Genomic DNA, 143,720 nt, shown 5'->3' with positions numbered 1-143,720 from the left:
TTAAATATCAAATTCGCTTTTCAGTGTCAGAAACTACTTTTTCCTCTATTTTCACAGGTATTCGCATATTTCAGCCATCAGTCACTTTCTGAAACCTAATAAAACTTTATTAATCTGTCGTCTCAGATAACGTTACCTTAACACGATTATGCGAGTCGCGTAAGGTAGGTTGGCCGTTTGAGGTAAACTGTTCATCATTTAACGTAAATAATGTTGGCCTGTAGACGTTTAACAGTATTGTTGCTGCAAAAAAAAGTTATAATTCTGCCAATTTAAAATAATTATTATTGAAAACATTAAATAAACTTACCTTAAAACAGTTGAAAGCCGTGGCTTTGCCCCGTTGTTCTTCCAAAGTGACAGTTGGGGAGCGATTTAAACATCTTCAAGGCGCGTTAAATAACCCAGCGCTGGCCTGAAACAACCCAGCGACGCAACCCAGCAGGTTTAACCCAACACCTGGTAAATTTAAACTACCCAAAAGTGTTTAAAAAGAAATTAAATAACCCAACAAAATGACCCAACAGACTCAACCCAGCATTTTGGGTTAAAAAATAACCCAGCCGTTTTTAGAGTGTGAAGAGTAATCCGGCAGAGTTTTATACTGAAACTTTCCGTCTAAAAGTCCTTCCTTGGTCTTATCCATATTTCTTTGCACGTTGAACACACATAGGCCACAACTGGAAAAAAAAAAAAAAAAACTGCAACCGCGTTAATTGCGTTATTTTTTTTAACGCGTTAAGGGGGTCGCACACCGGACGAGAAGCGCAGCGCCGCGTCGCGTCGCGCCACGTCTTTAAAATTCGAACACATTATTCTCTATGGGTGTACACACACCGGCGGCGCCATTCGGCGTCTGTCCGCGGCGCCCAGCTACGACTCAGAACGCTGTTCAAATTTCTGCCGCGCCACAGAGCGCCATCCGCATAGTTTTATATTAAAAAACCCAGATGTTATAAACTGAAACTGAAATTAAAGTACAGCACACTTGTTTCATTTAAATAAAACATTACAAAGTGTCTGGTTACGTTTTCAGCAGCACAGTTGCCTAGACAACAGATGCAACAAAACAATAAAAGACTTATTATAACAACACAGATTCTTTTCATTAATTAACGTTAAAAACTCAGCTTTTATCAATTAGAATCATATATTTAAAATTAAAATAATAGATGAAGTTAAAACTCTCCCATCTTGCTGCGAAATTGAGCTCACGCATATAGAATGTGCGCGTCCAGTGTGCGATACCTCGAGTTGTCCTACATGTGGCGCGACGCGACGCGGCGCGTCTCGTCCGGTGTGCGACCGCCTTTAAATATTTCAAATTAATCGAATGCGTTAACACGCTAATTTTGACAGCACTAATATATATATATATATATATATATATATATATATATATATATATATATATATTCAACTTATTATTGCTACAGAAAAAAAAAACTCAACATTAAAGCTAATTTTGCTTATGTGTTTGCTTATCATGTAAACTGTCACAAATTGTAATACAGTTGGGACTTTAGATTTTTTTTTTTATTTTCAGTAGGTCCTACTACTAGCTAGCAACAGTCGAAGAAGCTAAGTGGAATTTAATTAATGGAATTGGAATTTTATAGTTAATGCCATTATTTATTACCATTACCGTGTACAAATGTACAGTTTTGATGTGTAAACTATTCTTCAAAAAATTAAATATTAATATTACAAAATATAAATACTATACATCCTTAATACATAAATTTGACATTTTCATCATCATAGTGTTATTTTCATCTCATGAGTCGCACATTAATGCACACTGTCCAAAATAGACTCACAACAGACCGACCTTTCAAAAAATGAATCTTACTTGGACAAGACCACACAAATACTCTCAAACACCAAATCCATCTATAAGCATCATTTGTGGCCCCAGGTCTTTTCCTCTTGTGGGTGCTCCTATCATTCCTATCTCCCTAACAGATGTACTGATTCATGACAGCACCAGAAGTACCCCCACCTCTCCTCCATCTTTCCCTCCTCACAGAAGGGCTACAGCTACCCATCACCAATTAATCTCCACAGAGGACATGTCCAAGACCAGATGGTCCTGTCTTTGCCTGTGTGCGGGTGTACATGTACATGTTTTATTGCATTATTAACAGCTTTCCTATGACCTTGCTGCACTTTGCTATTTTTTCCCCCTCCCCATCTTTTCGATCTGATAGAGATCCGTGTATGTCTGTAAATCCTCTTGTGGGTGAGCTGCGTGTTCGCTTCTCGCTGCCTATGTTGAGTGACCTAAAATCACCAGGGTCAAAAAGCATCCTCCTTTGTTTTCTCTGTCTCTCTTGCCCTTTCTCATTCGCTCTGTTGCTTTATAAACCACGCAATGTTTAGAACAGAATAATATACAGATAATGTTTCAAAAGTAAGAGGATGTAAAGCATTCTGATTTGGGCATTGCTACAGCAATTATAAAAGAATATATCAGTTCCATGGAAGTCTTGCTAAAGGGATCGTTAACACAAAAATAAATCGATTCAATTCAAGTTTATTTGTATAGCGCTTTTTACAATACAAATCGTTACAAAGCAACTTTACAGAAAATTACGTTTCTACAATATTTAGTAGTAGCTTATAGTGGTGACTGTCAGTTTGTGCACGTTTGACAGGATTTTTAGAAAAATTAATACAGCGTCATCTCTTCTCGGGGGTTCTGGATCCAGACTGGAGCTTGTGTAAATGTGCAAAACATAGAAAAAAATAGAGACATCATTAGCATAGCTGCTGATCCAACAAAGTAAAATTAGTTTAACCCAAGCTAATAAATAAGAATGCACATTTGATCAGATGCAAGGAGCTAAACCATTTAGGGCCTTATAGGCAAGTAATGATAATTTGTAACTGATACGGAACTTAATAGGTAGCCAGTGCAGAGACTGTAAAATTGGGGTAATATGATCATATTTTCTTGACCTCGTAAGGACTCTAGCTGCTGCATTTTGGACTACCTGTAGCTTGTTTATTGACGAAGCAGGACAACCACCTAGAAGTGCATTACAATAGTCCAGTCTAGAGGTCATGAATGCATGAACTAGCTTTTCTGCATCAGAAACTGATAACATGTTTCGTAGCTTGCCAATGTTTCTAAGATGAAAGAATGCAGTTTTTGTAACATGGGAAATATGATTTTCAAAAGACAAATTGCTGTCTAATATAACACCCAGATTTCTGACTGTAGAGGAAGTAACAGTATATCCGTCTAGTTGCAAATTTTAATCTACAAGATTCTGTGTAGTGTTTTTTGGTCCAATAATTAATATCTCTGTCTTATCCAAATTTAATTGGAGAAAATTATTTGTCACCCAATCTTTTACATTTTTAACACAGTCTGTTAGCTTCGATAATTGGGAAGTTTCATCTGGTCTCATTGAGATATATAGCTGAGTATCATGAGCATAACAGTGGAAGCTAATTCCATATGTTCTAATAATATTACCAAGGGGCAACATGTATATTGAAAATAGAAGGGGACATAGGACGGATCCTTGTGGCACTCCATATTTTACTGATGATAAATGAGATGACCCCCCCCTTTAAGTAAACAAAATGGTAGCAATCGGATAGGTATGATCTAAACCATCTTAGAGCCTGAATACCTGTATAGTTTTGTAATCTATCTATGAATATGTCATGATCTATTGTGTCGAAATTCTTCATACAGATCATTTTTGTGCAGGAAGGAGTTCAATTGAACAGACACAACTTATTCAGAAATTTTAGACATAAATGGAAGGTTTGAAATAGGCCTATAATTTGCCAGTACACTAGGACTAAGTTTCTTAATTAGAGGCTTGATAACCGTCAGCTTGAATGGTTTTGGGACGTGACCTAAAGATAACGACGAGTTAATGATTTGAGAAGCGGTTCTTCGGCTACAGGTAACAACTCTTTCAGTAATTTAGTGGGTACAGGATCTAATAAACATGTTGTTGGTTTAGATACAGTGATAAGTTTATTTAGTTCTTCCTGGCCTATGGTTGTAAAAAACTGCAGTTTATTTTGGATGTGATGGATGAAACTGAAGTGTTAGACGCTTTAGAATCTACATTCGCTATTGTTTTTCTAATGTTATCTATTTTATCAGTGAAGAAATTCATAAAGTCATTACTATTTAACGTTGGTAGAATATTTGAATCAGGTGGTGTCTGTTAATTTGTTAATTTAGCCACTGTGCTAAATAAAAACCTTGGATTGTTTTGGTTATTTTCAATGAGTTTGTGTATATGCTCTGCCCTCACAATTTTTAGAGCCTGTCCTTTACTCACCTTCAAGTTGTTCCAAATGACTTTTAATTATGGTTATTCACATGACACTAATTCAATTAGCATTTAACAACATGAGATATACCATAAACCGTATGTATATAACCAATTATATATATATAAGAAGAAACTCAATATTATTATTTTTCTTTTCTGACACATGGCATGGGGGTCGTCAATTCCTAAAATCAATGACCCAATATGTTTAGGCACAGAAAACAGATGATCAGAAGATAGACATAGCTAATGGTCCCCACGCAATTGGTGAATGTCCATCACCCAGCGTGAATATTAGATGTGAATCAGATGGGGAAGTGAGCAGGCGGAGAAGGAATCCCATGGGAATGTCAATTGCCGTTAAAGTAATGGCAATGTGGAAGACAAATGAAGGCAATATCTGGAAATGGAATTAAACTTGTATAAAACCTGGATATGGGAGAATTTGAACATTTGTCAAGACTATTGCACCAGATGCGCCAAGTTCCTATTGGGGAACGTGAGGATAAAACCCTAGATTAATTTTAGGGATGACTTCCTGACAGGAGGGGAACCACTTATTTCCCCCTTGCTTTTTTACTAAACCAACTAGACAAGCAAGATAAAGCCCTTTGTTTAAGGCAGAGGTTCCCAATCCTGGTCCTGGAGGCACTCCAACACTGCAGAAGATGCATGTCTCCTTTCTCTGACACAGCCTTTTCAGGTCTTGGAGTCTCTAATAATGAGCTTATGACCTGGATAAGGTGCGTTTGACTAAGGAGATATGCAATGTATGTACAATATTCCTTAAAATCTACAAAAGACTTGACATTAAATAAATACACCATACAAGATAGAAAAGAAAAGAAATACAAATAAAATTGAATTAAAATATATGAACTTAAACAGCTTTAAGTATAAATATATGTTAATTATTATGTAATATTCATACAAAATAAATTACATAGAATATAAAAATGCATTTTATATAATAATCTGTAATTATGATTATTATTTATTTATTTTTTTTGCATTTTACCTGTAACAACTCATCAGACAGGGAATCCATTTAGCAGGCTTTATTGAAAGACTCGAGGTCGTACAGGCGGGGATCAGGACCAGCAAACACAACAGTAGAGATAACCAGAATCGTCGTCAAACACAAGCAGAAGTTCAGGGGAAACAGGCAAGATTCAGAGTCCAATAATCAATCCAAGGTCAAGAGGCAGGCAGCAAAAGTTCAAGAGACGGTAAACAAAACAGTACTGGTAACAGGAAATCAAACACGGGAAATAACGCTTGGAAATGTTAGCCGGAGCAAGACAAGACTTCGCGTTTGGTTGATGGAGTTGTGCAGCTTAAGTACCCGTGCCAATGAGCTCCACCTGTGTGATGATCAGAGTGAGATGTGCGGGGATGATGGGTAGTGTAGTGCGAATCAGTATAGGTGAGTGTGAGAGTCAGTATTCCGGGGATGGGACCCTCTGCTGGCCAGTAGAGGGAATCACGGGGTTCGTCTCCGTGACATTACCTTCGCTCTTATACATTAAACCTGGCTGTTTACTGTGAATATTGTTGACTCATATGAGACAAATTGCTTGTGATGTAGTCACTTTGGATAAAAGTGTGTGAAAAATGAATAACTGTAAATGGTAAAGCAACATTGGTGAACCTCATGCAAACCAACACTAACCATCATTAAAAAACTGGAAATTCACACTGGACCGAGCTGGTCTTTTTCGTCATTGTATTCATCAAAGAGCTCAGGGAACTTTATGATTTTAAAATAAGATCCTAAATCTTGTTTTCCCCCAATGTTAAAAGGGAATCTTGCCTCGTTCGACCCTGTGCTTGAGATGAATGATGTGGGATTCCTGCTAGCCACTAAGCTTGTAATAGCATGGAAAGGCTATTGATATTCATACCACATAGTTTCACTACAAACCCTGAGTGGAAATCCGGAGGGTCCATGGTAATCGCCTCGGTTAGTGGGCCAGGGCCATTTCCAGGCTCTGATTGTGAGTTTAGTGCCTGTTCTTACAGGTTTCTCCCATACCGTTACAAGTTGTCAATGTGGAAAATGAAAAATTTTCCCCCAACAATATTTTTTTTCCAAATACAACACTTTCTTCACCTATCTGCTAGCATAAAAAGGCTTTATCTCAAATAATACAACAGCCTAAAACATTTTTGTATTCATTCCATTTTTGTGCTTTACACACTTGGGAAGAAACCCATCTACCTGACCATATTTCCAAATGTCGCAAAACATGACTGGCACCATTAAATAGCATGGAAAGTGTAATGTTCACTTCTATTGAAAGTTTCGGGGATTTGTGTGTATTCTGAGCTGTCACCATCTTTATAAGTGATGGGATCTCTCATACATCCATCATTAACACTATTTTATCACTTTACCCAAGGAACACATGATATTTTGCATAGCCAAGGAAGAGAAAGACATGTAAAGGCAAACACTCAAACCCTGCATTCGCCTGGCGCCTACCCAGCGTGCACCTGGACTCAGATGTCTTGGTAAATTTTATGTATAAACACAGTGATGCCTGTTATTCCACTACAAACGTGTGGATATTTTCCAAGACTATCTAATATTTATCTTAACACATATCTTCACCCTGGTGACAGAAAAATAAGAAAGAGAGAACAGAATTACAATGTATTTATGTGACATGATCTGGGGAGCTTTTAAAAGGCTTGTTATTACTGCCTCAAAACTCGGGCCTAATGACTTGCCTGCTTCAAATACTAAGGTTTCACGGAATTGTCTCTTAAACACAAATATGAACAGTGACATCTCATTATATCCGGCTGGAGTTCTTAAGTTTCAGGCCTGAATGAATTATTTCTCGCATCTCACCATGACTATCTTTCTGCACACCAATGATAAGAAATAAAAGTACAAGTACATAGAGGCAATTTTTTGACTTGTTTTTTTAAGAGAAATAAGTTTTATTTGTTAAATGCATTGAAAATCAGATCAAGTAAATGTAATTTTTAAATACAAACATTTTTATAATAACAGCTTATTATACATACAGAATATTACTCTCTTAAATTTGTTCTGTCATGACAACCCTCTTGAGTGTATTAGCATGGTAATATAAATGACAATGTTAATGTTTGGTCTTTGTAGAATAGATCTGCTATGCTGATGCTGTGGCAGAGCAAGTACCAAGACTTTATACTGCCAATACATCCACAGACACACTGCTGTGAGCATGAAGGAAATACTGCTGCTGCATATATAACATGAAATAACCCCGATTCATAGCATACATTACATAATCCCATAGCAGATCTATACAGGTGGAGCTGGGGAAGGTGGGGGGTTTCTGAAGCATGCTGCAACTGCTACAACAAGCTCTAGCCAAGTATTTGAATGTTGAGCATGAAGCTCATTAGCTGTTAATGTCAGTTCACGAGTCTGCTCCAGAGGCCACTCCAGTCCATGAGGCTGCTCCAGTCTATGAGTCCGCTCCAGAGCTTGCTCCAGTCCACAAGTCCATTCCAGAGGCCACTCTAGACCATGAACCCACTCCAGAGCCTGCTTCAGTTCTTGAGTCCACTCCAGAGCATGCTCCAGTCCACTAGTCCACTCTAGAGGCCACTCCAGTTCTTGAATCTGCTCCAGAGCCTGCTTCAGTCCATGAGTCCACTCCAAAGTTCATTCCAGTCCATGAGCCTGCCCCAGTCTATGAGTCTGCTCCAGAGCTTGCTCCAGTCCATGGGTCTCCTCCAGAGGCCACTTCAGTCTATGAGCCCATTCCAGTCCGTGATTCCACTTTAGAGATTGCTCCAGTCCATAAGTCTGCTTCAGAGGTCACTCCAGTCCATAAGTCTGCTTCAGAGGTCACTCCAGTCCATGAGTCTGCTCCAGTCCATGACTCCGCTCCAGAGCTTTCTCCAGTCCATGGGTCCACTCCATAGATCACTCCAGTCCATTGGCCTGCTTCAGTCCATGAGTCCACTCCAGAGCTTGCTCAAGTCCATGAGTCTGCTCCAGTCCACGAGTCCACTCCAGAATTCATTCCAGTCCATGAGCCTGCCCCAGTCCATGAGTCTGCTCCGGAGCTTGCTCCAGTCCATGAGTCTCCTCCAGAGGCCACTTCAGTCTATGAGCCAGTTCCAGTCCATGATTCCACTTTAGAGATTGCTACAGTCCATAAGTCTGCTTCAGAGGTCAGTCCAGTCCATGAGTCTGCTCCAGTCTATGAGTCCGCTCCAGAGCTTGCTCCAGTCCACAAGTCCATTCCAGAGGCCACTCTAGACCATGAACCCACTCCAGAGCCTGCTTCAGTTCTTGAGTCCACTCCAGAGCATGCTCCAGTCCACTAGTCTCCTCCAGAGGCCACTTCAGTCTATGAGCCAGTTCCAGTCCATGATTCCACTTTAGAGATTGCTACAGTCCATAAGTCTGCTTCAGAGGTCAATCCAGTCCATGAGTCTGCTCCAGTCCATGAGTCCGCTCTAGAGCTTGCTCCAGTCCATGGGTCCACTCCAGAGATCACTCCAGTCCATGATTCTGCTCCAGAGCTTGAGCTTCAGTCCATGAGCCCACTCCAGAAGCCACTCCAGTTCATGGGTCCGCTCCACAGGCCACTCTAGTCCATGAGCCTGCTCCAATTCATGAGTCTGCTCCAGAGCCCGCTCCAGTCCATGAATCCAGTCCAGAGCACACATGAGCCTATTATGGCCACAGAGGCTGTTGTTAACCTCTCTGTGCTTTCTATTCCAGTCCTGACTGATCCGCTCCAATATGGTGGATGTTTGCACAGCCTTAGCTAGCTAAGTGGTCCTCAGCTCCATCAACTCCACACTGGTGGTCTTCTGCTCAACCGTGGGGATCTTCGGTCCTATCTGCTCTGCTGTGGTGGTCTTCAGCTCCACCTGCTCTACCCTGGTGGTCTTTTGCTCTGCCCTGGTTGTCTTCTGCTCCACCATGGATTCCTGTTCTGTCTGTTCTGATTTATGTGATGAGCCATGTTTTCCAATGGAGAATATAGGACTCTCTCTCTCTTTCTTTGGCTTGCTCCCTTTTATCAGAGTAAATTATAAATAGAGGACTAATGTTGTTAAAACATCAAACAAAGGATTTGTTCATTACAGACATGCAGCTTTTCACTTATTGATGGACTGAAGATGTGTGTATCCTTTGGTGAGCAAGTGATGCAATGCTAAACTTCTCCAAATCTGTTCCAATCAAGAAACAAACTCATCTACATTTTGGATGGCCTGAGGATGAGTTAATGTTTAGCAAAGTTACATTTTTGGGTGAACTATTCCTTTAACCTGTGCAAATAACATGAAAAATAATTCAACATGACCTGAGAATCTTTAGGACTTTCTTAATATTCTCAGGAACTAATTAGGAGCTAATGAGAATGAACAAATTAATAAATGTGAAAATTGCACAGCGTGATGCCAAGAAGTGCCAATAATTAGACTTATTATCTCTAATACTCTCATCCAAAAACACAGTTGAGTCACAATACAGACCATATATCTACAAGAAAATGAAGCAGTCAAGCCGATGATGACTGTTTGCAACACAGAAACAAGATTGTAATGGATAATTGGCAACACAAAGACTAATCAGGCACGGGTGATTGCCTGTTTTTTTTTTTCTCTCTCTCTCTCTTCCAGTCCTTGTATCAATTTGCAACTAAATGGAAAAGGCCTGTGCACTGGAATCAGTAATGTGGGCTTTCTCTCCATCTGCCTCTCTCTATCCCTCTCTTTTTCTGTCTTAGCGGCAATCGCGAGTCCAGGACTGGTTCTAGCAAGGGGACTGATGGGGTGGTAGTGTATAAAAATATAAAAGGCCTTGTGCATTGATTCCTATGAGGACAAGTCAAGAATAATAATGCATTACACCCTACAAACTTGCAAGATGCTGGAAGTAGCCACACGTCTCACTGTCCCACTGGAGGCTTTAAAGACTCCCCACTCAGTGTAATAGCGCCCTCTATGGATGTTATTATTAAATGTAATCAAATGGGGAAAAAAACAATCCTGTGTGTGTGTGGGGGGGGGCATGTTTTTGTGACATATCATAACACAACTTCGTATAATGACATGGGTATGACACAGGTATTACAAGGACAGGGTGACTTATGAGGACATAACAAAATGCTTATAAATTATAAATTATAAATGCTTATAAATCATGCAAAATTAGTTTTTTTTTTTGTGAGAAAGTAAAAATGCACAAAGTTTCCTGTGAGGGTTAGGGTTAGGTTTAGGGTTGGTGTAGGGCTATAGAATATACAGTTTGTACAGTATAAAAACCATTACGCCTATGGGGTGTCCCCACTTTTCACAAAAACAAAGTGTGTGTGTGTGAGAGAGAGAGAGAGAGAGAGAGTGAGTGTGATCAGAAACTAATTAAGCACAAACACTACAGACATGAAGGACTGATGAAGCTTCAGAAAGAGAAGAAGAAAGTTTGTCCACAGCTTCAGCACAGGTGTTTGATGTCAAGGCAGCTGGTGGGGTGGGTTCACCTGTCTTCTACATGTCCTGCAACTAACACCCTCCCTCTCTGCTGTCTCCATGGTGACAGATGGAGTCCAGAGCTTCTGATGTATTCTCACCACTCCTCCCTGTGGTCTGTCCCTTTGGTCCATTCTGGCCTGCTCATCTGGACTATTCACAGTAGCAAAGGTTAACTGTTTACAGAGAGGGTCAAAACCAAATGAATGACAACAGAGATCCTCACACGACCAATTAAGAAACATTAAATTGATTTGTAGTCACAAATAGCATAAGGAAGTGAAATCTTTTAAATTAAACAGTCTTTAAATGGAAACGATAAAACCCCATAGTCAATAGAAATCATGGATAAAGGATTACTATCACACATGCCGTACTCTCAATATCTTGGAATGTGAAACATCTGAGACAGTGTTGATACCTAAATAGATACTCCAAAAACCTTTAATAAGCTATAAATGTCAACCTATGAGCAAAATTCCAATGGAACTATAAAGAAAACCTTAAATTTAAGAATGTGTTTTTGCTTTTTTCTTGTGTTTTAGTATATAAAATTGTATTGCTCATCCTGTGGGTGACTGGTCACAGTTCCAGTGACTGACTCTGATCCATGAGAATAGATCTGTCCTAGAGGACCTAATGGTAATTTGTTGAACTTACTGCAAACAGTACAGTATGTTAATTTTAAACCGATCACATTCATGTCGACTAATACCAGGTGTGAGGGAGTGCGTTCAACAGCTGCCAAATGAACATCAATTACTGCTGCCTCTGTGGGGAGAAAACTAGCGCCGACACAGGAGGCAATATAAAGCCCTTAATAAACACGAAAATAAATAAATAAATAACTAGACAACTCTAAAGGGTCCATGAGACCTACATCTGTCTCACTTCCTGTCAGGAAGTATCTCAGTCCAATTCCAGTTTTATTTTTTTATTTTTTTGCACACGTTACCAATAAGTTACGACTAAGGAGCGATCTTCTGCAACAGCTACAAAACTGCATCGTTTCGCCTTGTGTCCGTCAACATGGCTCCCGCCGGATCCACAATGGTGCATTAAGCAATCCTCACCCATCCCATAAAATAGACATACTGCAGCCCTGGCTGCAACAGAAGACACTTTCTTTATAAGCTCTCTGGGTTTGCAGCCAAAAGCAGAATACCCTCATCCCCTTTATTATAAAACCAGATAGTCAGCCATTTTGCATAAAATGGACTCACAATTCATGAGCATGAACTGATTTAGCTAGTTTGACGTCTCCCACAGAGCAAAATGACAGCCTGCGAGACTCAGAATGACCACTGGCCCCGGCAGTAGGGCCATATCACCATGACAACATTCAGAGACATTGCAAGGCATGATGGGAGGTCAGCCCCAGACTTCTTCCCAGGGGTCCAGAGAAACAGTTGGAGACCAGGCTTTCACGTACCACACGGCAAAATGTATCCTCTAAAATCTAGACTGATGAAATGAATTTTCAGATTTTCTTTGTTTTCAACTAAGTACTGATTTATTTTATTATAGTTTTTTCATTAAACATATTTCTTTTCATAAGATAGGTGTGATATTTGACGTGTTTGAATGGTGTGTCAATAGAATGACTGAACTGTTGATATTTAAAAGCAAAGGTTGATGAGGAAAACTCAATTTTGATAGTTTATATATATATATATATATATAAACTATCAAAATTGAGTTTTCCTCATCAACCTTTGCTTTTAAATATCAACAGTTCAGTCATTCTATTGACACACCATTCAAACACGTCAAATATCACACCTATCTTATTTTGAAAAAGCATATTATGCCATAATAACAAAGCCTGCAAAGACATGTTATCAAGACGGTCATCTCTTTTTCCTTCTTTCCTCTCTGTGGAATGAGTCAGGGGACTCTCCATCATCAGTGAGTGTGTAATGAATCCATAGAGACACGTTTGGGCAAATAATTGAACCGTTATCATTCACGACTTAATTACATGCTCAGGGAATAACTATGAAGTCAACGTGCCAGCCAGCATACAGAGAGTACAGGGATGTGGAAAAGCACAAAGGTCAATCAAGGAAAGATAAATTCAACCAAAAACGTATAATTCAGTCATCATGTACTCACCCTCACGTCGTTCCACACTTGTATGACTTTATTTCGTCTGTGGAACATAAAATGTGCATTTTTGGAGAATACACTGGTCGCTGTATGATGAATGTGACAAAATAAAAAACCTTATGAAGCCATTCGCACAGAATGTGTTTTTGCATTTAAAAATGCAAGAAGCAGAGTAGTTTACTGAAAAAGTAAGGTCTTTCAAAAGCAGAACATCTTTCAACACGTCCGTCTACCGCATGTATCCATAGAAAACAATGGTAATGCAGCGCAGTAAATACAAAATCGTGTACTATTTGAACTCTTAAAAGTATCATAAAATGTCTTATATGTTACATTACAAGATGTCGTTGGATAGGACTACAAAACATCTTGGTATCCATGAGTGGAAAAATATCTATTTCCAATTATTGAACAGAACTTTTTGAGTCTAATCTTTTCACAGAATTGGCGAATCCAGTTTATAAAACTGGTCTGAATTTAGGTTCTTGTGTTAAAGGGATAGTTCACCCAAAAATCAAAATGATGTCATTAATGACTCACCCTCATGTCGTTCCAAACCCGTGAGACCTCCATTTATCTTCAGAACACAGTTTAAGATATTTTAGATTCAGTCCCTCCATTGAAGCTGTGTGTACGGTCTACTGTCCATGTCCAGAAAGGTAAGAAAAACATCATAAAAGTAGTCCATTTGGCATCAGAGGGTCAGTTAAAATATTTTGAAGCATCGAAAATACATTTTGGTCCAAAAATAGCAAAAACTAAGACTTTATTCATCATTGTCTTCCTTTCCTTATCTGTTGTGAGAGAGAGTTCAAAACAAAGCAGTTTGTCATATTCGGTTCGCGAACGAATCATTCGATGTAAACGGATCTTTTTGAACCAGTTCACAAAATCGAACTGAATCATTTGAAACGGTTCGCGTCTCAAATACGCATTAATCCACAAATGCCTTAAACTGTTAACTTTTTTAATGTGGTTGACACTTCCTCTGAGTTTAAACTAACCTAATCCCGGAGTAATTCATGTACTCAAACAGTACACTGACTGAACTGCTGTGAAGAGAGAACTGATGATGAACACCGAACTAGATAATGAACGAAAGATTGACTTGATCACGAGTCAAGAACCGGTTGCATCGGTTTTCATATCACCAGTAGTTCTTCCGGACAGTTCGATTCAATAAACCGGTTGAAGAAAACGGTTCACCGGTTCTTTTGCGCTCGACGTAATGACGTCACTGGTGATGATTGCCCTTGATTCAAGTCTTCGGTTTACCCACGCCCATAACACTAGCACAGAATCAGTTAAGAATCAATCACCAGAAGAATCAGTTTGGTTCAGACGATCTGTGTGTCATTCTGCTTCACACTGAATCACACATGCGCAGTTATTATCAGCTCCTCGGTTCTCGAATTGGACGCGTCTGACAGAAACGGTTCTTGACTCAAGAACAAGTCAGTCTTTTGTTCGTTAAGTCACTGATTTGATCCATTTATAATGGATAACACCTTTAGGGAATATTATCAATATTGTATCAGAAGACTTGAAATGTAGTGCACAAGTTGTATAAACGTTTTTTTTTTTCTCTACATGATTCAAAATTTCTCCACAGAAGTCACACATTTGGAATCAAAGGTAAAAAAATAAATACAAATAAAACAAAACGTTAATTTTGGGGTGAATTATTATTTTAAAGGGATGATTAACTCAAAAATGAAAATTCTGTTAACAACAACTACTAAACCTCATGTCTTTCCACACCTGTATGACTTCTTCTGCAGGACGCAAAATAAGATATTTTGAAGAATGTTGGTAACCAAATAGTTTTGTCGATCATTGGTTTTCACTGTATTGACAAAGAACACCGAGAAATTTTTCTAAATATCTTCTTATATTTCCCAAGTAATTGATGACAGAGATTAAACTTTTGGGTTGAACTATCCCTCTAATACTGAACAGTGAGTGAGTAAAACAGTAACTATCATGGTCACTAAATATATGAAACACGATCAGGGCATCTGATGGTCACAAATACACTTCCATATCAATATCAGCTGAGCTGTGTGAGTTTGTTTCAGGTGAATGCTGGTGGGATGGGACTGCTATAGCATGACGCTAATCAGTGGCTGGCAGCACTTGCCGAACGGGTGGTCCGGGTCTGGCACGGCGGTTCCCCAGAACTGTGGCGCTGGGTTTGAAGTTTAATGATGCCAGCTGCCGGCTCTGCCAGCCTGGAGACACTAACGATCTAGCGGTGCCAGCACAGAGGCACCTGGACGCTCGGCACGCCGCAGCACGGACAGGGAGGTGGGGCTGCCACGAGCCCATGACGGGGCTGTGTGCCGCGGATGGGCTCGAGCGCTCTTTGAAGAGTACCCCCCACCCCCCATTTCCATATTTCATTACACACAGCTGAGCGACAGAGCCCCAGCCAGATGTTCTATTTTGAGCTATTTAAATTTTGACCTGCTTTTTCCTGCTTCTGTTTCTGAAGAAGAAGAAGAAAAAGATGGAGGGGTTTCAATCAACAACAACAGCACAGATGCCAAGTTAGTTGGAAAGATGATGGTGTGGATTATTACACCTTTTTTAACCACACAATGAGTTCAATTTTAATCTGGGAGCAGATTTACGAAGCACAGAGAAATGTAACCCTGTTTAACTTGTCAGTCTGTCCGGACATCTGCAGGGAAGTGTTTTCAAGTGTCTCACTCACACATGCATCTTACTGCACAGGGCTATTCACCCAAATTGCTTAATAAATTTGTTTGTGCATTCATGCCCTAATATTTTAATAAGTTTATTACGTTTTTTTTAATTCAAGTTCAATTTTAAACTGAATTAGTTTGTTGCTCGCCTGCGCCTTCATGAATCATTGAACAGCATATTTTATCAGTAATCAACGTTATTAGCCCAGAGTAGATTTTTATTGCTCAGAGTTTGCTCTTTCATAGCTCCAGAGACTTACTGGGGCTATAAAATAAGCATCAATTGTGTCCCAGACATTACTACTAAAATCCCTTAGGAGAAATAAAAAGAGACAAAAGGAAAGAGAATTGAGCAGTAAAATGAATGCAGATACGGTAGCTCGGATCATTTGGAGAGGTTAATTAGAAATGTTTGAGTTAATGTTGAAATCTTACCTGCAGATGTTGAATTTTTGCCCAATCTTGGGCGAAGTTTGAGGCATATCTTCTGAACCTGATGACAAGCCACGTGTGAGCTCACTGGGGTCTGTCTGATGGTGAAAGCTATCAGGGAAAATTGAGACGAATGAGAAATTAGAGAGTTCTGCTTTGTGATGTTTTCTATCCTGTAGTAGTAAAATTTGGTGGGATACAGGGAGCACCACCTTTCTTAAAAGCTAATTAACAGAAATACCAGGTTAATATCATTAAGCGACCCTCCAGAAGTTATTGATTCTTAAATATTAGCTCCAATAAACTTCTGGTGGGTCTTTAAATTATATTATCCCTGTACGTTTCTAAAGAATAACACACCACCATTAACATTAAAACACTGCGTTCAAAAGGAAACAGCAGTCCTGACTGATCAATTAAATATGTTGTTTCCCTACATTTTGGGGATTTTTATTTTATAACATTAACGCTTACACAAGACTGCATTCAGAAATATGCAGCATCATATAAACAATAATGGTTATTAATAAAATATTCAAAATGCTTTTCATCACAGTTTAATCATTATTTAGTTATCAATGAGTCAAACAAAAACAGTAAAATAAAAAACGGTCCTGCATATCAGTGATCCGACACTTAAAAACATGAATAACTCTGTTTAAACAAAAACAACACTGTTCGATCTCTAGGAAAACTCAGACTGCCTTCACACACACACACACACACTGAACTCTGATATCTTTCTCAGGCTAATGTCTGCAGGCTAATGTACTGCACCACCTCACAGCTATTAATATGGATTTGATCCTGAGATCACGCAGCACCCAATACTGCTCTCAACTGCAGCGACACGGCTGACCTTTGTAGGAGTGTGTGGAAGAAATGCAGGGAGGGGGACAAAGAGGATCTCATTTCCATGAAATACTGTTGCCTACGTCCAACTAGAAAGTAGTGTCCCTCAAAATATCACATCACACCATTTTCTAAGATATCTGAATTATAATATATATATATATATACTTTTTTTTTTTTTTTTAAACATGATCTAGACATCCACAGGCAGAATACTGTGTGTCTGAAGCAGAGATAGGTGCTGTCAACATTCGAGGCCATCCATCACTGTAACCCAATCAACTTTAAGTGCTCACTTTAATCCAATCAGTCACAAGCACACTCAGCTCATAATCCAATCAAAACAGAGCCATTCCCAGACGACAATCTACTCCACCTGTCAGCACGACTGAGCATGTGTCAGACAGGGGACATGATCGGCCTTAGCAATCAAAAGATACTGGACAGCAGGTTAGGTCAAGAGAGGTCATGTCAAAAAAATTACATTCAGTGACTCCCAGTGACCTAAACCACAATAGGGGGAAAATACACATCTTCTAACCAGCATGTGGCTGATTTTCTAATTGTTAAAAACTGATATTGTTTTTAGTGTATGACGTACATATACACCTGTATATAAAATGTACTTCTGAAAGTCCTAAAATGACGCTGATTAATTTCCATCAAGGTCCTGAAATCACAATTTTTAAATTCCCTGATATTTCATGCAGTCGTTTTCTACTAAAGCCCTGATTTGGTGACTATACAAATACATCTGTTTGGTTCTTGTTAGTTATAAATGTAGTGCCAATCATCGGAACATTTTGTAGAGGAACTCGCCCCAAGACGCTCTTGTGTTAAAATGACAAAACCCAATTAAATGTCTCTTTAAGGAACAGCTGTTTTAAAATCCCTTACCTAAAAATAAATTTGTGTGAATTAAATTACTTTTTTAATCATTCGGGTTTGTTATTGTTCACATAAACAATTTATATTTATCTAAACCTAAATGTTTTCCAGTGCTGTGAGGAATAAATATAGCTGAACACTGTACCCATCCAGCACGAGTAGGCCTTAATTAAATGCACATCTATGAGACTATAGGATGGATAAGAGATAATAACATTGTTTCACAACTAATTATGGGTAGTAAACATAGTTGATGTCGATGTTTGCTTAATGAACTGCGCCTCGCAAGCTCGAGAGCATTTGGTGGATACAAAGACTATTAAGCCTTGTAATGTGATCTACCAGATTTTTTTAAATAACTGTAGGCTTCTTCTGAAAACACAATTTGAAAGTATTGAATATAAATACATTAATTTGTTAAATGAATGCTAATGCTGACATTTCTAGTTTATAAAAATAGGATTTAAGGTATGAGGTAAAGCCTTCGTTTTTCACTTAGGTCCTCTAAATATGTTTGCCAGTATCTGTGGGTAAATTGTGTCCATTTTCTTCAAAACATTTAATGATATTACTGTCTGAGCAGTAAAAAATGATTTGTTTTTTATACCCTCTGACGAAAATGTGAAGGATGCTTACCTGTGCGATATTGTTTTGGGTGATTGTGAAGGTATTCTGGATGGTTTCTTGGTGGGTGCTTACTGGTCCAAGTCAAAAGTGTTTATGTCCAAATTTCTGGGATATTCTGTTCTATGGCTCCTTCTTCAGAGCAAGATTAGACTAAGATATTTTTTCACCTGATTCTTTACCATCTGCAAGGCAAAATTGACTTGCTTAAAAAGTATCAGCACTCGTCTTTCCAACAATCCTCCATGAACAAATACACAACTAATCACATCAGACTTCATAAAAGTACTTCTACAAAAAAAAAAATTACTTTTCCTGATTAAAAAAGAAATCATCTGCACAAACGGGGATCACAAACCCTTCTATTTGCGAACTGAATGACTTATTTCCCATTTAATTAACAGTAAGGGAGCACTTGTACTGTACACACCTGCTAGTTTGGTTCCTCTAAATGTCATCTATTTCCAGATTTCGAGAACTGCAGACAACACTTGTGATGAGTTCAGTGTGTGGCACCATGAAAAAACATTTAAGAGAAGTTTTGGCAGAGAGCTAATAATTCTCTCTCAGTGTGTGAGACGGTTTCTGTTTCCGACTACGCTGATCCCTCGTCTGACCTGCAGTAGATCTTCTTCAGCACACCGACACTTTCTCCCCACACACACTCATTATATTCTACCTGCAGTTCAATCTGACACAAAGGCCCACGTCCACGGGAAGGTCAGAGATCAGGATGACTGATTTGTGAGACTGACCCCTGGGGCGACGGACAGCCTGATCCACCAAACGTAAGTCTGTTTTAAAGTCATCGCTACTGAATACAGCACTGCTGTCACTCAACTTTAACCAATCAGGTCTCTGCAGGAAACAGATACAGGAATAGCATGGAACTAGGCTTCAGTGATTTACAGTATATACCTTTGCAGAATTCCTTCATTGGTTTTTCTCTCACACATACAAAAATACAGTTGAAATCATTGTTTATTCTGATTTTGGGATGCAAGTATAATTAAACCCTTTACTTGACAAAGATCCTCCTAATGAGCACCTGACCAGTTTCTCCAAGTTTGTCAAAACTTCTAACATAATCTCGCTCTGCGCCTGTCAAACTTTTTGCATGATTGGGTCCGGCAGGGGTTGATCTGGATGATGGATATCTCAAGCGTCATCTGATTTGCATAACACCTGATGGGGCATCTGTGATGACCGGAAGAGAGTTTGGTCTTATCACAAGGCTGAAAAAAGACTATACTTTACTGGAGAGTAATCCACTGCCTTGCACACAGGCTTGAGTTGTCAGTAAACGATGTGCTAAAGTCAGTCACAGGTTGCAATGACTTTTGAGATATTTATTTCAAACCTGTACACACTGTACCGTCAGTCCCCAAAGAATCCAGGACGGATTGCAGAGGCAGCCTCTCAAGTCAATGTCAGCCTGCTGAAGATTGGCCAAATCTTTTACCATCCAAAGCAGCGGAAGATGGATCACGCTCTGATGGAGAAAGAAAAGAAATCAATGGCCTATTGAATCACCTCTCTTGCACTGGCTTAGTTAAAGACCTGGCAACTATAAAAGATGTGTTCTCCTCCGTGAACTTAAGAGTTTAGTCCCTAAAACTTCAGGTACTGATTTTCTTCAACTTTTGTCTGAAAAAGAAAATTACTCTGAGAAAGAATTTGCGAAAGTGGTGCTCAGTACATGATTATATTTTAGACTTATGGATGCCACATGGAGAAAAAAAAAAAAGAAGACAATCGAGGTGTTGAAGTCTTCGAAGAGCACCCCAAGGAAGACGATGGACAAAGCAGAGGAAAGTCATAATGCAGCAGAATTCAAAGGACTGCCATTGCATTTCAGCAAAGATACAGGTGCATCTCAATAGATTAAAGAAGTTTATTTATTTCAGTAATTCAACTCAAATTGTGAAACTCGTGTATAGAATAAATTCAATGCGCACAGACTGAAGCAGTTTAAGTCTTTGGTTCTTTTAATTGTGATGATTTTGGCTCACAACACTTTTGTGATTTTCAGCTCATCTTTGGAATCACTAGGTGAGAACCATGTCCCATCTCAACAGCCATCGGAACAATTCTTTCATTATCAGCGAAAGTGTGAAATAACCTTTGCGAAGGCGGGTGAAGTTTTCAAGCTGCTGGCACACCAAGGTCTCCTTGACATTTTTCCGCTCATCTTTTTTCTCGAACGCTTTCTCCTGTCTGTGCGCAACCCAATGACATTTACCAAAATCATCAAGAACAGGGGGGAAAATGGTATTACTGAAGAAGAAATAGCTAAAAACAGCTTGTTCCATTCCGGGGACTGGAGTTATAAGAACAAACTGTATAAGCAAGTCAGATGTAAGGCTTCAACTAAATTACAATATTTCAGAACAGGCTGGTGTGGGCCTATAAGGCTTATATATATATATATATATATATATATATATATATATATATATATATACTCCTCCAACACCTCACTGTATAATGCCATTGATCCTGGACAATAACAAAATAACACAACTAGGTTTCTTATGAAACTAAATACTTTTAGTTTGATAGGTTTTAAATGTATACACCGTTTACATTTTCCCCAAATAGTACTATAACACACTTTCCTGAATTAAAAAATTAGAAACAACATTTATGGACAGTAAACCTTGAACCACTAAACCTTCAAAATCTTATTATTGTTAAAAATATTTCCCAAATTTTCGGTAAGACACTATGAACATAATGTCATAATTTTTCTATATGAGCATTTCTATAGCTTTCTGGATCAGTCCATATCCGTCCGTCATGTCAGATATAAATTGAAGCTCTGGCAAGTCATAGCTTAGCCTATATGCCTCATGCACTTTACAACAGGCTACCAACCGAAGGAAACATCCTCACAAGTATAGGCCATTGCCTAGAGGTTTTCCCCTTCACACAGAGGAAAAACATGGATAACACTGCACAGACCTCATCAGAGACTTCCTCTTACATGCACTCTTCTTCTTGAACATTTTCCGTTTCGATCCTAAGCTAATAAACACATGTAACCCTTTTTATTCATTCTGACTGGTGTGTTGAGATTCAGTTACCAGTTGTCCGCTTCTTCCGTCCGCTAGAGGGCTCTGTGCCGCGCAGCCGCAGGGTTTCCAGTTTCGACATCAGTAAGAAAAACGTTTTACTGTCTATGGTGTTAATCTTATACGTACAGTCTATGGTGTTAACGCTTTACTGTCTATGTGTTAACAGTTGCCAATTTAGCAATTTTGTTGCTAGATTTAGCAACTTTTTTTTTTCTTCCAAAAAGCACAGCAACAAATTTAGATTTTTTTAAAGGCAACTTTTAGTCACTTGATTCAAATAAAGGCACATATTTTCATCTAAATTACACACAATGAGGAAGCAGCACATCAGCCTGGAGAAAGACGCCTAGTACAAACATCAAACGTGCATTACGTTGCTAGAAAGAAAAGCTGTTCAGAATGTGCAGTTTTACTAGTTATTAAGAAAATGTGCAACTGTTCAATAATTCAATGTTGAAAAAAAATCCTTACTTTTAAAGTTACTTTTACAAATAAAATATTAAAATATTTTGTTTATAACAAATAACATTAAAACATTTATGTTACATATAACATTTAAATATATATATATATATATATATATATATATATATATATATATATATATATATATATATATATATATTCCGCTGCGTTTTCAATAATCTTGTTTTGTATTCTACGCAAAAACGCTGTTTTGTCATGGTTATGCAATGACGTCATCACACAATGACATCAATGTCATTTTTAGCAACTTTTAGCGATAAATCGATCTGCCTTTAGCAACTTACCCTGAAAATTGGTTGACAATACGACTATCATTCAAGTCCAGAAGCGTAGTGAGCAGAGGGATTTTTCTGCAGCATCACTCGAGGCTTTCCTTGTTTCATTCCTGGGGTGTTTTATGGAAGACTTTGACTATATATCATACTCTTGTCTATTTGTGGAAAGCAGCTACCAAGTTTTTAATGCAGGGAAGCAGCATCGAGACTATTTATTTTAAAGGACGTCTTATGCTTTCAGGGAGTTTGAACAACGGTCTCCAATATTTACTTAAGAATATAACTGAAATTATTCTGTGAAACACAATGTCATGAAGCTTACTTTGTCCAGGAAGGCAGCAGTCTGAAATCTGACCCAAATCGGTTTCATCATCATACAACTGATGCATGTGCCTCATGAGTTTAGTAACATGCCTAGATGTTATGATAGAAATGCGCAGAGGAAACTTCCTCCACAACACCTCACTACTCCCGGGAATAGAAAGAAAGACAGGTTTCTTTACACTGACATCACTCCAAGAGTAACCATACAGAGCAGTGCTTCCCCAACAGGTAAAACAACCTTCAAACGAAGCCACTGGATGATTGTGTGCATGAATATTAACAGTAAAATATTCATATTTTTAATATAACACCAATTAAAATGCTTAAACCACACAATCAAGATTTCTCTTATGCTGATAAAAGATCAGATTTGAAAACTAAATCAGATTTGTGTGCAGTGTGAACAAAGACTTAGTCTCAGAAGCATTCACATAAACACCAAAATAATCATGAGACATGAACTGGTTATTCATTGTATGTGGGAGAAAACCCTTTACTAATCATTTTTGACCCTTGAGAGAAAATACAAGAGACATCAATAATGTTAAAAAGGTTTCCAGGAAAACAAAAACAAGTGCAATTTAGTCTCTTTGCATAAATTAGGAACAAGGGCTGTTGAGGAGAAGTGTGCGGACGTCTTCTTGTTCTTTAGTTCATCTTTAAACCTTTGGTCCGCCTGGATTTGTTTAGAAGTCAGGACGGTCCTTCTTCAGCTTGCTGTAGTCCATGTTCACTGCATAGAACTTGAAAAAGAAGAACAGAAAACTGAGAATACAAAATAAGCAGTTTAACAACATGCACTCAGCAAAATCCATTAACTCCACTGCCTGTTTAAGTATTGAACTTGAACTCGACTCCACATCAAGACACGAGCACGACTGAATTTGTACCAACTAACAGAACACATAAAATAAGCTTATGGAGCGCTTAATGAATTAAACTCATTAGGATCCGAGATTAGGTTCTGATACGGTCCTTCAGTCACATCTTTTAATAGGATTCTCCCTCAGGCGCTCCGGCAACAATAACGGGTTTAAGTGCTAGACTAACACCACACACACTGGTCAGTTAGCTAGGAAACTCACATTTGCTGTTGCATGCTGGATGCTAAACATTATGAAGAGTCCTTTATCATTACATTAACAATGTTCTGAATCAAAGGTTTTATCAGTCACCACAGACCATATTTTTTATTACATAAAATATTGTAAATATGAATAATAATATTAGTAATTATTATTGCATAGTTTAAAAAATAAAAATGTTCCTGAATTCTGTAATTATTGAAAAGCTCAGTTTTTTTCATGCCTACTTATGAATGTTATTATTGTGGCACATTAATGTTCTGGTGCTTTAAAATGTGTAAACACAAAGCCCTTCAGTGACTTGTTCACTACGCTTCCATTAAAAGTACTTTTACTGTAAATGCAATTGTTTCAAACTCAAGGATAAGTCAGATCCAAATGCTGTTGACAGAATTTGGATGGAACCCAAAAACATTCCTTCAAATAAATGGAACAAATAAATAACTTAGAAGCAAGATACATCCAGGACGCAGGGTTTAAATGATCATGCACATGGATCATACCTTGTACTGATCATTGGGCCCCAGTTTATTCCAGGGCTCTGGGTTGTTCTTTTTGTCCCAGCTGTGGATGAAGTGCAGAAATGAATGAGGGATGCATGATAAAAAAAAAATTTAATGCAACGATGGCATGAAGATCTGAGCCACACTGTTGTTCTCTCCCAATACTTTGGGTAAAGATATGAAGAATCATAAATCATATTCATGAATCACAATTACAATCGTTCCTCGATTAAAAAAGGCTGTTTTATCTATTGTAAGACAGATGATTAATGCATTTGAATCTTCTATAGAACAGGTGCTTACCAAACATCTGGGTTACGCAAGGCCAGCCGACCCAGATATGTCATGGACATGGTGCATCCCCCGCCAATGAAAATAAACAGTGGGATCAACTATGATGAGAGGTGAACAAAATAAGTAAAAAATTAAATAAACTATAAAGCAAGTCAAATGTAGAAGGTGATGTAATAAACCATCAAGTATGGTGGTTCACGGCTGGTTTGGTTTTATAAAATAAATTTTATTGCATTCCAAGTGGCAACCGAAAACATTATTTATTGTACATCAGCGAATAAAATGTCCAAAACCATAATAAAGACCTCCAGCTGAGAACCACAATTCTAGATTACACAGTAATGAATGACATTAATGTTGTATATAATGTTCACAAATGTTACTTAAACACAAAAGCCTTAAATATCTTAAATATAATAAATTAGAGTTCTTCCTAAAACTTCCCACACCTTCAAAACTTCACCTGCAAATATCTTCAGGACACAGTCTTCACATGTTCAGAAGATGTGGACCGCGAAATTAAAATATGGGGCTAACTGACAAAGAAATATTAATAATGCGATTATTACAGCTGTTTGAAAGAAAAAATGTATTTGTCCTCGGTGTAACCCGCTCGTCCTTGAGCTGCAGACAGACATGTGACACGAGGTCTCCTTATGGCAAGTGCGCACATGAAATTAAACTCGGTTTAATGTCACCTAATTTAAATTATATTTAAAATTCACCTATTTTTGTGGTTAGCGCAATACATGGGGAAAGTGTGTCGTTTACGTTACTTTGTGTTGTGACCGTTTCGACACAGAGACATGTTAGTTTAGTGGCAACTCGATATGAACATTTTGTTCGCTTCTCAAAGCATTTTATTTGTTACTTATTCTGGATTCTTTATTCTTTCTAAATAAGTTTGAGATGCCATTAAAACGAGCAATTTTTGCCGATGAAATAACTCAAGGCAGATCATTTCATAAACCACTATAAACCATTCCACTATTTTAATAACTTCCATTAATTTTCCAGACATGGGAATCACCGTGTTTAACATTTCGTGTAATTTAATCGATACGTATTTTGAGATGGAATATGACGTTTATTCAGCGGAAGAACAGACTAGCGGAAGTGTTTCTACAACGCCTTCTTGACTTTCACGGGATATAAATCGCCCCGAGATCATCGTTAACTTACGGCAGGGTGGCTTCTGAGTTGCCGACTGACTGTGCTCAGCATTGTGATTGATGAGATGAATTAAACTCTCCCAAAATGTACAGAAGAAAGAAAAAGAACTCTAGCAGGTCTGTTCCAACCGTCGACGGTTCCAGCACTGAGGAGAGGACACAGTCCGCGGGGGGCTTATAGAGTTTGCCTGCTTCCTTATTTTATTCTTCGACATACTTTGTTCTCTCATTTCAGTTTATAAATACTCATTTATAGTGTAATAATTTAAATGTTAATAAACTGCTAATAAAAGGGATGAATTAATGATAATTTAATTATACACGGAGGTATTTTGTAAAGGCGGCGCTGTGGATACCCCTTCGAAGGCGCTTTGCTTGTTCTATTTGATCGCTGAACTGATCTAAGGTCAGTTTGTGAGTCGGCACGCGCTACAATGTTATCTGGAGTGATTTCAGATATCTGATCCCAGACGAGAAAGATCTTTGGACTTTGCTGGATCTTTAAGTGACCGAGAAACAAGGTCGCTCTAGGTCGAAACGCTGTTTTCTGTCAATATATTAATAATATAACATTAATTTGAAAATGTGCACGGACACGTTTGACTCACGCGCACATTCTAAAGGGTTTTTCATTTCCAAGTGTAGTTAGAAACCAAGTGTAGTTAGTAACCAATTAGTAACCATTACATTACACATTTCAGGCGATATAATCAGACTACCTTTAGATTACTTTTGAGCTAATATGTTTATCACATTGATTTAAATAGGATAATCTCGTACCATATTGATATACAAATGCAAAGAAAATGGAAATATATTACATTTCTTGTTATTAATATAATGAAGTACACTAAACATTACATTATGTCAAGGTTTCTCAAACTGGAATTCGTGAAATAACTGCAGGGGGTTCACGAGTTTCATGAAAGGCTAACAATCATAAAAATGTAAAATGAAAACAAATAATATTAAAATAGCAAAAATCTAAATTAAACTCTTACTATAATGTCATGTGACTATTAAGCAGTGTTAACCAGAACATGTAAACGATGAAAAAGAGGATTGATTAATCATTTATTTCTATTGTATGAATAATATGTAATAAATAGAAAAAGTAATTGTAGTCTGATTCCAAGGATAGATAGATAGATAGATAGATAGATAGATAGATAGATAGATAGATAGATAGATAGATAGATAGATGTAGTCTACGTAACATTGTTTTGGGTCACAGATTTCTGAACCTTACTCTACCTTACCACTATCATCCTGCATTTGCTTATTTATAGTCATTCCATGTGTTAACAAAACCACCTTAAAATTCCGCTTACATATCTTAAAAGTGCTCATTTTAAAAATGAGCATAAGATTAAAGGAGAGGTAGAGAGAAGGGAAAAAGCTCTTCATCATCGTGTTAGCCAGGACAGCCTCAGGGCTGAGTTTTGCCGCGCTGCAGTTCTCCACTGCTGGATGCCTCTCTTAATCAGATTGCCTTCCTGACATCCGTCCTTGTTTGTTTCCCTCCAATTTCATTTTCTGCTTTGAATTGCACATTAACCTTTCCTCAGAGTTCCTGTTGAGCAAACGGCTCCTGTTCTCTATTGCGATCACGATTATGAGAAGCTGGAGAGCCGATTCTCGTCAAGTAGCCTACATTTCATCTTAATTCAGCGGCATCTTCTGCTTCATCCATTCAAGTCATTGCATGACAGTGCCAGGCCAATACATTATCTTCTACTGCACTGATGTTAAAAAAAATGTGCTCCTTTCCCTCGTTTAAGTTATTTCGTGGTCACGTATAACGTTACTACTAATACCTTCATTCGTTTGCTTATGTCTAAAGCAGGGCCGTGCAGAGACCTTTGGAGGGGCAGGTGCTCAAAGTATAAAAGGGGCACATGGAACAAGGCTTTAAAAAGCGCGGTTCAAAATATCAATACAGCAATATATTGTGATGCATTCCTTGCCAATTTGCGTATTGATATGGATGATTATGTATTGATACGGCAGCCAATGCTGTGATGCAGTTTTGAAAAAGAAAAAGATTAGAAGAGACAATTTTAAGTTTAAAAGTAAAAAAGTCTACATTTGCCTCTTTTTCTTCCTCTATCTCCATCTCCTCATCAGACCTATTACTATCCAGTCTCTGTCCATCTAGGAACAAGGCACAATCTACTATTTCATTATCAATCTATTATTTTAACCATCACTACTACTCTTGCACCTAATCAATAAGTCCACCTTAAATATTGATACAAAACAATAAACAACTGAGTCATGCTATGAAAGCACTGTATAACTTATATAGGCTTATGTTTTATTTATTTTTCCTTTTTATTCAAAACAATTCCAAACATGCTTAATATATCAGGAAATATCTCGATTCTCAAACGTGTAAGTAAACGCGTTTTGCACCTTTATAGATTGTTATTTGATCAATAAATGGAAAGGTAGTGTAATCTATTAACTACACATAAAACCCCGACTTTTTACTTAAGTGCCATATCATGCCATAAAATATTTTTAATACGACTGAATTTGCTTTAATGTATATTTTAATAACAATATTGTAAGTTACTCATTTTAACTCTTTCATTTTGCAGAGAGTAAATAACATTTTCATTCAGTCTAGCCAGAGTTCAGGCACTCTCAAAAACTCCCATTACAATCACTGAAGCACTTTATATTACATTATGCACATCAGGATTGTTTTTAGTTTTTACTCTCTCTCTCTCTCTGAAGAAAGAATTCGCTAAATAATTTAGTCAGCAAGCAAGTGAACAAAAACACCGCGTTTCATGATGACTCTTCTGCACGTATCCGATTGGCCATTGCATTCGCGCAACAGAACCCTTGATTGGTTATCATCATGAAGCGTTGTACGAACGTCTCTGGCTCTGGCTTTTTTTTTTTGTCGTTTGGAAGTTGCATTTAAAATCAGCTTGGCTCAGAAATCTTTGAATGGGCATGACGCCTCTGCCCTCGATGCCTGTGAAACGTTTCTCCCTCAAACAGCACGCTAACGTTACTCTACATTACAGGCTACACACCGCAATATAAACAACATATCTGCATGTTCTCACATCACGTCGTTCTTGTAAAATAATAATAAGTAAATAAATATCAAAATCACTTCGCTGAGTATGAAACACCATTTACCAGCTTCCGCGGTGTTGAAAATATCCTCTGACAATTAAAAAATGCGCTGCAGCGTGACGAATCATCCCAGTCGGATGAGGAGGTCGTCTTCGTCAGGTCAAAGGTCATCACGTTGGTCAGCTTATTGACGGCTAAATTATTATTCAAAATTTTACTAATATTTAGATTGGGCATGAGCAGGCATTCACAAAAGGAAACGTTATAACAAAAAAAAAAAAAAAAATTAGAGGAAATTTTGCTTTGACAAAAGGGCACTTTGGGCACCAAAGGGGCAGGTGCTCAGGCACCCAACGCCCCCCCTCCCTCTGCACGTGCCTGGTCTAAAGATGTGGAGAATTCTTAGTTCATGGTCAAGATATTTTTGTCCGCATTTAATTTGCGGGGCTCTGTAGTTAAGTACTACCACTGCAACAAGCCTTCAAATGTAGGGCTGGGAGTCGATTCCAAAAATAACCGATTCCTCGATTTCGCCAATTTTGAGCGCAGAACGGCAGAATGGATCATGACGTCATCGAGTGTCTTGTGAACTTGATCTTATTACAATGTGAACTTGCATGTCTTGTTTAATTCAAGCGATAAACGCATGTACCTGCTGAGCTGTGGGCTATGACTAATTTCACGGGCAGAGCAGACAAAATTACAATTTACGTAGCCTATCTTTTTTTTTTTTTACAAATAAAGCTTCATATTATGAGAAGGATACATTCTACGACCTTTCCTGCAGTCATCAATGTGAGATTAGATTCCTTCAATCTAAAAAAAGAAAGAATCTAAAGAGAGTCGAAAACAACAGTGAGGAATCGATTCCAGAACCAAGAATCAGAAGCAGACTCGCAGAAATGCAACAAAAAACTGCTCAAATGTCTATAAAAACACCAATTACAAAAAAACAATAGCAAATATTTAATTGGAAGTTGAACCTATTAAATACAATTACCAAATCATCTAATACCATGAATATTAAATATGAAGTGTCTTTATATGTGTGTTATTTATTTTATACATTTTTAGGACTTGTGTTTGTTTCATAGAGAGCTTGACTAATTAAGATAAGGTACTGAGAGCTACAACTCATCCTTTTTATAATACAAAAACGTGTCATTAAAATGAATTAGTGAAACTGTTCAGAAATAATTAAAACCACTGGCTCAAGGATTCATAGAATGTAAAATGATTCGCAAAGGTGGCGAAGCTTCAGGAAGCAGTGTTTGCAAGGCACCTAAACGGACACCCCACAAACACATTCATGCCCAGGCTGTGTGTTTAATGTCATGTGGTTGTTTTTCTCTCCCCAAACGGAGAGAGAAGATGATTCTGGCAGACAGTTCCCCGATGACAACAGGTCAACGGAATCTTCTAGGAACATGATTGAGTTTAAACACGTGTTATGATTCCAAACAGATCGTTCCATTAAGATGCAGAGTAGAATTAATCTACAAAACTCCAATTTTATTCTGGAATAAAGATAGTAATTATAATGCAGATATATATATATATAGTCAGAAAGAAGTAAACATTCTAAACATTGGTTTTGCTGACTTCAAACAACACACGAAACATGAATATAAATATGACATCTGGTATGAAAAAGCCATATTTTGACAAATATTTCATCTATACAGATGTTTGTGCATTACATACACACACACTTCCTGGGGAATGCAATGACGATGAGACATTTAACAATTTACAGCCTAAATTAAGACTACAATTAAGTCAGACCACATGTGTGAACTCCCTTTACTTCTCATATGTCTAGGAGGTATTTATAGAAATGTGTCAAAAGTATGAATTGGGGTAGTTACAAAATTCAGTCGTTGCCTCGCTGGAGGGAGTCTTTCAAGGAAGTACAATCAACTGTGGTGTGTCTACATTTTATAGACTACAGTCTTAAATTGGATCTTTATCCAACCTTTATATTTTCGATTTTGTCATATGAGCATGACAGATTACGATTAGGCACAGACACACATTAGCACTGTTCCTCTGTTTCCAAGGATACCATTTTGCAAAATGATGGGGAAATATATCCCATAATTAAATGTTCCAAACATCAGCATAACAATATTTTGAGTGCTAAAACGTCATCTCTTAAGTACACCAATGATGAAGTTAGTGTGGTAAAGGTTTTAGAGTAAATGTCTATGTTTGTTTCAGGGGTTCAAACGCAGGCGCACACAGGGTTCCAGTCTTCAGTATGTCGTCTTCTTAGGAGACTTTCCAAATTTGGCATCCAGTCCAAGGCCTGAAAGACAGAGCACAGTAATGGTGGAGCTTATTATACAGCTGTTCACCATTTCACAATCTTACTGTATTTTAGATGCAGACTTGGTGAGCTTAAGAGAGTGCTTTTTGAATCCTAGTGTTTGTGTGCGTGTGTATTACAATATCACTCACCGAGGAAGACGAGGATGGTACCAAACCACTGCATAGGGTTGATGATGTTCCCAAACAGCAGCACAGACCCCAGGATGGTGAAGAACTTCCGTGTGGTTGTGATGATGGAACAGGTGAGCGGCCCAAAATACACCACAGTCATGAAGATGAAAGTCTAAGAGAAGAAGGATGAGGAAAATAAAACCCTGCATTATCACCTCATTCTCATGAATAATTATTATTATTCAAACAACAAACCTACCTGTCCAAGAGCGCTAGTGATACCAAACAGGAGGATATTATAGATGATGCCAGGATAGCGGTCAGCAAATGACAAAAACTCCCACACCTCCCCTGTCCAAAGCACAGCTATGCAGAAATACACAGCGAGACAGAACTTCATTTTGGACTCTTTTATAGTTAAAAGAGAAACTTTACAAAAACTTGTCATTATTTCTGATAACTTAAGAGAGCACCACAGGACGGCTCTGGTTTCATAATGAGAGATTTGGGAGGAAGGAAGTTTGCTGCATGTGTGATGAGATTAAAGATTAAAAGTGAGGAACAGATGCCTTTCAGAGCGGAGGAAGACAGACTGAACAGCTGCTGGAGATCAGAAGGGTTGCTTCTGTCAGGTCTGAAATAATAACATCAGCAGCAACACTAACCATAGAACCAGAGCTCCCCCTGCTGGAGGAAAATACACTGACCATGATGAAACTAAACACGAACACAAGCACTTGATACAAAAACTAGGAGGAACTATAAATGATATCTAAATATGTATACATTTGCTCTGAAATGGGTTAAAAGACAGAGGCAACAATTTCAACCAAACAGTCATTTTTGCTTAGTAGATTATAAATGTTTAAGGGAATGCGTAAAATAGAGAAAAGGAAATCTGATTAAAAAAAATAATCATGGCATGTTTTCAACACTGATTTTCACTACACGAATACCAAAATGAAATTCAATTCATTTTACGCACCAACATGGCAAAATTGTTCAAAATTCTGGAGTTGGTAAGGTTTTTGAAACAAGTCTTATGGTCACCCAGGCTGATAGTATTTAAAATAGCTGACAAAGCTGGATTTTCAGCATCTTTACTCGAATCTTCAGTGTCACATGATCCTTCAGAAATCATTCTGATACAATGATTTTGTGCGCAACAAACATTTTTTATAATTATTAATAAGGTAAATAATGAAAACAGTCGTGCTGCTTAATATTTTTATGGAAACGGATACTTTTAGGGTTTATAGCTTTTTAAATTTTTTTTATTAAAGGTTAATTGAAAGTTCAAGAGAACAGCATTTATTTTAAATGTATCAATATTTCGCACCATAATAAATATCTTCACTGTCACTTTACTGTATCAATGCTAAATAAAACTATTCATTTTTTCATCTTACTGACCCAAAACGTTTAAACTGTACTGTATTTATAGCTAAAACACTTTAATAACGGCCACACAGTGACTTCCAGGAACACTTTTGAGTGATGATATGAATGAACTTTTTAAATGATTCACTGAAGTGCATTATTAGAAATGATTCACAGAAATAAATTCAACTTTATTTTTTCTTAATCTCATATGCAGAAGTCATTAAAAAAATATATATTTATTGACTTTTCTACTATATCACTCAGATCAAAGGGTCAGTAAAGCCAGTATATGTCCTCTGTTCTTACATTCAAGTGATAAACGTATTCTTTTATCTTTAATAACCAGTATTTTGACTAATGAAGTGCGAGTGTTCCTATAATTTAATAGGCCTCTCTTTTTGAACTCACTTATTCCGAGGACCAGAGTGGACCACATGTTGATGTTCAGCATCATGTGATTGGCTCCTGTCTGGTACCGTGCCTTCATGTGGTCCTGAGCTACACCGGTCAGCCCATCCAGAGTCAGAGACAGCAGCTACAGTCACACACACACACACACACACACATCAGATCTGCCTTAACAAGACAACAGGAAATGGTATACAAGTTAGAGAACCAAATACTTTAACCTTTTAACTGTCACCCCCATTTTTTAACATACACGTGAAAGTACACTATTCACACTTAAATTGTTATAATTCATAAACGCTTTTGAATACAGACCAAAGGTTGGTCTCTTTTTAAAGAAGACAATCTGCAGATTATTGCAGAAGTGAAATCATTTAAAAAAAATGAAAGCATAAAAAAGTTATAGAAGTTTAAATTTACTGTAAATACATTTATTATTTTATTTTTATTATATTTTATATAAAATAAATATTTTATAAAATATGTTTTAATCCAAAATTGCTATAAAATGTCTAAATAAGTTGTGTTCCAAATTTGAAGTTGATATAAAAAAAATGTAGGTTCATATGCAATTTTGTTTAGGTGTTATACCACAAAAAGCCACCGGGGGCCATTGAAACTCCATTGAATTTTTTGGATGCATTTGTTTGTCACAAATGTATCAATTTCTCTCTCAATATTATGTCTATGACAAAATAACCACCAAATATGGAATCTTGAGACTCAGACCTTTCCAACGATATGTATTTTGTCAAGATTATGAAAAGTTTTGATTCTAAAAGACCGTAATATATTTGGAATATGACCCCTCCCACTAAGGGGGAGGACCACGCTAAAAGATTTTAAAGTATGATTTCCATGGTAACGCAGTGTCCGATTTCAAAATGGTTTTCATAAGATGAATTTGGAGTATATAAGCTTTCAAATGATATATAATTTATGATGATTACTAAAACATGTGATAGGGAAAAAGGAAGCGGAGTAGATTTTTTGTGACAAAGGTCAGAACTCCTGTTATGATGTATATGTTTTGAGGTGCACTCTTTTTATAAATTAATCTTTTACTGTTCCTTCATAATTTTTAACAACAAAACATGGTCAAATATCTATTTAGGAGTCTTAGACCTTTCCAACGATATATAGTTTGTCATGATTAGATTAGGATATAATTGTAATATATTGAAGTAAATTTAGGCGTCCCGTATACGGGACGGTGACATTTAACAGGTTAAAAGAGAGACCTACCAGTAGCATCTCTCCAAAACCAGACATGTGTTCATCTGATGTGCTGGAGCCTTTGTTGGGTTTGTAGAGGAAGAGAGCGACCCCGGTGACAATTAGAAACACACAGAGATACTTCGCCATGGGATATTTCTTCCTTAGGATTGTGACACCCAAAATCATCACTGTGGAGCCAAGGGGAGAAAAGCACAGTGAGAAGACATGACCAACACCATCAATCTGCAGACGTTTCTGTTGGGTGGTTGAAAGGAATATGCAAGGACAAAGAGAAGAGTCTGCCATATGGCCAACAAACATAAGCCAAAAAATATAGCCATATGGGAACATGCCGATAGAAGAGCGTACGCTGTCTGCGTTCAGCTTATAATCTCAAAAATGGCGCTACGGTGAAGAGGAGAGAAACAGAGGAGATGAATTGTTGAATAAAGTCATTATTTTTGTTTTCTTCGTGTACAAAAAGTATTCTCATCACTTCATAACGTTACGGTGGAATCACTGATGGGAGATGGACTATTCTGATATACTTTCCCGGACCTTGACACGGTTATTTACTTGGCATCTATGGGACAGTCACAAGCCTCATCCAAAATATCTTCAATAGTGTTCCTGAAGACGAACAAAGCTTTTATGGGTTTGGAACGACATGGAGGTAAAGTGATTAAATGACTACATTTTCATTCTGGGGTGGAGTAACCCTTTAAACTTTTATGAAGTGTATGAACAAATTAAACTGAATAATATCCCTAAAGCCTGTGTGTGTGTGTGTGTGTGTGTGTGTGTGTGTTCTGAATGTGAACTACAGTAAAACAAGCCCAGCATGTTCCACATTGTTTCCTGAAACACGAGAGCGGTGTCTGTGGGACTAAAACAGATAAAGATGCTCACCTGGAATCGGTTTACAAGATTTCCCCAACACCTAGAAAGAACAAAGACTCATGAGCGTGATGTTGTGGAGAGCAGAAACAGGGACACGTGAGTAGAGAGCTGTGCAGACCTGTGTGGGGTAGTTGACATACTGCAGGGCCGAGTTACTGGACACCATGGCACCCAGGTAAGACAGAGAGCACATGCCATACAGCCAGCTTCTCGTGTGGTCCTGCTTTGAGCTCTCAAAAACCTGAATCACTACAAACACAAAATAGAGAGCAGGACATTAGGACTATAAACACCTGCAGCAGCATTTATATGAAAAAAAGAGGAGCCATAACATGATGCCACACAGTCACTACGACACACACATGATCTCCACACATGGAATCAGAACATATGCAGGTTTGACTCACAGAGTCTGGCGAAAGCGGAGTTGATGATACACTGGATGAAGACTAGTGTGATGGCGTAACGAAACTGCTCCTTCTTCCCCGCGTGGCTGTAGTCTCCTCGCGTGCTGGATTAAACAGAATACAGAGGCACTGAATTATGGGACTGAAGGAAACAGCTGTGTGGAGGTTAAAATAACCAACAGAGGCTGGGGAAGAAATTGTTTGTTTACAGCAGCGACTAATTTAAGCGCTTGATTGATTAAAACTATTTGGTGCTGACAGGTCGACTCATCTATGGAGGTTCGAAACAGTGCGCCTGGAGGTTAAAAATCTAAAAAAAAAAAAATTAAAAACAATAATAATACACTGCTTGTTCATGTGAGAAACTATGCCCAGATTTCAAAAGGACAAAGACATTGTGCTTGGGTTTGTGTTACTTAAAGACACATAAAAGAAAAAACTGAAACTTGTTTGCTGACATGGTCTTGGCTATGACCGCTGTGGTTCAGATTCATCTATTCACTTCTAATCAATATACATTCCAGTCTGGTTGCTGGTTCACATTTTGGTTTTAAAACTCATCACTTACTACTTATTCTGTGGTTTCCTCCTAGTCCTTTTAAATATAACAAATAGACTTTAATCCAGTTGGTCTAGTTCTAACTGAATAGACACCGGTTGCGTATTTATTACACACTACGGTCTCATTCTAGATCCCTGTAGTAAAATTTTAATTAATCTTACTATTAAGATTTTCAATTGAACTCTAAAACTGTCATTCTCACACAATTTAAAAAAAAAAAGCTTGTAACGACGAGTAAGATAATAAATGTTACAAGCACCTAACAACTGGGATTGATAGGACAGTGTAAATACTCATACAAGCACAAGTGACAAGTGAATAATCAATCACTAGGAAAATCTGTAAAGGTTCCAGAATCAGCTGGAGAACATGCGAAATTAATGCATTGTGGAACTTCTGACTAGTATCTAATGAAGAGTTACTAACAAAACTGCAATTGAGATTCTTTGAGAACTTATTAGTAATTACACTAATACTATATCACATTATATCATGCTAGCAGATACTAGCTAGTTTACAGCAGTGTTTTTTTTGTTGTTTTTTTACCGGGGGCCGAATATGTCTTGACTTTTTTTTTTTTTTTTTGTTATTTATATTAATATAATCATAAAAAACACTAATATGTGAAGGCAGAAGGCACTTACTATGCAAATATATTTCTGGACAAAGAGGGGCCTTGAAGTCAAAAAGGCTGAGAACCACTGGTTTCAATGAATATACGCTAAAGCAGCTGGCCATTTATAGAGAACAATAAAACAACAGCGTGTGATAAAACATTGCTCTATCTCTGAAAGAGACTGACATGTGAGCTGTAAGACTACACATCTTTACCATAATATACTTAATTTCCTGGACAGAATGCAGAAAGTGTCAACTAGCAAGGTGAAATAGCGAAGAAAAATTTCCTCTTTAACTTAATTTACTGTAGCTAACACACGGGCAGAGATTAATCTAGTGCATTAATAACTTCAATGAATGGAAGAAGAAATGCAGATATTTAATATCTGGTTAAATCAATCTGTGTCTACGCAGTGCTGTGTTGAACTCACATCGTCTCCTGCAGTATCCCGTAGTAGAAATAACAGACGAACACCCCGCAGAAGCACACGATGAACCGGAGCCGCTCGTTCTGCCAGAGAGACGGTGTGCTCGCTGCCTTCCCGGCGGCCATGCTGTCGTCCCGCAGTCTCGGTATGGACACGGACACCGCTCCGCTCCCTGTCCCCCGCGCTCCTGCGTCCCGATCCACTCTACCGGCGATGACCGGGAGCCCGGAAATGATGACGCGACTCTAGATTTTCTGCTCTGACGATGAGGCTCTTCTTCCTCCGATGTCACATCTATAGTGTTAAACCCACTTCGTTTAACACTTAACTCCCGCTCTTGCTATCCTACGTTTATTTGTGTTTTATTTTATTTACAGTTTAGTCATGTAAATGCACCGCGCGCTAGCTGTGTACAGATAACGTTATCCGCATCCTGATAACGAGGTGTAAGTTAAGTGAATGCAGGTAAAACTGCGTACCTATGTTTCCGGGTATTGCGAGGAAGCCTCAAAAGTAATTCTGTACTCGAGATGCTGAGTTAACGGTATGTTTTTGACATTTAATAACAGCAGATGATAACTACTGCTGGGGCATCCTCTAATAAATGTTTTGGTTTGAAGCGTCAAATGACACTTGAGGAGAAGGACCCGAGGAACTCCAAGTACTCTGCTGATATGCCTGTAACTTTATCAGGATCGAAGACGGATTTAAAATTCAGTATTACGCCACGAACATGTCTTTATTTGTTAAATCGCGTTGACTTCCCTCACAGCTCAGGTTTTCTGCTCAATCTATGTTTTTGTCTACCACTAACAGCACGCGGCTTGAACTTTATTTGGGCATTAGATACAAGTCCCCGTCAACAAACCTCTGGGACCTTTCTTGAAAATAAGCAGCTATGATTTTTACGTAGCGGTATGTGTATTAGCTGGATTGGTCCAAATAAGCAAAAGCTGACGACATGCAGCGAATCACAGGGATGGAATCTTTAAGAGGGCGGGGCATATAGTTCCTCATTCATGCAAATATTAAACGGGCACACATGAATGTATATTAGATAGATAGATAGATAGATAGATAGATAGATAGATAGATAGATAGATAGATAGATAGATAGATAGATAGATAGATAGATAGATAAAACTTGTGCTCAAGAATGCGTAATTATGAAGCTGATATACAGAACAGAAACCACACTCTTAATTCTCAGCGCTTTTCATTTATGGCAGCCAAAACTGAGTAACATAAATGTACAATATATAGAACAAAACAAGTTTGGTGTACTATAATTGTACTCAAGACAAAATATCTGAGAACAATGTCAATGAAACAGCACCCTTACACAACAAGGTAACAAGTGAGAACTTAAACAAAAAAACTGAATGGATGATGCCAAGACTGAGACAATCCATGCAAGCATATAGGATAATAACAGTGCTTTAGATGTCAGCAAACAATAATTTGCTGGAAGTCTCGTTCTGTATGATTTGCACATATTGTACCTGAATGCAGCAAACGTGCTTGTGTCTTATGTAGAGTGTTTGTGGAACAGCTTGATGCTCAAATGAACTGAACAATATGACCACTGTGGGTTAAATTAGTAGTCAAGTCTGAAGTGAAACTCAGAAAAACATACAGCACACTTATCAAGTGCGTAGCGAAATAAACCCTTAATGGGGTCCCGTCGGTATTCTTGTCTTATACCAAATTTAACACGCAGTACATGAAGACCTCAGAATAAACAAGCAATAATGGCATCTGCTTTTCTCTTATTAAATTACAACTGTAAACTGTTTCTCTGGACCGGTGAATCTCACATAACATCTTTTAAGAAAATATCCCCATCATATTTCAATCCAAACTCAAAAGATAAAGTTGAAAAATAATCTTCGTACCCATTTTATTCGTACATATACAAATATTTATTTACTTTTTAACTTTAATACAGTAACATGTGCTTACTTGACCTACAATTATGACACAATGAAAATCCTAATACAAATGTATTCTTTATTTAATTTTATTAGTGGTGAAATATGATCGGGACATTTTTTGACAAGCTCTGTAACATTACTTTATGAATAATAGCTTTTCACTGAACATTTGGTGAGATTCATTAAAACACCTAGTGCTTAATGATGTCTAAATGTATATTTTGTGAACTACCAAAAAAACCCAGCCTTTAAAACCCTCCTTGGTCAGCCGTTAAAAAGAAATGCCACTGTAATGAACAGCTTATGAGAGACACTCTGGTCTATTACTGGCTCTTTTGTGCTGGTAAAAAGTCCAGCATGCCGTAAAGACCGGTGTCTGTAAATACTGAATAAAGAAACAAGTTCTGTAAAACCATCATGCAGTGGGTCAGGCTTATAGCATATATGTTTTATAATCCGTCTGATAGACAAAATATGATAGCGAATGCTCCGAATAACTCTTCTGACAAAGCTATAAATATTTTCTTGCACAGATGAAGAATAGTCATCGGTATTGTTTTATAGAAATGTGAAAAAATATAGCAATAGTTAAATGCTATAACGTGAAAAGAAATGATCACAAGTGCCAAGTGGAGTGTCCTGAGGTCAAAAGGTCGCAGACAAATCACATTGGAGAGAGTCCACCATAGTTTTAGATGAAAAAAAGTTTCCCCTCATGATGTTTTTCCGTCTCTGTGCCGATCAAAACCAATCAGATACCGCGTGGATGGCATTTCTTCTTTTGGAGAAGCTTTAATGCCAAAGTCGCCGATGAGATGGGACTAAGGTATAACAATCTTTCGTTTTCTTTCCTCATCAAGAATGTCCTCATTTCACAGAGAGGTGGTGGTAGGGTCCGGAAGGGTGCCGCTCAAATAGCCACCCACAGCGTGTCCCGGAGTCTGACAGGGGGCAGCACTTAGAGCCGAACAGCCAGTGACGGGTGAAACAGACAGGCCACGAAATAACAGGTCCATTGAGGGGAGGAGGGGCTTCAGGAGACTGACAGGACAGAAGGCGGAGCCACCGTGAGGTGTGAAATTCACCTTGTTAGGATCAGGACAGGACGGCTGAAAAGGAGCATTTCCATCACACAGAAGGCTGAAGAAGAGATTGACTGATTAATTAATGAAATTAACTGCACATGTATAAGCATATGTTAGTATTCAAGTCATAATAGTATATCGTTATAATAGTATATACTTTTTTATATTTATGTGCTGACATCCCTATTCAATATGTTTTATAGGTCACACTTTTGGAGACCAGGTCTCACTAATAACTACGACTTTTGCCTCAAATAAACTCTTAAGTTGCTGCCTATTAATAGTTAGTAAGTTAATTAGTTAAGTTTAGGTATGGAATGGATTAAGCGATCTAAAATATGGTCATGCAGAATAAAGCATTGATGTGTGCTAGTAACATGCATGCTAATAAGCAACTAGTGAGAATTGGTCCCTGAAGTGTTAGTTTTATGTCTATTTCCTAACACATACAACAGTTTGTGTTTGTGCTAAACTTACATGGCTTCTTCAGACACACGTACTCTCTCGCAGCCCTCTGGAGGTTCTCTCTGAAAGACGTACGTCTTGTTGGGACGAGGAGAAGATGATGATGGCTCAGAAATACATAGAGGAGGGGAGGAAGACGAACAGAGCGGTCCGCACAGAACCGTATCTAAACACAACACACGCAGACAGATAAACACAGTTGTTAGCCAAAAGCATATTATACAATTAACAGTTTCACACAGACCTTCCTCTCACGTGTTGATAAAATATGAATGATGTACCTAAGAGCAAGTTTGGTATGTGCTATTTTTTTAACCGTTAGACATCCATCTATGGCTTTCTTGTCTCAATTAGACATGGAACATGAAATACAGACTTTATAAAGTCTGTTTCTGTGTTTATACATATACTGACCAGTGTCTGTGATGGGGCAGGGAGAGTGTGAAGGGGACAGCTGGGCAGGAGAAGGGTCGCTCTGTGAAGCGCTGCTGTACCTTTGAGCTGGGACGGGGGCTCTGTGGCCATCAGGTACATCCAGAATCTAAGCACACACAAAATCAGACGGGTTTCAGAGGATTGTGATTCTGAAAGTGTACATCAGAAACACGCATGCAAAACAAATACACACTGACTTTGTGCTGTTCCTTTGCCGTTTCAGACACAAAGACTCCCTCCAGCTCCAGGTTCAGTCCTTCAACACTGCGTCTCAGTCGGGGGGCCAATCGGCTCAGTGGAATCAGAGGCATCGTCTGCACACACACACGACTATCAGATATACATTTATGTGTGTGTGGTTGTTTTTTTTCTTCTAGCTTAAACTTGTACACTAACTGGTTTATAGGTCTCTCTGTGTGCATCTATAGGTGTGTGTGTGTGTGTGTGTTTTGCAGTTAAACGTAACCTGAACACATGACCTGTATGTTTACACATTTATGTAATATAATAAACATGCATAGCATTCAGTGCCGGTAGATTTATGCATATTGTCACCTCTAAATATACTACTGTACAAAGAGAGCCACTGGCACATAACCAGCTGTGTGTTTTCACCATATCAATGGCTGTAGCTCGCTGACACCATCCAAGTAAAGCGGCTCTGTTTTTAAATCTCTGTTGCTAGTGAGATGTGGGCCAACCTGAGAGACTTAGCTCCTAATCACTGCTCATAAACAAGCACAACCTTTATAAATGCCCCCAGGCTTTCTCTTGATGTATCACTACTGTAAATTAACAAGCTGGTCAAAATGCATTTATACATTGTTTGTGTGTAGATTCTTGTTTACCTGTGTACTTCCAGGCGAGTGTGTTTGGCTGTTGTGTATGTGTTGGTGTGTCTGGTCACAGTCCATGGCAGGAGGTGCATGTCTGGAGCGTTTCTGTAAGGACTGGCGAAGTTTAGCAACCTGAAGGAGAGAAATAGAGTTGTAGCATCAGATGTAAACTTATAAGGTTCAAAGCAGAGGAGAAACTGCTATGCCTTTTATGCTGATCTATAATAAAGGTTATAACGGTTTAAAGTCGTGTATTCTCTGTGGATGCACTTGTAAAAAGCAGCTAAGGTACCACAGAAGTAAAACGAGTTAGTATGAAAATCGGCACAGATTGGTTCCTAAAAATGGATGGGACAGAGTGGCCCGGAATAATATGAATAATGAATAAAGTTTATTTAAGTTGATATTATATTTCTAAGCAATTGTGGCTGATTGGACCAGTATTCCTTTATCAGTAATTTAAATAATTTTATATCACTTAATGGTACAGTACTGTTCAAAAAATTTTTTTTTAAAAGACACATTAAAGATTACATAACACACACAGTTTCTGCCAATCTCATGTTAATCTTGAGTAGCTGAACGATGTTATCTTTCCCTCACATCCAAAAACACACTTTTCTGGAGACATTCTTCTCAAGCAAGTCAACCAGGATGAAGCATGACGGCGCGCTCTTGCTCTCACTCTGGTTAATGTTCGCACGCTCTTCTGGGAGAATTGACCATATAAGGAAATCCACCCTTCTTGACATCATAAAGGGCCATGATTGATAAAAAACCTTCTGAATCTTATACGAATCCTGAAGGAGTGTAGGTGACACAGAAATACTCAGTTTTATGTTTACTTTGGCAATGTTTAGCATGAGAATCCAACTACTTAAGTATAAATAACTCCCTTTATAACCTTAAATGGATCAATAGTGACACTGAATATATTTCTAAAGTTATAAAAGAACTCTATTTCAAATAAATGCAGTTCTTTTGAACTTTCTTTACAGCTGATTCTTAAATAATCCTGAAAATCATCGTAGTCATCGTAGATTACAAATTTTACCATTCAAAAACATTTTACTGGTAGTGTACTTTCTTTTAGTAATACTACTGCGTGTCTTTTATCCAGCCAACATCAAGTACTTACCTCTCTGAGGTGTTCAGCACTACCCCATGATGCCGAACGCTTGTGACCGCTGCCGCCTCTCCGCCCCCGAGTCTCCTCTATCCAGGAACTGGGAGTCTAAGAAAAGAAAGAAAACAAGCTTACATTTGACTTTCCAAGTGACATTGTTTTAAAGATCCTGGACTTTCAAAAGCTCACACCCACAATGCTTCCTCAGCGATACATCAAAGCTCAATTTCATTCAGGGTAATCCAAACTGAACCTCCCCTCACTCAATACCTCCTATCCCAAACACCCGCAGACTTTACATAAAGTAATCCAGTGCTTTCCACCAAACACAAGACAGCCGATGACACACCCCTCCCTAAAACGTGGTTCCAGTTCATACCTAAGCATCCGTTTGTGAGAGTGATGAACCCCACTCGTCAAGTGTTGACATGTTTTTCTGTTTGTCACAAATGGAAGTGAAAGCTACTTCCACGCCTCACTAAACGCATTTGAATATGGGACAGAAAATGTGACACACCTGCAACACAAAGACACGCCCAAACACACACACAGCTGTGCGGAGACGTGCATGATAGAAACCACTGACACTGCTGCACCACATTTCAAAGATTTAGAGGAAAAAACACAAGCGTGTCTGTCCTCAAGTGCACTGACACAGACAGACACATGCATACAGTCATGATACCCCCGTCCTACAGTCCCAGGCCTCACTGAGCCGACTCTGAAAAGAAGTGGGAGCCCAGCTAGTGCACACTATTTCGCCAAACACCAAACCATTATTTTCCAAGAGACCCAATCACGGAGCTCCATCTCAGAGCTTATCGTAACCCCAAAAGTGTCCTCCTGATGTGTCTTCCATCCCTGTCCCTGCCAGGGGTCACAAATATCTTGTGCAGTTGGGATGCTAATGCAACAACATGCAGTTGAAGAGAGCCATATTAAAAGATGTCATCACCTCCAGCCCCTGGAGAACAAGATCAGGACTAACAGTGTCTCTATAGTGGCTACAGGTTTCACATGGCCCAGTGGGGGCAGGGTTGATTTAAATATAAATTCGGCCCTTATTCCTTTCTGCCTGGACACCCGTCTGCCCGCCCGCCCACATCAGGCTGCCGTGGGATTAGGCCTATAAACGGACATTGAGTTTGAGGGTCTGTATGCGCAGCACACTAGATGCTGGCTAAAGTTTCAGAAGTCCCCCGTCTGCGCTCAAGTGGACCGGACGGGAGGTCAAATGGGGGATGGGCAGACTGTTGAGAGTGTGTTGAAACTGTACAGTTGTTAACTGTTGAATGTCCACTAGAAAATTGGGTTGCATTTGTTCATCAAGGAAGAAATGCATGATGTAACAAAGATAATAAAGTAGGATGTGAGTGGGGGTTTGCTTGTGCATTGTGTGTGTGTGTGCGTGTGTGTGTATGTGTGTGTGTGTTGCAGGGGTGGAGGGGGTCGGTCACTATGAAAGTCAAGTTAAACTAAACCTTTTTTGGGTGACCGGTTATCAGTGAAAGCATAGCAGATCACCTGCTGAGAGGCACAGTAGGCATGGATGTAGCATCTATAAGGAAGCGATGACCAAACAAACTACTGCTCCCACAAATCAGCAAACCAACAAGGCGGTTTGATGCAGTTATAACTACATGTCTAGTCTAATAAATAAAACTACCATTTTCAAGAACAAATAATGGTAGTTTCCCAGTTGCATTGCTATGCACTTCCACAAAGACATGGCTCTTATGAAATAGCTCAATAGAACAGTTATTTTTTTTCCAGTGGTGCAATTCACAGCATTACCAGAGAGAGAGAAATTCTTTTACGTGATCACAATGGATTGTAAATTAAATACACTAATGTTCAAGTCTTTTATGCTCATTAAGGCTGCTTTTATTTGATCAAAATTCAATAGATTCAGTAGTAATGAGAAATATTTGTACAATTTAAAATATCTATTTGAATATAATTTAAATTTAAATTATTCCTGTGATGGCAAAGCTGAAGTTTCAGCAGTTTCAGCATCACACTGATCCTTCAGAAATCATTCTGTTGCAAACAGTTGTGCTGCTTAATATTTTTTGTGGAAACTGAAATAAAAAGAAAAATACTCATTTAATTGAATTCAAAATCTTTTGTGACATGATCCATGACTTTACTTCCACTTTTGATAAATGTAATACATCAGTGTAGAATAAAGATATTAATTTCTGGCAGAAAATCTTTTGAACCCCGAAAATTCTGAACAGTAGAACCAAATACCACAAAAAACAAAAAAACAACCAATCAAGAGCTTGCGTATCGGAATCAAATTGCGTTGGATGTCTAGGACTGGATGGGCTCAGAAACTCCTTCCTAAAAATCTTTGGGACTTTTTCATTATCCTTTCTGAGATATCCTCATGTCTGATTGCTTAGAAATAATAACTGCACAACTCTCATTAATAAGCAGCGCGGCACAAACAGTTGGGTGAAAAAAAAACAAAAGTACAACCATAGTATGACATTTTCTTACTAAATTAATTATTTTAACAGAGGAAAACCTTTAACAAATGAAGAAGCTAAATCAAAATGAACAGCCCCAGCAGAGAGACTTTCAACTTGTGTGTTTGACTGAATATAGCAAACCTCAGAAGGCATGTAGGAGCGGTGCTCCAGGAACTCATATGGAAACCATTTGGAAAAAACAATATGGCTGCCGTTCCAGGCTGACTTTTCCTAAACTCCTTCCATTACCTGCCAAACTCCTTCTCCCCAAAGCCAAGATCTTTCATTAGTAACTGCTTGATTTTAGATTTCCTAAACAAACACTATGTACTCTGACCATTTCAGAATTATGCTTTGCAAATAACACAAATGTTAAAACAGCTGTGTATAATTCTATGGTCAGAGTGATTTTGCCAAGTAAGAAAGACATGTTCCTGGATCAACATCTTTTGTTGATCCTGGATCAACATTACGGTCCAAAAATACAGACTTAATCCCTACCCCTAAACCTAACCCTAGCTAGGGCTGTGCAAAAAAATTTAATGCGATTTTCATGCGCATCTCATCAGTAAAGACGCTCCTGTAATTAGAAGTATATCTCCAGCATGTGCGCTCAGATCAGGGTTGTTAGGTTTTAACAATAAATCCTGCCCAGTTGCTTCTCAAAACTAGTCCAGAACTAGCCCAATCGTGCTTCCAGGAGGTTTCCAAAAAATTGCTTCCCGGGGTTAAAATATATGCTTTTTGGCAGGGTTGCCTTGATAAAATTTGCATTTTAGGGGCTAAATATCACGTTATTGGAATTGTTGCTAAGACCCGCGGACATGAAAAACAACCATTTACTACACAGAGCCGTAATTCACTGACAATCTACACAATATCGATATTAAATCGCAGGCGATTCTTTGTCGATTTTGAAAGCGATTTTGTGTTAGTTGTCGGTACGGCTCTGTGTAGTAACTGCCACTCCACCTGAACCAGTGTTGCCAAGTCTGCGGTTGTGTTTCATGTCCATGGTTTGAAGCAACCCCAATACCAATAATGTGATATTTAGCCCCTAAAATGCAAATTTTATCAAGGCAACCCTGCCAAAAAACGTATATTTTAACCCCAAGAAGCAATTCTTTGGGGAAACTCCTGGAAGTGCGATTGGGCTAGTTTTGGACTAGTTTTGAGAAGCAACTGGGCAGGATTTGTTGTGAAAACCTGGCAACCCTGATCTGAATGCACATGCTGGAGATATACTTCTAATTACAGGAGCGTCTTTACTGATGAGATACGCATGAAAATCGCATTCGATTTTTTGCACAGCCCCAACCCTAGCCATAATTTATTCCTAAAATCAGAGGGAAATGATAGCTGATTAACAAAGGTGTAGAAGCACCTAACCCTGATTGTAAGCCTAAAACAGATATTTCCTGAAAAGTTATATCTCAACTCTTAATGGTTGATTGGAATGACATTCCTGATCAACAAGGATGTTGATCCAAGAACATGTTTTACTTGGTGAATTCACGCTCACCATAATTCTATATGTGTGTCATATAAGGCAGATCAAACCAATGGTTTGTTTAACTCCTCACTGAGTAGTAAAGTCTCCAGTCCACATGGTCAGACAGGATCTCCTTTGTTTGCTATTGACACCTCAGTACCTGTGTTAAAAGGAATAGTTCACGAAAAATTGTGTGGGTAGGATCTCACCTGTGTGGCCTTGTCATTGACACAGGTAACAGGCTGATACTCTGGGTCTCTAGGCCAGTTTCCCTGAAGGTACGGTCCCACCAGTGTGTCCAGAGACAATGTCCGTCGTAAGGTTGGCTTCGGCGGCCGACCTTTCGTCTTGTACTCGGCTACAAAGAGAGGACAGAGTGAGAGAAGGAAAACTGTGAGATGTTTTTAAAATAATAAATGGATTCAACAATAAAAAAAACAAGATAAAATAAACACGTAGCATGCAATACTCTACTCCACAATGCATTTTGCTCATTTAGAGTGTGACCAATAAGCAAATAGTGAACTCATTTAACTTTCTCCTTTTTGATTTGTTTGATTGCACTGACAAAAGATACAACATTTTAACATGGAACTGTGTTACAAAAATCTAATTTCTTCCTGTAAGAATAGTGGATGCCCCTCACATGAATTAGCATACTACTGTTGGAAATGTATGCAGTTTATAACATTTTTAGATAACATATTGCAATCTATAGTGAATATGACAGTAAAGGATAAGGATAAAGTAGTATTCCACTTCAGACAAAGCCAATTTAAAACCAAAAATAAAATCACAATAACGTAATTTATATATGAAAAAAATTATAATGATGTTTAAATACTTCAAATTTAAATAATGTAATAATTTATTTTGCATTACTTTTTCTCTATTCCAGTGATGAGAATCAGGAGAGAAGTGTGCTTAATTGAAATGAAAGTACCAATGGCTTAAAACGGCTCAAAAACAGTGTGATGAATGAGATGGAAGTGAACACCTTTGACCTCTCATCGTTGATTCAGTTGATTACACTGGAAACAGATACACTGAATTACCAAAACCTGCCAAAAAGAGAGAACGAGACCAGTGTCCCATGAGCATTTGCTCTAATCTATGTGCCTACATCTTTGACATTAACATATGTTTCTGATTATGTTTATGTATAATAATCTTTTCCGTGAGCTGGCATGCTGAAACACAGTCCATGCATGAAAGACTCGTTATAAATAGACGCTGTTGTCGTAACGGATGCTGAACATCCTGGTGCTTCATCAACACACAGCAGACAAGTTAGTTATCAGTCTCTTGCCAAAAAAATACTTCAGAGGATCATTTCCCACACGTACACGAGTTAATTACTTCAGTGCGTTGATAATGTCATAGGAACTAATAATGGTACACCTGATCTCCAACATTGTCAGGTCCTTCCTGGATTCATTCACCTCCTCCCAGCCCCTGGGCTCTAAGGGTTTGGGACGGTGAACGTTTACTGGTGGGTGTTAAACAAGGCACACTTGTCTAGTACGGAGACTTTTTTGTCCATTTTGTGACTGTGAAAGGGAGTGGTATCAAGCAGGTTGGGTGACTATGTGAATGAGACGGTGATATTGTAAGGGTTGAGGAATACGTATGGTTTTTGTCTGATAAGGTGCAAGAGTGTTTATGTAAGGTAACCTCACAAAAACAAATCCAGGTCACATTTAACCCATTTATGTTAATGAGAATCAGGTGCAAATGTACTTAAATGTGCATGAATGCAAAACGTCTTAAAAGTCTGGATTTGCCCCCAAACAGGTTTTGTTTTTTTCGTGTAAATGGAATTTGGGTGGAAATGTGACATAGATGTGTTCTTGTCCTGATGAAAACAGCCAATGAGCTGCATAGTTCAAAATCATATCCTCCTCATGCAAGCATAGTGGGAAGGATATAAAAATACGCATACTGGCAAAAGGACTAAAGTTAAACTCAGCCAAACCTCTGGCCACCGCTTGTGTGCTCCTTTGCGCAACCACAGGACAGAAACGCATACCATGATATTGTGCCAAATTCAGTGATGGCTAAAGAAGCTCAAGCTCATTTATTTTTCTTTCATTAAACAGATCGCTCATGATCAGACCAGGAAAAATAAATATTAGAACTTTTTCAGTACTGATTTGAAGCTGCAAATACTATACTCATATTCTGCCAGTGAGTCTAAATGCTTAATCAACACCCAAAATGTGAGAAGGGGATGTGCAGAACTTCTTGTATGACTGGTGTTTCAGTTCTGTGGAAGTTTGTGGAGATTTCTGCCCCGTTTTGTGTGGGCTGCACACGTGACTTACTGAGCAACAGCACAAATGTTAAGAGACCAGAGGGATTTGCTGTTTACTGCCTTGGTTAATTTACAATAAAAAAAGTTATTTTGGTCAGTCTATCCTGTTTTTAGACTGCCATGTGGAAGACCTCCTCTACTTGTGAAGATCTAGTTGCACTCAGAATCAATGGGCCTTTGTGATCCACGTATTGTCCTAAAACTAAAGACAAGACTTTTCAAAGTATTCTCACTTAGTTGAGAAAACCTGACAATATGCCGATGGAAAATACCAGAGGCAGCCTGACACCTATGAAAAATGTCACACTAAGAGACAAAAAGTTGTAAATAAAACATATTGTAATGCGTTTTGTACGAAACCATTAATTCAGTTTTTCTCCCTCAAAATTTCATCTTGGTTAAAAAATTTATTCTAAATCTTTTTTCTTTATTCCAGTGGAGCTGTTTTGCCAATAATACAAGACAGAGGTTTTCAATGTCAGTCTAAATACAAAAAAATTATCATAATAAACTGTATTAAATAAATAAAATGCAATGTGTAAGTGTACAACTCTGTCAATCAATAAGGATCAAATTAAAGGATTTGAAACATAACCAACATACAGTATGTAAATACATTAACATTGTACCATACACATTACTATTGACCACGTTTAATATGTAAAACTCAAATTTACAGATTATTTAACCGTGGGTCCCTGCTTTGTCTCTCTACCAACAAAAGGGGCCTGAAAAAGGTTAAAGACCCCTGCCCTGATCTACGATAGTAAACCTGCATTTATACCAGAGATCTCTGTGAGAAGCACAAAAACAATGCAAGAACTGTTTCCAAATTTGACATATTCGTGTACATCAACAGGTCGCAGTAATGTGACAGCTGTGATTTGTTTTTCCTGATGGTGCCTGCAGATTATTTGAGATGAAGCAAAGCAGACCCCCTGAGCACTGGACACACACTGTTTATGTGCTGACCATGCCAAGACAGTGATGAGAGATTATAAAATACTGCAACCAAACAATAACATCTTAAAGAGACATCAAAAGTGACTTAATAGACAGACGTGCTATGTTTATTCACTTCCCATGCCATGCTTTGTGAGCACCAGGGCCATGAAAACATGTAGGGAATGAGGTGGGGGTCGTTCACTGCTGTGGGAACATTTCTTGAACACGGTTGCACCCAAGGCACGAAAAGAGCAGCTAAATAACAGGACTTCCGCAGATTATCCATTCAGAATATTAATATGATCAATATTATTATTACTACACCTAACTAAGAAGTAGCGTTAGAATGGACAGGACAGTTGGGTATACCAGTAAATGAACCCCATGGCTTTATAAAGTGCTTCTCCGTGTTTCTAGTGGTCTTTACCTGTCCTGGTGTCTTTGCAGCGCGGTGCTGGACGGTTCTGGAGCTGAAACGGGACCGTGGCTCGGAGGGGCTGCAGTCCTTGATTAACGTTAACCACCCGGGCCACTCCATTCCGACACGACATCCCCACCGTCGCTTTGTGCTTTCAAAAGTCTTTAAAAAGTTCACCAGTCTCGCAAACTCCTAGAGCTGATACTCCAGCAGAGGTTTCCGTCCGATTAGCAGTCAAAAAATAAAGTTTGTGTGCAAATACTTTTGCTTTAGCACACTCGCTAGCTTATGAGCTACTTTCTTTTGTGATGATAGTTAAGTTTTCCCAAACGAATTACTTTAATAAAATGCGTTATTTTATTTTATAATTGTTTTTCTGGCTGAAAAAACATATTAATTTCTATGAGCAGTCCTAAACGGCTAATTCCACTTAGCCTAGTAAAGAACTACATTGTATATGGGCTGCTGCCAATTCTTCAGTGCACAATCTGACAACAACCAACCTACACACTCGTGTCGGATAAAGAGCAGTGCACAGCGTCTAAACACATGTTTCCACTCTGATTGGCTGCTGAAAAATACTACTCACACCCCATTGGTCGTTGGCAGCATCGATCTGTTAGGGGCGGGTCTCAGTGCGACTATACCCTCCCACTTAATTAAAATTCATACTTTCCAGAGTTCTCCCATCAGCGGTGAGCAGCACAATGCGTGCTGATTAGTATCCTAACTGAAGAAACGTGTTTGTTGAGGCAATCCTGGATTATATTACAATTAATTTTTAAGTAATTTAAAAAAATCACGTTTTAACCAAGGGTCTTTTTATTAGGATATTTAGGATGGCAAAGTGTTGGTAATTGGAATGTAAATATGATAGCATATGTCGAACAAAACACCCCCCCTTTTCTTAGTCTCAAACGCATTTATACACTACTTAAAGGGTTAGTTCACCCAAGAATGAAAATTCGCCAATCTTCTACTCACCCTCGAAGCATCCTAGGTGTATGTGACTTTCTTCTTTCAGAATAATCCAATCGGAATTATATTAAAAACTGTCCTGGCTCTTCCAAGCCTTTCAGTGGGGGTAAGCGTGTGTTTGTTGTCAACAGTTCAGAAGACATGAAATAAAGTGTGTGTATCTGTAATAAAATGTCCCTCACATGTCTCCGGGGGGTGAATAAAGGCCCCCTGTGGCGAATCCATGCATTTTTGTAAGATACATATAACATATCCAGATTTCAAACATAATAAACATGGAAGACATGCAGGTGGATGTTGTGGTTCGTCAGTGCTCTGTGGTTAGCAACGAGTGCGGAGAGAGAACAAAACAAACCACTGGTCATGAATTAGAAGCACAAAACTCCGATTGGATTATTCTGAAAGAAAAAAAGTCATATACACCTTGCTTCGAGGGTGAGTAGAAGATGGACAAATTTTTATTTTCGGGTGAACTAACCCTTTAACTTCCTTCCCATATATCAGTATGGGTTTTCCAATGATTTAAGTTGTACATTTCTTCCCTCTTATCTAGGATATTACAGGTTGGGGGTTCAAATCCCAGGGAACACATGTTAGGAGAAAATTGTTAGCCTGAATGCAATGTAAGTCGCTTTTGGATAAAAGCATCTGCTAAATGCATTAATTTAATTTTAATTTAATATACAGTACTGTTCTGCATTCCTGCTATGTATATAGACATGTACTCATGCAAGTGCATACTTGATATGTATATGCATTTCTTCGTTTGTCTTTTTCATATCAGATCATTAATCTTCCTTCCTTACATAGAAAACCAGTCAAACTCTGTATGTAGCACAGGCCAGTATTGAGTAGATATACTGTGTCTTTCTGTTTTATAGTCCCCTGCTCAGCAAAGCCGTTACAAGCAATAGCCACTAGATGTCGAGTTCTCCCAGGAAGTGCTGCCACTGTTATGACTCTGCTGTTTGCCCTAAAGCATTCTGGGAAAAGAATGTTAGATTTATAGGCTTTGTAATATGTATACAAATAAGTGTGAGTTGAGATAAAAGAATCGTTTATTACCACTCAAAACCGCAGGGCGCTGCCACCACATTAAAAAATAAACAATTATGTATACATACAGAAACTGAAGAAATGAAGCAACATCAATAAGATAAATATGACAAAAGATTTGAATTTAGCTGACAACACTTGCAGTTACTTCCAGTCGCATGACATAACTGTCAAAGAAGCAAGTACATAAAGTCTTCTGAGGCATTTGCAGCCTCAATAAAGCGCATTTGACATGCAGATACAGACAACAGATCTTTCCTGTCTCTCTTTTATTCCCTCATAACATTTATTAGTAAGTATGGGAAAGGTAATATGTCTAAATTAGACATTCAACTGTGGGTACCCTGAACAGATGTGCCACTCTGTATGTTCATATTCATTAAGATGAATTTATGTATAATAAATAACTGAGAAGTCTTGAGTTTTTGTGTTCAAGGACTAATGAGTTCAAAACTAACAGAGATAAGCTGCTGTGCCTTTGGGCTGTAATATCAGGCTTGGGGAATGTTACGGACACAAACATGCTGAAGAAGACTGCACTAAAGGGTGGAAGACAAGAGTGAATAATAAATTGGCAAGATTGGCAGGTAAAGACAGGAAAATAAGAGAGTGCTGGAGGGGTTGTCATTCATGGATTTTTAAGCTCACTGGGATCTTTGCTTTGAAGGATGTTGCTAGGCCAGAGGTGATGTTTCTTGGAGGAAAGTACAGCTGAGACTGAGAAGTTGGCGCCCCCTAGCTAGGAGACAAGGCAGGACTAGGCTCTGTGCTGATGTTGACCAAATACTCACTGGATTTGAGACTTGCCAGTGATTTACAGCTGGGTAGAGAAGCCAAAGAACCACATAGACCAAGCATAGAGGGAGTGTTGTCTTTAGCTGAAGAGAAGAGAAGAGAAGAGAAGAGAAGAGAAGAGAAGAGAAGAGAAGAGAAGAGAAGAGAAGAGAAGAGAAGAGAAGAGACATTAATTAATATTCAGCATTCAGACATGATTGTATTGTGTGTTAATCTGCATGTTTTTACCTGCTGACCAGACCGTGTCTCCATTCGGATTGTCGTCTTCCTTCTGAGAGTCCAAACTCACATCAGCTGAGAGGTCCAAACTGTGAAAACTTCTCCTAAACCCAAAAACATAGTTTCGTGACTAGACTGACTAGACTGAATAGTGCTTTCCTGTGATACAGGTGATTTCCGGGATGTAGTTGCTAAGGCTGAGCGACTGCCAAGGTGTTAAACAAGGTGTGGTGAGGGTCTTCAAATTTAGAGTCAGCACTCACCGACGGAACAGCTTTACATTTCCTTTGCTGTTGCTGGGTTGTGCAGTTGTGCACTGGTTAATGAATGGAATAGACAGTCCTTTTACCAAATGAGAGGACTCGCGAGGAATTATTCCAGTGCTGCAAAACATACCAGAATAAAGCCATTAGAGACTTCCAGTTGACACAAATGCAGAAGGTGTGTTAGTGTGTGTGCATACAGTTGTGCTTGTAGCTCCAGTACAATGGCCTCCAGCTCTTTCTTCTCTTGTCGACTCTGGACCTGTAGTTCCTCTAGTTTAGCATCTAGCCTCTTGTTCTCAGTTTCTACATTTTTCAGCTGGGATTCCCTCAAGCGGACCAGTTCCTCTAAATAACCCTACAATCACAGGGATTTATGGATTAGTATTTGAATGCACTATTTCTGCTTTAATTAGCTGTTTCAAAACATAGTAGCTGGTTTCAGTCTGATCCAAATTGGTCATTAGTTGCTAGACGATCTTGGAGCAGCAAGAAACCAGCTACCAAGCTGGATTATTCAGCAGGCAACATGGACAACCAAATCACCCATTGGCTGGAAGTCCAAAATACCTTTTGGGCATAGACAATCTTGAATCTTTGCTCCATCTTTCGGCATTTGTTGCTCCAGGTCTCTTCGTCTGTGACCAAAGGAATGTAAGGATGCTCAGCTACACTCTCATCACTGGCACTGCTGTCCACACTGCGGCGGTCTTCTTCATCACTCAGGTAGTCATAGCTGCAGAGGCACATCAAATAGCAGCAATGGCATTTTAAAGGCTTCTATAAGGTTTAGGATTTGGGTTTGGTCAGGAAATGCAAACTTACCTCTGGGTGAACTTCAGGTAAGGTGTGTAGTCGATCACTGCAGGTGTCTTTCCATCCAAAACTTCTCCTTTTAGACAGAAACTAATGTTTGCAAAAAAACAAAAACAAACAAACAGTCATATCACATTAATTTGGTGGGAAAGCATTCTAACTGGTGCCACTAGTGGCTAATAAATGACACATTGCTGAAAATAAATAAAAAACACATTCACGCTGAAGTACGTGTCATTTGTGAGTTGTCATGAATACGATGTTTTTACCTGAAGTCAATGGCACTGAGTCCAATTAGCATCCCCGTCAGAACGGTAGCCTCCTCCCTTAGCATTATGGCACCATCATCATAAAATCGTCTGCAGCGCAAATACAGTTTTTTTTATTAATTAATTTGAAATTATAAAGACAGCTCTCAAACTCATTGGAAAGAGTGCTGAGTTATAACCTTGTAGTCCGAGTGTCTCTTAACGCAGTTGCTACATATTCAGACAAACGCTTCTCCATCAAAGCTACACGAATCCAGGCTCGTCCCTGTAGGACAACCAGAGAGTAAACAGTCACAGATAAAGCTTTGCTAGTGAACCAAAATAGAATAAATCAGTACAACAGCATCCCATGGTAGGGACCAGCAACCAAAACCAAACATATGCTATGCTAATAATCTCAAGAGGGTAAAGATAGAGTGCTTGAGGATGAAAGTGTCTCGCCTTTGCTCGCGACGTGCTAATGTTCTCAATGCTCTCAATGCTACAGATGCAGTTGTTGTGGACTTTACTGCAGGCCAGACGGATATAGTCCCAGAAACTCCTCTGGCCATCTGAACTGAACCAACCACCCGGACCTGATAAAATAAAAATCACCACAGATTATTCATGAGTGCCAACAGACATTGGGAACTGACAGGAAGTTGTTTAAATATATACCTTTGAAACGATGACTGAGGATGTGCTCCAAAATTGCCGCAAAGTTGATGAACTCCTCTGATGAGTCATCAATAGGCTCTGCAGTGTACTTTTCCAACAATGTCTTTACAGAAAACCTGAGAGAGTAGTAGAGAGGCAATATGTAGTAGAATTTAGTTACACTAGATATACTACATAATATATCTCATTGGGAAACTCAAAATTTAATAAAAAAAAAACATGCATTGATGAAATACTACACTTCGCTTGGCTAGTTCAGAAACAAGTTGTGTCACTGGCAAGGAATTGTCAACCATTCCCTCCACAACTTGATTTTCTTCTTGAGACAATGTCGCTATCATGCTCGCTAATTTACTAGCCACGCTAGCCTTTTTAGACTGCAATGCAGCGTTTTCTTGTTTATCGTTACTCATTGTGCACAGGTTAATTTTGAAACTCTTCTTTATTTGTTTAATCTTATTTACACCGTCTTATAACATAAAATACCCTCAAAATGTGTATATAATGTGAAATGATCGGGAGACTACCCATCCTGCTGCCTATCCCTTAAATGGTCACATCGTCACCACTAACAGTATGATTAGCATCTTACAGGCAGACGCAAACGCTAGTATCGGTGCAGGCCCCACTCAACGCTGCCATTCTGACTGATGTAACGGCTTTTTCGAGAGCGGTGCCAAGGCAGACTGCTGAGGTCAATCCCAATTGTCCTGTGTGTTAGACAATGCCCTTTTGATGCCGTATTCACGTTACCACTCCTGCCATCACAATTGGAGTCCTTGTGCCCCAGTCCTTTTTTTTAAGGCAACAGTATAGTGAGCAAATCTCCCTCGTATCCCAACACACTCACGCTCATTTTCTCCACCCACCCACTTGCTGAATTGGTGGTGTGATCTATTTAGGGCTGTCCTGATACTGTGTACAGTTTTCTCCCAGAACAGTCAACCTGCAAGGCGCTGGTATGCTAAGACTCTAGCCCACTCAAAGGGTAGGGGAAACAGAGAGAGAACTGAGAGTCTAAAGACCTGACGACCTACATGCCTTCATGGGGAACACCAGTATTACGGAAGGGAAGACTGCCCTGTCTGTGGGCGGCTCTTCAATAGCCCGGGGCAAGACTTCCATCACCATGGGCAAGTCCTCAATCACCCGTGGGGTCACCACTACCTCAATGGGCGACTCTACCATAACCAGAGGCAAGACCACCATCTCCCTTGGCACAGCCAGTTTCAGCCGAGGCAAAACTACAACTTCCTTCCGCAAGGCCCTCATGCCCAAGCGCCGGACCATGTAGATGGAAAAGAGATCTATAAACACTGAAACAAACACCAAGACTTCAAAAGCAAGAAAGAGAACTGAGAAGGATGAGACAACAGATATACAGCAAGAGTACGACTCCAAAGCCTCAAAAAGAAAGGCTTATCTTTTATTGAGAAAGACCTGCTTTACAAAAGGGAAAATCAAACTGATGAAAAGCAAGAAGGCCATGTCATGGGGGAAGACAGTTCTTTCAAGGAGCAAGACCAAACTGAGGAAGGGAGAGACTGCATTTGTGGTGGGTACAACTACTATCACTCATGGGGAGACTACTAGTTCTTTGAGCGAGGCCACTTTAAGTCAAGGGGAGAAGTCTGTCACTGTAGTTAAGACTTCCCTCAAAAGAGGCAACGAAACGCAATGGAATCTCTACTGGGATTTTCATCTGTGACTTAAAGACACCAATATAACTGCAAACAGTATATGTACAGTATATGTATATGTGTGTCCACGAATATGTACTTTATAGAGAGTGCTTAAGCAGGTTGGATGTCTTGTAAGATGCAAGTGTTTGCCAGCTTGCTCTAGAATTGCACACCAATGTATTCTAGATGCAAAATGAAATGTAAGTGTATCTTAAATTAGCTTGGAATGGAGCATGACATCTTTGTCACTGAAAGAGAATACAGTTGATTTTAAGATAAAGATTTGTCTGAGAAAACACCAATCTGGTTTTCATGAAGAGAACATGCATGCATGTGTGAGGGTGTGCACTGCCACAACTAGAATGGCTGCTATTGTTGTTCACATGCAGAAGGGTCTAAGTTGGATAACGTTTTGAAATCCAGATCTGAGATTCTTTTTTTCAAGTGGAATTGTGTCATTTACTAACCAAGTCTTAGCAAAACGTTCTAACTTTAACCATTGCCTTAAACTTTAAATGAGCTGTGTAAATTTTTTGACTTCTTAATCTTATTAAGTGTAGCATAATTCAACCAGTATAACAATGAATTAAATCAGAATGGTCAATAAATAGATCTTTGAAATGGTTAAAACATTGTTTAATGTGTCTAACTCTAAAATATTTCAGAGAGTTTATTTCATTATACCTTAAGATGAGCACACACTGCTTGTCAAAATATACAATGTGATCCAAATCAGATCTAGGTAAAAGCCACAGCACACTTTAACGTCAGACTACATGATCTTAGCCAAGACGTTGATCCCAATCATCTCATCTACAGTTAGTAGAAGCAGTCACAACTGTTATGCTAAATTGCTTACGCTGCCAGAACTTTGTCAGTTTCAGTTTTAATAACAAGAATCCAAAATTTTACAGTGTGAACCTGGCTTTACCTTGTAGCCTGCACAACAAACAAGAATCTCAATAATTGGTAGTATAGAAAATGTTTTCATTGTCACAATTGGACAAAACAAAACGTTTCGATAACTAATTTGACTATACATTTTGGGGGTCTGACATAACATAAACTCATGAAAGCAAACCACGCTCTTGAATCTCAGCAATCAACCGTGTACAGTATAACATTGGATAGCGGTTCTAGGGAGGCACATTGCCATGGAACTGAGTGATGTCACCATCAACTGTGTCGCACAACAATGTGTTCTTCAGTGCTTTGCTTTAGTGACGGGACAATGCAGTCTACTGTCCGCTCTTCCCCAGATAGAACTAAGGCCTCCTACGGCAGCCTCTGTCCATTCACGGCACACAGGGGAGGTATGTGGCCTTGCGGAGCCCACGTTATACTGCTCAACAAGGGCTTTATGCTGCATGGGGGTCGTTCTCACCACGCTTAGCATTCTGGTCCCATCCCGACACTAGCTGTTTGGACTGTCACACCCAACCAGACACATTCTGTGTGCGTTGGGATGCTTTGCTGCCAAGGCACGCGATGAGCCATCATCACCTCATCCTGTAGAATCAGGAGAGCAGAAGCTTCCCAAGGGATAGTTGAGAAAATTTAACCCTGAAAGTGCTCCCGGTCAGGTTATCTAGGCTGGCTGCTGGAGGAGACCTCCTGGAGCTTCAACGCTACCACCTTTGGTTCCACCATGGGTAACACCAGTATCACAGAAGGCAAGACGGCCCTCAACCTGGGGAGCACATCGATCAAGAGAGACAAGACCAAGATCATGATGGGAAACTCATCTATCTCTCGTGGGAAGAGTACAACTTCCCTGGGCTCTTCCACCATCACCAGTGGCAAGACAAAGATCTCCATGGGAGCTGCTTCCTTCAGCCGAGGTACCAAGACTACATCCTTCCGAAAGGCTTTTATGCCCAAGAGGAAGAATGTTTAATGGGGAGCAAGGCCAAATCTTTGGGGAGGGTGTAGGGTGCTGGGAGTGTGATGGGCGGACAAATTCACCAAGCTGGGAACCAATACAATTTTGGCAAATATCACCAACAGCTGAGGAAACATCATTGTCATCAAAGCCTACCTTCTGTGGAGAAAAGATACTGCATCTTGAATCATTGTTGCCATTCAAAACACAAACTTTACCTTTTGGACCAAGTCTCTTTTTTGTTTACCTAAGATTTCTCTGGAATACATCCTGGATACAGGTTAGTACTTAATGAATCCAACTCCAAAGGATGGTGTTTAAGCCATGGACCATTATTTGTAGCAATAATAGAATTACTTATGAAACACATGATTTAATGGTGCTAATTAAAATATTTCATTGTTACATTGATATTCCAAGGTTCTACAAGGATCACTGATCTTGCCAGATCAGTTTAGTCACCTGTAGTTGTTTGATTGTGCCCGTTTCATTGCTTCATCATTTGGCCAGAGCAAAATTTGGGCAACAGTAAGGACCATCCAGTTAGATTTGGATACTTTATACAACAAAGATTTTTGAGTCTTGATTTTCTCTTTGGCTCTATACCTAAAGCAAGAGGTGTTTTCCAAGAGTGTAGGGCATTCCCAAATCCCATGAACTATGCTAATCATTGCAGGAAGGTTTACTACCAACACCAGCCAACCAAATACCTTGATGGCACACTTTGTCTGGTCACAAGAGCAGCGGAAAACACAAAATTTGACAACTGTACAATGCGTAAATGTAAAGTGTAGTGAAAATATAAAGATGCAAGTTTCTGAAGGTCAGCAGGATGAGGGCTAAAATGCTAATATAGACATGTGGCAGCAAGACTGTCTTGGTACGATTTGACACTGGAAAAACAAATGTGCAGCCACTTAACAAATGGCTTTTGTGTCCTTGGTCTCGCCCACATTGATAACAGGCCAAAAAGCCAAACCCTTCTATGAATATTACTTCACAGCACTTGCTCTTAAGATTTTAATTTTTTTTTCAAGGCACCTTTGACAATACGCTTTAACCTTTCAGAATAACCTCCCAGTTCGGGTTTGTTCTCAGCTTTTAAAACCTACAGATTACCGATTATAACTCCAGATTGTTCTTGAGCATCCTTCTTACAGGTTATGCCTTGGTTCCTCTCTTCTATACCCTTTCCATCAGTCATCACTTTTTCTCTGTTTGGCCCTCCTTGCCCAAGCCTGAACAATCATCCTTTCTCTATCTCCCTCCCACACCCTGTTTTTAGCTTTTTAATATACTTCTTTCTCCCTCCTACCCTCACCCTTCTTGTAGGCAATACCAGCATTATCTGCTAATTCTGGATAAGCTTTCCCACCCAAAAACTGCTCAGTAAAAATCCCCCAGAGTGAATGCAGATTGAAAATACAAACTTTTATCAGATTCAAATGCAATTATATTGTGGCACATATTAGAGACAACAAAATACATTTCTATAACTATAACTGGAGGATAGTTCAATGAGTTAGGTATGTGCTGAGAAGATGATTGAACATGATTGTTTGTGCATTTAGCCTCATTGCTCTGAGTTAGAAGTTAAAGTTGATCATGGAAGAACCAGTCAGAGGTCGGTGAGCTGGTGCCAAGACATGTTTGGTAAAATAAATATGATTTTGATTTGTTCCTAGGAAATCAGATGGTCAAAGAACTAGATCTCAAGGATGAAAATGAAAATACAGCAATTGATAACTAATTCCATCCCATTTAAATATGTCTGAAAGACATTGATCTCCAGAACCTTCAAGAGAAATCGAAAAAATCTAATTGAAGGTAGTTGAAAGAATCAAGACAACTATGAACCCCCCACCCCCTTTTTTAAAGTCCCATAAGACATCATCTAATGTGACTTTTGTGTATCATTTTAGATTAAAAGTCATACACAAAACTAAAGCTGTTGATTGTATAGTACGAAAAACTGACACCGAATTCAAATGCTCATCCTTGCAGAGTCCTACATTACAAGCTTCAGCTGTCTGGAAACCTTTATCAAGCAGATGAGCAAAACTGGCCATTCCATTATATCGGAAAGTCAAGACATGGGGACATCAACAAGAGCCTTTCTTTGACCGCTGGAACTCTTACCTCTCGACTTTGACCTGGGAGGCATTCATCATGCCCTGTTTTATACTTCATTATGTCTTAAACCTCTTAAACTTGCCATTCATTTTTACAGATTTATTGGTTCAAAGTACTGAGCTCTTGCCTTGTTACATGAAAACAATGTTTGGAATATTCTTTCATCCAAAAAAAACTTATTGCGTTCAAGGTTTTCCTTTGGTAAAAACCGACCGACAAACATGTGATGAGTGCAACTAATACAAAACCTTTATTTATCGCCTCTGAAAATGACATTTGTTTAGTCTGAGTGTAAAAACTGAAACTGTGTAAACTGTGTGACTGTCTTTTGTTATAGTATGTCAGTGATCCAGACTGTATGTGTAACCAAAAAAAAAAAAAAAAAAGCTCATGTTTCGATCTTAGCGCAGAACAAACTTGGCTTTGCGATAAGTGAGTAGGTTATGGAGAGTGAAACTAACCATGTTTCTGTTGGTCAGAACCCTTCTCCACAATGTTAACAGCTCTCAGTTTTAGCAAAGACGCTTTAGATAAATATATTTGTTACATTTGCTCATGATTTCCAGCTTAGATCAGCTACCATGCCCAAGAGTACACTGCCCAGTGTGATTTAGAGGCCAAATTCATGCATCCCAGCTTTTCAACCTGGTTTAAAGGTCTCTAAAGACTGAACAACCACTTTCATTGATGTGCATCTCACTGTGGACTGAGAGACGATGGGGTTCGATGATTGAGAGTGAAGGAAACAAACGCAATGGTCTCCTGATCTCAATGTACCAGAGAAATACAGAGACATTCAGAAGCATGGGAGGTTTTAGTGACTCTGAGCAATGTGTCTCTCAGAGCACCAAGTCATCTGAGCTAATCACGATCCAATTTAACTAAGCAGGGTTTGAGATTTCTTTGCTAGCAGCCATTAATTAAGTCCATTTTTTTTCTTGTCAAGTCCTTTGTCCTGTGTAATTTGTTGTTTAATGTAACAAACCGCTGTGGCATGGCCATACAAAAGATGTGGGTAGCGAAGAAAGGCCTCTGCCCTTTTCAACAAAAGCGTCTTTGTGTTTATAATAATCTGTGAAGTTTGAAGTCCATTTTTGTCATTCTTTCTTGTTCATTTTTCCACACTGCATTAGCAAAGCATGTGTTTCATGTGTTTAACAAGTCCTGCATTATGCCGTCCAGACAGTAGAACCTTGGAAAGTTTGGTTCTAACCATGGTGCTGTATACTTAATAAATATGTGCTGACATTAATGAAGATATATTTCCATGTTGTTCTCCATATATCATTCAAACTGTTGGGAACTAAAAATATGTGGGTTTTTATCCATTAGTATTAACCCATCTAGAAACCAATTTCCTTTTTACTGCAGGCAAAGAGATGGGGTTGATGATGTCACAACAGCTTGCCACATCACAATCATCTCTTTGACTGCACAATGGTGCTGCTGTCCCAACAGGAGTGACAGTGTTTTGTGTACATTCGGCAACTGTACATGGCCTATGCCTGGGGCACCCCCAAACATGAATTATTTAACACCCACTTGCTGCTCTGTACCAACCGACCGGTAAACTGCAGCCTGGTGCAGTCCCACACAGCCCGGCAGAACAGAATGCAGTGATGGAATTCGGTGTTCCCCATATGCTTCAACCATGACTCACCAATGCACAGTGTGTTGGGACAAAATGGGCACATAGTAGGCTATTGTAAGCGTACAATGAGTGGATTTGGGCTGAGACACTGCAGTCTTAGCAACGACTGGTGTGCCATAAAGTCAACATCCTTATGATGTGGATCTCCTGATAAGAGCTAGAAAAACATAATAGCTTTCAATTTCTTATTGCATGAAACATCCGTAAACTACTATGACTGTAAAGGCTAATTACTGGGGTTCAAACTAGATTTATTTAGTAAGTATGCTCATTGTATGATGCAAATGAAAAGAAAAAGATGACAATTCATTCTAGTGTGATTTGGTGATCAATAAAATAATACAGTGGTAAATTAATGCTTATACAGTTTGTTTAAAATATGATGTGCATTTTACATTTTTACATTATTATTTGCAGTAAATTCAAGGGGCATCAACATTATATCTATTTGGTTATTGGTCAGCATCATCCAGTAGCCTGTATGGACTAAGTGACATCAGGGAAAAAAAGTTAAGGTGAAAAGATAACATTCCATGCACTGAGGATGAATCATTCAAATAAGACAAGGAACATGTCTTATTTTAAAGTAAACAGGGTCAGATCTATCAACTTTAATAGATATATAGAGTACGATTTAGTGCTAATGTATGGTCCTGTTTATGTATGTAGCCCTTATAAGAAAAAAATCTAATATATATATATATATATATATATATATATATATATAATTTTTTATTTTTATTTTTACCAAATCCATCAGGATTTTTATTTAAAATTTTTTGGTGAAAGGTTCTGTGAGGGTGAAGGTCATGTGGTTTTATCCTGTCGAGTGCACAGCAGTGAAAATGGTCGGGTGGATGTAATGACGTCATGGATGCTGGTATGAAATAAGGGGTCGACGTCTTTAAAGGGCCTCGTCTTCAATATTAAGCGTTTACGCAAAAATGTAAATCAGAAAAGATGCTATATCCTGTGATCCATGTTCTAGTTAATAAAATATATAAACGTTTTAAATCTATCTATCTATACATACATACATACATACATGTATATGTATATGTGTATATATATATATATATATATATATATATATATATATATATATATATATATATATATATATATATATATATATGTATATACACACACACACATTTTGACAGTTTTAATTACCCAGGTATTCCAAGCTAACTGAAAGTACGCTTCGTGATGTGGACAGCGGGTCGGTGTGTGTCATGCAATGAACTACCTGCAGACGGTGATGAGATTCTTGCGTTCCACGCCGCTGTTTCTAGAAGAGGATTTTTTCGACGTTAGACCCATAGCCATCGCGGTCTGGAGACAGCCTGACTGTACTCGGCGGAGGCTGCATCAAGCCTCTGGTTTCCCGGAGCAGCTCAGACCCCTCCCTCTCTCCCTCCTTCCGCCGCTCTGCGCTCCGAGACTGCTGGGCGACAGGGGTACAGAGAAGACCTCTGGATTCTTGTACCTCTAATCATCAATGTGTGTGTGTGTATATATATACATATATATATATATAGAGAGAGAGAGAGAGAGAGAGAGAGAGAGAGAGAGAGACTATATATGTAGGCCTGTGTGTGTGTTTAGATACAAAAAAAAAAAAAAAAACGATTAGGCCTACTGATAAATAATAACCCAGCGGTCACATACATAGATGTGGAGAACTTCCTACTCATTAAGGAATCGAAGATTTAAAACAATTATAAAATGTTATGCAAAGGTTCAAATTAATCATTAATCATATTTAGGCTATACAAATTAGTGTCAAATTAGTTACATTTGTTCTCCCAGACTTTCGAACCAGACGCTCCCTCAAGATGTGAGAAGAGATTCAGCCCGCTGAAAAACGTGTTGGAATTTATCCATAAGTCTAGATTTTATTTTATTAGTCGAGTAATGGAAATGCACTACAAGGTAAAAGCATCTTTGGTGCTTCTCTTACCGGGAATTGGTCATTCTGTGAACTGATGTATGAATATATTGTGCTGGATTTAGGTTTGATAGGGTTCATTTAAATTATACTACAATACATTATCATCATTAACGTGAGAACACAGTGACGACGTGACCATCTGAGTTTACTTCTCTCTTTTTTTTCTTTTTTACAAAACCTCTTAACACTTCAAACTGTATTCTCTGATTGGCTACACAAGAGCGAGCGACTCTTTTGATCTGTGGTTTACACGTAGACAGAGCCTCGGTCCGTTGCAGAGACAAGTGTGAGATCTAAAGACACGTTTCTCTCTCTCTCTTTTTTTTGTAAAAACTATCGGTTGATGAGGCATTTTTACTGCACTTTTAACATAACTAAAATAATAATTTGGGAATAAAGAAACCTTGAGTAATTGGCATGGTGTTTCAATATACTAAACAAACACATACAGGCAAATTTCATTGAACTAATTATTATTTCCTCTCTCACACACAATCAGCAAGTGGCACAGAACCTTTGTTTCAGTGTAAAAGAAGGTCACACAAAGCATCAGAGCACAGCAGGAGAGAGCAAGAGTATATTTCAGCTGAGAAAACCAGAATTACAGAACAGTTTTCAGACAACTAGATAAACAGAAGCCTACACAGAAGAACATCTAGATGTGAAGTCATATCTACATTCAGACTTGGCCAAATAAATACATAAATTAAAAGAATAAGTTAACAATAAGCATAATTACAGTCAGAAGAGTCGTCATTCCTAGCTCAAAATATAAATTTTAACCTATGCCCAAACCAGTACACTTTGCTATAGTTGAAAATACTTGCCCTTATCCATGGCCAGCACTGGGCAGTCCCTTTGAGCGTTGATGACCCAGTGTAAAACAATCCAGCAGTACTTTGTGTAAAGAGCATGTTGAAAGCATTACTTTTAAGGCTACATGGATGCCTTTTGGCATACGGGCTAACTGTAAAGCAGCAAAACAAAAATGTTCTAGTGCATAACAGAAACATTACTAATCTGTAAGAATCCAATTATAGTGGTCCAGAACTAAATCCGAGACGTTGATCTAAAATGATCTATGCAGTGCTTTTAAAAGTATTACAGTATCTCACAGACTTGGATGTTGTGAGAATTCAGCGCAAGATTCACTTCTAGAATCCACCTTGTGCGCCATCCTCTCACCTCCTCCCCTAATAATACTGTTTAACGTCAGACTGCCATCCCTGTTTGAGAGCATAGCAGAATCAGGCCTAAGGGAGGTATGTGATGACACCGTTACACCAATGACACTTTTACAATAAAAGTGCGGACTAATTGGTGACAAAACACATCGTCATTGTTTCTGTCTGGATATATAGGAGGTCCAAAGTCTGACTACGTGAGGAGATGCAGTTAAGAAAGATCTCGTCTGTGTGGAGAAACCCATTCAATGTGCAGATTACAATCAGTGAATCCATATTACGGTGTGGGTCTACTAAGAGGTTAGCGAGGGCTATAATGCTGGCATTCTCCTCACATAAAACTGTATGAAAAGTAAAAACCGATTGGCTCAGGTTCGTCTGAGAGCCTTGGCTGCTCTGACCCTTCCCCCTCCGTCCAATGTCTGGATCTTAAAAGGATTGGAGTACTGCAGCAGAGATATGTGAATGTATTACGTAAGCCTCATCCAAATCCTTTAAATGACTCCCCTTCTACCTTATAGCTGCTGATTCACTTACTAACTGGTTGCAGCCCCAGCCATCTTGTTTTCAGCTGCCATGAAAACCAGGAAAGGGAAAAAAAACAGAGAGATGGACAGCTGGACGGAGGCCATGCACCACCCACAATGAGGATTCGAGGGGTTGTTCTGAATCCAACAGCTTCGGTTTTATCAAAGTGAGCGGTTTTGTTTTCAACTAATCCTCCCGTAATTAGGAATAGACCTGAATAAATAATAAATAAAACAGAATCTACAAAAATCTAAATGTAAATATTATTAAAAACCTATGTACAAATCAACATACATTTATGCTTCCTTTTTGTATCCTCTCTGCAACTGTAACAAACACAGAGAGAGAAATTCACAGAGAGGAGAACAGGAGGCATCTATCAGTCCTTCCATCCATCACTCATTAGAAATACTGTTCCTGTTGCATCCACATCAGTCCCTTTTTCTGAAGCTTACGACCGTGGTAATCTACAAATGATGCACTAACCCTGTAAAGCAGCAGACATACTGCTCCAACACAGAGAACATGCATGTTAGGGAGAAAACTATCAGTTTGGTTTGCTCTGCAGTCTTATTTTTCTTCTCAAAGAGAGGATGATGGTGAATAGTGAGGGTACAGACCTTCAGTTTGTTTTTGCTTGCTAACCCACAGCGCTTGATCTAAGGTAGATCCATCCATTGTAATAAGATGACCTGCCTTCAGTCTCCTGTTTGGTCTAAACCCAACTACCTTGTACCTAAATCTCGATCTCTACTCCTCTCTCAGTGCGAGTCGGTCTCTCTGGGGATGTATCCGTTGGCAGGGGGCAGGGGTGAGGTTTTCGGTTCAGAGTCTGTGGTGCTAGGGGTCGCTTTGTGCTTTGAGGCTCCAGTGAAGAGACGGAAGGCACGCCTGCAGATGAGGGAAAACCAGTAGACCTGCGGGGCCATGAGAAAAGCTGCTCCTGCGTTACACTGCCAGGGCACAGACAGCGGCACCATGTAGAAGGGGATGGATGCGTACCTGTGATAGGAGCGCAAACGAAAATATGCATAGAGTCAGCATAAAGTAAAGGAGTAAAAAGAGATATTTGGTATAATCCCATAAGTAAAGTCATTTCACTCAACAGCCATATTTGCAATAGGGTAAGATAGGACCAACCCCTATCTACTTGAATGGGGAAATCTAGAAATCACAATAAAACAATGCACATTTCAGGTTGGTCCAGCCAATGCACATGTGCAGTCCCAAGGATGCGTCTCTGGAAACTGACTGTCTTCATGTAACGCAGAAGTAATGCAAAGTTTTTACCAACTGGCACATGGCTCTTTTATTTAGGATGGGACTCCTTTCACAAGAAGGAGAATTATAACAATAACGATTACTATAAAGTTTTCCACTAGAAAATTTAACTAGCACCACAACTGTTGAGTCTAAGGATGCTCAAATTTCCAATCTTATGAATAATACATCAAGATTGCCATTTTTAAATTAGAACATGACTGAGTGAGAATTATGATGTTCATGTTATGATTCATTAAGAATCCATGTTAATATCAGAGGCAGTGTGACTCAGTGGAGACGAGAATATAAAAAAAAAAAAAAAAGACTAAATGAGCAATAGAAATAAAAGACATGATAAAAGATTAAAAGACTGAGAGGGTTAAAGTGATCGTTACCTGCCGTAGGCGTAGTAGAGGTAGGGGAAGAGGAGAACTCTACAGATGAAGAAAGTGACCAGCATAAGAGCTCCATTGACTTTATGTAGGAGAGTGTGCTGTTGTTTATACTGAGTGAAGGAAACAAAAGGAGAGAGCCAGGAGTAGAGAAAGAGAGTGTTTAACAGATAGAGAAATATTAATAGGCAGAGCAATGAACCCTAACAACCATGATTCAATATTCCCCACTACACATTTAACACGGATGCTGTGAAGAAGACTTGTAACAAGAAAGAGTTGTTACAGTACAAGTCTGTGAAAGATTGTCAATCAATTAGAGGTTTTATTATTAGTTAGAAAATTAGGTAGAAATTTCCCATACATTTCCAAGAAAAGAAATGGTGCAAAAATCTGCTTAACCAAGTTGTTAAAAAAAGAAAGATGCATTCACTAAACAAAAGAAAGTCTGAGGGAGTTGGAATGACTGTGTGAATGTGTGTTTGTGTTTAGTACCTGGATGAGTATCTTTCCCAGACAGACAGACGGGGTGCTGAGTTCTGCCAGGAACATCACACCCTGGAAATAATCCCCTTTGCCCCGTCTCCAGAACTATGAAAAGAGAGGAGAGGAAAAGAAAAGAAAATAGGGAAGGGAAAGGAAGAGAAGGGGAAAAGGACAGTAGGAGAAAAGGGATGGATGGGAAAGAAAGAGGAATTGGAAATACATATAAAAATAAAACAGAAATAGAAAGCAGCAGAAGAGCAAGAGGAAAATGGAAGGTTAAGGGAAATCAAAGGGATAGAAGAGAGAGAAAAATTAAGAGATGGATGGAAAGGAGAGCAGGAAAGAAAAGAAAAAGAAGATGAAATGTATATACAGGAATAAAAGGAAAAGAGGAAGTGGAAGAGCAATAGGAAAGCAAAAGGGAGAGTGGAATGAGAAAAGTAAATGGGAAACAGAAAGTAATAGAAGATGAAAGAAATGAAGGAAATAAACGGAACGGAACGGAATTGAAGGGAGCGGAAAAGGTAGGAAATGGAAAAGGAAAGGGGAAGGAGGTGAGGAAAGGGAAATGAGAGGGAAATAAAAGGAAAATGAACAAAAAAGAAAAAGTCATACTTGTGTGGATGTAGGAAAGCTTCGAGTGGTTTTATGGAGGAAAGTGCTGTAGAGGCTCTGTCTTATCAGGCCTGAACACTCATTGGCAGTTAAGTGCAGCTAATGCCAGGGTGCTGGCTGCTGAACGGCTGCCGACAGCAACAGTCTCCATGGATACAGATGGAGAGTGATGGAGGGCATAATTACAGGGTGAAAGTACACAGGCCCGTTCAGGACAAGTTTGACTCAGCCACACTTCAAGCCACCCACAGATCATGATCCCGTCAAATCACTCTTAAACAGTCATGAAGCCCAAGCCATGTTACTACACGCTCTGATGGGCCTCCAGAATCAGATTTCAGATGTACTGTCAGTGTTTGTGCAAAAGAGAAAAAGAATGAAACGTTTAGTAATGTCACTCAGCCCTCACTCCACTCACCACAGAGACAGGGAAACAGACAGTAACCATCACGACATGGTGCAAGACCATAAGGACCTCTCGCCGCAGATAGCCGCTGATGGCTGACCTCATCGATTTGGCCTTGCTCTCCTCCTCATGGTCTTTGACCTGAAGTTTGTACCAGTAGCACAAGAACATAGCATAGATGTCATAGACGAAGTAGGGGACAGCAAAGAGGATATAGCTGCTGGTAAGCCAATGCCTGGACAGAGGGAGGAGAAAGAGAGAGAAGGAATGAAAAAACAATGGTTAGAAACCCCGAGATTATTTTTAGGGTTACTCTGCAACAATTAGCCTTGTTTATATACAGTACTCTGCAAAAGCCTCTTTAAACATTGTTTTTTTGTTCAAAAAATACTAATGGCCTAAGACTTTTGCACAGTACTGGACTGTAATATATAAATTACCATAACATTTCCCATTATTGTTTTCAGTCATTATTAAATATTGAATATTATGGATATAATGCTCTGAAAGGCAACTTTTACTTGACATTTTTAACCTGTGCAGATCTAATTCACTTTTAATGAATTTTCCAAATCAGTTTTAAAATCCTTTGAGAACCAAAACAAGTCCAAGGTGTTCACTAATACTGGAGGTTACAGGCAAGTCTGATAAATGTGTCTTTTTGTGTCACATGTTAGACAAGCATTCATATACTGTAGGTTTACAACAACAACAACAACATGAGAGGAAGTAAACTATGACATTTTCATTTTGGGGTGACATATTCCCTTAAAATTTGACTAGCAAATCAAGCACCAGTCAGACTGTAGAGGCAGTGAAACTATTATCTACGTGATGTTATTTGTGAGGATAAATGTGCGTCTATTTCTGAAAATTAAGCACACACTACCCTCCACAGGTTTGGTGTCAGTAAAAGATATCAATACTTTTATCAACCAAAGATGCATGAAATTGACCAGTTACAGTAAAGAATTTTACTTCGTTATAAAAACTCTGTTTTAAAATAAATTATTCTTTTGAACTTACTATTAATCAATAAACCTGAAAAAAAATCTATCACAGTTTCAACAAACATAATAAGCAGTGTATATATATATATATATATATATATATATATATATATATATATATATATATATATATATGAAAAATACCCCATGATTTTTTTTCACCCTCAACCCATCCTAGGTGTAGATGACTTTATTCTTTCAGACAAATACAATCAGAGTTATATTTAAAAGTGTCCTGGCTCTTTATAATGGCAGTAAATGGGTGGTATTTTTCAACAGACCAAAAGAAGTCCAATCAAGCACATCCATCACTCATTAAAAAAAAAAAGTTTCCCAAACCGCTTTGTAGGGTTTATAAAGGCCTACTGAAGTGTCACGATGCGTTTTTGTAGGAAAAATATCCATATTTAAAACTTAATAAACGGCAATGCACGTATATGAGAGGGTGGCAGCCCAGCCAGATGACTTGTTTTGTACTTGTAATTCGTGACCAGTGTTTTGTTTTGCTCTCTCATTCAATTTAAATAAATGTAATTGCACAAACTATAAGCTACAATTTCAATTTGTTTATTGTGAAATTACTCAAACATATGATTGTGTACTCTGATAAAAATTGTTCTTGACTGCGTTTCCTAAAAGTATTAATGGTTTCTTAAGTTAATTTTGAGAAAAGCAGACCTATTTGAATGAGTGAAAACTCTCTGTGATTGATTGGTTATGTCTGGCAGCATTTCCGAATGCTAAGCAAGAAAATATTTAACCGGTAATTCGTCCAATTCAGTGCATACTGTATGCATGGCATTTATTGTTAAATGAACACAATCACAAAAAAAAAAAAAAAAAAAAAAAAAAAAAAACACACAGTAGCATCTATATATTTTTTTGAGTATCAATACTTCAGTATTTATACGCCAATCTCTAGGCCGCTCCCACATTCGTCACTTCTCACTGAAGCTTATGCTATGGCCATGTCATCAGCTGGAACGTGTTTTATTGTGAATGCGCATACAACAGTTAGCAGAAGCTAGAGATCAATGTTTATAAAGTTTTAAATATGGATCTAGCATTTGACTTAGCCCTTGTCTAATTCCCAGCCCTCTGCACCTTGACTGATGCATTTACTACAGATACAGAGAGTAACTGAGTTTACCTGGTTTAAATCATTTATAAAACATGGGGCTGGTTTTACAGACAGGGCTTAGATTAAACCAGGATTAAGCCATAGTCCAATTAGGACATTAAAGTAGTTTTTAGAAACTTGCCATAGAAAGAAAAAAAAACATTACTGGTGTGTATCTTGAGACAAGTCAATGACACTTACATTATTTTAAGATATAAAGCGATTTCAGGAAAAAAAACAGATCAGAAATGCACTTTAGTCTGGGTCTAGGTTTAAGCCTCGTCTTTGAAACCAGGGGATTACTGTTCTGACCTATTCGAGCTGCTGTTCTTAATTCACCTGTGTGCCTTCGGGTTAAGGCAAAATTTAACAAGATATACGCTTCAAAACAAGATATACAATTCGATTAGGTGAGGAAAATCATTTTCCACAATCCTCCTAATGGGTTTCACAGGGTGTGAAGACACAGCTTTCAAGCATTAAATGAAACCGCTGACTAAAGCCGTCATGAAAAGTCCCGTCAAGTTTTTCCAGATTATTTTGCCAGTCTACTCTCTTTCGCTCCTTGTCCCCCCAGCTTGGTGCGCCACAGTGGATTTACAGAGAGGCTCACAACCTAATTAGTTTCTAATTAGATTACAGTGACATAAGGTGCACATTGGAGGAAAAGCACATTCTTAGAAACACTCAAGAGTGAAGGGAATACTTTCACATCTGGGAACAATTCCATAGAGAATGAGAGATTTCTCAGCTATATATGCAAACACAACAAGTGAAAGAGGTGAGAGAGACACATGCACGTAGGAAAACAAACAAACACTAAGTAAAACAGTGTAGAGTAAAACAGAGAGCCCTACATAAACAATCAATCTTAATTGACAAAAAAAAAAAGTATGTTCATTGTTATATTTTGCCATATATCTTCATCTGATACTCACTGGTCTTCAATAATGTCTTTACAAGAACAGGCGATGATGTACCCAGCAGAGGATGCCATAATGGCCTGAACGGAGGACACCAGTCTAAATAGGGTGAGAGAAAAAACATGCATGAAAGACAGCAAGGAGACCAAAACAGACTGCAAAAACCCTAAGACAGGAGATATTTGAAACCATTAATAGCAGATATTGAGGACACCAGTTAAAGGAAGGGTCATTTAAGCAGGAGATTACATTGTAATTTTCCTAGCAAAGCAGAAAAACACAGCAGCACATCAGATATGCACTGCAACCAAATGCAACCCTACATGCAACTTCTTTGCTCAGAAGATTTTAATCAGACACATTTCACACAAACAAGATAAAAATCTCTGCCATAAACTTACAGCGACATATTTAGTAACAGCCCAGTAACCAGACTACAGATGTGTAGTGTGTGTGTGTGTGTGTATATAATTTATTTGCAAATTAATGTTTTATCTCAGCAAGTGCTCATTCTATTAATGCATATTTTATTTATATCATTCAAAGTCACATTGACTGATGCAGTTCAACAACTGGTTTGTCAATTATCCTTTTTAACCTAACCTTAATAAACACACAAAAAGAGCACAGTAAACAAAACCAGGTAGCTTGAGGCTGACAGCATCTTTCAACACATCACACTTTCTCTTCCCTTTATTTACCTGGATGAGACGATGACAGCATCCTTCTCGCTCCATTTGATCCCAGGAGCATGTTTCAGGAATCGTTTGGACAGCAGGAACAGGCCTGGGAAGAATATGGAGCCAGCTGCAAGGATGCTCAGCATAATCTCAAGCAATGTTGCTCAACGTCACTGTGTCTAAAGAGGATAAATGCAATGTTTTGTTTTAAATGGCATCTTAAAAAGTCAATATATTTTTAATGATAGAAATGTATATAAAAACAACTTTGCCATTCATGAAAACTCAAACTTGAAAAACTATTTGAATAGACAAGCAAGCAATAAAAGTATTTCAAATTCATAATAAAATCTTGTTTAGTTAGTGGCAGACATGTTGCTTGATCATAGGCATTGCGTTCACAACTTGCTGATTCTCACCAAAATCTGTTCACTGAAAAAAAGTTAAGAGATGGGCAAGGCAAAGGCAGAATGATGAAACAAATGGGGAGAGTTAAGAAGCAAAATTGGACCACAAAATCCACATTAGCACTCGACAAACAAGACATATCACACGGTGTCAGATTACACAAATACATGAACTTAAAGTTCCACTAAACTCACAAGCCATATTCAAATGACTACAAAGGTATGCATTGTGATAGCACGGCACAGACAGATTTCACCAATATCTTTTAACTGCATACCTTCATTGGTCTCATTATTACTTTGTTCGTAAATTATTTTGGACAGCTGCCATATTTATATTCAAAAACAGCCATGGAAAGGATTAGAAAGCGAGAGATTTAGAAAGATTACAGCAGGGAGCAAGACAAGGGGAGGCCATGAAGAAAGAATGTGTGTGTGTGTGTGGGGGGGGGGGGGTAATCTTGTGGGAGGAGGTGAAAGGCAGTGTATTATTCCTCTTATTGCTACAGTGGGACTATGAGCGTGTCTGCAGCAAGCCAATCACAAAAACTGCAAAAAAAAAGACTTCACATAGTTTCCATTCAAATCTGAATACACAGCAAAACCAAGAAGTGCATTACAGACGTGACAGCCAATGTGCTAGTTATTCATTATTCTGAAGCTTGTAAGAATGAATCGGTTCAAGCAGCATGCCAATAATTCAAGAGAATTCGGTTACGAAAACACATCACAGATGTGAAATGTGATGCGCTTAGGTTTCAAACGAACGGTTATCTTGCATAGGCTATATTATAAAACCGTCCGCTGATCCTTACAGTCATGGCCAGTTTTGGCAGTGACATAAATTCTGTGGTGTCCATTCCCATTGTTTCTAGATTATTGTGTGGATTGATCAGATGCATTTTAAATAATTGCTAAAAGCTTCATTGGCCAAAAAAAAAATTCACTGTTTTTTGATCCTGACACAAAATGAGCAGCTAACATTAACTGACTAATCATATCAGCAGCACATGTGAAAGTGTGAATGAGCACTAGTCAGGTGAAACTTTCATACTTATTAGATTGTAAGAGCAGACTGATTGCTATAAAATGAGGGAAGAAACGCTTCTAATCATTGTGTTCTTGTTAACAATGGTTACCTCCAAAGAAACACGTGCAGCCATCATCACTGTGCATCAAAATGGCCTACAGAGAATAATGCACCTGAAACAACCATTTACTGGATCATCAAGAGAGAGGTTCGACTGCAGTGAAGAAGTCTTCAGGACCATCTCCTCCTGAGGAATCATGTCTCCAGTGGTGCAGAGCTTGCTCAGGAACGGCAGCAGGTTTGTGTGAGAGCATCTGCACACACCGTGAGGACAAGACTTTTGGACAACAGCCTGATGTCAAGAAAGGGAGCAAATAAACCACTTCACTACAAGAAAAATGTCAAAGACAGACTGAAATTCAGCAGGAAGTACAATGATTGTACTGCAGAAGACTGGTGCAAAGTTATTTTCTCTGAAGCTTCCTTCTGACTGTTTGGGGCATCTGGAAAATCCATTGTTCGGAGAAGAAAAGGTGAACACTACCATGCCAACAGTGAAGTATCCTGAGATCATCCATGTGTGGGGTTGCTTTTCAACCAAAGGAATGGACTCTCTCATAATTCTGCCCAAAACACAGCCATGAATAAAGAGTGGTATCAAAACGTCCTGCAAGAGCGACTTCTTCTTCCAACGATCCATGCTGATGATCTGTGCACCATGTCACAAAACGAGAGAGTGATAAAGAAGTAGCTCGAAGATCATTACAAATTTTGGATCTGTGGCCAGCCAACTCTCCGAATCTCGGTCCCATAGAGAACCTGTGATCAGTCCTCAAAAAGGCTAGTGGTCAAGCAGAAGAACACAAATTGTGATCAACTCTGAGGAGTAATAGAAAAGGCAAGAATGGATCGCCATCAGTCAGGATTTGGCCTACTAACTAATATCCAGCATGCCCGAGCGAACTGCAGAGGTTATGAAGAACAAGGGTCAACACTGTAAATACTGACCTTTTTTGCAAATAAAAGCCTTTAAAACTTCTGATATGCTTATTGTATTATTGTTTTTCAGTATAGCATAGAAATATGTGGAAAAATAATCAACAAATACTGAAGCAGCAGACTTTGCAAAACACAATTTATGTCAATGCCAAACGTTTGGCCATGACTGTAGAAGGATTAGAAATATTCAATAAGTTTGAATGGGTTAGAATTGGTACATAGAAGGGAAGCTTGACTGAACCTCAAGCATTCTGGGAGTTTAAGTTTCAATTTTGACAGTTGGATTTTGAATAGTCTTGGCTCATTTGAACATTCCGTCCGTGTATATTAAATCTATGGGATTTTTATATTTTTTTATTAAAACCGAAAGTCTGATCAGTTAGAAAAGATATAGCACACTCAGTCAGATCAGTCTGAAGATCTAGGCTGAGTTTGTAGAGTTAAAGCTGTAGTAGTAAGAGTCAACGTTTTTAGTAAGAAGAATAATAAGTTTGAATAGCATTCCAGTAAGTTGGCTTTCTCAAGCCAACCTAAATAGCTACACTTCAACAAGGCCACCTTTGAATTAAGTGTTACCTAACTGTGCGCAGATTATGAATTTCATTGCTGTACAAATATTAATCTAAAAATCTGAAACCATGTCAAGCAGTTTTGCATAACAGATAAAAACACCAGAGTGTTATAAAGTAAGTTAGAACTAAGTTACACTGGATCTGAACAGTGTATCTTACATTTGAACATCTGAACATTTATAAATGATGCTAGAGAAAAGCAGCAGGAGGACATGGTCATACTGGACAAGAGCAAAAGCCAAACAACAACGAAAGGCATATGTTTACATTAAAGTTGAGCAGCGTTGGTTATGGGGAAGGAAAATCCTGTCACTGTCTTCCAGAAATCGGATCACAAGGTCCAGGAGGCATCTGTGAGACGGTCCACATGATGTTGTCAATTTATCCTAAGCACTTGATCCCGGAAAGCAGCACAGGTTTTGGATTGCTCGCACCTGCTGGGAAAATAAACGTGTTAATATAGCAACCAAAAAGGTGATCAAGGACCGACAATAGCGTAGCAGTACTGCAAAGTCTGTCTCTTGAGCTGTCTGTCCACATCCACACGTCCAGGATCCCTAACGTTAAATATTAGTGATCCAATCCGCGTCGACCTGGTCTTCACAAAGCTCTTTACTCAAGCCTAGAAATGCTGCAGTGGTCAGACACGGCCACACTCAAACAAATGACTTGCAAATGACTTATTTAAATGGAAATGTAGGCTAGCCGTGGCGGAGAGCCGATGCCTGCACCAGATGGATGGATGGAGGGAAGCAGGTATCCAGGCAACCACTTGGGTCCTCGGTTCTGCCTTCCCGACCACCTCACTAGGATTAGACGAAACAAGTGGGGGCCTTGGAAGGCAGGGAGGGTGGATGGCTCAAATTTCACTACAAAACATGTGCAAATCCTGAACCAAATGCCGAGAGTTATCTAAATAATGGCGTTATGCTGTATGCAAAGTAACTTAGAGGAAGAGAGTCACGCTAGCTTTCAGGCTAGCGCTGTGCTAACATGACTCAGAGCCTCGCAGAGCGGTTAAACACAGCTACTGTCTCTTCAAATAACCTTTACCTGTTATCATCGGATATATAAGTAAATATTATAAGGAAACGGGAAAAGCCGGTTTAACTTACTCGTCATAGCTCTCGGTTCAGAAATCACGTTTTTTCGACGAGACCCAGTCCTAAATGTGTTGACAAGAGATTAATTTTACTTTTAAATCTGCACCGCGACTCTTAGTAACTAAATGCTGATTGGCCGAACGTGAACGACTCCACAGATTTGCCCTTCACTGATTGGTTTAAGGTTTGATTGATGGTAAAACCAACCAAAGGTGACCAATGGCGAGTAAAAACAAAGTGACCTGATAGCGCGAGACCGCATTTACCATTTATGGTCCGACGTCTTTTTTGTCATCTTTCATTGTCTCAATGTCCGTGCTAAACATACAGAATTACTAAGTTTTTATTAAATAAAGCGTATTATTTACCCAGTTAACGTAGGCAGAAAGTAAGTTTGTTTGCACATTTTTAGAAAACGGAGGCAATATGAACAGCGAATAGAGTTAAGTCACCATGAATTGAAAATAGACAGTTATTGTTCTTTTATGAAATGTTGCGTTTATATCCATTTGCCCTCCTAATCTTTAAACACGATTATTTAATAACTTATTTAATAAATCCATTACATACATTACTGTTGCTAAAAGCTTAAGTCCCTGACGTGACAGAATGTTGTTGTACAACAAAAAAATTGTATCATATCATGTTTTACATAATAGCTGTTAGTATATTATGATTTTTTTATATGCAATATTCGTATTATCAGACATGAGAGGAAAAGATTAATCCTATGTTCTCACGAGTAAGCGTGCATGTGGCAAGTTTAATATAATTGTTGATAAATACCGGTGTGTGATTGGTGAATTTTACGATATACATCAGGCCCCAGGAGCCTAAAAAAAAATCCATAAAATATTTTTAATGGATGTGCTATTTTTGAGCACAAAGAAACCATGTTTTTAATGACCGTAATGATTTCTGGGTTTGGTGCTTGTTATAAAACATTGCACAAAGAAATGGGTTACTACTTAACCTCAACCAGTTCATAATGATAACTCTGTCTTTGCACTGTATGAGGACCAGAGTGGTTACTGGTTAGCTTTCACTGTATGGACAGAGGGCCCTGGTGTTCATCCTCGTTTAACAGTCTCAATAATTTGTATTATAAAATATACATCTGCAGTTGTGATTAAATGTAAAGTGATGTGATCCACTGAATTTTACTATGAAGATAGTCCACAAAATAAATACTTTGTACACGTGGGGTAAGAATACATTTGTTGTATGTTCAAAACACATTATGTGAAAACTTAGGACCTCATGCAATTTAGTGTACATGTGTCTGTTTTTTTTTCTGATTTTAGCTGCACAATCTCTCTTATATCAGTGCAGGCGATCCCTGCAATCTGTATCAGCTACTGTTTTGTGTCTGGAAGGCAATACGCATATGGAAATTGTTTGCAAATGCAGTCATAAAAAAAGTATACTAGGTTCCAACCCCATACTAGGATTTGATTTATTGTAGGAGTCTAGTCCTTTGTGACCAATTTTGTATATTTAAGATTGTCATGTGAATTAGAAATAACCCATGAATGATAGTACTAATATTTATAGTCATTAATAATAGATCATGAAAATATTGGAGTTCCTTTACTAAAATAACCAAAAGTCAAGATTAGAAGTTCTTGTTTTTTAAGGAAACTTTTAAAATCACATAACTTTAAATACAAGAAAACGAAGTAGCGATGGTTCAGCAAAAGCGACAGTCTGATGTTTTCACCGGCAGGTCCAGATGTGACATTTTGATGAAACACTACGGAGTGTAGTTCAAAGAAAGAAAGAAAGAAACATGCATAGATAAGTTGTTCACAATAGGAGGAATTAATTTCATGCTGATTTTAAACACCCAATAGCTGCAAACATAACAAAAGCTCTTTAAATCTTTGTAATTGAAATTCCATTGTCCTGTTCAATGGCGGCAATGCAATTGCGATGACAAACCAATAAGATGCAGAGACAAGGATTCCAGTGTCTGTCTCTTTAATGTCTATTTTACCCAAACCCACATCTCTCTTTTTTTTTTTTTCTTTCTTAAAAACTTCAAGTATTTGTTGGGAACACAAATCCAAAAACATGTTTTCTTTTAAAATGCAAAGACAAAAAAGAAAAAGAAAAAAAGAATTAAAATAAAAACAAAAACAGATAACAAGAAAGTAATAACCATCTTAAAACAACTGTTCAATCATTTTTTCAGAATAATAGTCATTGACACGAATATCAAGTTTTGAGATTCATCTTAAAAATGTCTAACATCTATTATCTTACGACTGAAAGAAATTCACCATTTACGTAAAATGTCTACTTTCAGCTTGGCAGTCAGTAAGACTAAACCAAGCCACCGATCTTCATTCCTTCACTATTTAGCAAGCTTCTCTACCAAGACAATAGCAAAAGTGGTCATAAAAACATCATCTACTTAAACTAAACATTTCATCCAAAAGCTAAAAAAAAAAAAAAATTGGTCACAATACATGGGGGTGGGGGGAGGATGCATTGTCCTATAATAAAATTAAATAACACATAAAAAAAGAAAAAGTTTCTAAAATAAAACCCTTAATTCACTGCAATTGCCAATCCAAGTGAAGTCCATACACACAAGCATTGAGAGACTTTACTGATGAGCAACATCTGCCTTGATGCATCCAAACGTGCCGTGCTTTTGTTGCCATCTGGTGGTAGGATGCAAACCTTTACAGTACTGGGCATTTTTGAGTATTCAGCTCTCTGCAATAATCCCAGAGAGCACCAGCTACTGCCTGGATCTACTGTCCACTACAGTGTCTACAGTCTAGTTCATATTGTATAATATGAAACCTGAGCTCTAGACGTGTTACTTTTACAAATGAGTCAGGGAGGTTTTAGAGGTATTACACGAACAGCAGCATTTCCCCCACAACTATCTAAAATTAACCATAAGCCACTGTCCCAACAATCTGCTCTGAAGCAAAAGGAAAAGCAGACGGATTCAGGGATCGACTGCGGCCCAGTAGAGAAGCTCCACACACACGCACACACACACACTTGACGTCATTCGACTACATTACAGTACATTTTTTGATAAACGATTGGGTTCAGTCTATATACAACAGCCCTGTAAACTGAGGGCCAGTTGAGGTAATGACATATTGAAAAAAGCACAACACTGCACATTCCCTAAATTCTCCGAAACGCACAGTTTTTCAAAAACAGACCAGACGGCTCGCTCATGCCATTATGAAACCCAAGAAACTGGTCCGCCAACCACAGTTGGACAAGACAACAATAAATTAAAAAGAGAAAATAAATAATATTCAATCTATCTTCTCTGCCTACAGAGCCTCGCCCAATCAGAGAGCAGGATACTGACATCAATCTTGTTTGGTCCTAGGAGGGGGGCGGGACATTTGGGAAGATGCTTCAGCTGGGAATGGAACAAAATATAAATCCCACAGATAAACGTACGTACGTCTGTTGGCACGAAACACTGTCACTTCTATACAGCGTTCTGATACAACTCTAAAGCATCTGCTGAAGGATCGTTTGAACAGGATGTTTCATAATGTTGAGAGGCTATAGAAGAAACTGCAGAATAACCCCCAGCCCCCCTAAAAAAAAAATGAGTAGAAAATTGAACAGAAAGCATTAAATTGAATGAGGAAGCATTAATAAAGAAAGATGACTTTGGATCTTTTGGTTATCAGAAGTTTAAGAATAAAACCTAAGAACCCGCAAAAAGAACACAGTGATAGAAGTCTAGACAGAGTTTGGAGATGCACTCGGAGTAAAGATGGCTGCACAGGCGATGCTATGGGCTCATGGGCACGGTCATCTCATCCCTTAGTGAAATCATGGTCAGCGCGGTCTTGTCATTTGCATTATTCCAGATATCTGTATTGCACAACTTTGACGTTGGCTCATTTAGTCAAAATTCAACAATCCATGAGATTTCCTTTTTTTTTTTTTTTTGTGGGAAATTCTAGTTCCCGTAATCCTCGAGTGGAGTCGATATAAAAGTGTTCTCAGCAGCATCAGAAGCATTATTCATCAGTGGTGTGGAACTGGAACGAGTGCTGAGAATCCATCAAAAACCATCTTCATCTCCAACGCATGCTTGCTCCTATGATCCACATTACCCAGAATCCCCCTCATCTCTCTTCTTTCCTTGACACTTTTGAAGAATGCCAGGCTGTGGACCTGATACAGAAATAAAGAAAAAGAATGGCTTAACAAGATGGCAAAAGAAATATTGTAATAAATAAGTAATCTGTGACAGGACAGGATATACACACATATTTTTTATATACATTATAATGCAGATTTATACATAAAGCGTGTCATTTTAAATTTTGAGCGCATTTACTGGAAAAAGAGTTGAGTGGTCAGAAAACGCTTGTTCTTATAGTCACCTAATGAAGGTTTTGAAGGCTGCACTCTGGGGATTGATGCACAAAGGCACTCGTTTGCCTTGCTGGTGCTCGGTTATAAAACGATGGATGAGCTCTGAGATAAAGAGAGAAAACAGGTCATCATGGGCCCTTCATGTCAAAGATGGTCAAGATTTAATCGTAACGAAGGGCCAGAGTGAGTCACCTTTGCCCTGCCAGACGGAGTGCATGCTCTGCTCATAGTTGTGACTGAAAGGTCGCTCTGCAGGCGGCTCAAAGTCTCGGGTGTACACCCTCCCGCTGGGCACAGAGTAACAGCACTTACACATGCAGGTGTGGTACCGCAGACGACCCTCGTCCAAGTACGGATGAGACAGAGCGTCACTGCCAGAGATGCGCTTGGCCTATAGACGGAGACACACAGAGAATATTACCTGAGGAATAATAATAACTTAAGTCATTTTCTCTCCATAATAATAATAATAATAATAACACAACTATAACTTCTATAAAATATCTTAAAAAAAAAAAAAAAAAAAAGATACACTACCATTCAAATATATAAGGTCAGTAAAGACACGTTTTCACGTTATCACAGTTTGCATAAAAATATTAAGCAGCAAAATGATTTAATTTAAAATTTAAATAAGACATTCAGAATATTTTTGCCATTGTATTTTCTCCTAGTATCGGGAGATTCAACCAATTATGGAAGAATGGGCTTTAAATATAAATGTTATGAAATACAGGCACTCAGAAGTGTGTATATGGCCTCAAATTAACTATTAGGTATATGCCATCAATACATAACCACAAAATATTTAACCAAAATGTAGAAAGTTATCATTGTGATCTAAAAATGTAATACTCACTGGATCAAAAACTAGCATGCGGCACAAAAGATGAACAGCTTCATGTGTTGCCCCGTCTGACAGCATGTACAGAACAGAAAGCGAGGGCTAAGAGAGGGGAAGCACAAATAAAAGTTCAAATATTTAGTTTGATTTGAGGACAGATTTATGCATTACGTCTTTATGGAGTGATGAATTATAGTAAAGGAGGGTACTGAACTGGTTTGTGGGGTCCTCTAAGAATATGCGCTCGCGCCCCTTCACACGCAGATGCCATGGCAGAAAGAGGAGGAGTCCCGAGGAGATCAGTGATCAGATCCAACTGAGAGAAAAAGAGTGAAAAACAGGTAATTCACTGTAAAACACTGTAATTCACTTTTTCTCAAAATCAAATTCATTAAATTTTCAGCAAGATTAAAGTTTATTTATAAATAAAAAAAGATCCTTTAAAGAAAAACGCCACAAGTTTTTCCATATTCCACTACGTTCTTCCACTATGAGTTTTCAGGAGTGATGATATTACTGCGCCGAGGCCGAAGTGCTGTGAAGTGCTCTTTTGCTTTAGTTTTTTAATGTTGACACAGCGCAATAATGCAATAAAAAGACAGTATAAATACAAAGTATAATAAAAGTCATTATAATCAATAATTATGTCCCTACTGGATACAACAAATGCCTCGTTTATAATGGGTTTTTATCGGTTTTGTCTCGTCTCTCCAGGACACAGCCTCACAGTATGGTAAGGGGTGTAACATTTCTTTCACACACTTGAGGAATTCAGCCAATCACAACACACTGGATAGCTGGCCAATCAGAGCACACATCGCTTTTCAGAACGATCAGCTTTGTAAAAAATAATTATGTATTTCAACAAGGCAGGGCACCTCAAATGGCATAAACACATTTCATTACATCAAATACACAAAATAACCATCATTACCTGTTGTATGGGGCTCTGAGCCTGGAAAAGAATACGTCTGCCTAGCAACTCTGCGAAGATGCAGCCTACAGACCAGACATCTATCGATGAAGTGTAATGCTGGCATCCCATCAGAACCTCCGGAGCACGGTAATACTGCGTCACCACCTCCTGGGTCATGTGACGAGAAGGATCTGGCTCCTCTACTCGTGCTAGGCCAAAGTCACAAATCTAAATGAGAAAGAAAAGTGACATTTCTCACCAGGGGCAGGCTGGGGCTAAAAAGTGGCCACCAAGAACCAATAAATAATTTTTACACCACTTACTAACATACAAATATAACACAATACGGAAATATTTATATTTTTAATCATTATCATTAACATTAATGAATGACCGTCATACTTTACATAATCATTTGTCATTCCTGGTGTATATGGCAATTTGTCAATAATATTTTTTACACATCTCTTAGAGGGACAGTTTAATATCTCTAAAGTTAAATGCCTACCATAATATCAGTCCAAATAACAATGCTCTGCTCTAGAAGACTCGGAATGTAGTGCAGAATGTGGACTGTTTTTAACTGTTTTTGTACCTTTTAATTCCTTGACAAAGAGTTTTTTTTATGATGATGAAAAATACAGTAAACTGTAATATGTGAAATATATAGAGTTTCAATTTAGAATAGCTGTTTTCTATGGAAATATAGAGTAAACGATTTATTTCTGTGATCAAAGCTGAATTTTCAGCATCATTACTCCAGCCTTCAGTGTCACATGATCCTTTACAAATCGTTCTGATATACTGATTTTTTTGATAAACATTTCTGATTATTATCACTGCTTCATATTTTTGTGGAAAATGAAATAAATCACCATTCAGTCTAGAGTAAGATTTATAACACATTGTACAGCGGGCCACCAGGAAAACTCCGGTGCTCCAGATGACCAGTCTGCCACGGATTCTCACTTTGCCATATTTGAAAGTTCTATTGCCCATTTTATTATTAGGTTGAGCACATTTGATGTATACATGTGTGGTATCATACCTTAAGCAGACAGTTGCTGTTGACCAGCAGGTTCCCTGGCTTGATGTCTCTGTGCAGAATGCCTGCAGAATGCAGGTATTTCAGCCCTGAGAGGAAGAGAGAAGGACATCTCATTAAAGACACTGACAGGAAAAGCAATAAAAAACAAAATCACACAACAAAACACCATTTTGTCCGATTAGGAAATTAATACTTCCTGCATTGCTAATACCAACACCTGTGTTGTTAGAGGCGCTTTCCACTAGTGCAAAATGAGCGCAAACAGTGCAAAACAAAATGACCGGTAATATTTCTACCAGATCTGGTTTTTTGTCATGAGAACGTACTGTTTTTCTAAACAAACTGAATAATCTATATCCATCTATACACACACACACATATACGCTCACCTAAAAGGATTATTATTAGGAACACCATACTAATACTGTGTTTGACCCCCTTTCGCCTTCAGAACTGCCTTAATTCTACGTGGCATTGATTCAACAAGGTGCTGAAAGCAGTCTTTAGAAATGTTGGCTCATAGTGATAGGATAGCATCCTGCAGTTGATGGAGATTTGTGGGATGCACATCCAGCGCACGAAGCTCCCGTTCCAACACATCCCAAAGATGCTCTATTGGGTTGAGATCTAGTGACTGTGGGGGCCATTTTAGTACAGTGAACTCATTGTCATGTTCAAGAAACCAATTTGAAATGATTCAAGCTTTGTGACATGGTGCATTGGAGGTAGCCATCAGAGGATGGGTACATGGTGGTCATAAAGGGATGGACATGGTCAGAAACAATGCTCATGTAGGCAGTGTCATTTAAACGATGCTCAATTGGCACTAAGGGCCTAAAGTGTGCCAAGAAAACATCCAACACACCATTACCCCACGCATGATGGATCCATGTTCTCATTCTGTTTACGCCAAATTCTGACTCTACCATCTGAATCTCTCAACAGAAATCAAGACTCATCAGACCAGGTAACATTTTTCCAGTCTTCAACTGTCCAATCCAAAATTGCTTAAATCACCTTTCTTTCCCATTCTGACAATCAATTTGGAGTTCAGGTTATTGTTTTGACCAGGACCACACCCCTAAATGCATTGAAGCAACTGCCATGTGATTGGTTGATTAGATAATTGCATTAATGAGACATTTAACCTAATAAATGTTCCTAATATATATATATATTAGGGCCGGGACTTTAACGCGTTAATTGAGATTAATTAATTACACAAAAAAGAACGCGTTAACTAAGATTAATTAATTACAGAAAAAAAAATTCCCGCATTTTTAATAACTTTTTTTTGCACCGCGGAACGTTTCTCACTGGATTTGTTTCGGCGGACCGATTATACTGAAGCACCAACTAGCGTTCGCTTCGCATATCACTACTGTCTATGATATCACTGCAGCACATCGAGCCTCAAGTATCACCTCAACGCAAAACATATATCAGCTAGCGTGGACTTTACACTTTATGTTGAACTATATATTATTTTGTTGGTGCAACAGTTTATGTTGAACTCTTTATTGTTTTGGCCAAGGTTATTGAGAGTTGGACGTAGTATGTTATGGCCTCTGAAGCAACAGAGAGATGTTTTCTAATAGTCAGGGTTTCCAATGCTCTGAATGTAATTGACAGTATTGTGTTTTACTTAAAAAACTCTTTACAGAAGGTTCCAGCACCTATAAGCTTCCTGAATTTCTGAAATGTACTATTTCTAAATTGTTTCTAAATATGCTATTGCTACACTTCATGGCAAAAATTGCACTGGTCTGCTAGACTTGGTTGAACAAAAATAAACAATATTTTGTTGCTTAAGCTTATGTATTCAGTCATTATTCAATGGTATACTATAAATCCATGTGAAAAAAAAAATTACTTCTCACTGTTCTCAGGTCAAATATTTATATGCGATTAAAATGCGATTAATTTCGATTAATTAATTACAAAGCCTCTAATTAATTAGATTATTTTTTTTAATCGAGTCCCGGCCCTAATATATATATATTTACACACACACACACGGTCGGGAGAGGTTAATCGGCTCTCGTTTCCCTTTGTACACTGCACGAAAAACGACGCACGAAAATGCTGAAAATCGTCCCAACCCGAAAGAGTCGCACAAGTCAGAATTCGGCTTAAAATCGGATGAAAAATCACACAGTGTAATGCCCAGCTTTAATGGATCACATCCACTATCCAGTGGGAAATACTTTGTTTAAAAACAGTATTCAATTGTATATTCAATTGTCATGCGCATTTCATCAGTAAAGCCGGTCCCATGAAAACTGGTAAATCACCATCACCTGCTTTCAGATTGAGCAGCTTTCAATACACAGAGCTGTAGTTCACTGACAATTAAACTTAAAACATTAATTTCTTTTCGAGTATGGCTCTGTGTGACGTTAGATGGAGCGGAATTTCCTTATATGTGTCCTAAGGGCACGTCTGCCGGAAGAGCGCGCGCTCCCATATAGCACAGCACTGAGAGGCTGAGCACAGATATTCACTGATCAGAGCAAGAGGGTCGCGAAATGTCACAAAAGAAGTGTGTTTTTGGTTGCCAGGGCAAGACAACCCTGCACAGATTACCAAAAAAAAAACAGCATTAAGGGACCAGTGGATGGAGTTTATTTTTACAGAGCATCAACGGAGTTGTGCAAGTGTTTTTGTTTGTTCCCTGCATTTCGAAGATGCTTGTTTTACAAACAAGGCCCAGTTTGACGACGGATTTGCGTATCGTTTATTTCTTAAGGATAATGCAGTCCCAACGAAAAAGAGTTACGATCGTGTGTTGGAACCGCAGGCGGTGAGTAAAACTGCTTCAAATATCTCTGTGTTGTTAACTTAGCTATCGGCACGTAAGCACATCAAGTAAACAACATGCAATGTTGTCATCAAACTGCACTTTCCACATGTACAGCTTAAAAAAAAAAAAAAAGACGACAAAGTGAAACTTAGTCATTTTCCAAAACCGCTAAGCAAATATATACAGTTTCAGTACATACCACATAGAGACGTCGTTGCTGATGCTGCTCTTGTTAAATTTCAGCCTCTGAATCTGATTCTGGATCATAAATATACGCTGAATCTGACTGTTAGCCATGGTTTGTTTGGGATGATGGTTTTTCCCTCACGGTAATGTCACAGCTTCCAAACGCTCTCAACGCAAAAGCCTACTCGCACTCGTGATTCTTTAGCTCCGCCCACACGTCACGCCTCCAGCCGGTCGTGTTTTTCCGGGAAAAATCGGCACAGACTATTTTTCTCTTATGAATATAATAAAACTAAAGACTGGAGTTATGAAGGATGCAGTACTACTCTATAGGTACTCAAGATTAACAGGATATTGATTGAAAACGAGCATTTCACCCCCCCTTTAAAAGCTGCTCAATCTGAAAGCAGGTGATAGTGAATTACTACTAATCACTGGACTGGCTTTACTGACGAGATGCGCATAACAATCGAATGTGATTATTTGCACAGCCCTAAAGGTTACCACCTTATCTCTAAAAGAAGTGGTGGGAGCCTTGGGCACATATTCAGGCCGGGATCTCAGGACAACGTGAGAGTCTGCCAGCACGAATTTCAGGAATGATTTGTCAATAAAGAGGGCTTGAAGATCCCCCACCCTCTTGATAGAAGTCGCAGTCAGGAAGGTCATCTTCATAGAGAAGGCACAAAGTCCAACTGTCTGAAGGGCTCCCGAGGGCGCCAGTTCAGTCGAATCATCAGCTTCTGATGGTTCTAGGCTGTCCTCTGATCTTGCGATCACCAGCTCCTTCTCTTAATGAGCCTTGATTGACAAATTGAGACAAGCTCTCAAACTCATCTGGAAGTTCAACCGGAGGACACAAAGTGTGAGAGGTTGGCGGGAATTCACCCAGTGGAACTACTCTTGCCTTCCCTGTGTCCTCATACTCTGAAATAGAAGGGCTAAATGGGAAACAGTCTTCTTTTAGAAAATGTAATCTTTTAGAAGGAAATTTGCTCTTAAAGATCGCCATTAAAGCACCCCAGGGTACTCTCACAACACTTAGCCCAGTGTGGGGAAGGGAACGGTCGCAATCTGTGCTGTAGATCCAACAACGAGGAGCTCGAAAGCACAATGATATGCCGCTACTAATGGAGAGATGCTGTATTCGGCTCCGAAAAACAGAATGAGTAAGCAAATGCCATGCTGGCCTATTTATATCAGGATGTCTGGGGTGTGGCCAGCTATGCAAATCTTGCTTAATAATTTCATTGGCTTTGTCTCAATGATTTCAGAGGAGTCTGGGCTCCCAAAAGTGATCCCTAATGTCGGAAATTTTACACAACGTAGAAGTAACTGATTGAAAGGGAACTTCCATTTCCATTTAAAATACAAGCTGCTATTATCACATAATCCTAAAAAAGGTATCAGTTATCACAAAAAGATAATAATATTATATATTATTATTAAAATAATTAATTAGAAATGTTTCAGTATATCAGTATTTTAGAATAATTTTATATAATTAAATTAATATAAAGGCTCACATGACACTGAAGAAATGAGTAATGACTACTGAAAATTCAGCTTTGCCACCACAGAAATTATAAAAATATATTAATACAGAAAATGCATTTTAAATTGCAGCATAGAAATGCCGCTTGGATGAGAATAATAGATTTCTTTCAAAAACATCTTACAAAACCAAAAGTTCTGAACGCTAGACTATAAAATAAAGTCTTATCTAAAATAATAATAAAAACAATAAGATGACCACAGTGGACAAGCACCAATAAGATGATATGACAAACCTGTGGAATCACACATCAATCTGATCTACAGGTGCAATTACTCTTGCTCTCCACTATTAGTGTGGCAACGTTTGTACTACATTTTATGTACACTGCATGATATTGTAATCCAAAAGTGACATGCCCACATTGTTTTGTGACATTGTGACATTGTTTAAATCTAGATTAAAAACACATCTCTTTCGCCAAGCATACGAATAATGTATCTTTTAAATTATGAGTGTAGTTGCATCTGATCAAATGTGCATTTTTATTCATTAGCTTGGGCTAAACTAATTTTACTTTGTTGGATCAGCAGCTATGCTAATGATGTCTATTTTGTTTCTATGTTTTGCCACAAGCTTCAGTCTGGATCCAGATCACCTGAGAAGAGATGATGCTGACCCTCAGAGGACCTCAGATGATGCTAACCTTGAATCAACAAACAGAACTAACAATTATTGCTAAATGTGCTAAACTGCATCATAAAATAACTATTAATTACTAATATTGATAGTTCATCGTCTAGCTGACTACGTCTTGTATTATTATTATTTTTTATTTTTTATAAAATCCTGTCAAACGTGCACAAACCACTAGCTATTACTAAATATTGTAGAAACATAATTTCCTGTAAAGTTGCTTTGTAACGATTTGTATTGTAAAAAGCGCTATACAAATAAACTTGAAAAAAATGCCCATGTAAACTCACCCCTTAGTATCTGGTAGAGGAACACCTTGATGTGATCGGTGGTGAGAGGCTGAGGGGAGACGATGACTTTATGCAGGTCACTCTGCATGAGCTCAGTGATCACGTATCTACACCACAGACCCAGTTAAGAAAACACCTGACCTGCAAAATGTCTACAGCCACAAAAACAACATCTGCTATGAGGAAAAATAAAACATGCTGGAAACTAGTAATGGGTGAAATAAACAAATGTGTATCTCATGATACATGAAAGGGGTGGTTGTTTATGATTTCATCGACTTTTTGAAAGTGTCCGATATAGAATAGCGTATGCTGTCTGCATTCAGCTCATAATCTCCAAAATGGCGTTACGGTTAAGTGGAGAAAAACAGAGGAATTGTTGAATAAATAAAGTCGTTATTTTTGTTTTCTTCGCATACACAAAGTATTGTCGTCGCTTCATAATGTTACGGTTGAACCACTGATGGCAGATGGGACTATTCTGACGATGTCTTTCATACTTTTCTGGACCTTGAAAGTGTAATATACTTGGCAGTCTATGGGACATTCACAATGTTTTTATCCAAAAAATCTTCAATTGTGTTCCGAAGACGAACAAAGCTTTTCATGAGTTAGGAACGACATGGGGGTAAGTGATTAATGACAACATTTTCATTTTGGGGTGGAGTATCTCTTTAAAGGATTTTAAATGCACAACATGTAGGCCTCTGAGAAGACCTTCAATTCACGGCAAACCGTCGATTTTCCAGCTTATTCCATGGTCATTTGCAAAGTCAGGTAGTTCAAAGTAAGTTTAATGATCGTTGTATATTAATGTGCTGCTGTAATTGATGCACACACACATCAGTCGCACATAAAAGCAGTGAGAGAGGGATGTCGGAGATTGCAGATTGCGCTGCGCACACTTAGAAACTGTCCTGCGATATTAGACTGTCACATTATATTCCTTAGCAATGAGGTAAAAATAGAAGTAACTTGTTTTGGTCCATTTACACTGAAATGCGACCCCAGAGTATTCGAACTAAAACAGGGTCTGCAGCATTTTCGAAAGTCTCACATTTTTGAGTGTCGAAAACTCCGGAATAGTGTAAACAACAGGTATAACTGTAGCTAAAGTTATGCGTTTTAAAATGAAAATGCACTAGTCTTAAGGGGGTCGCACACCGGAAGAGAAGCGCAGCACCACGTCACGTCACGTAAAATTCAAACACATTGTTTTCTATGAGTGTATGCACTCCGGCGGCTCTATTTGATCTGAAGGATACATCTCCTCAAAGCAGTCGATTTGTGGAGGTTGGAGAATGTCTTGGGCAGACAACACCTGCCAAAGCAAATTCCCATCATTACAACAAACATGCAATCAAGTTCCAAAACTCTGTAAACACACACACTTTTTATCTCAATCTATTAATTCTATTAATTGTATGCCCACCTACCCACCCACCCATGCGTGCATGCATGCTTTCTTCCATTTTCCATCTGCAAAACTTACATTGTCATGTTTAAAGAAACACAGCATCCGGAGTTCCCTGAACACACGTTTGCAGGAGACCAGGTTCTGGAAGACATTCGGCATTTTCTTCAGAGCCACCTTACGTCCATCCCGAGGGTCCGTCACAGACCTATCAATGCAAAAGGACAGACAGAGTTTGTCAAATTTAACACCACTGACCAAAATTTGGGTTGAGTATCATTTTAATTAAACTTTAAAACATATTAAAATGGAAAATAGTTTAATAAATGCTGCCTGGGTGAGCATGAGAGAATTCTTTCAACAAAATCTTCTAAAAACCTTACAGATCCCAAACTTTTAAACAGTAGCGTAACTACATGACAGATAGTCATCATGAGTCAGTATGCTGGGATGACAGGAGGACTTACCAGACCACTCCAAACGCACCATAACCGATAGGCCGATCAGGCTCCATCTCAGCAGGGCTTGGAACCTCACTTGCTGGGTTACTGTGAGGTTGCGGGATGGCCGCCCCTCCGCCGGTGCTGCCCCCGAGAGACGCCGGGTGCCTGGGTGTCCCAGCAGGTGCGTTGGGTCCAGCTGGATTTGGTGTTGCGCTGAGGCCCGTTGAGGTAGTGCCGGTCGTGGTGTTGACACAAAAATACTTGTGACTTAACTCTGATCCAGGGAACATGTTACCACACACTGTTGGCCGTGAGGATCCATGGAAAGCCATCCTACATCAAAACAAACACAGGTGTGGAATTATCATTAAAGTGATTTTCCACCCAAAAATTTCTAAAGATTTCTATAGTATCTGTTGTCAATACAATGGAAGTTAATGGGAACCGAAACTGTTCAGTCACCAACATACTTCAATTTTTTTTTTACATTTTTTGGGTGAACTATCCCTCTAAATTGATTAATTTGATTATCTGAAGCTCAAAAGTAGTTTAATAAAACCATAAATTTCGAGACATGTACCAAACTGACGGCAAATCCACACTAAATTTTTCTGGAACACGAAATTAATAAAACAGGCATTATCCGCTGAAAATCTTCACATCCATTTAAACTCATGAATCTCATTCAAATGCCAATCGACACTGATGCTTGTCATAACCAAACTTCAAGTCTGAATATGTGGGATGTAAAATGACATTCAAATTCTGCACCGCGGTTTCCAGTGAATGATGCCTTTTATTTCTGCTTGCTCCTCACACATAGTTTTCATATGACTTCAAAAGAAAAATATAAGGAAAATCAAACAAGTTGTTGAGCCCATCTTCAGTTCCTGCAGCAGCATTGCAACAGTGCAGCTCAGTGATAACCTTTACTCACGTGCTCGGTCGGTGGTCTGAGAGCATGGTTATCTGGGATATCAGTGTCAACAGCCACCAAAAACATGTGCTTGCAACATGTCTGGAAAGTTTCACATCACTCTTGTTCCTCATCTTTGTTCGCAAGCTGCTTTGTCCTCTAGTTTTTCCTCTTTTTCCTTTCCTTTATTGACATAAATTTTGGGTTTGGCAAAGTTTGCTGCTTAAACTGTTGTGGTTTTCATTCCCATTGTTTCTAATAATTTTGTAGGGTGATCAGATGCATGCTAAATAATTCCTAAAAGCTTAATTGGACGAAAAAATGTACTTTTCACAACAACAAAAAAAATAAATGATGTTTTTTGATCCTGAGACCAAATGAGCAGCTAACATTAACCAGAGAGGTTCGACTGCAGTGAAGACGTTTTCAGGACGTCCCAGAGTGTCCAGCAAGCACCAGGACCATCTCCTCCTGAGGAATCATGTCTCCAGTGGTGCAGAGCTTGCTCAGGAACGGCAGCAGGTTTGTGTGAGAACATCTGCACACACCGTGAGGACAAGACTTTTGGACAACAGCCTGATGTCAAGAAGGGGAGCAAATAAACCACTTCACTCCAAGAAAAATGTAAAAGACAGACTGAAATTCAGCAGGAAGTACAATGATTGTACTGCAGAAGACTGGTGCAAAGTTATTTTCTCTGAAGCTCCCTTCTGACTGTTTGGGGCATCTGGAAAATCGATTGTTGGGAGAAGAAAAGGTGAATGCTGCCATAAGTTTGTGACATGCCCACAGTGAAGTATCCTGAGATCATCCATGTGTGGGGTTGCTTTTCAACCAAAGGAGTGGGCTCTCTCATAATTCTGCCCAAAACACAGCCATGAATAAAGAGTGGTATCAAAACGTCCTGCAAGAATGACGACTTCTTCCAACGACCCATGCTGATGATCTGTGCACCATGTCACAAATAAAGAGTGATAAAGAAGTGGCTCGAAGATCATTGCATTGAAATTCCCTGGATCTCCATCCTATAGAGGACCTGTGGTCAGTTCTCAAAAGGCGAGTGGTCAAGCAGAAGAACACAAATTGTGATCAACTCTGAGAAGTAATAGAAAAGGCAAGAATGGATCGCCATCAGTCAGGATTTGGCCTACTAACTAATATCCAGCATGCCCGAGCGAACTGCAGAGGTTATGAAGAACAAGGGTCAACACTGTAAATACTGACTTATACATTTTTTTTTCTAACAAGTGCCATATGCTTGAAACATATGCTTATTATTTGTGTTTTAGTATACCATAAAAAAACATGTGGAAAAGATCTAAAAATACTAAATCAGCAAATTTAACAAAACACAATATATATTCCTGCCAAAACTTTTGGCCATGACTGTGTGTGTGTGTATATATATATCCAAGCTAGCAAGCTACCCAGCAAAGACACATTTCGTTACTAGGCTAGTATGTAAGCTTCTGTAACCCCTTCCACATACCACAGAGGTCTGCCTACATGTATCTCAATCTTCTACATTTCAGTTTCTTAGAATTTCAAGCCAGTTAATTCTTGTATAATGTAACTAACGCGACCCCACCAGCTGTTAACTCCGATTAGCTAGCTAATTAATCTGCTCCGTGACCTATATATGATGTTTTATATATACAAATGAACCAATTCAGTGCGAAAACAATAACAAAGTGAATATAATCCAACCTAATGCACATAGCAAATAAAACGTGAGCTGTAACGCTGACAAAGGCCGATGATGTAGGTCTGTTGTCTGCAGATGTTTGTAAAGTTAGCTTTAGCACAGGGGCTAACCTCTCGGAGCTGACGGAGCGGCGGCGGAGCTCAGATCTTCATGACGGACCACAGCGCTCTCCCCGCATCTCTACTCGCTGTGAATCCTTCTGCAGCAGCTGATTCCGAACCTGAACTGTCTCGCCGTGTTCCTCTCTCTCTGGTCTGGAAATCAGCTGTTGGAAATAGCGGTAGTGAGCGAGAAGGAGGAGTTGAAAGAGGGGGATGGAGTGGAAGAAAGGAGGGATGAGTGTGTGGGGGAGGGGGGGACCACTGGTGTAAACAATGCGAGGGACACAGTTTCACCACTCACTGCCATCTGCTAATAACACACTAACTGGGCTTTACTGGAACAGGGTTTATTTATTTATTTATTCATTCATTGGTTAAAAGGGGGTGGGGGTGCTATAAGGTCTCTTTATAATTTTCTAAAAAAAAAAAAGTCATGATCTATCTATCTATCTATCTATCTATCTATCTATCTATCTATCTATCTATCTATCTATCTATCTATCTATCTATCTATCTATATACAGGTGCTGGTCATAGCATTAAAATATCATCAAAAAGTTGATTTATTTCACTAATTCCATTCAAAAAGTGAAACTTGTATATTATATTCATTACACACAGACTGATACATTTCAAATATTTCTTTCTTTTAATTTTGATGATTATAACTGACAACTAAGGAAAATCCCAGATTCAGTACCTCAGAAAATTAGGATATTGTGAAAAGGTTCAATTTTTAAGACACCTGGTGCCACACTATATTCAGCTAATTAACTCAAAACACCTGCAAAGGCCTTTAAATGGTCTCTCAGTCTAGTTCTGTAGGCTAAACAATCATAAGGAAGACTTGACAGTTGTCCAAAATACAACCATTGACACCTTGCACAAGGAGGGCAAGACGCAAAAAGTCATTGCAAAAGAGACTGGCTGTTCACTGAGCTCTGTGTCCAAGCACATTAATAGAGAGGCGAAGGGAAGGAAAACATGTGGTAGAAAGAAGTTTACAAGCAATAGGGATAACCGAACCCTGGAGAGGATTGTGAAACAAAACCCATTCAAAAATGTGGGGGAGATTCACAAAGAGTGGACTGCAGCTGGAGTCAGTGCTTCAAGAACCACTACGCACAGACGTATGCAAGACATGGGTTTCAGCTGTCGCATTCCTTGTGTCAAGCCACTCTTGAACAACAGACAGCGCTAGCAGCGTCTCGCTTCAAAAAGGACTGGACTGCTGCTGAGTGGTCCAAAGTTATGTTCTCTGATGAAAGTAAATTTTGCATTTCCTTTGGAAATCAGGGTCCCAGAGTCTGGAGGAAGAGAGGAGAGGAACACAATCGACGTTGCTTGAAGTCCAGTGTAAAGTTTCCACAGTCAGTGATGGTTTGTAGTGCCATGTCTGTTTTCTGAGGTCAAAGGTCAACACAGCCGTATACCAGGAAGTTTTAGAGCACGTCATGCTTCCTGCTGCTGACCAACTTTATGGAGATGCAGATTTTATTTTCCAACAGGACTTGACCCCTGCACACAGTGCCAAAGCTTCCAGTACCTGGTTTAAGGACCATGGTATTCCTGTTCTTAATTTGCCAGCAAAATCGCCTGACCTTAACCCCATAAAAAATCTATGGGGGATTGTGAAGAGGAAGATGTGATATGCCAGACCCAAGAATGCAGAAGAGATGAAGACCACTATCAGAGCAGCCTGGGCTCTCATAACACCTGAGCAGTGCCACAGACTGATCGACTGCATGTCACGCCACATTGCTGCAGTAATTCAGGGAAAAGGAGCCCCAACTAAGCATTGAGTGCTGTACATGCACATACTTTTCATGTTCATACTTTTTAGTTGGCCAAGATTTCTAAAAATCATTTTTTTTTTGTTTGGTCTTAAGTAATATTCTAATTTTCTGAGATACTGAATTTGGAATTTTCCTTAGTTGTCAGTTATAATCATCAAAATTAAAAGAACATTTGAAATATATCAGTCTGTGTGTAATGAATGAATATAATATACAAGTTTCACTTTTTGAATGGAATTAGTGAAATAAATCAACTTTTTGATGATATTCTATTATATGACCAGCACATATATATATATATATATATATATATATATATATATATATATATATATATATATATATATTACACACACACCAAATGTTTTTTTCTACAATACATTGCATAACAGTTCTATGAAATTCCTTAACAATTGTTTAAAAAAATCCTAATATGTACATTTACATTAAGCGTCTTAGCCAACGATTTGCTATTTACAAATGAGAACAATAGAAGCAATGAAACCAACAAATGAGCAATACTATGTAAGTGCTGTGACAAGTGCACATAGTATGTTTTTTTTTAATATAATAATAAAATGAATACAAGTAGATAGAATAGAAATAGAATCGAGAACGCAACTGTTAGAGGGTCATTTTTCATCAAAAATAAAAAGTAGATAAAATAAAATGAGAGTGAGAGTTGTAGAGGGTCTCATTTTTTAGAATAAATAAAACAAGTAGATAGAATAGAAATAGAAAAGCGAGTGCTAGTGTTAGAGGGCCATGTGTGGATGGAAGAGACATCTCTTCAGCTGTTTCCTGAAGATGGCTAAAGAGCTGCTCGGTTTGAGTTGGGCAAGTCATTCCACTAGAAGGGAACAGTCAAGTTAAAAGTCCATAAGTGATTATATAAATATTACTATATTATTTAATATATATTATTTATTATATAAATGTACCTCCACCAATTAGGCTTTTATAACTTATTTTGCCTATTTTAATTTTGCACTTTTTATTGTATTTTTTTTTTTTTTTTGCACAACAATGCTGCAATTGTGAAAATATTTGTCATGCCAATAAGCCACTGTAAATCTAAAAATTAATGCTATGTATCAGAAATATTATGACCCATGATACTGCTAGTCTGACAGAAAGGTCAAGACCTCTGAAATGGGACAGGCATTTGATGCGTTTAAAACATGCTGTTAATGTCATATAATTTGTATAATTTTTTATGCAACACATTTAATAGTTAAATACACTTAGATAAAAAAAGGTGAAATATGTGATGTTACACCATTATGTACTATATTCACAGAGAAGCATCATCCCTTTCTTTCAAAAGAATCACTTTTTAATTTCTAACACTATAACAACTGCGTGTATCAAAGCAACTGCAGAAAAGCACCAGGTAACTTCACATACACATAATATCCCATCAAAGCAAGTGAGACTGTAGTGGACCCTTTTCCACATTTCTGTGTTTCTCAGCAGCAGAAGTCATCATAGTTGGGTAAACTTCTATAGCGGTAAATGGGGAACTACCACAAATATATACATTTTGCATTGCTATTTGCTCAGATAGCAAAAGTTAAACACCACTACAGTGTTTTCATCACTTTCAAAAAAAGGAAAAGAATAGAGATAGACGCTGTTTTTAAAACACCCTTGCATTAGCTTTAACTAGTTTTTCGAAATTTACCTGAAAGTAAAATAATAGAAAGTATAGTCTTAAGTAGATACTTAAAAAAAAAAATTAGAAAATATAAAAGACTTTGGAGGACTTATTATGCTGATGACCAATGCGTTAACACAGTCTTGTGAAAAGGATCCATTAGTTAAATTCAGTATAATTAGGTGCATGTTCGTAATACAGAGAATATTTAGGATAAGAGCAAAGCGACACCAACACATATTGGTGTTAAACAAGCTTCAACACAAACTGAACTGGAAACATATCACAGATCTTATGCAACATAGTCAACATTATTACATCTGGTTAACATCTTCAGTTAAAAAAGAGAGATCAAGATAAATGAGAAAAATATCAAAGGAGGCATTGAACAGTAGATGCTTATTTTAGTACTTATGTATACTACATACGTTACAAATATAAATACTTTGTCCTTGTGACCGTGTTTAAACCCTTTTACAATCCTTCGCAGGGATTATGAGTGGAAATGGCACTATATTTCATCCCCTCAAATGTTCAAGTTCTGTGGAGGTGTCACTTATGTTAAGATCGTTTATGATGGACTGATCTCTTACAACAGAGTTCATTCATTTATAAAACGAAGTCATCTGGACTTCATGATCATGTAGATATGAGCCTTTATTATAAGAGGAAAGGTTGGGAGCCATAATGTGTCGATTCCTCTCAGTGTTCTACATTCCTCAACACTGGATTCTTTTTTTAAATAATGAACTGGGACAGCACTTAATAACAGCCTACAACTATAACCAGTGATCTTTCCAATGGGACTCTGTGAGGAAATGCACTGACACTCAAACCAGTCATTCACCAGTCCTTCCTGGGCTCTTCTTCTAAACCCTTTCAGTCTGTGTCGGTCAGACCAGATCAAAGCGTACGAGGGAAAAGCAATGCAGTGAGGCTTGCTGCTCTGCCTGCACTTACACTGAGTGAGTGTGAAACAGGCTGATGTTTCTTGAGTTCATTCAAAAGTCACACTTATTTTGAGGAGAGTCGTTCAGCTCTTGCTCAGTCCCAGCAAGATTGGATGAGAGGGGTGGGATAATGGGTAGGTTTCCATGGTAATCTTAGTGTTGGCATTTCCATGGCAACCTGGAGTGAGAGAAAATGGTTCGGTTTGATTGGTAATGTTATTTTGCATACATACACATTAATAAACAAATTGCATCTAGAAGATGGATAATGCTATTACATAAAAAAAAAAAAAAAAAAAAAAAAAAAATAATATATATATATATATATATATATATATATATATATATATATATATATATATATATCTTAATAATAGGACTGGGAAATTTGATAAAAAGACTAATATAGCTACAATAAATAAATGAAACATTTATGTATTTACTCTGCAGTAGCTTAACGTGTTTTACATGCGTTTAAACTATGCTTTTTTTTAAACCATGAACACTGTTATCAAGTGGATTAAGAATAGTGAATGAAAAAGTAAAATACTGGTAAGAAATCAAGAGCATGTTTTTACAGTTTCTCAATGAAAGATACAAAAATATATATTTACATAATTCTTAATTTTATGAAACAGTTAAACGAAACACAGATTGATCAGTAATATTTACCTATACCACATTTTTCAATATATATATATATATATATATATATATATATATATATATATATATATAATGTTGCAAGAGATTTCTAATCCAAAATAAATGCAGTTCTTTTGAACTTTAAATCATCAAAAATCCTGAAGAAAATTACGTATCTCGGATTCCACAAAAGTATTTTCAAACATTGATAATAAAAACAAATATCCCAAGAATAAATCATTTTATTTTTTATATTAAAAAAACTATTTTTAATTGTACTAATATTTCACAATATTAAATTTTTACTGTATTTTTGTTCTAATAAATGCATCCTTAGTTAACATAAAAGACTTCTTTCAAAAACATTTAAAAATCTTACAAACTCCAAGAAACTGAAGTAACAGAAGAAATTCACAGACATTAAATTAAGCCAAATTAAAATGGCATTAACATCTCTGTGTCATTCAATTCTATGGCAGCAAAATCATTGTAAATATTTTGTGAGTATCTAATATATATACTGTCCTGCTTCTTTGCTCACCTGTCCAGGTTAGGCCCATCCCCTCCCCTCCCACCCATTAACCCCTGCTTCTCACTCCCTCCTCGTGCTGTGCTGTGGGCTAGCTGTGGCTCTGAGGAGCAATGCTGGAGCAGTCAGTCACCAGCAGCCCAACTGTGACTGGAGGGCTGGAAACAGCAGTGGCTATGCCCACAGTCGCCACTGAACTAGTGCTGCTGCTGATGGGGCAAGGAACGCTGGGGTCCGTCTGGTTGGCGTGCGTGGCCATGTGACCCTGAAGCTGTGTGGGGGTCTTACAGTGCACCCCACATAGCTGACATAACAGCACCCCACCTGGACCCGAGCCACGGCCGACCCCGCTCTCCTTCCACTCTTGCCCATGATGCTTCTGAGCGTGGACCCGTAGGTATGTCAGTGTGGTGAAACCTACAAGGAAAATTTTTATTGATTTTTATGAAAATTGTAATTGTCCTCTCTTGTCACTTTCTTAGTGCAGTAAATGACATGCAACCTTCTAACTTGGTCAATTCAAAACTGAACACCAGATAATGCAGTTCAACTTTACTTCAAATCCCATGATAAAGTATTAAGTTTGTGGGTCTTTTAACATTATTTTAACACAAGCCATTTGGGACTACAGAGGTTACACAGTATGTTTTCGATGCACTAAAAAGAGTGCAAAACAGCTCATTAGAATCATTTGTTTGTAAATGGAATGTTTATGCTAAACTACAAAGTCTACAAAGCCATGGTTGAAGATATTATATATTAAATGCTTCTTTAACAGAATGTAGAAAAGCCTGAAATAACGCAAAAAAGATGAATAGTCAACATGTCTTTTCTGAGACTTTTCTGTCACTGGCTGTATGCAAAAAACATACAGCACAATCAGAATAATCCAATTCTCATTTTTCATATTTAGTCTTTTTTTTTTAGATTACTTTAAAGAGACTCCCTAGAATTATCAGTTAGATTCAAATTAATTCTAACAAATTATTTGTTAAATTTATCAAAGCAGTCATTGAATCTGATATCCGTTTAGACTACTGTTCAAAAGCCTCAAACGTTTAAACAGTAGTGTATCTTAGAGCATAGTTAAACATACACATTTACAATTCATATTCCGGAGTGTTTTAATAAAGACACTTAAAAAAAAAAGGGTATCAGAAAATGAAAGGAATAGCTACACTTTTCAAACCACAAATGAAATCATCAATGACACTCACTGCGGTTGCAGAGGTGACAGACGTGATGCTGTGATTGGTTATGCACCCTCATGTGATCCGTGATGTAAGCAGGAGAGAGAAGTTTGCCACAGATGTGGCAGGGAACCTTGTCCTCGTGTCTGATCATATGAGCTCGTATCCCCAATCCTTACCCCAATCCTTTGAGCAGTAGCATATATACTAAGCATTACAATTCTAAAATGTTGGTCTTTTTTCCAAGAAAGATTGCTATTTTTAAGCATGTGTATTTGCTAACGTAAAAGTTCTAGCAGGTGGCCACAAAGCTACAAAAAAAATGGATCGAGAGTAAAAAAAAAAAAAAAAAAAAAAAAAAAATAATAATATATATATATATATATATATATATATATATATATATATATATATATATATTACATGCACGAGCTTTTGTTTTTACATTCTAAGGGACAAGGTCAAATTACTTCCAATGGCAATCAATGACATGTCAAATCACACTGATAATGCAGAAAAAACTAACATCAATGATGAACAAAAAACATGGGAGAGGAGGCAAGAGAGACTAGAGGAGTATGATTACCGGACATTTGAAGGGTCTTTCTGTGGAGTGCACCTGTCGCACATGACTGTTAAGATGGTCCGGCCTGGAGGAGACCGAGAGAGAGTACAATACATATCATAATAATTAGCAGGGGGCATTGAGCATTTGTGTTTCTGCTGCACATTATCTCTATGTGAACTAGAGGAGAATCAACAGAGATCTGTCTGTATATACAGTTACTTTTGATCAGTTAAATGCTTATCAAAATATCCAGCTAATTTATTTTGTTTGGTTTATGTATTAATACCTCAGGGTCACATGAGCCCGAAAATATTTTTTACTACTAGTTTGACTGGACTGTATATGGATGTAGATGTGTCTAATTCTATGACATAGATGGATAAATACAGATAGAAGGTCACTTATTCCTCATCTAACCCATTTTCAGTCTCAAATTAGTAATTAGGGCATCTCTCCCTAGTTTTTTTTTTTTAGTAAAATGACAACATTCAGTCCTCCAGCACTGTCAGAACTACAGTATAATGCTCACGGTTGAAACCTGCTGTGAACTGGCCTGATAAACATGTTTCTTCTGGTTTATACCAAGCGTGCATGCGTTTATAGAAATCATTAAAAATCTCAGCACACTCACAGATAAAGTATGTTTGTGCAACTAGTTTTGTTTTGCTGTGTACAGGTGTGCAAGGGTCTATCTCTTACCGTGAGAAGCCCTTGGCGCAGTGCGGACACACATACGGCTTCTCCACTCCTCCCTGGTGTGACCGAACGTGATAGCTCATGCGGTCCTTTCTCTTAAACCGCTGCTGGCAGATTGGACAGGAGTACGGCTTCTCATCCGAATGGGACAACCGATGACGGTTCAGATGGTACACGTCCCTGAACGCCTTCCCGCATGCCTCACATGCATGGTTCTTCCTGACTGGATTGGGGTTAGGGTTGGGAGTTGGATTGATGGGTAATGGGTTTGTTATTGGGATAGATATTTGGATCGGGGTGGGATTACTTAGGTTATCATTGATGTTGGTATTTGGTGCAGCCTGAAAAACAATACAACACAATTTCAGATTTTATGAGCCACAAACACAGCAAATCTTTCTGTGTCTTCTGGGTAAAACATGTTCATCGTTGGCTGACCTACTAACCAACTGACTGTAAGTGTTCAACAAATGAGGTTGGAGCAGGTATGAGACCATGTTACACAACCGTTAGCCTGATTTTTGTAGAGCCTTGGGATTTGATGGTTTGAAACCAACTCCAACTACTTTAGTTTAGTACGGGAGAGCAGACATGTGGTGAAATAATCATAAATTATTTCTGCTAAAGTGATAAATTACACTTTCCATAAGTACCGTACAATCTTGTGTCCCATTACTGTTTTAAAATCACTGAGAATCTTACGTCACAAATCATTTAACCATAAAGGCTTGTTTACACAGTTTTTAAGATCTGAACAGATTATAAAACAATAGGCAATAGCTACGGATCTCACCCTACCAGACATTCAAGTCATTGCAAACACACCAACTCAGAGAAACAAGCACCTCGTTGCTAGGAGATTACATTACAAATTGAAACAATGTGCTCTAAAAATGGCTCAAAATAACAAACATGTTTCATATTCTCTACCTGAATGGAATCAAGATTAAAAAGATACAAAATCGGAGTGTGTGCCCATCATTTACTATACGACTTTCTGTGAAAATACTCAACTCCTACTGCCCAAATTCTGCAGACTGGCTCTGAATTATGCCAATTAGTTCTGACTGCTTCAGACTGTAAATCTGGGCAAAAGTCATATTGTGTATTGCAGACTTTAGCTACTGTATGAAAAAATTACCACACCGTATTTTCATGAAATATCAATAATGATCACAAACCCGTAAAATGTTCCTCTAGCTTTATTTAAATGTGGAAGCCTTAAACCAATCCGGCAGTGTTTTATTATTATTACTTTATAATAATTTAAAAAGGAAATATATAAAAAATAAAAGAATCTATATATGTTTTCCTATGATGGATTATATATATCCATAGAGACATTTTTTGTTTGTTTAATTTAAAGCCCTATATTGAACCCTATTTATGAAAAGTGCCTCAAAGGTCATTAAAAATGACGTTGAGAGAGTAAATGTGAGATGAAAGCCATTAGTAGAAGCAAGTCAAAACAAGAACAAGGGAAGTGCAGCAAAGGTATGCAAAGTATAAACTGAAGACACAAACCAAGCCGACCTGAACCATTGTCCCAGTAACCACCACTGCAGTTGGGAGGGGCTGGTTCACTGTCATGGCGACTGCTGCCGGGGAGATAGAGACAGCCACCGTCTCTAGCTGCTGATTGCTGATTGGGGCAGGCTGGGCCATGGGGTCGACTGCTGTGGGTATAGAGGCAGGTATAGACAGCTGGAGGAGAGAGAGAGGGATGCTCTGCCTCTCCACTCCTGCTTCAGCCTTCCCTCCGTCTATTTTCTCTCTAGCGGCTCTGTCCTTCATCTTCACTCCAGTGTGGACAGACTGGTGACGCCGCAGGTTATAACTGTTCTTAAACTGCTTGTTACATATGGAGCAGATGTGTGCAGGTCGAGCTGGTCGAGTGACTGGCTTCACTGGGAAAGAGAAACAGAGAGAAATGGTTAAAGGACACTCTAAGTGTTCATATACAGGCGTACGCTTTTTGACGCAAACAAACACCTAGACTTGAGAAACACACTATGCTGTATTTAGCACTCACTATTCTAATTATATTCTTAAAAATATATATATATCTAACTAGCTTTCTAATCTTTTTGTATTCTATCAGTTTTCTTTTCATTTATGATACAATTACCAAAAGCAAAAAAGACCTTTAACACTAGCTTGCTCTATTCTTTTTCTATTCTATCTGTTTTCTTTTTATTTATTATATTATTTAAAAGCCCTAGCTACGTGTGCTGTGTTAAGCTGACTGAGACTTGTTATAGCACTTGTGTATCATTGCCCTTTTGTTGTTTTTGATTGCTTCCATTGTTCTCATTTGTAAGTCACTTTGGATAAAAGCATCTCCTAATTGACTAAATGTAAATGTATTAAAATAATTCTAGAAGGTTTTGACTTAAATGCTTGAAAACAGTAATTAAACAGTAAACAGTGAGATGTGAAATCACATGGGAAATGTCTTTTTTTCTGTCTCTTTTTTCCACTTACTTGCAAAAACAGGAAGATTTTTGCACTATTCTATCACAATAATGTGTAAAAAAAATGCACATTACCTATGAAATTGATGCTTTATCTGTTTTCTCTTTTTTTAATCATTCTCTTACCATTGGAGAACATTTTAGCATGTTTTATCACTATTCTTGGACTACATGAAATGCATAAAAGGCCAATCTGCATTGGTTCCGAAAGTATTTGTATCCCAGGGATTTGAATTAGATTCTTCAGTATAGAGTTCTAAACAGCTCCAACATGAATCACATCATAAAAGCCTTTGATCTGAAGTACAAAACTTTTTAAAGTTGGAGGAAAAAAGAGGATGGTATTACACGGTGTATGTCTGTGATGAACTACTCAAACCCAAGCAGCACCTCATTTTAAATTGAAATAAATATATACAATTTATATTTTAAATTGAAATAAATATATACAATTTATAAATATTCAAATATATTGTATAAATATTCAGTTGCTTGAGAGTGCAGGAGCGTTGTAATATTAAGCAATATATATATATATATATAAATAAATTATTTTTACATTTATATTTAGTTTAGTAATTTTAGCATGTCGACTTAAGCTTATTTTAGTTAGCTGCCAAGGCAACTTTTATAATTTTCTTTTAAGGTTTTATTTTGAAGATTTCTATCTAATATTTCAAAATGTAAAAATAATAATAATAATAAGTTATATTTTAATGATCGGTTTTTAATAGTTTAAGTGAACCATAACAACACTGGTTCATTAACCAGCACTCCGTTTCCATTATAACAGAAACCTCTCTGAATGGTGACTCTCTCTTCAGGTATTGTGGGTAGTGTTATTTTTCTGACAATTAGGTAGGATCACTAAAATACATTAGTGTATAGAGAAAATTAATCACATTTTTACTTCTAGAACCTTTAACTGACAACTTACACAGTGATCCTGACCATGTGCTTATCTTGTAAATATGATCTTTCCAACATGATTTGAGGGCAACAACTGAAGGGAGAAAACATGCAGGCTTCCCAAATGATATTCCAACTTTATGCAAATAACTGGCTCATTAACATCTTCACTTATTTACATCGATCTCCAGCCACCAATGCCACAACTTACAAACAGCCTAACCTCGGTCCTCTCTCCCTTCCCACCCTCCTGTTTTGCCCCTCCCTCACCCGGCACGGGCTCCTCGCTCAGCGCCGCGGTGTCCACCGTGGATGGGGGCGGGGCTATGTGCTCAGGGGGCGGGTCCTGAGCGGAATCCGTGAGATCCGGTAGAAGATCCGATTGGAGGGTCCCGTCAGTTTGGGACTGTGAAGGCGGAGTCTGTCGTGAGAAGGGGCAAATCACAGATTTTTTTAAACATTCTTTATGAAAGTACACCGGTGCCATTATGGACAAATGGTATCGATTATGACTTGAAGTTAAATCAAATAACAAAAGAGCTATCAGCATTAGCACGCATAAGCATTGTCTTACCTGAAAGAGGAAACTGCTCCAAGCTGCATCCATCGTGAAGTTCAGAACAGTGCAGACACCGTTTGAAATAAACTAATCGGAAGAACGTCTCCTTCCACTGTACTATCAAATGTGTTTATTAAACTGTAAATCCACCAAATATAAAATTACATTAGTGAAATGTAAAAAGTGAAATAATGCATATTACACTGATAAATATATATTTTACCTTGTTTCTAAAGAGTAAAAAATAAGAAATGAGAGTTGTCAGTCACAGTATGTTGTTAACGAGGCAGTGTCACATAACAGTGCCCTATAATGCTTAAAAATTTAATGTAAAATTAATTTCTGCATGTAATGCTTTCTTATTAGTTAGACCGCTGTGTGATAATTCATGCAAAAATCATCGAATTAAAATGTCAGTTTAATGTTTCATTTGCTCTCGGCGGTTGCATGGCGTGGTTGAAAATAAAAAGGCCACCAATTTTATTATAAGATTCTTCATCCAGGCCTCGAGCGGCATCTGCGCGAGCCTCGGCGTTGCCTTAAATCTCATTCGCGTGTGGCGAGCGTTTCACCGGTCGTCGTCCACGGCTCCGCCTCGGCATTTCAATCGAGAGGATGACATTTTTTTCCTTTTTTTCCTGCAATACTCTCACCCTCCCACCCTCGCTCTTTCTTCCTTTTCTTTTTTTATCCCGTCTTCTCTGCCCCGCTATCTCTCCCCCACCGCCGTGTCCCCCTTGTTTTAAAGGGATAGTATATTTTGAGTGAACACCCCCTCTGTGTCTTCGTCCCCTCCTCCACGCGATGTTCTTGAGCGCGGTGTCGTCCTCTCACGCCCCTCCGGCGCTCGAGTTCGGCCGACGCAAATTACACCATAAACGCCGAGATGAGTTAAAAGAAACCATCCGCGCGTTCTTCTATTAAAACCAGCTCTACAGCACAGAGTTTCTCGGCCGTAGACAACTGGATGTTCGTATGGGGGAAAAAATGTCGCAGGTCCTTAAAGGTAAAGACGCACGCAGACGCAGCTGCGGTAAATAATAAGCGGCTCCAGATCACTGCCGATAATAATTGTACGCGTCCAATGGGATTAAACACATATATCGGACTCACGCCCAACTAACACTTTTATGAGCTCCCAGACAGTACGTTCCTTTTCGATCCTCGCAAACCGTTCTCAGATCAGATCTGAACTCTCATGCAATTTTAAAGGAAATAGAACGTTTGTTTGAGGCTGCGCGTGATGGTTCTGAGAACGTTGCTTTAACGTTCACTTAACTTCTCTACATCATTACATAAGCAGCTCAAGACCTTCCGTCGTTTTCCTTAATTAGCTATTAAAATGAACCATAAACATTATCACACATAATATGAGCATTGAAGTAAATGTTCTTGAAAGAAATATGAATTGCTTCCCAAAGGGAGAACCAATACACAAACAGTAGGAGCACAAACATCTTGTGTTTGCTGGGCTGATGGAAAATCATCAGTTAACACAGCTGGGCAGGGCTGTTGAAATTCGATAAACAAACAGCTGCATCTTGTTGTCAGGATATCTTTATTGGCAGATCATCAGTTACAGTACAAAATGAATTTTCTCCACAATCGTAAAACTCTCATATATTTCTGATCATTTATAACAACAGCTGTGAAACTTTAGACAGCAAACAGTAGCCTATGTCTACCACATCCCAAAAATACATTCAGAAGGCTATGGACGAAAATGATGCCAGAACCGCTTGATTAATATGACAACGGCTTCACACTCTTCAAACTAATATTCAAACAGATAAACGTTCTCTGATATACCTGCAACAAAAACAAGTGTAATAAAACAGTAAGTTAACAAATAATTAAATACCACAACTAATGGTAAAACAATGGCCAAATACAGTAATACTCAAGTGGCTTTCAGCGTGGAATGTGTCTGTGTGTGTGGAAATGTTGGTTTTAAATAGCAGAGGTATTCTAAATTCCTTTAAAATGACACATGATTATTCCATTAACGAATAAATTACCCCCTCAAAAATAAAAATTTATATGACGACACCCCAAAGATGACATAAACACGGTACACTCATAGTGCAACTAGTTCCAACAGAAGCAGTGAAAAGCACAACTACCGGAATATTGATAAATATGGATTATAGCATTGATAATCTATATTCAAATAAAAATAAATGCTCACTGAGGCTTTGTGTGCTCCAGTAATTGATTGCCATTATCTCATCCTCATTTATACTGGCCAGTGATCTCATCACTCATTTTTTCTGCTCATTTCTTTTGCACGGCCTTGGTCTCATCTTTCTTGGTTTCTGCATACTCTCATGTCTCATTGTGCTTTGCTCCGCTCTCTCTCTCTCTCACGGTCAGCCACATCAATAGCAGCCATGTTACGGGAGGCGGTGATGAGGTGGAGGAGACTGATGCCAGACTTCAGCACACAGACCACGCTGCAAACTCCCAGCAGCCACTGCAGCCACACTGGGTAGAAAATAAATGCAACCAATATTTCAATAAAAGATCACTTGTATTAAAGCATTGCTATAGTGCATGCTTATGAATTCAGTACTACTTTAATTAATAAAACGGGCAAAAAGAAAGATAGAAACACTCATGCAACAGCACTAACTAGTTGCCGAGGTAATATAACACAAAGGATAGTGTTAGAAATATAAAATAAGTCACAGCATCACAGTCTGTGAAAATGGTCCATTATTATAAAGACAGTGAGAAAACAGCAAGCTGATACTCACCCTGGGGTTCCTCGATGTGGTACATTACATACAGCAGACAGAAGAACAGCTCGTTCCCCATACACATGAAAAACAACACCGGCTGTGGGAAAACACTGATGTCAGAACAGCCAGTACATGTAACATTTTCCATTAGATATGCATGCTTTAAGAACAACTTAATAAGCTTTTGATGGGCGTTCCTGATTGTCCATGAGTGAGTGTGTTACCCTGGATGTGTAGTACAGTCTTAAGATGGGGTTGCCAGAGAGATCAATGGTCTTGTGACTGGTGGCTCCCTTCATCATGGAACTAAAAGAAATGGGGAAAAAAGGAACAACTCATTATTAACAATAATTTATGTTAAACATGCAGGTAACACAGACACTAAAATTAAATACAGTAATTAAACAATAAAATCTCCTGTGGAGATCCATGAGTGTACTCCAGGGAGCCCATGGAGAAGACAGAATTTATTTACATTTATGATTTTCTTTTTTTTTCTTTTTTTTAAATGAATATACACTAATATCTCTATTCTAGTCCTCGCGCCCCCCAGCTCTGGATATCTTGCATGTCTTTCTTTGTTAATGCAACGATTCAAATAATCAGCTCATTAGAAGTGAGCTCTGTGAGCTCTCTGTGTTCTGATTGACACAGTCCCTACACAGTGTTCATTGCTCTTGTTGAATCTGTTGAAGTTTACTTCACTTCAGAACATTCATTCATGGATTTGCACTGTGCAACGTCTTCACACACGGACAAGTGTGGCATCATACACCTCTGTAAATAAATACAATTTAAATTCACGTCTCGCACACTTCAATGCACTTTGAATAGAACATATACGTTCGCTTCGAACTGGAATCACAGGGGAATATCCTGTGATGTCCACTTCGCAGGGCACTTACATTTGAATAGAACAAACATCTGAAGCGATTAGAGAGATATACAAAATGTGCAGAGCAGGGGGGTGCGAGGACTGGAATTGAGAACCACTGTACTAGATAATAGTGTTAGTTACTGATTTTAGTGTGTTACAAGGAAAATCTAACTAGCGGAGAGACTGTGGGTTAAAATAAATAAAAAGTGTTTTTTAAAGCCACGATGAAATGGAAATGGCAACAAATAATTTCTTCTGTATTGTGAAATGTATTATTGAAAAAGAACAAAATATAGGATAGGGACTTGGTTCCATCAATTGACTGTTAATGTCAGGGATGACATATTTTTCTAAGCCAACCTTGAATCTTTTGGATTATTGCAGAAAACCAACAAAAGTTTATGATCCTTAATTAATTAATTTTTTTTCATAATAATCACCAACAACCTCTCTAGTCCCATTAAGCCAACTGTTAGCAACCGCCTTTTTCAAGACACGCAAATGCTTTAAAAAATATATTTTATGTCATAGAATAAACGTAAAAATATCTTGAGCTTGTGTTAACCACAGACCTTCGCTGCATTTGAAACGGCATATTTCCCTGCTATATAGTAGGCTAAAAAAAGGAAGGGATCATAATAATGTAAGAATTCACAGTATTCATTAAAAAGTAGGCAAAAAGTCCCCAGATGACCTCTGATGGACACTTTACTATCCCACTTGTGAATGAATGGCAATGAATTGACACAAGTGAAGCTATTAGGTCAATAACAATAATACGATAATAACAACATGATAAATGTATTACATCCAGATTACATTCATACTATATAGAACATACTTTTTTTTTTTTTTTAAAGCAGACCTTATTTCAAGCATTTAACCAAAAACTCATTCACACTGAAAACACATTGACTTGGGGACAGATGTTTGGACACACCTGTGCAGGTGCAGCCAGTGGCTGGCCATGTCCAGACACATGCTGAGCTGAAACAAGAAAGTGTAGGACGGGTACAGCAGTGCCAGGTTCACCAACAAACACATAGTGGCACAACGGTCTGTCAACATGTCCAGCATGGCACCAAACTTTGTACCTAAGAAAGAAGCAGCGATGAGCATAAACAGAGAAAAAAAGCACAGAAAGAGGAATAATTTACAGCACAAAGCTGAAGATTACTACCTTGATTAAGAGCGCGAGCTGCGTGTCCATCGAAGGCATCCAACAGGGCACTCAGTAGGTAACAAAACACTGCAGGGCCCGGGCAGCAGGGCATTAGGTAGAAGGATATCAGGGCCAGTACAATACGGGCATATCCTATTGAAAGCGTGGAAGAGATTATGAGTGAACATGTACAGAGAGCAGCACATAACATGCAAATAAAAATATATTTTATCGTGGCCACGAATTAGGAATTTGTTCCCTCATTTTTGTAAATTTATTTATTTGTTCCTTCATTTTAATGAATCAAGGCCACATTGTACTAATTGGTAATACAAAGTTTTGATTTAATAAAAAGTAGGCAATTATTCAGTACAATGTGGCCCCCGATTTACTAAAATGAAGGGAATTAATTAAGTGGGAACAAATTCTTTATTTGTAGCCATCATATAAATAAAACGAGGAAACAAATAATAAAAAGGGAACATATTAATGCAACGTGGACATGATTTACTAAAAATAGGGAACAAAATAATAAGTTGTAGTAACAACTGAACCAAAACTAGGAAATTAATTCATAAAATACGTGGGTGGGTGTTGCACTCAAACGTTTATGAGTTTTTCAATAAACATTAATAGGTCATAAAGTGTTAACAATAACATATGCGGGAATAAACTGTTCAGAATAAGATCCATAATATAGATTTAGACAATAAATGGGGTGAATTGTAATTTCTACAGACTTAAATCCTTGAAGGCATTCGTGTATGAAAGCGCTGTGTTGAATAAGCTTCACTCTTGTATTAACGTTACAGTGACAGCCTACAAGCATCATGTCAACATACGCAAGGAAGTATATATATAAAAAAGGCGCTCTCAAAAATACAAAGCCGCGGTTAAATGTGCGCAGAACTAGTTAGATAACGAGCTCGATTGACACTCACCGATCAAATTCGGCACGAACAGAAAGATATTTTCCTCGACCATGGTGGCGAGCGTTTCTATTCGGTCGGAACTGCCTAAAATCTATGTTTATATGTTTCTATTTCCCTCTTCAGACCCCTCCGACTGCGGAGTGTGGCGCGTGGTGACATCATGTTTCCCGTACGCGCGCACGGCGTCAGAGAAATCCTCCCCTTTAACGGTCACGCGCTCTGTGCTCCGTGTCACGTCACGTGACAGTACAGTGACAGAGTGGGGGGAAGGAGGTGTTTAAAAACTCTTCTCAACCCAGCCATTATCACAGGTGCATCCCAATAAATTAGAAGGTCGTGGGAAAGTTCATTTATTTCTGTAATTCTGTAGTCTTTGGTTCTTTTAATTGTGATGATTTTGGCCCACATTTAACAAAAACCCACCAATTAATTATCTCAACAAATTAGAATACTTCATAAGACCAATCAAAATTTTTGTTTAGTGAACTGGCCTTCTGGAAAGTATGTTCATTTACTGTACATGTACTCAATACTGGGTAGGGGCTCCTTTTGCTTTAATTACTGCCTCAATTCAGCGTGGCATGGAGGTGATCAGTTTGTGGCACTGCTGAGGTGGTGTGGAAGCCCAGTTTTTTTTGACAGTGGCCTTCAGCTCATCTGCAGTTTTTGTCTCTTGTTTCTCATTTTCATCTTGACAATACCCTATTGATTCTCTCTGGGGTTCAGGTCTGGTGAGTTTACTGTCAAGCACACCAACACCATGATCATTTAACCAACTTTTGGTGCTTTTGGCAGTGTGGGCAGGTGCCAAATCCTGCAGGAAAATTAAATCAGCATCTTCAAAAAGCTGGTCAGCAGAAGGAAGCACCAAGTGCTCCAAAATATCTTGGTAAATGAATGCAGTGACTTTTGGTTTTCAAAAAACACAATGGAACAACACTGGCAGATGACATTGCACCCCAAATCATCACAGACTGTGGAAACTTAACACTGGACTTCAAGCGACTTGAGCTATGAGCTTCTCCCCCCTTTCTCCAGACTCTAGGATCTTGGTTTCCAAATGAAATACAAAACGAATACGACAACTGTAGCCAAATTCCTTGACATGTCTGTAGGCCATTAGCACTAAATAAATCTGAATAAGGTGCATTTATTTTTGTAATAAATGGTTTACTTTGATAAAATGTTTATTATCCCATTATATTTTAGAATATATTATATATTATTATATTTTCTAAGAATAATAATAAAAACACGATTCATATGCAATGTCAGTTTAATTAATTGCAATAAATGCTGTTTGATTATGGAAAATTACACATTAAACCACTAGAAAATATTTTATGTTTAACCACCGTAAAATGTGTCAAGTTATAGGCTACTATAAAAAAAAGCTAGTCATAAAATAAAAACCTTAACCATTACAGAGCATTGTGTAAATTAGTATATTAAGATAAGTTAGGTTAATCACAAAAACCTCCTTGTACAGTTGTAACAACTTTAGCTTATGGTTACAATATTACATAAAAGGAACCGAAACTAAAAAGACCATTCTAGGAACTTCACCAGTCTTTTCATCTAAAGATAGCTAAACAACAGATAAATACAATAAGATAATTGTCAGGTTGGAATGTCAACATGTGGCTTACCTGCCAACCTGACAATTATCTTATTGTTTTTATCTGTTGTTTAGCTATCTTTAGATGAAAATGTAATTGCAATGCCCTTAAAACAAGAACACTGTGGAATAGAAACAAATGTACAGAACGGAACCGCAAGATATCCCCTAAATAAATGGAATGATTTTGTGACTTAAAAATAGCCTTACACCAGAACCAACATGTGATTTTTGGGAGCGATCAGAAATTCCCATTTAGTACTGCCTCGGTCTCTATGGAAACTTTCTTTTCTCTAGCTTCAGCATCACTGTGGTGACGGTGCGTGGAAGATGCACACTCATCGTTCAGAAAACTGGCTAGAGGGGCTGAAGACAATTGTGCAATAACGCAGACAGATCACACCGTGAAAGGTCAATTTGTTTGAATCCTTTTTAATGACTTATAAATCATTTTCTGTACAAGTTCTATAGCCCATGTGTTGAGTTCATTTCACCTGAATGCAATTTGGCCTATTTCTCAGAGCTCCCTGAACAACCATGCTCTCCATCACCATTTTAATCACAAATTTGCAATACATTTCAGCACAGGCTACACGCACACTTCCAGGCAACTGCAGCTCCACCATTTTAGCTCCAATTCTTTAAACACTGCAGGATGATGGCAGCAATTTCATACATATACCTTATGTTTCCTATTCCACCCCCTCAATAGGATCCACCAATAAGAATCCAGCATGTGTTGCTGTAAACACATTACATGGTAGCCCAGAGCTAAGATGAGCGGAGGATTTTTTTCTCTCTCATTTTCTTTCCACAGAAATTAGCAACCAAGTAAAGTAAGGACATAAGGGAATGCGGTGATGTGTGGAAAATGTGTTTGAGAAGGAAGTGAACACTGAAAACACTGGAGTAAGAAGTGATCGGCCAGGCACAGGGAAGTGAGGTACTGCATGTCTCGGTTCAGGAGAGCGAAGGGAGAATCCGAGTGAACGCTGGTGTCTAAAGAGAGCTGGCAGTGTGGGAGCGCAAAAGATTTCGGTTTTCCCAAAGGAAAAATATTACATTACTGGCAAAATCGAGCTTCGTCTTTCACCGCGTTCTTATGGGGACCCTGGAGATCTTTGTTTTTAAAGTAAACAGCTTGTGATGCCTTTTGTCCATTTTGTGCATAAAAATGTAAAAATAAAAGTAAATCATTCCAGAAAACGAAATGGAAGGAAAAACAAGTGGATCGAACGGGGGTGTCTGACACTTTAAAGTCTTCTAGAAATGTTCTATACAGCTAAAATCTCGTAAAATGTTCTGTACAAGTTTAATACTGCCTCTAAAATACTACTCCCCTGACAACGCACTGCACAACAGACTCCTACCCTGAGATTGAACAAGGAATGCTGGGATAGGTAGTCCTTTTTTGTTATTTGTTTTGTTTTATCTAAAACTTGGAGCTTTAAAATTCCTACTGTGACACTGCCAACATTTCCCACCTAGTGGTAAGCATTGTTTAAAAAACGACAACAACAAAGTCTTAAAAAAAAAAACAGATTGTAAAAAGAAAAATTAGTGTACAACACAAATATAACAGCGGCAGTAGTAGGTGTATTAACAATGACAGTATCTTTTTTCTCCGTCTCACTTTCCAATTCACATAGCAAAATTACTATTACCCTATATAAGAGTTAGTGCTTGTATATACACATTGTATAAGTACAATATAGATCAAAAGTGTTGAACAGGAAACAATCTTAGGACTTTCCCTTTAAAAGCTTTGACAGGTGATGTAATATACACATATATATTCAAAGTCATATATAAACGTCTGTTGTGTAATTGTTGTATACAAATGATCTCTGTACATCCGTCTCGTGCACAGAAACTTGTAACCCAACTCTCTTTTGGACATGTACATAATATTTACACAGTCAAGGAAATGGCTTGCTCACCCAGCCAGGTTCAATCTCTTTTTAAAAGTAATTTTTTCATCTTACGCTAAAAACAGACACTCAATTACAGCCCAGTTAAAACCAAATGCAACTTAAATGGCAGCTTGCCCTTATAAGGACAGTGGGCGGAGCTGCTTTAGGTCAGCTGAGCCTCTAGATGGCAGTATGACACGTGACATTGTTATAAACCAAATACAGAATACAAAAATCAACTTAAAATAAAAAACTGCCTCCTGGCCTCGACTCAAATACAAATGTACAGTTTAAAAACCATCACTGATAGACGTTATTTTAGCGTTGTTTGAGTGCTATCTATATAATTACACAAAAATCAGTTTAAAACACCCTTTCAGTTCCTCAGTTTATGCCTCATCTCCCTGAAACATGCTACAGCACCTTCTATTGCATCCGACTCACTCGCTTCGCCTCCGTTAGCAGTAAAACTGACATTAGTAGGACTCATCATCCTCTGGCTCAAACTCAAGTTACACTCTTTAGTCAATATTAACTGAGTGTTCTATGAAAAAAAAAAAACAACCGTATGTAGGGCTCGTAACAACGTGACCATGAGATAAATGACAGTTTTTTGGCAAACTATTCCTTTAAAAATAAAACCATTCTTTAATTGAATTGCACTAAATAAATTCAGCTTAATATGGTCCAGGATTAAGCATAAAATATTATCTTAAACCTTTAGATGTGCAAGCAAATACCTGGACATGAAAGAGCAGAATTCATTGGTTCTGTCTGACAGTTTAAAAATAAAACTAAAGCAAAATGAACCGGCTGAGGAAGAGCCCGATCTGCAGTCTTGGCACCACTTATTTATTTCCATCTCTTCCCTCCCACTCACTCAACAGCATAGCTTTCTGCTCCTGTTACAGTACATCTCTTGTCTTTCCTGTTCCTGATCTAAACCCTGAGCCCTCCTGAATCCCAAAACCCTGAGATCTATCTTCTTGTAAGTACCCATCTAAATACTGTTTCTCCCAGTTTGACTCCTAAATGAGCTATGTGAAGGCCTTTTCTCCCCAAAACGTTCAACTGTACCATCTGAGCTTCCTGTATGAGCCTCTACGAGTAGGAGAGGTGGGATCCGTTGGAAATGTGCGATGTTACTGATGTGCTTCGGCTTAAACCTCCATCTGCCGACCCGCCGGCACCTCCACCCGAGGCTGTTCTCCGAAGAGGCCCTGGACTGTTTCTCAGAGCCATCAGGCTGGGGCCCCTCACAGCCAAACTCTCGCCCCTTCCTCCGTAGCCACTCTGAGAGGAAGAAGAGGAGGAGGAGGATGGAGGAGAACATGAGGAAAGTGAGATGGGCGGAGGAGGTGGTGGTGGAGGGAGGAGACCAAGGGACTGGGAAGAGGCATGGGTAGAAACGTGATGCGAGTGGCCATGAGAGGAGGATGAAGATGAGGGGTGAGCTCCTCCTCCACTGCCACCTCCCCACTCTCTCTCTCGGCTGTACAGGTGTGGGGTGCTCTGGTGGTGGAACTGCTGCGGGATGTAGCGGAGGTGATGATGCGAGGACGAGGACGATGCTGACGAGGCGGAGGTGCGAGAGCTTGGAAAGCCACGGGCACCCATACCATCTAAATCCCTCTCTCGGCTGGAGATTTGCTCCCCCTGGCTGAACCCGGCTGTACTGTTTTGACTACGCCAGGAGGGCGGCGCCGCTGAGTGTTGGACTCCGTGGCTCCACTGGCTGCCCGAGCGGGGCACAGGACGGGACGGCCAGCCCCCAGGTCCAGATGAGGGAGGGTTGGGGTAACCCTGATTGTAAGCCTCGGCAGGGATGCCGCTCAAAGCCATGTTACTAAAGCCCAGGCGCATGCTTTCGGAGTCAAAGGACTCAATTTCTCGAGCTTGGTACTCGAGCAGAGCCCGGATTCGCTCAGAGCGCTCATTCTGCAGAGACAACATCTCCTCCTCGATCTGAAAAGAGGCAAAACGGTGACCGACTGTTTTGGAACAGAGCCATCACAATCTATTCATTCAGGAATATTCAATCCATTTCTCTCGCTCACCCTCTGCTCAAGTAGAGCTCTCCGTATAGACACCCTCTGCTCCAGGTCTTTGACCTCTCTCTCGTGCTGCGTGTCTGTGTGCATCTTTATTTTGCTCTGATAGGCATTCAGCAGCTCCAATTCCTGCTGCAGCTGCATGCGCAGCGCTCGGTACTCGTCCTCCTGAGTCTCATCCAATCGCAACTGTTGGGTAAACAAGAGAGGCAGGACATCAGTAGAGAAGCCGCCAATAAAGAGATTTAGGTCCAGTGTGATGGTTAAAAGGAACTGTGGATTAAGTGGAAAACTTCATGCAACCTGTCAAGAAAATTTCCATTCATATTTCACCTCAAAATCAAAAGAAAGAGAAACTTTATTTTGTATTCTGTTAAAACAGAAGCAAGCATATTTCAGGTCCTTTTTTCCCCCTCTACACATTATTGTGATGCAAAAAATTTATTATATGGAAAAGATGCATTATTAAAAGCACTTAATAACTACCTTTATATTATGCATAAAAAAAAAAAAGTATTTATAGTAAGGGAGAAAAAAATGATCTTGACTGGTTCCTGTGACATTAACCCAAGTATGTGTTTGCATACATGCATTATTCTTGTTACTTCATATCACCCTGTGATTGTGCACCACTTGAAACGAAACAAAGCATTAAAAATGGTCTTCTCCTTGCCTTACTCACAGCCTGTGTGGACAGCATGTCTTTGATGGAATGGTCGTACTGCTCGGCCAAGATGGCCAGTTTACGCGTCTGCTCCTCTTTGAGTCGCTTCAGTACTATTTTATGTTCCGATTTGGGCGTGGTTTCCAGCAGGTGGTTCCGCAAGGCTTTGTACTGCCGTGTCTGAATCTTACAGGTGTCTTGGAACTGACGTTTGATCTGGAGCTCTTTCGTCTGAAAGATCAAAGTGCAAGAAACATACTTGAGAACGTCACATTCAAGCAAACAAATGTCCCCTAATCATCTGGTGTGCATTAACATCATTGGAATGTTTGATTACATGTAGGTTTCATCTTAGACGGTTGGGTTTAACTGTGCCATCTCACCCTTGCAACTGCCAAACATGAGTCTTTACTTAAACAACATGTGTGGCACTAAAACCTGAATTCTGAATGCCTTTCAAAATCCAATTCAATCAGAATTTCAATAACAAACAGGATACATAGGAATGCATTCAAATGAAGGTAGAATTAAAATTGGACAAAAATTATGACTGAATCATTTTTAAAGCATTTTACCAAACACAAAAAAATCCCCTCACCTTTAAGCTCTTGGGTTGCTGGCGGACCTCCACATTGTGTTTCTGATGGAGTTCCTGCTCACGCCGCTTATTATACTCCATCTGGTTGGCCAGCTCGCTCTGGTGCTGTGTTCGGATCAGGTCGGCCCGAGTGCGCTGGACCAGCCCCAGCTGCCTAAACTCCAGCTCTTGAGTGGACTCGTGATGTCTCAACAACATGGCGCACTCCAGATCCTTCTGTGTCTGACGTTTATTCAAGTCCTACAGGGACAAATAAAGACATAGCAAGAGATTAAAAGACAAACAGTGAGGTAGAAAGGGAAAAGCTTTCATAAATGTCTCCGTCTAACCTCTCTGAGCAGGTCCTGCTCCAGATTGTGTCTTGCAAGCAGCATCTTCCTCTTATACTGCCGGCACTGCAGCTCATAATACTGCCTCTGTCGCCGTAATAATGAAGCTTCTTCCTCAGCCTGGATCTGCTGCAGACACTCTTTCTGCCTTACCAACCATTCCTGCTTCTCTCGCTTCGGCGTGGACTGGTTCTCACTCAGCTCCTGTAGCCGTGGGGAAGAATTTCAAGGTGAGAAAAGCAAGTTAAGGATAAGAAATGAGATTGATGAATATGGTGCAAGTCAAAAGACATGAACAGTCTGACTATTTTATTATTTCTGAATTCATAGTCATGAAGCCATAAGGACAGCTGACTCTTCGACAGTGTACCTCCTTGAGCTGCTCCTTGCGTTGCCTGTACTGGCGTTTCTGGGAATCCAGCAGACTGTTGAGTTCTTTCTTCTGCTGGTTCAATATGTGCTGTTGAAATTTTTTCTCTTCTGCCTGCGCAGCTTTAATCTGAATAACACAACAGATAAATATATACATTTATAAAGAATACATATATACACAAACACTACCATTCAAATGTGTGGTGTACAAGGATGCATGAAAAGTGATAGTAAAACATATTACAAAAAGATTTGAATTTCAAATTAATGCTGTTCTTTTGAACTTTCGATTCATCAAAGAATAATGAAAAAGCATTGCATCAATGTCCACAAAAATAAGAAATGTCCTTTGAACACCAAATCAGTATATTAGAATGATTTTTGAGGGATCAAATGTAATAACGGCAGCAAACTTAGCTTTTCCAACAAAGAATAAAAATAAATAAATAAATAAAAAAGAATATTAATAAAAATAATAATAATAAAAAAAAAAAAAAAAAAATTATATATATATATATATATATATATATATATATATATATATATATATATATATATATATATATTTTTTAAATTGCAATAATTTTTTTTTACATTTGTTTTTACTGTATTTTTCATCAAATAAATGCAGCCTTGGAGAGCATATGATATGTCAATTCTTGCACATGACGTGAAACATTTAGTATCTTTTTTTCCCCTCCTCACCTCTTTTTCCAGGATGGCCTGATGTTTCTTACTCAACTTGTCTGCTTCGCTGCTAAAGTTGTTTCTCTGGGTCTCCAGCTCTTTGTCCAGTCTGAGCTGATGTTCATCCATCTCAGACTTGAGTTTGTTCTCCAGACCCAGCAGTTGTTTTTGGTGCTGCCTCCTCATGCGCTTGTATCCGGACATCTGCTCCCTCAGAGCTGAGCCCTGTTCGTGCTCCTGAATCTGACGGGTCACCTAAAATAAAAAGAGAGAAAATAAAAAGAAAGTTGTTTGTCTTCCGATATAAAGAAAACATATGGACTCTGAGCTGCAGGTCAGTCAGGGGATTTACAAGAGAGGCCGTGCGGATGGTGGCGAAATGGTCTCTGTTTCTGTGCACCCTCCTCCGAGCGGCCGAGGATGCCTGCTGTGGAGACTCCATCTCCGGCTGATAAGGGTCGTCATAAATATTATCACGTGGCTGGCAAATGGATGGACAAAACAATTAGTCAAGGAAAAGACCGTTTGAGAAGACTGTGTGCTGTCCGGCCTTGATAACGTACAGTGGGGCGGTGAATGATGGAGCTGTTAGATGTGACCGTCTGTTCTCCCTCCTGCATCATGGCTATCTCCGCACTGTCATCGGAGCCATCGGCCAGGCTGTTGACAGAGGAACTCTGGGAGCTGGCACTGATGGACATGGAGGGAACAGACTGAGAGCTCTCCATACTATTCATGGTGCCCGTCTGCAAGAGATACTGCTCTGCTTCCTACATGCACGCACACACACACAAACAAGATGTCATGATCTTTCCCGATTTCTGTAGTACAGAATAATAACAAAATAGCAGACTCTGGCCTGAACTAGACAGAGCGATCCAAGTTTGACAAGCCTCTGGATGTACCTCTTCGTCCTCTCCTCCTTCCTGTGTGGGACCATTGTGAGTTTCCTGAAACAGGATCTTCTTCATCTTCCTGTACTGCAAGTTGTCCAGCTCTCGCACAGCGTCTTTGGTGCGGGTGATCAGATCCATCACTACAGAATGGGGGCGCTCTCGGGAAAGGAAATGATGCTGTGAAGGGAATACATGGTGTGAACCACAGAGCTGTATAGATGAACTTCATTACACAATCTCAGCGCGTGTGTGTATAAAGATGTATGAGCTACAGTCACAGTTATATGTCATACTAATAATAGCTATTATTAACTTAATTGTCAATTTTGTCACCTGCAGTATAAGCCTAATATATCCGGTATGAGCTATTAGCCACCAGCCACTGGAAGTGTAAAGGCAATTTTTTCTTTGTTTCTTATATTTACTATTGTTCTTGTGATTGAAATTGTTCGGTTTCTTGCATCATACAAATCATTGGCAGACTATAGAACCATATGGTCGTAAAACAAATGTATAACGATACAAAAGATTTCTATTTCTTATAAATGCTGCTGCTCAGACTCAATCTTCCTGAACTGCAGCATTTACAATGTTACAAAATATTTCTTTCAAATAAATGCTGTTTTTTTTTCATCAAACATTCAACATTAATAACAATAACAATAAGAAGAAATATTAATTGAGCACTAAATCAGCATATTACAATGACTTTTGAAGGACCATGTGGCAATGAATACTGGTTGTAACTGCTGCAGAAAAGAAGTCTGAAAACGGTTACTTTAAATTGTAACTATTTTTCACAACATTGTGTAAATGCAGCCTTGATTATCATAAAAGCTCCTTTCAAAAACAGTAAATATCTTTGACCTCAGTCCTCTGAATGATACAGTTGTGTTTACTTTTTCAAATGACTCCAAATTTAGGTCATAATGTCTTAAAATATAGTTGATGAATTGTTAATAAAAGCTTTTTGACAGATCAACCCAGTGTTTCTCAACTGGGGTGCCATCTGGTGAGAGCAGGGGTGCAGTGTAAAAAAGTCAGTGATCCATGTGTCCCAGGCCTCACGGCTCAGCACGCATGTGACACACAAGTTAGTTGCACAGTTTAACCAGCATAGAGTGAACGTTCATCATTTGCACGTGTTTCTAAGTCTTACCATTCAAGTGTAAGAAGCAAAAAATAACTAAATTGGTTCTTGCACGCTGTTATCTGTGCACACACGCACTCAAAACACGCACACAGAGAGACATGTTTCAAAAAGCGCGGACACTGAAATCATTTCACTTTCGGTGCCTCCTTGCGCATTTACATGTGACTGTCATTCCTGATACTTGCAGTGTGTACATGACCAAAATTATCTTAATTTCCATTTCGGCAAGTATTTGTGTTAACACAGTTGGTTATGTCTTAAGTGAAGTGAACATAAACAGAATGAAATCAGATGTGTATCATCATCAGTGATCTTTGTACAAGGTCTTAAAGGGACGGTAGCATATAAATACCTGCTACTGTCTGTGTCAATGGTAATCAAACAACAAAACAACTTTAACAAAGCTTAATCCATATATTATTTATACAGTGAACACTAAGCAGTGTTATTTTTCATTTAATTACATTTCTGAATAGCAATACTGAAGATGCTGCCTGCATTAAGCATAAAGGACACCTGATACCCTATTGAGGAACAATACAGCATCTCCAATACTGCTGTTTAGAGTTTGATTATAGCTCAATAATTCATAGCTTAGCTGATTTAGTTTTATTTTTGAATTAACTGCTTTGTATTGTACCTAATAAAATAGCAGATTTTATTGTTACAATTGCCTCCCATGAGAATTAACTTACTACTACCAACATAATTGTATTGTTTATTTTTCTTTATAATGAAGTAGTCTGTATTTAGTAGATCAGAAAATCGGAATCAGAGGTGAAAAATACAGATCAGAGCATCCCTAGTTTGTGTAAGGTGCCACAAATGTTGTGAAAAATACGTATCTCATGACATTTCTATATTGTACTGGAATATAAAGTGTATAATAATTACGATTGTTTAAAACTAATCACTTCAAGGCGATTAGGTAATGATGAAAGGCCTATCTAGATCAAAAGTCAGAGGAGGAGAGAACATATGTGAATGAAAGAATGAATACAGTGTGTGTGTGTGTGTGTGTGTTTAAGTCTCACATTGAGCAGCACATCTGAGGTAGGCCTGTCCTGAGGGATCTTTTGAAGACAAGAGTCCACAAAGTTACGGAAGTAGTCTGACCTGCATTAAAGAGAGGGAGTGACAAAGGAAAAGTTAAAACACACAAAGGCACAATACATAAAACACCAAAAATACATGATACATAGAAAAACATGACACTGCAAATATATATAAATCTGTTTTCAATAGACAAATGGACACTGACAGCCCAGCCATTTAAAAAATTTGTTGTGGAAGGCTTCAACCCAGCAACTTCTATTTAATTGAGGGGGGGGGGGGGGGGGGGGGGTTGGTGAGAGAGAGAGAGAGAGAGAGAAGCTAGAATAAAGAAAACTCAACTCTAATCTTTACTGCACCAAACCCAAACTGGAATTTTATCTTTACAAAAGACATTGTATTTTTCCACAATTAAGAGCACATTGCCCCTCATTACAGGTACCCAGTTCATTGATAATGGATGATTGATTATTTTATTACAATAAAATATTCAAAGTATTAAGCAAGAATTTGCTTATACAAATTAGCAAATTCTAGCATAAAATTATTTTTTAGCAGCTAATAAAATAGAAGTTCACCCACAAATTGCTAAATCTGAAAAACGAATAAACTGATTGCAAATGTAGGAGAAAAAGACAAAAACAAAAGGTTAAGATAAGAAAATGAGATGACAGGAAAAATCTAGACCAAAGTTCTCACCAGTGGTATGACGCCAGGACAGGGCTTTCGTTTTGCGCAATGTGGTATAAGGCACTCATAGCATTCATATTGAACAAGGGTGGCTTCTTTTCAGCTAGAGAGAGAAAGACAAACAGAAATATGAAACCAGTGCAAACACACAGAAAAATCAGTCAAAAGTAAGAAGAAAAGGATGAGAGACCAGAATTAGTGCTGCAATGAATCCGAAAGACTAAGAGGTATGAATAAATAAAAAAAAACGATGGGAGGTTGAAAGTAACGGAAAGAGTGGAAGTTAGCTAACTACCCAAAGCAGCTTAGACACTAAAACCCAAATCCCTTTCCATAGCAAAAGACATAGACACAACACAGTCTCGCAAGCAGCGAAACACACTGGCCTAAATAAACTCCCTTAATAGCTGACATGACCTGAAGTTTCAGGGGTCAGTGGGAGGTGGGACGTCATGGATCGCTTTTAAACTATCACAAACCTAGTTCAATGCAGGTGATGCCAAGAGACCACACGTCCACCTTCCCATCATACTGCCCCTCATCCATGGCTAGTATCACTTCTGGGGCCATCCTAAACAAGAGAAGGGATGGATCATGATAAACAAGACTTTCTTTGCATTTTTAAAAAAATAAAAGCACAATGTACTGCACAGACACACATTAATATTCACAATTCAGGCTCTTCATAGTTTACCCAGACCAATAATAGACAAAAGACTGGGTCTAAAATTGGCAATTTAAAACATATATTTTCTATGGGCAGCATTGTGACTGCTGCAATAATTTCTATTTAGTTTTTCATTACGTTTTCTAAAGCTTAGACTTGTTTTGCAATCCTTGTCATGACTTGCAAATATGAGAAAGTAAAAACAGTTCACAGCATCTTAGATTTCAATATTAGAAGCAAAAATGGTGTAAGAAGTGATCGATTCAGTTCATCAACGCAAACTAGTTCAAACGTAGTTTAAATATTAGTTCAGTGATTCAGTTCAAAATTCTGATTCTAAAACGTGCGTGTTGTTACTCAAAATTTAATGGAAGTCTCTGTGTGGAGCATTAAAAGTGTCTTTGTATTAGGTAAATATGACCCTTTATTACAATATTAACTACTGTTCAAAAGTTTGGGGTTCATGAGAAATTTTTATGTTTTAGAAACAAGTCTCTTTTCCTTAACCAGGTTGCATTTATTTGATTTAGTGTTGTAAAAAGACCCGGTACTTCGGTACCAAGTCGGTACAAAAAAAAAAAAAAAAAAAGTAAAATGTCACGGTACCAGGTTTCTTTAAGTACCGGTGGTACAGTGTACCCGGTTCTTGACGCATACAGCGCTATGATTTCCGCAAAGCAGAAAACGCGGACGGAATCTCAATTTCCAGTCCTGAAAATGAAACTTACATTTTAATATGGACAGTCACGGAATGTCAAAGTTAGCATAAATTAATCAAATCAAATCTCCATATGGACCAGTATCTGTAAATGTTAAGCTGCGAAAGGTTGTCGAAATATGAATCCTGCATGTTCTGTGCGTATCTGTATGAATGAAGACGTGTGGGTTTGTTTACTACATGGACTGAAGCACGTGACGCTTGCAGTAATTTCAGCATCTGTCGTCTCAATGAGGACATAAATACATAAACAACATCACTAGAACTGTTCGGAGTCACTTCACAAGCATTTTACTGTTTCATTTGAGTAAAACCAGTGTTAGTTTAAAAGGTATTCACGGAAACCCGTCAAAATAAAAGTCAATTTTGACAAAGGCATTGTGCTAGAAATATTACTATTATTTAGTATAATGTATGTGATACTGTGATACAGTTGAAAAAATTAATAAAACTCTTTAAAGAAATAAATCACACAATATTTCTTCCATGTTTTAATTTTAAACAAAAAACTAAATATTTAAATTTAATTAATTAAAAGACAAATTAAATTTGGGTGACATTTGTTTCATAATTATATTACTTGTAGAAAAACTTTAAACACAATTGTAAATAAGTAGAAACAATGGCATTGGTTTTATTTTAAGTGATAAAAAGTTTTTTTTTTTTTTTTTATTAGCTTCTTTTTTTTGCTTTGGTACTGAAATTGGTAGAGAACCATGGATTTTCACTGCTATAGGTACTGAATACTGAAATTTTGGTACCGTGACAACATTAATTTGATTACTGCAAAAACACTAACATAACATATATATTGGTACAAATTTTAGTCAAAATAACGGTTTTCAATTTCAAAATACAATTGAAGGTGACACCAAGTTTTAAAAATGCAATTTCCTGTAACAGTAAAGCTGAATTTTCAGCAGACATTACTCCAGTCTTCAGCATCGCATGATCCTTTTTTTCTTTTTCAGAAATCATTCTAATATGCTGATTTTGTGCTCAAGAAACATTATAATGAACATTACATTACTATTATCACAGTTGAAATTGGTTGCGTTGTTCAATATTTTTGTAGAAACTGCGATGCCTTTTTTCAGGATTCTCTGATGAATAGAAAGTTTACAAGAACAGCATTTATTGGAAGTATAATGTTTTTTGTAACAATGTAAAAGTGTTCACTTCCAAGGATTTGTGCCCCTTCTGAATGAGAGTATTAACTTATTATTGATCTTACCTTCCCCAAACTTTTAAACTGTAGTGTCTCGTTATATCAGTGCAGAAAATAATGCTAAAATTACTTGTGTGTTCATTTAGTAGAAGAGACCCTGGCTATAATTAGAAGATGAATTCAAGTAAAAATCAAATCATAGAACATAGCTCCTTTAACCAAATAATAAACTGCATTTACAACTTACCAGTATGGTGTACCCACAAAAGAGTTGGCAGGAGACATGATTGAGGCAGAGCCAAAATCTCCAAGCTTCACCTGACCGGGCTCAGTTAGCAGAATATTACCTGCCTTCACATCTCTGGAAAAAGAAAAAGAAAGAAATAAAGACCTATGCATCTTTCAGCACTGAAAAACATCTATTGACAACAGGCTGAGAACCTTCAACCAGGGGAACAGACGTAAAGATAAAAACTGAAATCAAAAGAAAAGCAGGAAGGGTCTCACCTGTGTATCATGTTATGAGAGTGAAGGTAGGCCAGGCCCTGAAGTGCACCGTGGGTAATAGCAGCTATTTCCACCTCCTGCAGAGGTTTTTTATGCACTGTAGGAAAAAAGGCGAAATATTTCACTGTGGGAAAATACAATCCAGAACAGTGATGGTTACAATATTTACACCCGTATATTTCTAAATGAACTGTTGAGGGTACAAATACAGGACAGCAAAAAAAAAAAGGGACATCTCTTATTACAGACAGGGCGGCGGAAGGAGAACATAAGAGATTTATTTGAAAAGGGAGGAGGACGTTTGAAAAGGTTAACAAACCACTCACCCTCTAAAAGATCAGTGGCTGATCCCAGACAGTATTCCATTACCAGCTAACAGGAGAAACAGACAACATTAGCACAGGTCAGACAGACACATCGCTCACATACATATGTGTATGCGCTTACCCATGCCGTGTGCTCCCTGAGGTAGCACCCTTTGTATTCGATGGTATTGGGGTGTCTGAGCTTCTGCAAGAACTTCACCTCCTTTATGATGTCCTGCCATTTCTGGGGACAAACACACCAACCAGTAGTAAAAACATGATTCATGATTTTTTTTAAACAGTCTGATTCAGTACTAGAGAGGGTCTAACTGTATTTTGATCCTGACCTCATTGGACTGTTTGCCACTGAACGACATCTTCTTAATGGCCACCACCTCATTGGAACGCACATCATGAGCCTGAAAGAAAAATATGTTCATGCAGAGCCTCAAGCATACGTGTACAAAAATGCCCAATGCATACAAAATATTGGCATAGCCTGCTTACAAAGTACACGGCTCCAAAGCTGCCATGACCGATCTCCCGGAGATCAGAGAAGAGCTTCTCAGGATCATCTCTGTAGAAGAGTTCAGACACCTCGGAGTCCTTCGGGTTCCCAGTACGCACACTGGCAGGCATGACTGGCTCCTGAGATGGAAAAAAATTGAGAGAGAGAATGTGAAAAATAATATGGGTGTACACTTATCCGAACTGAAAAAGTTTGAGAGTGAGCACGATCATCTCTCCTTCTTTACTACTAGTTTTAATGAGAAATAAACCCGAACTAACATCTCACACCTTCGACCGCAGAAAGACGTCAATAAAACAGCTTGTAAACAAAATGTCATGTATCGTTTCATATACCTCAGGCAAGTTAGCTTGTTAGTTCGCTAGAGACATGAATTGTAGAGAAAAGCATTTAGCTAAATATAAGACTATATACTCATTATATTTTACTTTACCTGTTAGTGGTGTCTTATTTATTTAATGTTTAAATACATTTGTTATGAAACAAGATTTGACAGCCACTGTGTAAATTTATATATTTCAACAACAAATAGAAATGTTGTAATTTAGACGTTCATTTTAAATCTGCATTAGGTAGCGATGTCCCTAGGATCGGGGCCGATCAAGGAATTTTTTAACTGATCAGTATGGTCTCTCCTCAGCCCGATCCTTATTTTACATCAGCTGTCATGCCAGTGTTGTGCAGCAGGAGGTGGTATGCATCTTAAAGTTGGTTTGACAACTGCCATTAAAAGGAAAAGACGCTTTCCCTTATTGCGCTTTTCCAATGCATGGTACAGCACGGTTTTCCACAGGGTACAGTATCTGGTACTTATTTTTGGTACCGTACCATTTAGTACCGTACCATTACCAAAACATAATGTATAAACTCTGATCACAGATTGGCCAGAGAGAATCGTCATCACTGAACTTGCGACACAAACACAACAGAACAGCTAGATTTAAAGCAGCACAGTCAGCGAAGGATCGAACGCAGCTGATTTGAACGAGCGCACCTTCTTTAACAACCCAAAAATGTATGTTTCGTTGTCTGTTGTGGAAGTACAGATGTTCCTCTTGTTGATAGCAGAGGATTGGATCCAATAATAGCTTGATGGGGCGACGCGATTGAAAAAGTTTTTCTTGAGTCGTGGCAGTAGAGACGCAACAATAACGACATGTTAATAATCCCACCCAATCTAAAGCGGTCCTAAATTGCAGTGGAAATGCAAGCCAACTCAAGCCATAGCATACGGAGTCATACCGAGCAGAGTCGTACCACAGAGTGAAAATGCACCATTAGTGACGTGAGTGATTTAAATCAAGTGCATACTGTCCTCTAAGACAACATCTGTTCCAACACGTGAGTCACCTAATGGCTTTTTATCTCAGTGCAAAAATTCTCAAGTAGCAACAATTTTGTCATACCAAATCAACAAACTGAAAATATGAGGAACAGAATCACACTTTAATTACAGGTGCAGTTTATCTAGTTACGCAGGGTAAAACAGGTAAATAACAAAAGACACATTTACAAGACTCAACTAGCAAAAAGTGCTATTTCAAGCCATCAATTTACACGTTTAAAGGACACCATTTGGCAGATTTTACTAAAATGTAGAAAATAAAATATGCAGTTTTATCAGATTACTCAAGTAACCAATTAATCAAGTACTGAATTAATTACTAGCTGCATAAAATAAAATTTCACAATAATGTTTATATTGCATTTTTGATCAATTAAATGCAGCACTGGTGAGCATAGAAACTTCTTAAAATATTTTTCAGATCTTTTGAATGGTAGTGTATGTGATTTTTTTAATAATAATAATAAAAAAGAAACAGGATAATAAAAGCACCAAAATGTGAGCAAATGGCATTTTTCTAAAAAAAAAAAAGGGTTTGGTTGGGGTGTAAATGGTTTTCGGAAATGGAACTGTGTGTGAAATATTCAAATATTCAAAATGCCACTCTAAACTTGTGAACTCTTCTGATTTCTTCTCTGGCTTGGCATTTTTGCCACAATCTGGCATCTGTCGCACACTATAAAAGACTGTGGGTCTGTGACCCACTTAGAAGTGAGACTCAGAGCTGCACATTAATAATGAAGATGCAGTAATCTGCCCTGCTTGGATGATTTAAAATCAGAGTCGTCGTACTGTCGTTCCTTCTTTTTCATCTTCTTCACGTTAACACATCCAATGGTGTTTGTTTGTACAGCTCGAACTGCCAAATATTGTGAAGAAAAATAGACTATCCTTCAACATAGGCCTAAGCGATATGTCCCAAAAAAATCCCAGATTTTTTCTAGGGATGCCCAGAAATGAAAATTTTGGCCAATACTGATAACCGATAATTCTTTAAATATGAAAGCAGATATGTTGGCCGAGAAATATAAATCCACATTTATAATTAATTTTTGAAAGCCTGATTACCAAAAAAGTCTCACCATTAAAAGGCATTAAACACTTCAACATAAATCAAACAATGTAGCCTTACAAATAAATGAAATAATGCTTAATGAAAACAAGTTACTGGACAATATTACATGTAAAAAAATAAAAAATAAAAATATATAAGGCGATAAGAGTGTTGAGTGTTAAGTGTTGAAAGAGGTCCAGCATGTAAGGACTATAGCCAGAGATAGTCAAAATCATTAAATATTGCCATTATTAAGAGTATTTGGTATTTCCAATTAATGTATACCTGTTATTTTCTGGCTATTATTATTAGGTTACTTTTATTATTCAATTAATATTACAAATAATTTGCTTCACAACAATTTCGTAGCACATCACCATTCAATATCACTTTCTCAATTTTATGCACCAAATTAAAAAAAAAAAAAAACCTGTTCAACACGAATAATGTTTCTTCTCAAAACAGGCAACTCCACAGTGAGACGTAGGACAGAGCAAGTATAAATATATTTTCTAGTCTATATTTCCATCTTGTAATTTTTGTATTTTTTTATTCAAGCTTTTGACATTGACAGAAACACGGTTGGCACATCTGGGCTAATGCCCAGCTGGCTATACATTTGAATTCTCAACAAAGTACACATTAAAGTACATTATACATTAAAATAAATAAATAACATTTTAAATACAAATAATAATAATAAAATAAATAATAATAATAATAATAAAAATATATAATAATAGTATATGCAACATAGAATAAGCATACCATTATATTACATCACCATTGGGCAATTATTCAGTTTTTCCATGCCAGGTTATGTATTCCCAGCTCTAGCCGTTGTGTCTCCCCCGCCCCAAGATAATTGAAGAAAGGGTCCCATATTTGATAAAATGTAAAAGGTTTATCTTTTAATGCTGTTGAAAAAGCTTCATATGGAATAAGGCCTTTGGCCGTGTAAATCCACTGTGCTATTGATGGGGCTTTGTCTGTTATCCAACAAATGAGTATGCATTTGCGGGCACAGTGGAGTAGGATTTGAAGAACATAGGCCCCTCCTGTACATAGAACTGGACAGGAGTTCTTGGTTCATACCAAGTAAACATGTCTTTGGTCCTAATTGTAATGGGCAGCGAAATATACTTTCCAGTTCCCTTAAGACACCCATCCAGAATTGTTGTATTGTCGAACAACTCCAGAAACAGTGGAAGAGGGTTCCTTCTAGTCTTTTACGTTTATTGCAGAGGTTGGAGAATTTTGGGTTTACTTTATGTCTTTGGGCTGGAGTCACATGCAAGCGATGAACAATTTTAAATTGCATTTCCCATGCGGAGTTATCAGCAAGACAGGAGGGCATCTTATACGGCTTCCCAATCAGCTGTCCGAATTTCTTCCCCAAAGTCCTTTTCCCATAACACCCAGGTTTTATCTGAGTTGTCTTTGTTTGCCCTTATCAAAATAGAACAGAAAATTTTGCAGATCAAGATAATGTAAGTTTATTTAATTGTTCCTCAACTGGGGATACGCATAAACCATTTGAATAGACTCTGAGATTTTTTTTTTATGAAGCTGCGTATTTGGTGGTAAACCAAAAAGATGTTCTTATTGAGAACATATTTTGCAGTGAATTGTTCAAAGGTCATAAGCTGTTTATTCTCCATCAGATCTCTTATGACATGTATTCCTTTATCTTTCAAATGTATTAGGCATCACTCATCCCTGGAGGGAAAGCCTGGGTTGTTATGCGAGAAGTGAAAGGTGGGACCATCTTGAAATTTAAAAAACTATATTTATATGATATATTAAATATTTTTTTAAATATGAATTATTTGTAAATGGAGCAGACACTGTCTAACCATGTCTACCCCAGAGTTGTGCCGCGCCCCGCTGAGTCTGTTAACAAGTTGACAGTATTTGATCACAGAATGTCGTTATCTGCCTCGCGAAGTTTGGATTTACTTAGATCTAAAAGATCTTACTAAATTATCTGACAAAATGCAATTACTTCTGATCATGTGAAATAAATTTTTCCAAATATGTCTATTTAGATGATTTTTGATTCATATAGATTGCATTTACCTTGTCTTATATGAATTTTTGAAGCATCAAAGTTTTGGTTCCACACTCTCAATGGAAGGAACAGAATCTTTCAGGTTTAATAAAAACCTCTTCATTATGTCTTCTCATAGGCTTGGAATTGGGTAAATAATTGATGACAGCATTTTCATTTTTGGGTGAAATAACTGTTAACACCACCTGGGTTGTATCTTCAGTTCACCAACAGCGGCTCCAAGACCTGGGGTTGTCATCCAAAATGTGCAGCAACCAGGACTGAGAAGCATCTTCACAAACTATTGATGAGGTCTTTAACAGTCTACTAACATTACACAATAAATATCAAGTATTGATTACACTCGGTCTAATGTGATATTATTGTACTTAAATTGTAGCAAGTAATGTTCTTCATTCTACCCTCTGAGTGCACTTAAGTCCGTAATGTGTTTGTGCAGCTGAAGCTTTCACGCCACTAAAGCCTTTCCTGTGGACTCAGTGTGCAGTGGAGCACTTTTGTTGGCCACAGGGCTGAATGAGTTGTCAAGTGTTTATATATATATATATATATATATATATATATATATATATATATATATAAATAAAGGTGTAAAGTTTTATATACTATTGTATACATACTAATAGGGAATGGGGGAACAATCAGTTTCCGGTGTTCTGCTGGAAAAGGGAAACTAAACAATGGAGAAACACACAGGCTGTCTCAAAACCTTGTCAAACTGCACGTTGGGACATTACAGGCAAAATACTGTGTTCGATGCCTTTTAGTTTGGCAGCTGACTAGGTTTTGAGACATCTTAAGATGGAACTGTTAGTATTTTAGTACTAATTCATGGTTATACCGTAATGATGGAAGAAGCCCGGCTAGTTCTTGACAGGTTCAAGCTGAGCCTCTGTCAACAACGGAAAGCCTGATTTTATGCAGTTATTAACACCTCACAATCACCATTAGGTTATAAACTCAAGGGTTCAAAGACAACTGACTGGCTTACCGTGGCGTGCTGCGATCCTGAGCTTTATTCCCGGTGAATAAACAGTTATCCGGCTTGCTCTGCAGAGAACCGGGGCGTTTGTTGTTGTTGTTTTACCCACTGCGATGTTTCAAATCAACACATGGTCCATATTTCTACCAACATCCGCCTTCTAGCTTACTTAGAGTATAATTTGATAAGTATGGATGTCGTACTGCACTTTAGTGTCTACGAAGTCTTTATCTCACTCTTTCGTTAACGGTTCGTTAGCCAGCTAGCCAAAGGTATCCTCATTGAATACGGGCCGCGGCTGGTGTTGGGAATGGTCACCCGCTGCCGCGCCTAGCATATTGCACAGTTACATCCGCACTTTTGATTCTCGGATTGAGCTAAAGACTAATTTTATTCTGTGTCTGACTGTCTTTCTATATAAACCCCTTTTTTTGTCCAGGAATGCAAAATGGCTACGTGGGACAGTAGCCAACCGGAAGAATGGTCAAAATTATGTGCCGTGTGTTTCCGGTGAAGAGTGGCGTTGGGAATCTGACATCTTTATGAGGGCAAAGATTTTTTTTTTTTTGACGATACGTTGTACATAAAAGCAACTGCTACATACGTTACACAACTGTAAAGTTTAAAATATAACATTGCAAAAAATAAAAAGAATTAAACAGAAGAGATGTTTTCATTAACGTCCTGTTATGCCAACTTGTTCACTGAGCATACAATTTTTAAAGATTTCTGTGCCGATTAAAAATGTTTTTAAGAGAGTGTTATAAAGAGTGCAGATAAATCAATAATATAACTGAATCTGAAAGGACATAAAGGTGAGATATCCAGTCGAAACTGATTACAAAAAGGGTTGGGTAATGACTATGCATATATGGACTTTAAGGGCAAACTGTGTGTGTTATACTTACATACTTTTGAACTTTTAAAGGGGGTTAACACTTCAAGTTAATGTGGGTGTCAAGTTAATTTTTAAACATTTTGCTGCCCTAATTGATTACCAGTTAACAAATATTAATTTAATGAATACAAAGATGGAATCCATGGTTTTCAGTTCATAATTTTGTAGTGTTCACTCCAGACACTGCTGCTCATAATACAAAGATGATCAACAGACTGTAAGAACTCCTGCTAACCATATCCATGGTTTTTAATAGTTTATGGAAGTTCTTTATGAAGAGCAGACTTATAATTGATGAATGTGGAATTCATCTTTTCTTAGCAATTAACAACGATAATGGTGAAAAAAACAAACAAAAAAACAAAGTGACATATACACATATGAATGGGCAGTTATTTCTAGGACATGAGATCATCACCCAGGCCTTGGGGAAATGTTTTCCTCTGGGGTTTGTCCAAAGTAACAAAACCAGTAAAACTAGATTTTAAAACAAGTAGTCATCATCAAATGACACTTGAGAAAAGTATAGAAATCTGCCAAGGTAAAAGTACAGATAATTCCTCACAACACTGATTAAGGTAATTCAGAAAAAAAAAAAAAAAAATTAAAAAAATATATATATGTATATTTGTATCATTTCCTTTTTAATCTTTATTGCTATTTAAATACAGTTTTATAACCAAAAATAAGCTGTTTTTGACTATTCTTATAATAAAAATAAATGTTTCTTGAGCACCAAATCAGCGTATTACAATGATTTCTGAAGAATCACGTGACACTGAAGACACTGGAGTAATGAAATTAAAATTCAGCTTTGTCATCACAGGAATAAATTACAATTAAAGATATTTTCAACATAAAAACATTATTATAAATTGTAAAAAAGTTTCACAACATTACTGTTTTTTTTTATAAAATAAATGCAGCCTTGGAAAGCATAAGACACTTATTTAAAAAATAATTGAACAGTAGTGTACGTATGTGTCTTTTTGTTTAACTGGCACAAATTAATTTTAAAATGACGATTAAAATAATAAAAGCTGGAAAGACTATGATTCTTAGACTCACTGGATGGTTTATTGTTTTTTTTCATGCATCAGGTAAGAGGCAGAAGCAGGCTGGAAGGTTTATAACAAGACTTCTCATGTATTTATAACATATTGTATATCTGCTCTGTTATGCCCCTTTGAATTGTAAATTCTAAGTGACATCATAAACCTCAAATTAGAGACACTTGAAATGTTGTAATGTGTTAATGTGTAGTGAAGTGACCTTGAAAAGAACTCAATATGTAATTATTAACATTGCATATATGTAAAGGTGACCGGGGCGTGTACAGTAAATACAGAATAAAATGCACTTGAAAAAAAAAGACGAGTCAGACACTTATAGTGGTTGGTGCAGGTAATGCTTGATGAACAGGTTATTACCTGGTATACATCTCATTAGAGACCCGAGAGTAGAACAAACAGTCATCTGACCACAGACCAGAGCAGAAGTATGAAGTTTAACACAGCGCTGAGTGTTGCTGCAACCATACTTCTGAACATAGCAGGTAAGTATATAAAATTAAGTATTAATTTAATGTTTAAATAGCTGATTCTTGTTGCTAATGAAGTTTGTAAATGGCAGTTGGTCTGAAAGCACATGTTCCTCATGATCAGAAACACCTTTTGATTTGAAGTCTTAAATGTTTGAAATTCAACTTTGGACTTTGAACTAAACTGTTCTAAAATATGGAAAACTATGATGATAATAAAGACTGATTAGTGTACAAACTTACACTCCTGTAAAATAATAGTGTGTATTTGATATTTCAGTAATGTTTCAATAATAAATTTTCCATTTAAATATTTCTTAAATAATAGTCTCAAAATGTGGTTTCATAATGATGCCTCGGAAGGACAATTTTTTGGTTCCCCAAATAAGCTTTCAGGGAACAGTTATTTATTTATTATTAGTAGTACACTAAATAACTTTTTCCACCACAAAAAAAAAAGAAATAAAATAAATAAATAAATAAATAAATAAAAAACTTTTGTACAATGTAAAGTTTCCGTGGATATGTAGAATTTTATTAATAATGAATGGCAATAAAAAAAAAAGAATGAAGCTTTCTGTTAACACTTCAAAGAAGAATCAACCTGGGCTCCCCAAAGAGCCTGTCAGTGCACAGTTCTTGAAACAACCATTTTGAAGAACATTTTAATAATCTAAAGAACTTCTTCCAATACATAAAGATCTTCTTTTTTTTTATGAAAAGGATGCAGTGATATTTAGCTAAGTTTCTTCATGGAACCACAAATGCCAATAAAGAACCTTTATGCTTAATGGGTTATGTCATATCCATGAAATAAGACATTACCCACCACCGAAATTACCCGGAACAATTTTACCAGGAACTTTTTTTCCCCAGGGACAACCTCAAGGTCTAAAGTAAGATTAGATGAAGAAAGATTAGGCAAATAGTCCGGTGACGTAGGTCTGTGCTCGTTTCTCAATACAAAGTACGCACATTTTGGACTTGCATCCTCCGTAGTTCAGACTTTGTACATTCGACTCGGGAGTGTGATGTCCGCGTTCATTTAACCCGGTTATTCTGCAATCAGCAGCGTACTTGATTACTTCACTCAGCTCAGCTCGGCTTGGCTACTGCAACTTTCCTCACAGTATATTTACAAGAAAACGAAACAGGATATCCAATACCACTGAATACTTTTGTTTTTCATTTAAACATAATAATGGCAGCAGAAATGTACTTAGTTCAGGGATATGTGTATACCTACACATCCATTACAATGACACGAATTATATAAATTGCCTCTTTTCATTTTCATTTTCATTTTAACATATAGATAAATTTAATACAGACCAAAGATTACCTGTTAGATTTACTCAATACGAATGATATTTTATGTTTAAACACTAAAGAGACATCAGAGCCAGCGACACATATATCAGAAGGACTAGCCGAGGTGAGGCTGCTCTCAGCGGATACATAAGAACTGAGCTTTCGCTGATCATGTGGTCTCAAAGATCGGCTAAACACATTTTTAAATATAAACGCAGATTTGAGTTTTAAACAACTACATTCTCTTCTGAAATAGTTGTCAAATTACATTTCATGACACAATAACAGTAATATTTTGAAAATTATCTGAATAAATGGTGGTTGAAATCACAATGCTGTGTGAACTTAACCAATCAGCATGTATAGCGCCCAAGTCCCGGTTCCTGCGGTGGAAACACACCAAGTACCAGCCCCATAGACGACCAGCCCAAAATCCCTAGTTCCTGGGTAAAGTTCCTGTGGTGGAAACGCGGCTATAATTATTTTAATGTAGATAAATTATGCCGCGTTTCGGGCAACCCATAACCCGTGTTTTTCCAACCTTCTACCTGTGAAAGTGCACTGGAACGGCAGTCAAACCTGTAACTTCCCACCCGTGAACTCATTCTAGTAGATCGATGTAGTCCCAGTTCTCCGCTCTGACGTCACATAGCCTGAGAAACAACAATAGCCACGTTTCGACTGTCAGGCCAAAAGCCAGGGGGGCAGGGTTTCATATTTTATTGAAGTTTTTGTGTCGCACTGTCGCACAGTAGAGCAATTACCGTATGGACAGGAGGAGAAGCTCGCAGACAATGTTTTACTGTCTATGAGGCTATTAGGGGGACGTGGAGGCATAAAGTCAAGGGAGATAATTAATCAGAATACTTACCAAAAAAAATTTGCTTCTGTTCACACTCGCCTTCTCTGCGAGATTTGGTGGGTGATTCAGATTTCTCTTGGCACAGCGATTAGAAGACAGGTTGCTCATGTGACATCTACGTCATCAAGCTCAGTTTGAGTCTGCGCAGTACGCCTGACCCCCAGGAAGTGCGTGTCTTTCTAATTGACTTTACTTATCTCCGTTGAATCCAATGGGGTCACTGTGTCCATTTATTTTACTGTCTATGCCAAAAGCGGCCGTGCTAGTGCGTGCCATGGCCAGTCGCGTTTCCACTGTCACTTCCGGTGCTTGATCGTGCCACATCGGGGCTTCCTCGGGGCCAATGTTTTGTTCGGGAGCTTTTATAAAAAATATAGAATTTATCATTCTTCCAAAATATGATGTTTATAGGCTATTGTGACTTCAAATTTTTCTGATAACTTCTCTTTGTCGGTGAAATGATGAGGTTGCATGACGTTGTTCCTGAGAGGCGTGTAAAGGGTGAGTTTTAGTGAAGCACAGCAGAGCTTCAGGCCCGACGGTGGAAATGCAGCACTACTTTGGCCTCTGTACTACTGGCCTGAGGCTATTAGCCCCACACGGCCTGTTTTAAGCCCTGGTCGCATTGGCTTGACAGTGGAAAAGCAGCTAATGGCAGCCCCTATGGATAATATTGCCTAGGGTGTTTATGCAAAGTGGTTCACAGTGAGAAATAGACTTTAGGACAAAATAAAATTTCAGTAAAATGAATGATCTAGCTACGATTGCTTGCATTCAGGCACTTTGGCGTGACTTGCCTGGAACGCCACATAAAGTTGTGATTTACAGGCTTAAAAAATCTGCCTGGAATGCAGCATTTGTCCAAGTATGTCACCATGGTAAAAAAAAATACTAATTAAATCCTGGCTGTAAGAGCTATTTCACCAGCTGCACACGTAAGCAGCGAGTATAGGGAGTATTAAACAGGAATACCATATGTACACAGTTCACGCAAGCAAAGTTACACATAGCAGGAAAAATTGGTGGAACAATTTTCACTCAGAAATTGCTAGCAAATGAATCACAAAGGATCAGCAAGCAACACTGAAATAAAGGTGATTATTTATTTTTGAAGTAAAAATACTTGAAATAGTATACAATTCTCCAATACTTTTTTATTTTATTTTATTTTTTATTTTACTCTGTAGTATTGTTAGTAGCCTCTGTGAGCCTATTTACAATACACGCTTTTATGAAGCTGCACAAAACACTTGAACAAAACCACCCACTGATTCTTTTTGTAGATGAATTACCTGATATCAATCTGATTCCATAAATTCTATCTAAATTAGTCTGAATCAAGTATAGCACTTATGGGCCAATACCTGATAACCATTTTATAATTTATGGCCATTAATTGAGTAACCCAAGATGCTGAACAGAGATGTCATCCGTAAAAGCACATTAAGTTCTTTTGTTTTTACACTGCTACTTCACACTGTATGAAACAGGTTTCCGAATTTAGCTCACAGGACGGACAGGTTAGCTTCTATTTTCAAGACAATGAAATACATTCAACAGCCTGGCTAGAATCCCTAAACACCTAATCCATGTGAAACTCTTATCTTGATTCACGTTAATGGTATGTGCCGACATGAAAAAGGAGAGGTTGCAGGCTACACAAACCAGTTCATCTGCTCCATTCATGTGCATCTAATTTTTATGCTCTCTTTGTTTTTCAGGTTCTCTTTGCCAGTTAGATGGTAAGTTGTCATACTGTAGACTTAACAACCATACAACTATTGTTCCACATGTCTTTTGTGTATTGAACTATTACATCATTTTAATTGGGAATTCACACATCGTCTTACCCTTTCATCAGTATGTGGTCAAGCCCCCCTCAACAATAAGATTGTTGGAGGGGAGGATGCAACGGCAGGTGCTTGGCCGTGGCAAGTCAGCATTCAAAGCGCCACATTTGGAGGCCATTTCTGTGGTGGGAGTCTAATCAATAAAGACTGGGTTTTGTCTGCAGCTCACTGCTTCCAGAGGTATGGAATTTAAATCCAGCTCAAGACACTATTATGAACTGATGCTAGTTGAATTCAAACTGACTTTCTCTTCACACAGCCCAATGAGTACCATTAGGATCTACCTGGGACGTCAGAGCCAGTCAGGCTTTAACCTTAATGAAGTTTCCAGGACAGCGAGGACAGTCATCAACCATCCTGACTATTCTGATCCTACCCATGACAATGACTTAGCACTGATCCAGCTCTCCTCATCGGTCACTTTCTCTAATTATATTAGGCCAGTCTGTCTGGCGGCTACTGGTAGTAAATATGCTGCAGGTTCTGACAGCTGGGTCACTGGATGGGGAGCGCTACAGTCTGGCGGTGAGTGGAGATTTACTTGCAAAACAACAATACTGTAAAGCTCAACAATTAACTGTAATTTTACATTAAAAGCCACTAAAATTGTCCTCTTGACCTGTGTCACAGGTGGGGCTCCTGACATACTGCAGGAGGTGATGATACCAATTGTGAGCAGCCGTGACTGTAGTAATGCTTATGGTTCTCTTGAAATCACAAGCAATATGATTTGCGCTGGATTGTTAAATCAGGGAGGAAAAGATTCATGTCAGGTAAGACATCATTCATTTGAACATTTTTAATTTACAAAACACTAATTAAAAATTTGTGGGTACCCTGCAGTTTGGCCTTAGTAAAAAAAATAGCCAATAATGGGCAATCAACACAACCCAGTGACCCTAGCCCAAACATTAACTCAAAATTTGCCACTCCTTCACCTAAAGTTTATATTTTACAGTCACTGTTATGCATTAAACACAACTTAAATCATTTTATAGTCTAGTAGGAATTATATAAAAAAAAGAAAAATACTGTTGTATTTCTAAAATATGAAATGATCGAAATATTTCAATACAAGCATTCCAGTCTAATGTTATGTATGTAATATTATAAATAAATATATATATATAATTAGGCCTACTATATTTAAATGTCCATTTAAATTTAACTGGATTTCCCCCAAAAGCTGGAATATAAATGACTTTTAAAAGCTGAACAGATCTTAAAATGCTGGAAATTTGACACTTACCGACTTTGTAATAGTAGCAGAACTTTGTAATAGTGGTAAAAACTCGCCATCGTACTACGGTGACCGGGAGGGGACATGTTTTGTTCACTTATTTTTGTTGTGGCCATGACATATTAACTCGTGGGAAAGTGATAAAATCTTGTGGCCACGAGATCAGTTTAATGATTCAGTACGTGTTGACACAAATGACTTTATTTGAATGTTTGAAAAGAAATAGTAGTGCTCAATGACGACACGACGGTGTCTTTTTGATCCGGTTCAATGAGCCAAACTGTCCGAAGAGAACCGGTTCACGGTCCTAAATTTTGGAATATTCTCCCTTTCCTTAAACACTAGCCATTTTTGAATATTTTGAATATTTATTCTGCAACTTTTAAAAGACATTTTGACATATTTCTAACTGGCATGCATCTTGATCAGTTGATGATTGGTTTTGCACAGATTTTAATAGTCAGTTTTTTTTTTCTGTATTTTCATATATATAAATGTAATATATTATAAATCTTGTATTAATCAAAACAGGGAGACTCTGGAGGTCCACTGGTCAATAGGAACAACTCCCTGTGGATTCAGTCTGGCATTGTGAGTTTTGGTATTGGTTGTGCAGACCCCAAATATCCCGGTGTGTATACCAGAGTCTCTCAGTACCAGAACTGGATCACCTCTACCGTAGGCAGCAACCCACCTGGATTTGTCGAATTCAACAACAATGCATTCATACACTCACCCAGCCTCCTTTTATTTTCCGTTTCTCTCACACTCTCCATCATTCCTTTCATAAGCTCCCTATATCTCTCTTCTTAGAAATCATTTGAATTAGGGGTCTTTTTTAAGAGAATAATTGTGCTTTACAAGTTTTCATAAACATATTAAGAAGGTGCATAGTTATATTCCCGTGTATCCTTTCTTTTTAAAAATACTATTCTTGGAAAGCTACACTTTCTCTTATTTATTGCACATTAATGAAGTTTAGCAAGCTTTTGCTCTCAGAATGTTTGCATAATGAGTTTGATATTTGGCTTAAACACGAAACATAAATGATTGTGATTATAATGCATAGGTAATTATTGGTGTCCCTTTGACCTGTGTTTTTTTTTTTTTTTTGAGAGAGAGACTGTTGAATTTTTCTTGACTGGTTGTATTTCTTTGCAAATGCACTTTTGTATAAAAAGTTTTGTATTATTTACAATAAGACTTAATCTCAGGGTGTGAACAGTAATGAAATGCATGTGTGCTCTGCATTGTGTTTAGAGATACTGGTTATTGAAAATGTAACCAGTTAAAAAAATAATTAAAACCTTCATTTGACTATATTTCTCAGTGTGACTCAGATAATTTGAGTGATCAAATAATTGATCCCTTTCATGTACTTTAAGCTAGTAGACAAGAGATCAATCATGTAAACCTTTCTTATATGTAAATATTACATTATATAGACTTTTAATTCACTTGCATAGTACTGATGAACCATATAAACCTTATAATCATGTTGAAATTTGAGTATCAAATATTACACATGAAGCTTCTGAGGACTGATCAATTATTTTTTCATCTCTAAATAATTGCGTTGTATTGCATTATGTTTTGCAACTCACAATAAAAACTAAGCATGTAAATATCATCTAAGACATATTGTTGGGAGATACAGAGTAACAACTGATATTTATATACTTTAAGAAGTCTGTACTGTTATAAAGACCTCAATGATTTAGATTGCATCAGAATGTCATCTTACTTTTGGCCACATAAATATATATATTGCATATTGTTGTTCTAAATCAATATATATATATATACACATTCCATACATAAAAAAAAGAAGAGAAAAGTGATTCCCTACAAGTATGACCCATTCTAGAGATAACTGGACTGATGCCATCTTGTGGCAACATAAAATCCACACTTGACCACTTACATAGCCACCAATGTTGGAGTAAAAAAAAAAAAAAAAAAAAAACACCTTTCCCAATATGTGTTATAGTAACATTTGCTTAGCTTGTGTATGTAATGAGTGTATAAAATCTCAGTTTA

The 143,720-nt window shown here is 38.2% G+C and overlaps 10 protein-coding genes and 2 long non-coding RNA genes across 15 annotated transcripts in view; 2 read left to right on the top strand and 10 right to left on the bottom strand.

Annotated features, from left to right (window-relative positions):
- Positions 1-1,314, bottom strand: part of LOC127947044 (uncharacterized) — a 5,864-nt gene extending 4,550 nt beyond the window's left edge. Inside the window, exon 1 of one of the 2 annotated variants that reach the window (XR_008151229.1) lies at positions 311-1,314. This is a non-coding gene — a long non-coding RNA (uncharacterized LOC127947044). The other variant, XR_008151227.1, reaches the window with a different exon arrangement.
- Positions 1,315-23,039: 21,725 nt separating this feature from the next.
- Positions 23,040-25,805, bottom strand: ndufa4a (NDUFA4 mitochondrial complex associated a). Its single transcript, XM_052543937.1, has 4 exons — positions 25,639-25,805; positions 24,466-24,554; positions 24,163-24,223; positions 23,040-23,317 (listed from the first exon to the last, which is right to left on the bottom strand). Exons 1-4 carry the CDS (start codon positions 25,678-25,680, stop codon positions 23,261-23,263), a joined length of 249 nt encoding a protein of 82 aa, XP_052399897.1. The 5' UTR covers positions 25,681-25,805; the 3' UTR covers positions 23,040-23,260.
- A 4,410-nt stretch (positions 25,806-30,215) lies between these two features.
- On the bottom strand, positions 30,216-37,898 carry slc35b1 (solute carrier family 35 member B1). The gene is made up of 9 exons (XM_052543932.1): positions 37,094-37,898; positions 35,483-35,586; positions 35,194-35,324; positions 35,085-35,115; positions 34,203-34,363; positions 32,958-33,084; positions 31,426-31,532; positions 31,185-31,338; positions 30,216-31,032 (listed from the first exon to the last, which is right to left on the bottom strand). The coding sequence occupies exons 1-9, from the start codon at positions 37,213-37,215 to the stop codon at positions 30,980-30,982; spliced, it is 990 nt and encodes a 329-aa protein (XP_052399892.1). The 5' UTR covers positions 37,216-37,898; the 3' UTR covers positions 30,216-30,979.
- Positions 37,899-38,293: 395 nt separating this feature from the next.
- Positions 38,294-51,132, bottom strand: fam117aa (family with sequence similarity 117 member Aa). Its single transcript, XM_052543919.1, has 8 exons — positions 50,627-51,132; positions 47,150-47,298; positions 42,984-43,079; positions 41,858-41,977; positions 41,207-41,323; positions 40,989-41,115; positions 40,587-40,740; positions 38,294-40,164 (listed from the first exon to the last, which is right to left on the bottom strand). The coding sequence occupies exons 1-8, from the start codon at positions 50,748-50,750 to the stop codon at positions 39,897-39,899; spliced, it is 1,155 nt and encodes a 384-aa protein (XP_052399879.1). The 5' UTR covers positions 50,751-51,132; the 3' UTR covers positions 38,294-39,896.
- Positions 51,133-52,635: 1,503 nt separating this feature from the next.
- On the bottom strand, positions 52,636-64,442 carry rundc3aa (RUN domain containing 3Aa). The gene is made up of 11 exons (XM_052543899.1): positions 64,268-64,442; positions 55,671-55,786; positions 55,455-55,588; positions 55,193-55,278; positions 55,014-55,103; positions 54,754-54,834; positions 54,499-54,664; positions 54,129-54,286; positions 53,929-54,048; positions 53,675-53,769; positions 52,636-53,529 (listed from the first exon to the last, which is right to left on the bottom strand). The coding sequence occupies exons 1-11, from the start codon at positions 64,345-64,347 to the stop codon at positions 53,387-53,389; spliced, it is 1,269 nt and encodes a 422-aa protein (XP_052399859.1). The 5' UTR covers positions 64,348-64,442; the 3' UTR covers positions 52,636-53,386.
- Positions 59,253-62,619, top strand: LOC127947015 (uncharacterized). The gene is made up of 2 exons (XR_008151208.1): positions 59,253-59,514; positions 61,239-62,619. It is a non-coding gene; the product is annotated as an uncharacterized LOC127947015 (long non-coding RNA).
- A 1,093-nt stretch (positions 64,443-65,535) lies between the features above and the next one.
- On the bottom strand, positions 65,536-77,832 carry tlcd3ba (TLC domain containing 3Ba). Of its 2 annotated transcripts, none has more exons than XM_052543876.1 (8): positions 77,703-77,832; positions 76,855-77,024; positions 73,601-73,758; positions 72,915-72,998; positions 69,859-70,081; positions 68,835-68,930; positions 68,343-68,452; positions 65,536-67,686 (listed from the first exon to the last, which is right to left on the bottom strand). In XM_052543876.1, the coding sequence occupies exons 3-8, from the start codon at positions 73,723-73,725 to the stop codon at positions 67,446-67,448; spliced, it is 879 nt and encodes a 292-aa protein (XP_052399836.1). In that variant the 5' UTR covers positions 73,726-73,758; positions 76,855-77,024; positions 77,703-77,832; the 3' UTR covers positions 65,536-67,445. The 2 variants fall into 2 exon arrangements, with proteins under 2 accessions (XP_052399836.1, XP_052399846.1); XM_052543886.1 differs by having other exon boundaries at positions 76,855-77,021; positions 77,703-77,807.
- Positions 77,833-79,653: 1,821 nt separating this feature from the next.
- nlk1 (nemo-like kinase, type 1) lies at positions 79,654-95,173 on the bottom strand. The gene is made up of 12 exons (XM_052543863.1): positions 94,934-95,173; positions 92,227-92,535; positions 91,838-91,967; positions 91,611-91,666; positions 90,346-90,452; positions 84,876-84,961; positions 83,846-84,055; positions 83,126-83,227; positions 82,927-83,013; positions 82,260-82,458; positions 82,076-82,169; positions 79,654-81,863 (listed from the first exon to the last, which is right to left on the bottom strand). The coding sequence occupies exons 2-12, from the start codon at positions 92,532-92,534 to the stop codon at positions 81,815-81,817; spliced, it is 1,428 nt and encodes a 475-aa protein (XP_052399823.1). The 5' UTR covers position 92,535; positions 94,934-95,173; the 3' UTR covers positions 79,654-81,814.
- A 2,745-nt stretch (positions 95,174-97,918) lies between these two features.
- Positions 97,919-108,089, bottom strand: LOC127946985 (vascular endothelial zinc finger 1). The gene is given in 9 exon segments (XM_052543853.1): positions 97,919-99,505; positions 100,514-100,918; positions 101,719-101,850; positions 102,238-102,341; positions 102,959-103,296; positions 104,489-104,862; positions 106,609-106,759; positions 106,913-107,035; positions 107,121-108,089. Coding segments are annotated over 7 exon segments (1,458 nt in total). The 5' UTR covers positions 106,946-107,035; positions 107,121-108,089; the 3' UTR covers positions 97,919-99,505; positions 100,514-100,592.
- A 349-nt stretch (positions 108,090-108,438) lies between these two features.
- cdipt (CDP-diacylglycerol--inositol 3-phosphatidyltransferase (phosphatidylinositol synthase)) lies at positions 108,439-112,787 on the bottom strand. Its single transcript, XM_052543841.1, has 6 exons — positions 112,619-112,787; positions 111,696-111,830; positions 111,456-111,609; positions 109,863-109,944; positions 109,654-109,735; positions 108,439-109,381 (listed from the first exon to the last, which is right to left on the bottom strand). Exons 1-6 carry the CDS (start codon positions 112,659-112,661, stop codon positions 109,230-109,232), a joined length of 648 nt encoding a protein of 215 aa, XP_052399801.1. The 5' UTR covers positions 112,662-112,787; the 3' UTR covers positions 108,439-109,229.
- Positions 112,788-114,643: 1,856 nt separating this feature from the next.
- taok2a (TAO kinase 2a) lies at positions 114,644-134,493 on the bottom strand. 2 transcript variants are annotated; one of them, XM_052543818.1, is made up of 20 exons: positions 133,989-134,493; positions 128,506-128,646; positions 128,346-128,417; positions 128,141-128,242; positions 128,020-128,065; positions 127,694-127,790; positions 127,434-127,547; positions 125,113-125,204; positions 124,643-124,736; positions 123,925-124,006; positions 121,747-121,914; positions 121,405-121,611; positions 121,194-121,322; positions 120,860-121,096; positions 120,153-120,281; positions 119,783-119,986; positions 119,454-119,693; positions 118,865-119,086; positions 118,198-118,380; positions 114,644-118,105 (listed from the first exon to the last, which is right to left on the bottom strand). In XM_052543818.1, the coding sequence occupies exons 2-20, from the start codon at positions 128,635-128,637 to the stop codon at positions 117,242-117,244; spliced, it is 3,414 nt and encodes a 1,137-aa protein (XP_052399778.1). In that variant the 5' UTR covers positions 128,638-128,646; positions 133,989-134,493; the 3' UTR covers positions 114,644-117,241. The 2 variants fall into 2 exon arrangements, with proteins under 2 accessions (XP_052399778.1, XP_052399788.1); XM_052543828.1 differs by having other exon boundaries at positions 118,874-119,086; positions 133,989-134,475.
- Positions 134,494-136,252: 1,759 nt separating this feature from the next.
- On the top strand, positions 136,253-143,002 carry zgc:123295 (uncharacterized protein LOC641564 homolog). The gene is made up of 6 exons (XM_052543809.1): positions 136,253-136,432; positions 140,312-140,332; positions 140,452-140,620; positions 140,700-140,965; positions 141,071-141,213; positions 142,212-143,002. Exons 1-6 carry the CDS (start codon positions 136,378-136,380, stop codon positions 142,491-142,493), a joined length of 936 nt encoding a protein of 311 aa, XP_052399769.1. The 5' UTR covers positions 136,253-136,377; the 3' UTR covers positions 142,494-143,002.
- The last annotated feature ends 718 nt before the right edge of the window (positions 143,003-143,720 follow it).

Source organism: Carassius gibelio, chromosome A3 (assembly GCF_023724105.1).
Source record: "Carassius gibelio isolate Cgi1373 ecotype wild population from Czech Republic chromosome A3, carGib1.2-hapl.c, whole genome shotgun sequence".
Classification (NCBI taxonomy): Eukaryota; Metazoa; Chordata; class Actinopteri; order Cypriniformes; family Cyprinidae; genus Carassius; species Carassius gibelio.
Note: the sequence above shows the minus strand (reverse complement) of the source record. Positions and strands in the feature narration are given on the sequence as shown.

Excerpts from the sequence above, each read along its gene's own strand:
- ndufa4a (XM_052543937.1), bottom strand. The coding sequence starts at position 25,680 with ATGCTGAGCACAGTCAGTCGGCAACTCAGAAGCCACCCTGCC. Across the intron at positions 24,555-25,638 it reads AACTCAGAAGCCACCCTGCC|TTGATCCCACTGTTTATTTT; the intron begins GTAAGTTAACGA and ends CTCTCATCATAG. Across the intron at positions 24,224-24,465 it reads TTGCGTAACCCAGATGTTTG|CTGGGACAAAAAGAACAACC; the intron begins GTAAGCACCTGT and ends CTTCATCCACAG.
- slc35b1 (XM_052543932.1), bottom strand. The coding sequence starts at position 37,215 with ATGGCCGCCGGGAAGGCAGCGAGCACACCGTCTCTCTGGCAGAACGAG. Across the intron at positions 34,364-35,084 it reads ATCTTGTAAACCGATTCCAG|TGATGATTTTGGGTGTCACA; the intron begins GTGAGCATCTTT and ends TTGGCTCCACAG. Across the intron at positions 31,533-32,957 it reads CACTCTGGTCCTCGGAATAA|CTGTGCTTTGGACAGGGGAG; the intron begins GTGAGTTCAAAA and ends ATTTCTGCATAG.
- fam117aa (XM_052543919.1), bottom strand. The coding sequence starts at position 50,750 with ATGTCGTGTCGGAATGGAGTGGCCCGGGTGGTTAACGTTAATCAAGGA. Across the intron at positions 47,299-50,626 it reads CTGCAAAGACACCAGGACAG|CCGAGTACAAGACGAAAGGT; the intron begins GTAAAGACCACT and ends CTCTCTTTGTAG. Across the intron at positions 41,324-41,857 it reads ACTCGCCTGGAAGTACACAG|ACGATGCCTCTGATTCCACT; the intron begins GTAAACAAGAAT and ends GTGTGTGTGCAG.
- rundc3aa (XM_052543899.1), bottom strand. The coding sequence starts at position 64,347 with ATGGCTATGGGTCTAACGTCGAAAAAATCCTCTTCTAGAAACAGCGGC. Across the intron at positions 54,665-54,753 it reads TACCTGAAGTTCACCCAGAG|CTATGACTACCTGAGTGATG; the intron begins GTAAGTTTGCAT and ends GTGCCTCTGCAG. Across the intron at positions 54,287-54,498 it reads AGATTGTCTATGCCCAAAAG|GGTTATTTAGAGGAACTGGT; the intron begins GTATTTTGGACT and ends CTGTGATTGTAG.
- tlcd3ba (XM_052543876.1), bottom strand. The coding sequence starts at position 73,725 with ATGCTGAGCATCCTTGCAGCTGGCTCCATATTCTTCCCAGGCCTGTTC. Across the intron at positions 70,082-72,914 it reads AAAGACATTATTGAAGACCA|GCATTGGCTTACCAGCAGCT; the intron begins GTGAGTATCAGA and ends CCCTCTGTCCAG. Across the intron at positions 67,687-68,342 it reads CTCTACTACGCCTACGGCAG|GTACGCATCCATCCCCTTCT; the intron begins GTAACGATCACT and ends CTCCTATCACAG.
- nlk1 (XM_052543863.1), bottom strand. The coding sequence starts at position 92,534 with ATGGCTTTCCATGGATCCTCACGGCCAACAGTGTGTGGTAACATGTTC. Across the intron at positions 91,667-91,837 it reads GTTTCTTTAAACATGACAAT|GTGTTGTCTGCCCAAGACAT; the intron begins GTAAGTTTTGCA and ends TTGCTTTGGCAG. Across the intron at positions 83,014-83,125 it reads TTAGAGGACCCCACAAACCA|CCCTCGCTTTCTGTTCTGTA; the intron begins GTTCAGTACCCT and ends CCCCTCTCTTAG.
- cdipt (XM_052543841.1), bottom strand. The coding sequence starts at position 112,661 with ATGGTCGAGGAAAATATCTTTCTGTTCGTGCCGAATTTGATCG. Across the intron at positions 111,831-112,618 it reads GTTCGTGCCGAATTTGATCG|GATATGCCCGTATTGTACTG; the intron begins GTGAGTGTCAAT and ends CGCTTTCAATAG. Across the intron at positions 109,382-109,653 it reads CCACATCGAGGAACCCCAGG|TGTGGCTGCAGTGGCTGCTG; the intron begins GTGAGTATCAGC and ends TTTTCTACCCAG.
- taok2a (XM_052543818.1), bottom strand. The coding sequence starts at position 128,637 with ATGCCTGCCAGTGTGCGTACTGGGAACCCGAAGGACTCCGAGGTGTCT. Across the intron at positions 125,205-127,433 it reads TTTGTGGGTACACCATACTG|GATGGCCCCAGAAGTGATAC; the intron begins GTAAGTTGTAAA and ends TCTCTTGTTTAG. Across the intron at positions 124,007-124,642 it reads GTCCTGGCGTCATACCACTG|GTCAGACTACTTCCGTAACT; the intron begins GTGAGAACTTTG and ends TCTTTAATGCAG.
- zgc:123295 (XM_052543809.1), top strand. The coding sequence starts at position 136,378 with ATGAAGTTTAACACAGCGCTGAGTGTTGCTGCAACCATACTTCTGAAC. Across the intron at positions 140,333-140,451 it reads TTCTCTTTGCCAGTTAGATG|TATGTGGTCAAGCCCCCCTC; the intron begins GTAAGTTGTCAT and ends CCCTTTCATCAG. Across the intron at positions 141,214-142,211 it reads GAGGAAAAGATTCATGTCAG|GGAGACTCTGGAGGTCCACT; the intron begins GTAAGACATCAT and ends TAATCAAAACAG.